The following is a 113,302-nucleotide window of genomic DNA, read 5'->3' on the forward strand; positions in this document are numbered from 1 at the left end:
CATTTTAACAAACGCTGTTCTTGCCATCTCCACCCTTGTGTTTGTTCATTTCTTTAATTGAGCCAAGTTCCTAGGTATTTGTATTTTGTGACTCGCTCAATTAGCATATTATTTATCGTAATATTAAATGCAGTAAAAGGCTTTTTGCTTATCACCATATATTTTGTTTTCTTAATTATTTATTTTAAGGCCGTACACGTTACTTACTTTATTACTCCAATCTAGTAATTTTTGCAAGTCAGATACATTATCTGTCATAACTACAGTGTCTTCAGCGTATTGAACCGTGTTAATTATTTTTCCATTGACGTTTATGCCAGCCATTTGTTTAGCAAGTGCTTCATTAAATATAGTAGTTTTGTGGTTTTGTTTAAGTTACTATTTTCTTGCTGCTGCTGCTTGTTAATTTGAACAAATGCTGTTGTTTGATCGGGGCCCAATCTAAATGCAAACAGTATGAGAAGCACTTTCTGGCAATACCCGGATTTTCATGAAATAGCTTTGGTCCGTCAGCAGCACACGAAACAAGCAATGTGGAGAATACACTACCTAAAAACCCATTTCCACAGGTCAAACTGCACTTCAAACCATCTTACTTTGGGTTTGAGTGGTCGGAGTCCCACCAGTAGAACTGAACATTATCAACCACATAGTTGTTGCTCAGCAAATGGGAGATATTTGTTCCCTGCCCCTGTCCATTCTCCCCTGCTCAAGAAAGTTTAATGGAAAAGGTGAATTATGTTCCTCGCATTCACCATTTGTATTTATAAGTGCGCTCCACTTCCAGAATGGTTACATTGATAGTAAGCTGCATGCTCCATAGTGCAAAGTAAAAATAAACAGCGGAGAAGTGCCTTATATCAAAAGCACACCACTGTGAAGTAGTGACACAGCGCTATTGCAAAATAGCACTACTGCAGAGTAACACACAGTTAAAATTAAGAGCGGAGAAGGGAACTGCAGGAGAAAGCACCACATGCCCCATATCCAAAGCACACTATTGTGGAGCAGTGAGAGAGTGAAACAGCGCTATTGTGAAACAGCCCAATTGCAAAATATTGCTACCGTGATATAGTGCAAAGTAAAAATAAGCAGAGGAGAAGGAAAGGAGCACGCCAGTGATAAAAGAGTAAAACAACATTATTGTGAAATAGCACTACTGTCAATTAGTGCTAACTGGTGGGAAAAGAACCCTAAGCTTATGTCCCAAAAGTGCACTGCTGCAACTGGTGGGAAAAAAGGAGTGGGGGGGGAGGGATGGCCCCACCCCTTGACCAGGTCATAGACACACCCCAAGCATGCAGGATTTAATCCAGGGGAATGGGGCACACTGCAGCAGGAGCTGCATTTAAGGAAAAAAGATGCAGTAAAATGACTTTCTGAAAATGTGGAGTTTTCAGGGGAAAGCTGAGGGGTTGCTGCAGAGTGGTGACAATGTCATGTGTCACAATCAACCCTGATGTGCTCTTTCTCTGCAGTAAATCAGCAATATTTGTAGATTGAGCCCATATATCAGGTGTACATGAGAGGTGGTGGAGAGAGACAACAGTACTAAGACATCCAAACTGGAGCCCCACATTTTCTGGGTGGGGGACGGGGGTCAAGCTAGAAATTAAGGAAAATAACCCCTAGACACTCCAAGCAGCCCTGGGTTCTGAGCCACGGATTACAAAGGAAGCCGCCCCCAGCCACTGCTTCCACCCATGGTTGCTTTGGAAGTATAGGCTGATCCCTTACCCTTCACCTCTGAAGCAAACATGATGGGGCGGGGGAGATAACTTGGCTCAGAAATAACACATCCTTTGGTGCATTGTCTCTTGAGCCTAGTTCCTGTCTCCCCACATCCTGCTTTGGGGAAGAAGAGAGGGCTTTGCCCTTCCTTTATCTCTGAAGTAGACACAGGGGAGAGGAAACAATTGGGCTCAGAGACAGCTTTCCCCATTCCCAGTTTCTTTTAACTTCCCTCCCACCTTTTCTTTCCCCTACAATTCCTTGTAGGCTCAAACTTGTGGAAGGGAATAGGAAAGGTTAGTATCTCTTGGCCAGCTCTTCCTGAGGTGATAAAACTGTGTTTGGACTGTGCCAATTCAGATTACAGGTGGGGACTCACATGATAGAATGTTCCACCAGACGAAATATTCCCTACACATAAGAAAACAGATATATCAGGAACAAGTATATAATAGAACTTTTCCTCTGATGTGTTAAGTTTACAGGCACAGTGATTTTCCCGTCCTCCCCTCTTTAACGCGAAGGAGCACTCAGTCACGTAAATCCCCACAAGCAGGATGATGTGATGGATGTAGGTGTATTACCTCTGGCAGAACAGGGTCCCTGTGTATACGCAGCATGCATGTTCCACACGTCTGTAAGCACACACAAGTCTCTAATTTCAGCCTCATTCACCACAGTGACAAGGTTGTTGCAAAAAACAACCCCAAACTTCTCCATGAGATTGGGACACGCAGTTGCGGCTGTGATCTATGCAAGCAGAAGCAGAAACCCATGTAGTTTTGACACTATCCCCACATATGTTCCTACTGCAAAACTGAACTCTAACCATGTGGAATTGGTTTTGCCCTGGCAATGTCCAAGCCAGGCCAGAGAGGCAGGTCTTCCAGTTCAAAGGTCACAAGTTCCAGGCAGACATGAATCATAGAATCATAGAATAGTAAGGTTGGAATGGGCCTACAAGGCCATTGCGTCCAACCCCCTGCTCAGTGCAGGAATCCAAGTAGCATCCCTGACAGATGGCTGTCCAGCCTCGTCTCAAATGCCTCCAGTGTGGGAGAGCCCACCACCTCCCTAGGTCACTGGTTCCATTGTCGTATTGCTCTCACAGTCAGGAAGTTTTTCCTTTTTAAAAAAAAATATTTTTATTTATTTTATATGAATGAAATAAACAGTACCAAAATTACCAACAACCTCATCAACACTTCAAATTCCCAGCAATACAATATTCTAATGAGGACACCACAATAACAAAAAGAGAAGAAAAAAGAAAGAGAAAAAAAATGAAGGGAAAAGGGAGGAGGAAATGAAGCGAACAAAAAAGAAAAAAATCTTTCCCCCTCGCTCCCCCCCTCCCTCTCCCTCCCCCCTAAAGAATTGAATTTAAGCTCCAACACCCCCCGGTCTCCAATGGCATTCTATTTTAAAGACTATATCTATAACCTTAACAATCTTACAATTTAATAAACAGCCTTACATTTCTATATCATATAATCAATCTTATATGAAAGAAAGAGGTCTAGAATTTATTCCCAAAAGCCTAGTATTATTAGTTTATATATATATATATATATATATATATATAATATTATATAATAAAACTTAATATAAACCTTCAACATTCAGTAATATATTTTATACTAGATTATCTATTTTAAAATAAAAGCAAGAAAAAACAAGAAAAAAAAGAAATGAAAGAAAATAAGCAAATATATATATAATCATTTATCTTCTGAGTTAGCCTGGATCATATAGGCTAAACAGAAACAATTAACAAAGCTTGTTTAAAAATTCCAGTTCATAGGGTTGTAACAAGATTCTCACGCATTTTTACACTCAGCCAAGCCTCCGCCATTTCATGATTTTGAAACTTCTTAATCTGACCTTCAGACACAATGCAAAGAGTAGCAGGATATTTTAAGTAGTATTGTAAGTTCATTTGTTTTGCCAAGTTCTTTGCTTTGATAAATTGCCTTCTTTTATCTGCCACCTCTTTGATGTAGTCAGGAAATAACATAACTTTATCTTGTCTCCAGGAAAGACTTCGAGCTTCTCTTGCCAAGCGCAGGATATAATTCTTTGTGGAGACTTTTACAAATTGAGCTATGATGGTGTGTGTAATTAGTCCCCTTAGCACTTGGCACACGAAATGCCTGCTCAATATCAAGTAAATAATCAGATGGAATAGGGAGTATCTCATGCAAACGTTTATCCACAAAAACAAGCAATTTTACATCATTAGGCAAATTTTTAATCCCCAAAATTCATACATTGCATCTCTTCGTAAAAGCCTCCAGTTGAGAAATTCTATCAGAGGTGTTTTTAAAATAAATTTCAGTTGGAGTTTCAGTTCTAGCCACACGGTCTTCAAGCTCATTAATTTTCGTCTCCATTTTTTGCCGTGACACATTAATTAAATCTACAGCTCCTTGCAGGGCAGTGATGGAATTTTGGATTAAATCCAGTCTCAACCTGCTTCGTAAATTGCGAAGATAAAATCTTTATCAGCGTAAATAATTCCCCTATATCTTCTGTCTTCGACATTTTGGACACAGAGGATGTGGGGGGAGTGGATGCCAGCTCCTTTCTTCTCCTCGGCGCAGACATATTTCTCTGACAGATCTTACAGGTCCTCCGATGTTCTCAAATATTGTTAACATTTCTTAAATCATCCCTCAAACACTGTTGATATTTCTTAAAGCATATTTTATATGGAACATGTCAGCCCTGTTTTCTCCTATAAAATTGGAGTCTCAGTACAGCTTTTTCCATTGGTAAAGCTGTGGGGAGATAATCCTGGAATCCGGCTGCCCCACTATTGCATGAGAGTTACCTTTCTCCAAGATGTTGTCCAGAACTGTTGCCTTGCCCCCCCCTCTTTCCATTCCAGGGGGGAGATGAAAAGGTTTTTCAACCTTTTAAAAAGCTGTTTGAGAAAGCTCCCACGGAGCCCCATGGGAAGCTACCAGAGCGACATTGGTCCCGACCGGAAGTCCAGGAAGTTCTTCCTGATGTTCAGCCAGAATCTGGCTTCCTGTAACTTAAGCCCATTATTCCGTGTCTTGCACTCTGGGATGATCAAGAAGAGATCCTGGCCTTCTTCTCTGTGACAACCTTTCAAGTACTTGAAGAGCGCTATCATATCTCCCCTCAGTCATCTCTTCTCAAGGCTAAACATGCCCAGTTCTTTCAGTCTCTCTTCATAGGGCTTCGTTTCCAGTCCCCTGATCATCTTCGTTGCCCTCCTCTGAACCCTCTCCAGTTTCTCTGCATCCTTCTTAAAGTGTGGTGCCCAGAACTGGACACAGTACTCCAGATGAGGCCTAACCAGTGCTGAGTGGAGGGGAACTAGTACTTCCTGGGATTTGGAAGCTATACTTCTATTAATGCAGCCCAAAAGAGCATTTGCCTTTTTTGCAGCCACATCACATTGTATTTTGCCTTTCCTGCCCCTCTCTTTATAGCACCCTCTCTGTTAATTTATTGACAAGACAATGTGTACTATAGATGTCTACTCAGGAGTGAGCCACATTGAATGCCATTAGACCTACTCCCAGGTAATAATATATATAGGATTGCAGCCTAAATCTTCTATATTTAACCCATTAATCAGTCAGTCAAATTTATATAAATTTGCATATTATCAAAACCTTCACATGGCTGCCTTTCTGGAGATACTGAAGGAAGGGTGAAAACTTACAGTTTATTAAAACAAAGCTGCCACTGAAGCTGTCTTTTTTTGGAGCCAAAATCATCTTAAAAAATAAACTACTCTTAAAATTCAAAGGTCTCATACTTAAAACTTGTCCCCAGTCTGTTGACTAAAGTACCTACAAAAGCTTGCAGAGCTACTTCATAGAAAATGGGGGGGGGGGGTCTTAAGAAATAATCACTAGTAGTAATACTAGTAAATATTACTAAATATAAATAGAAATAAATATATAAATAGAAATATATAAATAGAAATACTAAATAGAAATAATCACTAGTAAAAACCACTTTTTATTTCGGCTCTGCTCTATTGCTCTTGTGCCCTTGACAGCATCGAGCCACAAAAGAAATTGAGGTGAAGGTTTTCCTGACAAATGAGTGAAGGCATGAAGGCACCAGCTTTTTAATTTGTGTGTGTCAAGATGCTGTTAAAATTAGCTGTATTCACCTAGGTGGTCACAAATTACAAATGTCTGTTCTCATGAGAATTAGGAAGGTTCTTAATTGTCAAACCAAAACGTGTTCTGCAAACACTAGTCCTTGGAACATAGAGATGGGGAAAAGCCATTTAGCAGAAGGGAACCTGAAATGATCTTTTAAGCCTGTTTTGGTAAATTACCCAGAAGCCTCTGGGGAACTCAAATCAAACCTTCTACAGATCTTATGTCCTACAGCTACTTTCCCAGTAGCTTATTCTTAGCATTATGGGTTCAGTTCATCAGCACATGAACTGAACCCATAAAGCCATGAAAAAGTTTCATTTTAGAATGGAATTACATGTTACCTCAGCAAACAAAGGTTCCCAAATTCACAATTTTCAAGGTAACCAGCAACTATTCCAGCAGGCTGAGCTGAAAGGAGGAAAGGTTAAAAACTACCAGGACACCTCTTTCTCCCTCTGTGTGTATGTGTGTGTGTGTGTGACAGAATTGGCAGTAAGGGAAGGGTTAAGCACCTCCCCCCATCTCCTAATTCTCCCTTGCAAATACCGTCCCCACCCCACCCCTTGCAACAGCGGCCAACACAAGGTTGGGAACTGCATGGGAATCATAGCTGATGCCAGCACTGTTAACTAGTCATCTCCACATCCAGGTCAGGCTCCCTGTTCTATGCCTTTCCCAATCACACGGGAACCAGTGCCATCACATTTTAAGAACATTTTTGTTGTTGTTCAGTCGTTCAGTTGTGTCCGACTCTTCGTGACCCCATGGACCATAGCACGCCAGGCCTTCCTGTCCTGCGCTCTCTCCCGGAGCGTGCTCAAGTCCATATTTATTGCATCGGTGATGCTATCTAGCCATCTCATCCTCTGCCGTCCCCTTCTCCTTTTGCCTTCAGTCTTTCCCAGCATCAGGGTCTTTTCCAGGGAGTTTTCTCTTCGCATTAGGTGGCCAAAATATTTGAGCTTCAGCTTCAGGATCTGTCCTTCCAATGAGCACTCAGGGTTGATTTCCTTTAGGATTGACTGATTTGACCTCCTTGCAGTCCAGGGGACTCATATATCGTAGTATATTGGACACCTTCCGACCTGAGGGGCTCATCTTCCGGCGTCATCTCTTTTAGCCTTGTGATACGTTCCATGGGGTTTTCTTGGCAAGAATACTGGAGTGGGTTGCCATTTCCTTCTCCAGTGGACCACATTTTGTCAGAACTCTCTGCCATGACCTGTCCGTCTTGGGTGGCCCTGCACGGCATCGCTTATGGCTTCACTGAGTTACGCACGCCCCTTCGCCACAACAAGGCAGTGATCCATGAAGGGGAAGAACATTTTAATGGCTGCTAAAATTGCACATTCTCTCTTCTCAGATAGACTGCTCCTACCCAGAAGCTCTTGTGCAAAAAAAAAAGAAAACCCTGCTGGCTGCTGCTGTCCAGTCTCCAGTGTCCTCAGTTTACTCCTCCCACACCAGCAGCATTCAATGGCTGAATGTGCTGTACTGTGTTAGGCGGCATAAGAACCTGCAATAAATGCCATGCTGCCTGGTCCGCTACCCATACTAAGCCTCTGAGCAAGCTGCTGTCTGGCTTTTTCATCTTGAAAACACACTTAATTATGCCGTACTGAAAAGAAAACACCAATTTAAAAAAAGAAGTTGTCACTACATTTGATGCCAGTTCTGTGTTCCTATCAGGGGCAGGGGCAGGGACAGGGGCAGGGCTGTGTCCAGGTCAGGTGCCCCCCCTACTGCTTTAGGAATTATTTCCTTCCAGATACGTTGTATTTGTGTTCCTGAACTTTACAAACTTGTAATACAATAGAGCAAAACTGCCTACAGTCCTCCTCCTTCTCCAGAGATCAAACTTATTTTGCAGCGCTTTCATTCGGCGTGCAAATGTACTAACTAACGGTGAATGACGTGCAAAGGAGAAATGACAACTGTTGCTCAAAACCGCGAACGGCAGCACCACCAGACCCCTTGATAACAGGCATTCCTTTGATAAGGTGATTCCTGTTTTGCTACTGGGCTTAATACTACCATTGCTGACAAAGCAAAAGCGTACAGGTGCCCAAACGTCCTGTGTTGTAGAACTGACAAAATTACAGTCATGGCTTGGGAAAACATTCCGCTAACAACACAACATCTGTTTTCTTCCCTTTATTTGCTCTAAACATCTACTACGCCAGAGGAAGCACTCTGTTATCTGAAAGCCTGCCTCCAGTGTTTTAAACAGCTGCTGGTACAAATAAAGGAGTTACGTACATGCACTTTTTGTTTTATTTAAGAGACGAGGGACCAGTATCAAAGCTTCCAAGAGCCTCCTGTTATGATGGCTGCCCTTCACTCTTCCTCTATGGAGCTCAGAGGAGCACACCTAGAACTACCCGTCGTATGTCACAACAGCCCTGAGGGGTTGGTTAGGTTGAGAAAGGGTGACTTCATAGCAGGATGCTTTAGGAAATTGAGTTCCCCGCTTACCGGGGAGCCGCCATTGTGAGCGCGTGCAGGTCCTGTGGCGGGAAAGGAAGGGAGCGCCTGCCTGCAGCCCAATAGCGCTGAGCCAATCGAAAGGCTGATTGGCTCTGCTGGGGCGTGGCCGTGAGGGGACGAGCTAAATGGGGACGGCGGCAGGCAGCTCCTCGTGTGGTGGGTGGCGCCATTGCCGGCTTCCCCACCCACCCACACCTGGTAATAGTAGATCCTGCAGCAGACAGAAGTCAGTCGCCAGGAATGGGGCTGGGAAGGAATTTTACCTGCCTTCTAATTGGCAAGAGGTGGGGGCGGGGTTTTCGCCTTCCTCATTGCAGGAGTAGTCCGTGTGAAAATAAGTTGAACTATTTATTTGAGTGCTCTCTTGGTGGAATTGTATTGTTTATGTCCCAGCTTTGTGGGGCGTGATAGGCATTGGGCTGGATCAATTTGGAAGGGAGAGCGGGATTGGGTTCCCTACTTCCCTGTGGTGGGATCCCCTTAAGGCAGCAGTCCCCAACCTTTTTGGCACCAGGGACTGGTCTCGTAGAAGACAATTTTTCCACGAACTGGGGGGAGGGGGATGATTTCGCTGGCAGACTTCCGGCTGCTGGGATGCAAATGGCGTCCGCTATGCACCCACCCCCACAGGCACACAAGCAAAACCAGGCCCAGCAAAGGCACTTCCATGGGAGATTCGGGTTTCGGGGCCCTTCACCGCTTAGATGACAAAAGCCCAAGGAAACTGTGCCTCAACCACAAGGGGCCAACTTTCCAACCATTAAGACAGACAGGGTTTTGTACACCTATACAAGAAACGGGAGTCTTTCAAAACAACTCTGGGGCATTTAGGACTTAGGGCACCTCAAAATACCCCCCAAGTGGATTAATTCATACGATACATTGCAGAAACGTGGGCCACTGTGTGCAGAAACACACCCTAAGTTACACAGGAAAGGTAACATCTGCTGTGATTGAGAGCATCCCAGCCAAATCAGATGCCCCCAAAGCTCCTCCGCAAATACCCACAGTTTAGGTCATAAGGCAAGGGGCTGCCTCCCACTTAAAACAATTTTTAAAATTTAAAATTTCAGGGAGATGTCATGTAGGGAGGTGAGAGTGGGGCTGAGTTCCACACTGATTCAACAGAACTGTACCTGTACACACACACACACACACACACACACTCTTGTAGGGATGGTGGAGAATTCCGCCACGGATTTCAGTGAGTGCATTCGAATGCCAGTGCATTCGGCCGCCCGAAACCTGTGGTGGAACGGCCTCCCACCCCCCGCCACCCCGTGGAACCCCCCCAGGACGAAGCTTACCTGGGGAGGAGGTGGAGGTGGCGGCGGATCCAGCGGCGGCTGCGGCAGCAGGTCTCTTGGCCCGCTACTGCAGCCGCAATTGGCGGCCGTCATAGCGGCTGCCATTTGCATCCTGCCAGGCTGCCGTGATAGGCTACGTAAGTATTTACGTAGCCTATCACAGCAAAGAGCAGGGATGCAAACGGCGTAGCAGCCGCTACACCATTTACGCTGCTGCTCTTTCCGTGATAGGCTACGTAAATACTTATGTAGCCTATCACGGCAGCCTGGCAGGACGCAAATGGCGGCCGCTACGACGGCCGCCATTTGCGGCCACAGCAGTCCAGCCGCAGCTGGAACTCCGGCTGTGGACAGCCCTGGCTGGTGGCTCCGCGGAGCCACCGCGGAGCGGAACCAGCCAGGGAGGATTCCGGGGGGAGGGACGGAGCGCCTGCCCCCCATCACGGATCCCCCACCATGGAGCCAGATAAGGGATTTGTACATCCCTACACTCTTGCTGATTTTTCTCTAACACCATAGCTCCACCATGTGGCAAATAAGAAACCCATGGAAGCTAGAGGATGTGACATTCTTCAGGCTGGGCTCACGTTCCTGTTTCCTTTGCAGCCTTATAAAGAAGGAGGAAGGCAGGAGATGTACACCTCCCCTTTCTTCCTTGCCTATCTCCTCACCATCATGACTCACTCATGCAGCCCTGGGGGAGGTAAGTGGCCAATTCGACTGGTGGGGCAGAGGGCGGGCCAACTGAGGCGGAGCAGTCTTTCAACCCCCAACAGCCAGTGACCCATACCACAGAAAGGGAAAACTGAGACACATGAGCATGCAAAGGAGTGGGCGGGGGAAATCACACGGAAGCATTCCTACAGGCCCACATTCTCCTGCTCCAGCAGCAACTCCCATTCCACTGAGAATCAAGTGACTTTAAGATCATGAGGGTGTGGTGGGGGGGGGGGTCGAATTCACATGACCACACAAAATCATGACGCTGCCACTGCTGATGGTGATATCCTGCAGTGATACCCTCACAGCCACACAGCCGGGGCCAGATCAAGGCCATGATGGGCTGCAGGATTAGCCATCTGTGGCAACCCCCTACTCTGTCACAGAATCATAGGGTTGGAAGGGGCCGACAAGACCATTGAGTCCAACCCCCTGCTCAATGCAGGAAGCCTGATTCCCAGGCGGTCTCCATCCAAGTACCAACCACTACTTGGTTACCAACCAAGTGTACCAACCAGTACAACAACCCTGCTTAGCTTCCAAGATCAGGCGCATCCAGCCCTTTGCCCACCCCTAATACTTAACTCACACACAACATTTGTGCATACACACACAGTCAACATTGTGTTGACTTGGATTCCTGCATTGAGCAGGGGGTTGGACTCGATGGCCTTGTAGGCCCCTTCCAACCCTACTATTCTATGATTCTATTCTATGATTCTATAACAATGTACAATACGAATGCAACATTTTTCACTATATATTTTCGTGGAAATCGTCTTCCATGCTTTCCTGGATGCAAAAGACTAAAAACTCTTCCATGGTATGTATGTATGTATGTATGTATGTATGTATAAATAAATACACAAGCTTCCTCTTTTACAGCATAGAGCACACAGACACAGAAAACATAAACATAAACATTGAACTGCTTTCTCATATACACACCCTGAAGATAAAGACACAGACTTGACTCATTTAAACACAACAGCCAAACAGGACACACACATACACAGCTAATGCTGGCCCAGGACAGTTTTCTTCCCAGGGAGGACCAGCAGATGCTTCCCATTTCTCACTGCATGATCTGAGCCACTCACTACCTCTCAGCCTAACCTACCCCCCAAGATTGTTCCTGGAGGAAAGGCAAAACACAGATATAATAAAACAAAGTAAATAGCTACATACAAGAAAAACAACTGTCTTACAATATGTTAATAATAAGCCTCCCCATCACTTCCTGGCATATAGAAGGGGAAGAAATGGAAGCAGTGACAGATTTTACTTTCTTGGGCTCCAAGATCACCGCAGACGGTGACTGTAGCCATGAAATTAAAAGACGCTTGCTCCTTGGGAGGAAAGCTATGGCAAACCTAGACAGCCTAGTAAGAAGCAGAGACATCACCTTGCCGACAAAGGTCCGTCTAACCAAAGCTATGGTTTTCCCCGTAGTAATTTATGGCTGTGAGAGCTGGACTATAAGGAAGGCTGAGCGCCGAAGAATTGATGCTTTTGAACTGTGGTGCTGGAGAAAACTCTTACGAGTCCCCTGGACTGCAAGGAGGTCAAATCAGTCAATCCTAAAGGAAATCAACCCTGAGTGCTCATTGGAAGGACAGATAGTGAAGCTGAAGCTCAAATATTTTGGCCACCTAATGCGAAGAGAAAACTCTCTGGAAAAGACCCTGATGCTGGGAAAGACTGAAGGCAAAAGGAGAAGGGGACGGCAGAGGATGAGATGGCTAGATAGCATCACCGATGCAATGAATATGAACTTGAGCACACTCCGGGAGAGAGCGCAGGACAGGAAGGCCTGGCGTGCTATGGTCCATGGGGTCATGAAGAGTCGGACACGACTGAACAACAACAACAAGCATGTAAAGCGGCCATCTGTGTGCACTGCACTAGTGTGTGCGCTCATTTACGTGGATGTGCACTAGGAACAAGATGCATCCAGCTCCCCTCTTGGAGACTTGATCTTATACAGGCCCTGCGGAGGGAGCCTGAAGACTGACGCCAACTCTTGTAACTCATACGAAACATTCTCAACCTGAAAAACGTCCTCTGGCTTCTCGTATGCCCCCACCCATGTACCTTCATCTTCTACATGAACTCAAAGAAACTTTATTAACAGCACAAACAACACAGACGAACAAATTCATTCTGGCATAAGCCTTCATGGACTATAGCCCACTTCCGCAGATGCATTATTATAGGGATTTTCAGGCTGGTATACAGTACATATGGTGTGTGTGCGGGGGGGGGGGGGAATAGTGAGCTCACAAGGAAATCAAATGCTGGAAGTATTTAATGAAGGAAATTATCCTTTCCATTAAATACTGCAAGGCTGCATTTTCCTAAAAAATACAACAGCACTCCAACCTGCGGGCAGACTAGATAACAATTCTGGACTACACTGCAGGGATGTCATACACTACTCTCCCTCCCAGCAATATGGGTATAACAACTATGCATTACTTTGCAGTGCTGATGCAAGCCACAGTCAGACACAGCAGCAAGTTCTCAGAACATCCAAAATCCATCCCTTTTTGCATGTTGTTGCATGTTTTGCAACAAAAACAATAGAAGTAATAATCCACACAAAAGCACTCCTTTGGAGCCATATTTTTGTTCCAACCTACACTTCAGGGAAGGAAACTGAATCAAGTGCATTTAAAGTCATGAGTGCCAAGTGTGCGGTGAGGGTGGAGGGGGTGTGTGTGGGGGGAGAATCACACAACACAGACCACACAAAACACTTCTTTGGACCCACGTTCTCCTGCTCCAGCAGCAAGTCCCACTGCATAGAGAATCAAAAAACTTTAGGATCATGAGTGGGAGGGGGGAATCCACACAGCAACACAATATGGGGAAGAAGAGGAAGAGGAAGAGGAAGAGGAAGAAGAAGAAGAAGAAGAAGAAGATCTTTAGAGCCGCACAGAAAAGCAGCGTTGGAACAGACCAGCAAGTTCACAGAGCATCCAAAATTCCACCCCTTTGCATATCCGCCTGAATACTAGCCAGCACAGGATTTTTTACAAACATAAAATTTGGCAAACCACTGCCACAAAGAGAGAGAAAATGCTTTTTTAAAGGGTTGATCATAAATTAATCACAAATCCTTCTATAAAGAAAAAAATAATATGGTCCAGAGAGACAAACGCACAACCCATTTCTTTTAAAATGAATTAATGCAGACCAGAATGAGGCACAATACCCACTCTTCAAACCAGTAACAATACTCAGGCATCTAGGTACCTGGCATGACACGTAAGCTTGCAAAGTTACACCAGTCTAACACTTTTAACCAAATACAGAGATTTTTATTGGTAGAACACAGAACGAAAAAGGCATCCATAAATGCAAGCAATTAATAAACGAAAAGGAAATGATAATGCTAGCTTCTCTGCTCTGGCTGTTAAACTTATGAAAGTGATTAGGCCAAGAATCAGTACCCACATACTCACAACTGGATTGGAACCACGAAGGGCAGAATTTTCTCCAGGGTGGTGATTTTTTTATCCTCCCGCCCCCATCCCAGTGGGAAAGCCTCTTTTTCAAAAGGTCACCAGCACAGTCCTGGGCATGGTTACTTATTTGGAAATGAGACGCGCTGTGTTCAGTGGGACTTGCTCCCGGTTAAGTGTGTATAAGATTGCAGCTTCAGGCTTACACTGCTTCTTACGCAGAGTTCCACGATTCTTTCCTCAGTGGTCTTTTTAACCCAGAGCAGCCTGGGCAGGCCGCATCTGAGCATGAGGAGGGCGGGGAGGGAGAGCCTACTTACATCTGCAAATCTTCTGCCATGGAAAGTTACATTCAGCAACCTGTATCAATGATGTAAGCTGAAAAGTGCATAATTTATCTTAGTTTGCTTTGTTTGTCGCCAGGGAGCAGCAGATGGATGAAGATCAGGCGCTGCAGGGATGCTGTCCAGTTGCTGCCACCTCCACAGAGTCCAGAACGGCAGCAAAGACGCCCTCTCATCACTGCTTCTGCTGTGGCCGGTCACAAGAGGCATCTGCAGCAGTCTTGGCCTCACAAACGGGTTCCAGGCCTCCCCTCTTTCCAATTGGCCGTCCTCATTTTCGGCAGTGGTACCAGAAGATGCCACCCGTGAAGACCACGGCTAGCAAAGACACCACCACCACGGTTGTGATCCAGCTGCGAGACTTCTCTGCAAGAGATAACAGGGGATATGAGATGGTATTTGGCTAGAGAGGCACAAGAAAAAGTGTCTCAGGACCACCGGGGGCCACTATGACTGATGGAAACTGACTAGCAGGAATCAGGATCCACTCCAAGTCCATCTTAGAGCACCATTCTTCCCCCCACCCCCAACAGTGTCCACTCAGATGCCCCTGGGAGGCACATAAGGGAAGAGGGGATGTGATGGCCATCCTACAGCTGGATTCCGGCAAACAATTGAAATATGGAGGTCTGTGGAGCTATACTGACCCGGTTTGCATGACACCGCAGCCCATCTTCGGTTAAGTAACCCTTGAGGTACCATGGCACGTGCTAGGTGCCATTATGATTGAATACAGAACCCACAACCAGGGTTTGCTGTGTCGTGCAAAACTGGTGAGACAGGGCTATGCGAGGGTTGTTTAACCCCCAAATAACCTCCGCCAGGGGGATTTGCACAATACGACAGCCCATGACACCCCCTGGTCAGTCCTTCCGTATTCTTAATGGCGGCCGGCACACACTGCTGCTCCTCGGGGGTGACATTAACTCACATTGAGATGCTGTGTCAAGCAAACAAGCTGGCCATCTCTGAACATGAAGGTTCCATGTCGCTTTTATGGCTAATCACTGTTGACGGAGCTATTCTCCTGAGGCCCTGTCTGCCCTGCGTCAAAAGCATCCAAATGCCGAATTCCATGACTTTATTGCTTTTCACTTTGCCTCCGCCACACAAGGACCTACGGTACCTCGGGGTTCAGGTCCAGCAATACCACCCTAATGCTTCTGACGGGGCCTATGTCTGCTGCCTGGAGCAGCCTCCCCACAAGGGCTCCTGGCAAGGCCACCTCTCCCTGTGCCCTTTCAAAACGTGGAATGAATGGGCCAGAGATGCAGTCGCTGGCTTTAGTGCAGCCGTTCAATCTGCAGCATTTGCACAGGCAGGGAGGTCACCCACCTGGAATCAGCCTCTCGGAGAGAAGCCATTAGGGCACAACTACCTGACGTCTTCCAGGATGTACTTTCTTTTCTGGGAAATTCTTCTGAACTTGGGGCTTGGTGTGTCAGTGACCCTCACAAAGCATCTCCCCTTTCTTGCTCTAGAGAGCACTCTTGTGACAGCACTTTTTTTTTTTTACTGCAGCTCTCTCTCTCCATGAGGGAGCTGAGAGATGCAACCCCTTCCCCCACGAAATTTGATCAGTCTTCATCTCTTCTGACCTTCCTTGACATTCCTCAGATGATTCTTCTGAAGAATGGCCAACCCACCACCAAACGTGCGTTCAGATTCACTCCAGGCAAAACTTCAGTTGCAGGTCTCCTCAGTAAGCCCAAACTTGGACATGGGTGAAAGAAGAGGAGATGTAAATTTGGAAAACAAAGCCAGAGAGCCATATTCATCATACCTTCAAAGAGGATGTCAACCTCCGCTGAACCCTTGCCATAAACATTATATGCTAGACATCGATAAGTCCCGTTATGGGAGCTTTCAGCTGAAGGGACTGTCACAGTCTTATTGCTGTCCGAGAACGCCACACGAGCTTTGGAGGGGAGATCCCACAAAAACTCCGGAAAGGGCTTTCCTTTTGCGTCACATGTCACCACAATGTTCGCACCAGCTTTGAACGTCCTGGCATTTGTTGAGACGCTGACATTGTAAGGACTGGCTGCAATAAAAAATGAAGGCGGTGATGAGTTGCAGAAGCATTGGCTATACTTGCATTTAAAGGGAGTTCAGCAGCCCAGGAAAACGGCCCCACTATTGCCTCTCAGCTGTCATGCCGTGGAGACAGGCATAACACATTCTCAGGACTGGGGGCAGTTTGATCATTTTTTCAGTGGGGAAGCTGATGTCTAGAAAAACCCTGACATAGTAAAACCGAAATAGCTGTGGGAGACCCTCAAGACCAGTAGACAGCAGCCACTCCAGCTGTGGCAGCCAGAAGTCAGCATGCCACACTACAGTGTTGACCACACCCTCCCCACGTCCCCATTTTTGGACAGCCAAACAGGGGGAAAGAGCTCAGTCCACGCTCTCCTATTCTCACTTAACCTTGCAGAGTTCCAAGAACCATACGGAGAAGTTCCCCACTTAGCCAATGTCTCCATCTGCTCAGCACAGGAAAGGAAGGTAAGCAGGGCCTAGCTGTATGGCGGGACACATACATTGTTGGGTGTTTATTCTTTCCAGAGAATTAAAGGTGATATGGTAAAGGCCGATGGAGTGGGCTTATACCATAATACATTCGTTTCAGGTTCCACAAAACTCTTTGTTGTTCTTGCTCACGGTGTCCACTGTTACATATGCCTGTTATATTGATGTATGTGTTTGCATTGTTAGATGTGTCCCGGGTCAAATAGAGGGTTAGGGAGGGAGTGAAAGGTGGGAGGGCCCTGAGTGTGTGCGAGGATTCTGAGGTTATAAAAGAAGGAACTGAGAGCTAGAAGATTAGATAGGGCCTTAGGGACTGAAGAAGCTACATCTAGTGAGAGGGGCTTTGGGAATAGGATTTAGAAGGGGTAGAGTAGGTAGGTAGTTTAGGACCAAGCATAGATTGATTCATAATAACATATAACTCTTGGATTAAATAAATGTTTGTTTGTTTTTAACTACAAAATCCCATATGTTGGTTTGTCTTATTGCCCTACCGTTAGAAAACATATTTCCTTGTTATTTCTCCTGTATTGGGTAGAGGGAACCAATTAGGCATACATTAGTCTTTAAGGTTCCACAAATGAGTTCTTGCTCACTCATTCATGGGCACAATCATCGAACAGCTTTTTCAGTGTTCGAAGGCTTCAAAAAAACTGTATACCCATTTGAATAGATACAGCAATGGAACAACATTGTACCATAGGCAACAATGGCTGCATATTAGCATCAGCTCTCTTAAGAAACAATTGTCTGTCTCTGGCCCATGAGCCTCACTGGCAATAGTGAGCCTCACTGCCCTCCAGGCCAGAGCACATGGTCAGAGATACATGTGTCCCAGCTGCTCCCACCCTGACCCTTTGAGTACAGGCAATAGGCAAAGCTAATCTGCTACCCAGCCAATGGAGCTTACCCATAATCTTCAAGATTCGCTTAGAACTTTTTTTCAGCACTTCCAAGCCCACCTGGACATAGGCCACACAGAGGATCTCAGACCCATCATGCTTCTGAAAGTTAGTCACAAAGTTGTATTCCACGGACAGGTTGCCATGGTTACTGTTCAGGATGTTACCACCTCTGCTGAGGGAAATGTTGATGTTGTGTGGGATGGAGCCTCTCACTTTCAAGCTAGAGATGTTACATAGGATTCTTTCCGAGCGACCATCCACCATCTCAGATGGCAGGTAGATATTCGGAGCTGAGACTTCTATGATGGGGGGCAACAAAGTTATGGATAATCAGCATTTGGGAAAATAAGTGAGGCCTAGTTGATCAAAGGGTCCTGGGAGAGCTTAGGCTTCTGACCTTCTGGAGCTGGTAATGCCATCAAGAGGTAATGGATTATCATACTTTAATTAAAAAAGAAGAAGATTGTATTAATTTTCCAAAACTAAATTAAAGAAAGCAACAGTAAAAGAAAGAAAGAATAAATAAATAAATAAATAGGATTTAAATCTAATTTCTGACAGAGGGTTATACATTTAACATATAAGTACATTTTTCCTTTACCTTACAAACCAAGATATAGGTGGAATCCATAGGCTGCTTGGAGGTTTTCTTTATAATTCTTCACCATAACAGATTATATTTAGTTTCTTTTCTATAGTCTGTGGAATGGCTTTGACAAATACTGCTGTGTATGTCCCTGATTAGTATATGAAATAAAATCCTGCCAGATTTTATAAAAGTCAGCTGTTTTGACGTTGCCTTTGGCTACTATCAGTTGATAACGTCAATTTTTCTGCCATGGCTTTTTGCCACTGTTCCATGTACCAAGATGTCAATGTTAGAAGTTCTGCAGTTTCCCAACTTTTACCTATGACTCTTTGGGCTGCCATCAGCATGAACGCAATTATGTCCTTAGGCGTCACTGCTGCATTTTGTTCTTCCCATATTGTTATTAGGGCCAATGCTGATGTTGTATGTATAGGCTGATGTGTGATATTTGCCATTTCTGAGAATATGATGTTCCAAAACTGTGACACAGCAGGACATGCCCACCACTAATGAATATATAAATCTTGCTGATTACAATTTCTCCAACATTTTGTATTGTTTGTGTTGGCTATTCTTGCCAGGTGTGTGATATACCATCAGTGCAACAATTTCAAGGAATTCTCCCAGAGAGCTGTTGATACAGTTTTCGTGGATTGTATCGTCCATACTTTATCCCATAACTTTTGATCTTTTATTATCCCAGTATCATCTTCCCATATTATTTTCAGTCCATCTGACATATTCATATCTATTTTGATAAAATATTAATAACTTTTAGAAACAAATCCTTTTGAAGTAACCATATGTTCCAATAATATGAATTCAACTTTTGTCATATTTCTAGTTGTACTTTGTTTTATTAAAGGATTTATAATAAGGTGATGTATTTGATGAAGAAACATGCAATTTGTTTGCATTCCCTGAAGCTTTTCTTCTAATTTTGCTACAGTGAGAGGGGTTTTGTTTCCATAAAAAAAATCTCATTCTATAAATCCCCTTTTGTTTCCACTTTTCATATTACTCTTGTTTATCTATGTAGGCAAAATCTGGGTGAACTTACCCACAATCCTTAAGATTCTCTTTGAACTTTTTTTCAGCACTTCTGAGCCCACCTGGATGTAAGCCACACAGAGGATCTCAGCCCCATCATCCTGCTGAAAGTTAGTCACAAAGTTGTATTCCACGGACAGGTTGCCATGGTTACTGTTCAGGATATTACCACCTCTGCTGAGGGAGATGTTGATGTTATGTGGGATGGAGTCTCCCACTTTCAAGCTAGAGATGTTACATATGATTCTCTCTGAGCAACCATCCACCATCTCAGAAGCCAGGTAGATATCCGGAGTTGAGAATTCTGTGGTGGGGGCAACAAAATTATGGATAATCAGCATGTGGAAAGGTCAGTGGAGCCTAGTCGGTCAAAGGGTCCTGGGAGATCTTAGACTTCTCGGCCTTCTGGATCTAGTAATGCCATCACGAGCTAATGGAGTATGATACTTTCATACAGAATGAAGGCAATGCTAGAGATTGGCTGAACAGTCCGTTACGGCTGAATTCATGGCATGTGAATTCAAGCAGGGCTGGCCCAACATTGTTTGGTTTCTAAGGTGGGAAATGCAGTTGTCGCCCACAGCCTCACTAATTAGCATGGAGCACAAGCCCTTGGGACCGTCTCCCACACAGGTGCTCCTGCATAGCTGCTGTTCATTTCAATGAGGTGTCCTGGTGGATGGTACCCCCGGGTCAGATCTGTCTGTCTTGCCCACTCTGCCACCTGAGACAGCTGCCTCACCATTCCTCAAGGAGGGACGTAACATTCTTGCACTTAGGAATCTGAGCTTATTACTCTTAGCCATCTCAAGTGCTGGAGAAACAGCATCCAAAAGTATTTTTTAAAAAGAAAACACATCTTCACATCTAGAGAACCAGTGCAGGGCCTAAAGCCTCAACAACTTGTAACCCGAACTGAACACAACCCACCAACCATGAATGGCAGTTCTACAGGGACTCAGTGGATCTTTTGGTTCTGCTGCCTTCAAGGAAGCAAAATTAGACAATATGCAGAAGATCTGTGCACAGGCGCCCCTTTTTAAAAAAAAACCTGAAAAGCAGCATCAATGGTTGAGACTGAGAGTTGAACAACGGTGAGGAGACGGGCTGTTTAGCCCCATCCCTTTATGCCATTTTTTGCTAAAAATATATATATATGTATTCTCCCCACCTGCTTCCCCCACTTGTGGAGGAAAAGATATGGGGTTCATCCCTGTGGGGTGGAAAGCAGCTTATGGAAGGCATTTTTAAAAGTATTTATTGCTTTTTCAAGTATACAGAGATACAAAAGAAGTCAACCAAGTTTAATTTTTTTCTTCAATTTTTGCTTTCTGTTGCACAGCTAGACAAAAGGCCAGTTCACATGACTGATTAAACAATTAAATCGTGGACTGTTAAACCTATGGTGAGCCGTGGTGTATTTTGCATATTCAACTCCCAGCTGAGCATTGTCGTGTCATGCAAACCAGCCACCATGTGTTATGTGAGAGTTAAACAACCCTAGCATAACCTTAAAACAAACCATGGGTTATGGGAGGGTTGTTTAACAGATAACCCTCAGTGGCCAGATTTGCATGACATGACAATCCTCAGTTGCAGATTGAATATGCAAAATGGCAGCTGGCACTCACAGGAGCCTCACTGTGGAGAAAATCACTGTGACCAGGAAAAAAGGTTTTTGGTTTCATGTGCTTTGCAGTTGTTTTATGCCCATGAAGTCTAGCAGAACTCTCTTCAGGTCCAGATCAGGTTATAACAGCTTCATGGACAGCTTTAATGTCATCTATACATTCAACCCCAAAACTTTGGATTGTAGCGCACACCTACCAAATATGGTAGAACAACCTTAAATGCAAGAAGGGTGATACTGAGAGGAGCAGGAGGGGAAAGGATTCTGCAGTCTCTCCCCCCACACTCCTCCACTGAAAGGGGCAGCCTCTGCGTGGCTGCTTTTCAATTAGAACAACCTAAGGTGGCCATGTGTCCTACTATACTACAGACTTGTCCTCTCTTTGAAGAGCTGTCCACTCCAAGTTTGGTTGAAAGATAACCCTAAGAAGAGAGGGGGTGGTGGTGGCCTTTACGTTTCTGATTGACAGCACCTGGACAGCAAACTGAGCAGGCATACAGGTCCCCTGGTTTCAGTCTTCCCTGCTATGATAAGTGGTGAGTGTCAGGAGCACCCTAGCGGCCTCTTTCAGTCCACTCCAATAGCCAACACAGGACACAGACAAAAGGATTCTTTTCAAGGCTTTAATCCTTTTACAACTTAATGACTCTTTCAGATGCTAATCACCAGCGACTAAGCAGTGAACAGCAGAGTAGCCTATGCTCCGGGTAGGCAGTTGGTCCCTGTTTGAAGGAGAGTCACTTGAAGACCCTGAACTTAAGGGCTAGGGAGAGATCCTCCCTCTTTCCCTTGGGTCCACGGGACGTGGCCATTGCTTGTGCACCAATTGGGTGCTACGCCTCCTTTCCGCACCCTCCATCGCTCGTCGCTCCCTGCGTCTGCGCCAGGCGTCCAGCAAGCCCCCCTCCCACACTCTCTCACTGCCAGGGTCGCTATCTATCTCAGGAATGCCGGCAGGAGGAATCTCTGCCAGCTGCTGTGCCCGTGAGGGATGAGCTGGCTCCTCTCCCACGGATTGCTGATCCTCCTCAGAATCAGAACTGCTCTGGGGTTCTGTCGGCTCAGTTTCCACCTTGACATCGTGACCTCTTTTTGCTGGTACATGTCCTCTTCTTTGGCAATGTGCAAGTGGCCACCCTGACAACAAGACGGTGGGAATCTGTTCATGCTTCCCTCGCATGCTGTCTAGTTGGTCTTGGACAACAGAAATAGGGCAAACACTTGCCAAGCACTGGGCAAGCCACCATTAATAGCTACTAGACTGTGTTCAGCTGAGGGAGGTGGGGGTGGGGTGCCGGGGGGGGGGAGATTGTCACAAGTTGGGCAGGCTTGCCTGGTCTAATGGACAGGGCATACACACTCACGTCATGGTGCAGCCTCCTTCGAGGCCTCCTGCAATAGGATATCAAGTCTATGTAGGAATTAAACAACAGTGGGCAAAGATGGCTAGAGAGACTCTGTATAATTGTCTGGTGACAAGGGGTGCAGCAAACAATCCTGTAAACTGGATAGCGGATCTCACAAAGCTGAATAGCTTGTTCCCAATTACATGAAGAGGAAATGGAAAGGCATGGGTTGTGCATATTAGTCTGAAAAAAGCTGATTAGTTTCTGGCTTGATGCCTGGGTGTACGTATAGGCACAGGGAGTAAACAGAGGGAGCGGAGGCCTCAAAGCGGGCATAAGAGATTTCCGGCAGGAGCCCTTTCCTGTTATCAAGAGAGACATCTGGGAAACTGTATTGTCTGAGATGCTAACACTTTTTATTTGGAACAAGGCCTCATGATTGGTAGGCATCAGGGCCAGCCCAAGACATGCTGGTGCCTGAGTGAGAAAACATAAAACTACAAATCGGTTTCAGATAATCTAGATTCAATCTTAAAATTCCAAGTGTGGAAGGGTAATTATATTTATTCTGATCAAGAAGTTTAAATTGTAATAGAACACAATCTTATACAGAGGTAAAACATACATTTAGGGTGCAACCTTATGCATGTTTGGGCAGAAAAAAAGCCCTACAACTCCCAGCATGCCCCAGCCAGCATGGCTGGTTGTGAAATACTGGGAGTTGTTGGACCTTTTTCTTTCTGGTTCAAACCTTCCTTGGTTTGAAGTCTTTCAAATAAGATCACTTTTGAATTCTTATATAAGATCTAATAACCAAGTAACGGAAAAGACAGACTTAAGCTGCAATCCTGTGGTCACCGGACAGACATCTCAGGGGCCATAGGATGTTTTGGATCTAGCCCTCCAAGGGCAGAGAGAGATCATTTAGTCTGCAATCTCCGTTTCGAGACTGGGTCTAAACTGCTCACCTCATGGGTACAACATCTGGCCTTACTGTTGGACTTTTCTGTTCTTCCCCCATCCCTTGGTTTTTGTACCACCTAGCCTGATTAAGAGCTCTGGAGAACTCAAAAGCTTGCAAAATCTTGGGTGGCATTTTGGTTGGTCCCAATAAAGGTATAGCTCAACGATTTTATTTTAGGTTGTGTTATAACTTGTAACTGCCTTCTTCGCTTTCTTTTCTGTATTTATGTTAATGTCTATATGTTAACATAAATGATTGTAAGCCACCCTGCAAGTAACTTTAATAAATAAATAATACAATATATCAGAGAAAAGAAAATATAAATGACAGTCCCTGCTTTTATGTGTAAGGTCCAATTAAATACAATGCCAGGCAGGTAAGGAGAACTTCCCATGTAGTATTTGCATATCTTATCTAAATGAGGCTACAGTTAGCCGCTACAACCCTTTAAGGTTGGCCTGCCAGTGCAGTGTTCACCTGGACCACATACTTGTTGTTCTTGCTTGCCAAACATCACATTTAACCTGGACATTATTAGCACGGGACATGATGGCCCGCTTGGGAAATTCTCCTGCGCAATCCTATTTCAAATGAACAGGGGCTGAGCACGGTTCGTGTTAATGGGGTTTGTGTGGGAGAATATTCAGGCAAGCTGAAGGCTGCATCAGTAGTCCCGTGGCACAAAAAGAGAAGACTGGTAGCCTCCCACAGCAACAAGTAATTAATTTTTGTGAGAGCTTCAGCTATTGGGCAGTATAGAAATGAAATAAACGAATAAACAAACAAATAGCGCAGGCAGCCAATGGGAAACTTTATATAGCCAGTATTGTTGGCTGCATGGGCTCCCTGGTGTCACCTGACATCCACACCAGGAGGAGGATAGGGTGTTGAGCCAAGGTTCAAGCTGGAACTGCCTGTATTGAGTTTGAAACAGTGAGGAGTCAGGTCAAGTGTTGAACTTACACAGGAGTCCTATATGCTGTTTATTAAATGTACACAGGCCTGTTCAGGGCAATTTTCCTGTTTCTTAGAGCAGGCCAGCTTCTGTAGGCTTAGAATCATAGAATAGCAGGGTTGGAAGGGGCCTACAAGGCCATCGAGTCCAACCCCCTGCTCAGTGCAGGAATCCAAGTCAGAGCATCCCTGACAGGTGGCTGTCCAGCCTCGTCTCGAACACCTCCAGTGTGGGAGAGTCCACCACCACCCTAGGTCATTGGCTCCATTGTCATATTGCTCTAACAGTCAGAAAGTTTTCCCTGATGTCCAGCCGGAATCTGGCTTCCTGTCACTTCAGCCCATTATTCCCTGTCCTGCACTCTGGGATGATCAAGAAGAGATCCTGGCCTTCCTCTCTGTGACAACCTTTCAAGGACTTGAAGAGCACTATCATATCTCCCCTCAGTATTCTCTTCTCAAGGCTAAACATGCCCAGTTCTTTCAGTCTCCCTTCATATGGCTTTGTTTCCAGTCCCCTGATCATCTTTGTTGCCCTCCTCTGAACCCTCTCCAGTTTGTCTGCATCCTTCTTAAAGTGCGGTGCCCAGAACTGGACACAGTACTCCAGATGAGGCCTAACCAGTGCTGAGTAGAGGGGAACTAGTACTTCCCGGGATTTGGAAGCTATGCTTCTATTAGTGAAGCCCAAAAGAGCATTGGCCTTTTTTGCAGCCACATCACATTGTTGGCTCATATTCAGCTTGTGATCGACAACAATTCCAAGATCCTTCTTGCTTGTCGTGTTGTTGAGCCACGTATCCCCCATCTTGTCACTGTGCATTTGGTTTATTTTTCCTAGGTGCAGAACTTGGCATTTATCCCTATTCAATGTCATTCTGTTGTTTTCTGCCCAGCGCTCCAGTCTATCCAGATCACTTGGAATTTTGTTTCTGTCTTCCAAAGTATTAGCTATCCCGCCCAATTTTGTGTCATCTGCAAATTTGATCAGCATTTCCTGCACCTCCTCCTCCAAGTCATTAATAAAAATGTTGAACAGCACTGAGCCCAGGACTGAGCCTTGCGGTACCCCCCTCGTTACCTCTCCCCAGTTTGAGAAGGTCCCATTGATAAGCACTCTTTGAGTCCAATTCTGTAGCCAACTGTGGATCCACCGGATCATTGTTTCATCTAGCCCACTTTGAGCTAGTTTGCTCATCAGGAGATCATGGGGCACTTTGTCGAAAGCTTTGCTGAAGTCGAGGTATATGATGTCTACAGCATTCCCACGGTGCACAAGGGAGGTGACTTGATCAAAAAATGAGATCAGATTCGTCTGGCAGGACTTGTTCTTGACAAATCCAGATTGGCTTCGAGTAATCACGGCATTGTTTTCAAGGTGCTTCCAGATGGATTGCTTTATCATCTGCTCCAGAATTTTCCCAGGGATTGATGTCAGACTGACTGGTCTGTAGTTCCCAGGTTCCTCCTTTTTACCCTTTTTGAAGATAGGGACCACATTAGCCCTCCTCCAGTCATCTGGCACTTCCCCCGTCCTCCATGATTTCTCAAAGAGAATAGACAACGGTTCTGAGAGTTCTTCTGCCAGTTCCTTTATTACTCTAGGATGCAGTTCATCTGGCCCTGGAGATTTGAACTCATTCAAAGGAATTAGGTGTTCTTGACCATATTTCTATCGATCTCAAGCTGCAATCCTGCCCCTTCAGCCTGTACTTCGCCTTTGCCAGGGGGCTCATAGACCCTCTTTTGGGAGAAGACTGAGCCAAAGTAGGAATTGAGCACCTCTGCCTTTTCTTTGTCATCTGTTATCATTTTGCCATCCTTATTTAATAGCTGAACAACCATTTCTTTCCACTGCCTTTTACTATGCACGTAGCTGAAGAAAGCCTTTTTGTTGTTTTTAGCCTCCCTCGCTAACCTCAGCTCATTCTCAGCTTTAGCCTTCCTGACACCATCCCTGCAATTCTGTGCTACCTGCCTGTACTCTTCCTTTGTTACTTGGCCTTCTTTCCACTTCCTATATGTGTCCTTTTTTGTTTTCAGGTCATCCCTAAGCTTTTTGTGAAGCCACATTGGCTTCTTCTGTTGTCTTCCACCTTTTCTTCTTGTTGGAATTGTTTGTAATTGTGCCTTGAGAATTTCCTTTTTTAAAAGCTCCCACCCATCTTGGACTCCTTTTCTCATTAGCATCGCTTGCCATGGGACCTTACTGATCATTGTTCTGAGTTTATTAAAATCAGCTTTCCTAAAATCCAGGGTACGCGTTTGACTACACTCGGCCTTTGCTTCCCTTAGAACCAAGAACTCAAGTACAACATGGTCGCTTTCCCCCAGAGTTCCTGTAACTGCTTCTTTATCCACTAAGTCATCTCTGTTGGTTAGGATCAAGACAAGGATAGCCGATCCTCTAGTTCCTTCCTCTACTTTCTGTAGGAGGAAGTTATCTGCCACACAAGTCAGGAATTTCCTGGAGGGGCTATGTTTTGCAGAATTTGTCTCCCAACAAATATCGGGGAAATTGAAGTCCCCCATTACTACTACATCATGCTTCCTTAAAACATTGGCTATTTGCTTTTCAAAAGTTTCATCCTCGCCTTCTCCTTGGTTGGGTGGCCGGTAGTAGACTCCGACCACCAGGTTCCTTTTATTCTTTGCTCCATTTATTTTGATCCAGATGCTCTCGATGGGGCTACCAAGCCCATCCTCCTGTATTTCTGTGCAGAGATATGTATTTTTCACATACAGTGCAACCCCACCTCCCTTTCTGTTCCTCCTGTTCTTTTTGAACAAGTTATATCCTTCAATTGCTGTATTCCAGTCATGAGAGTCATCCCACCAAGTCTCAGTTATACCTATCAAGTCATAATTTCCCTCCTGTATTAAGAGTTGAAGTTCGTTCTGTTTGTTTCCCATACTCTGGGCATTAGTATATAGACATCGAAGACCATGTGCTTCATAGTCTGGCTTTCTTCCTACATGTGTCTGAAGACTATTATTGGGCGCTATCAGAGCTGTTCTCTTCATTGCAGTGCATGCGCCTATGTCCATTGTTACCCCCAACATTACATCTCCCTTCCCCGTAGGATTCAGTTTAAAGCCCTGCTGATGAAGTTCCTCATGCTGTGGCCAAACACATTCTTCCCATCCTTTGTGAGGTGCAACCCGTCCCTTGCCAACAGCCCATCTTCCAGGAAGTATAGCCCATCCCAGAATCTCCCAGAATGCTCTCTCGTCGGCACCACCTTCGTAGCCGGTCATTCACCCAGAGTATTTTTTGTTCCCTTTCTATCCCTCTTCTAACTACTGGAAGGATGGATGAGAAAACTATCTGGGCCCCAAAGTTCTTGAGTTTCCTTCCCAAAACTTCAAAGTCTGACGTGATCTCTTTGTAGCTCCGCTTGGCAGTATCATTTGTTCCCACATGGATGAGAAGAAAGGGATACCTGTCAGTGGGCTTTATGAGCACAGGCAACCTTTCAGTCACGTCTCTAATCCGTCCTCCCAGGAGACAACATACCTGGTGAGTCCACGGGTCTTCACGACATACTTGGGTCTCGATCCCACGCAGCAAGGAGTCTCCCACTACTACCACTCTTCTTGTTGTTATAGGCCTGGGTTTCATCGCCTCTGTTTGACTGACCTTCAGCCTCTTGCTCACTCTCATGTAGGTTCCCCTGTGATTCTTCCTCTGCAGGCTGTCCTCCAGTCTCATCCGCAAGTACCTGGAATCGGTTCCACAGCTCCACTGCTTCCACTGGTGCAGAGTGGCGTCTAGTTCTTCTTCTCCTAACTGTCACCCTCTTCCACGAAGTATCCTCTACTCCATTTTTCTTCACCTCAGCATTTCCCACTTTTGCCTCATCTTGCTGTTGCTCTTCAAGCTTCTGGTCTTCCCTTTGCTGCTGTAGTTCCCCCATTCTGTCCAAGAATGCTTCGTGTTCTCTTATTCCCTGGAGGGTTGACAGTCGCCGCTCCAGTCCACTTACTTTTTCTTCCAGCAGCGTGATCAACTTGCACTTGTTGCAGGTGTAGGCCATGTTGTTCTCAGGCAAGAAAACAAACCTTGCACAAACCTTGCAGGTCACCACCACTGGAGAGTCCTGTCTTTCCATTGCCTCTTTTCCCTTTTTGTGTCTAGCTTTGTGATTGTTCTAGACTAGCCTGTGCCTGCTCCTCTACTCAGTAGAGGTTAAAAGCAGAGTCCCACTGGTGTGGAAGTGTGTGTTACAAGACAAATAAATGAAAAAAGTTAGTTAAAAAATGGAAAAAAAATGAAAAAAATGAAAAAACGTTACGGGCCTCCCCCTTGACCTCCCCTGCCGAACTCCCCTGGCCAACTCCTGTTTGCTCCTGCTGTTTGCTCACTCTGGTCGCTTGCTCTCTGGGAGCTTGCTTGCTTCTCATAGAGAGAGACTGGTATCAAGCAAGCCGGCACCAGTCAACACGCTAACAATGGCTAGCTGTCTGACTCTGATAAAGCTGTAATCCTCAGGTCAACAGTTACGCTGCTGCCCAATTTCCTCTGTTTGCTTTGCGTTACTATCTGAGGAAATGCGGAGGATTTCTTCCCCCCTGTGGTGGAATGTTGGAACTTCTGAGTCATAGGGAACAGGAATGGATTACCTGCCTGCGATGCTTTGGGCACATCCTAAAATATCGCAAAAGGGTATACATGATGGAGCTGAGGCCTAACCAATTTGGCTTCACTCCAGGGGGGACATGCACACCAACTTGGGGAACTGTTGGTTCAAGGAATGATCTCGATATCCTGTTGATTGGGGCCCCGGATATGCCAGCTCCGTGGGCTGAAGAGATGGGTGAGTTTTCTTTGTGTTTTTATTCTGCATCCATTCTCTATCAATAAACTATCATCTTTTGCACAAGTGGTCTAGCTTCATCTTGGTAATCCAAAGAATCTACTCTGACTGGGACCGGGAAGGACCAGGCCTCCAGATCAACACACTGGTGGTTCAAGGAGCCAATGTCTGATCTCCAGGGCTCCCAGGGCAAGACCGATGAGGTGGCCTGACAATGAGTGGGAGAAGAAGCCACTGAGATGGCCTGCCTCAGAAAGTCACGAAAATGTCTTGGGCAGGCCCTGGGTTTTCCTCCCTCTTCAGCCTCACTGGTATTTTATGCAACAAACCTGTTTGCTGCGAATCCGATACATGTTTGAAGCACTAAACATGCTGAGACACATTTCCAGTGGCCATGATTTACCATTTTGTTATTAGGTAAATGAAGAAAAGGAAATATGGGGGGCCTGATTCCCCACCCTAGAAATTAAATATGGGTTGGTGAGGACTGTATAGCCTCCAGATACCTCCCAGCTCTGAAATTCAGTGAATACTTACGGTAAACATGGATTACTGCCTTGGTCAGGCGTTGTTCAGACTCTCCATAGCTGACCAAGCATAAAGGTTGAAATGTCCATTCAGTCACACTGGTGATGCTCAGAGAAGTCCACCCATTTCCCGTCTCGCTCAGTCCTTGAAGAGATGCCTCCCAATCCATTTTAGTGTAATTAGGACACGAAAAGGTGCAGTTCAGATTCACGGAGCCCCCAAACACCACAGCAGTCTCCTTGGGGTGGATGGTCACATCACAAGGGAGCACTGCAAGAAGAAAGGATAAAAACAGATGAGCAAGCAGCAGGATACGGAGAAGGTTTGGGGCCACCCCAGCTGGAGCACTGCTCAAACAATGTGCTGCGATATGATTTCATCACTTCTCAAAGGGCACATCTACACTACAAACATATATTCACTATATGCTAGTACAGCTGCCAAGGAGTTGTGGGAATGTAGTCTGGTAGTAGGGTGTTAAGAAATCTCTGTTGCCGCCTTTACCTCACCACATTACCTCCCATGGTGCCCTCCAGGAGAGAGAATTACTGTTAAATCAGGTTAGGTCAATGGTGTAGTTATGCTTATAGTAAAATAACAACAACAATAGGGTTAGGTTAGATCGTCATTTGTCATGGTGTATACGTAGGGCTGTGCTTGGGATTCAGCTGTAGCCCTGACCAAACTGGGCTGATTTGGACAGATTCAGAAAATGTCCGAATCAAAGTAGGGTGCCTCCAAAGCAGACCAAATCCAACTCTAAGCACGCTTGAAGATTTGGGATTTGGAGAGACACACACAGTGTCCCGTCCCCCCGCCAAATGGATACATTTCTCCCCTGTCTCCATATAACGAAAATGCCAGGGTGGGGAGACGGAGGAGGTAGAGGAGGGTGTTTAGTTTTGTGACTGGCAGCTCTAGTTTCTAATCACAGTGAATGGTTTTGCCATTCTCTCCAATCCCAGTGCTTTGCGGGAAGGATGCTGACGGAGGGATGTTGCTGTTTGCTAGTTCTCTCTCTCAGGAGCAGGAATGTTAAAAAAAGGTTTGGTAGAATCTGTGGGGCCTGGGAGGGTGTAGCATTGGTTGCTTGCTTGGAAAGAGCTGGATGTTCAAGTCCTTTTGCCTCTGATGGATCCACTATCCATTCCTGTCCTGTTGCACTTGCTGTGACTTTGGTGCCAACTGAGCAGAAAACAAAAAGGTCTTAAACTGTTTTTCATTTACTGCACCTCCCTAGCCCCTGCACCTATCCATCCAAAATTCTGCAGGTTTCTTGCCTAGGGATACTTCTATGACATATGCCATTTTCATACAAATAGCCAAAACCCATGGAAAGGAAGAGAATCACACACATCACCAGCACCCCAAATTTGAACACTTCCACAAAAATGGCTGCACCTATCCTTCTGAATTTGTTCAGGTTTTTTTTAAAAACACACACACTAGAGCCATCTCTATGCTGCATAGCATTTTTATAACAACTGCCCACAAAAACCAGGCGAATATGCACATCCTTTTTTGGAGATCCCCAAACTGTAAAGGCTGCTCTTGTGCACGCACGCACGCCCGCGCGCCCGCACGCACGCACACACTCACACTGAATCTATTCATTTGAAATGTGGCATGCTTGATCCCCTCAACAGGGGCAACTGCCTCTGCAAATTTAATCCAATTTTGCCAAGAAATAGAAAAGTTTATCACAGTACCTTTTCTAAAACAATCAAAAGTTAAAGGCACATAGCACAAAACTCCCTCCATGTGTTTCTTGGCACAGTTGGGCACATGTAATCCCCTCATATGTGACCACTATGTCTGCAAATTCCATCCACATCTAACAAACAGAAAGAGTTTTAGCCATTTATTGATTTTCAATTATAGTTAATGGAGGCATGAAGATTTGGATTTCCAAACTATGATTCGGATTCAGACTCAAGTCAAAGTGGGAAGCCTCCAAATTGGTTGAGGCCAAATTTGGCTGGTTTCTGAATCACTGAATGAGGATCCAAACCAATCCTTTTCTTGCTGCACACTCCTACTAATATATTATTATCTCCAACTCTGAGGGCGCATCTACACAGTAAGGGCTTCTTCACATGGAGCTTTTATCCTGCTATTGAGATTGCTCACTCACAGAAGTTTGTGGGCCCTTTAGATGACATTGTTAACCTCCAGGGCATCTCCTGCACTAAATGACCTTTTTGGGGCTAGATCTACACTTACTGCCTTTTTTCGCTTCCAATGAGGTTTCACCGCCTGCCTTTCACACTACGCAGTACCCGCCTCAAATTGGAACCGGAATTTCCCACGTCCGTGCTCCCGCTTTCAATACCCTAATATCCCGGTATTTTCCCTTAATGTGCTCTGAGTTTCCACCTTCGCTACCGTATCCAGTCGTAGTCCCCTCCCCCGCCTGTCCATATGCGGCAATGTTTGTATTTCCCTCCTGTCCAATCACAGCTCTCGACGACCCCATGTCTTCTTCCGGCTACCGATCGCATAGCTTCCTCAGCAGCCCCCGTTTCCTCAGCAACAAGCAAAGGGCTGGATGTGCACGCGCTTGTCTGATCTCGGAAGCTAAGCAGGGTCGGCCCCGGTCAGTAGTTGGATGCGTGACCACCTGGGAATCAGGCTTCCTGCATTGAGCAGGGGGTTGTTCTATCCCTTCAAATGAGACTAAGTATTACCCCCTCCTATCCCCTGCTCCTGTTTTTTTTGTTTTTGTTTTTAATTAAGGCGTTATCCTCACAGAAGCTTCACAACTTCGAATCTTTGAAGACCATGCCTGAATTGGAAAAAAAAAATTCCAGAGAAGCCTCGATTCTGCAAGGATAACGCCTTAATAAAAAAAAAAAACAGGAGTGGGGGATAGGAGAGGGTAAAACTTAGTCTCTTTTGAAGGGATAGAACAACCCCCTGCTCAATGCCAGAAGCCAGATTCCCAGGCGGTCACCCATCCAACTACTGACTGGGGCCGACCCCGCTTAGTATCTGAGATCAGACAAGCGCACGCAGGAAAACAGCAGGAAAACAGCACAGCACTCGAGTGTGAATCGAGCTCATGCATTCGATGAAGCACTGCAACAGGGAAAATGGGTGAGTGTGAAATAATCACATTTTAATGCGAGAGCATTTAACCCGACAGGACACCAAATTCATAGCGATGGCGGGTGCAATGTGGATCAGCCCTTGTGGATTGGAGATAATAAGGTATCAGATTGCCCTGCTTGTGTTCTGATAGAGTTCCCTCCATGAAAAAGGAGAAGTCACAAGAAGAGGATCTAGACCAATGAAACATATGGAAGACTCAGATAAGGGGGAGAAGGAGTGGGGAAAGAGTGGGGAGGAAGCATGTGTAAAGGAAGTCCGTTATGATCCTGCATTTAAAACGGAAGCAGAAAGCCCAGTTTTAAATACAGGATTTTAGGTTGGTGTAGAGATGCTCTAAGTTCCCATAAAGTAAAATATGAAAGTAATTTATTTATACCACATTCTTCTGCCCACAGGGCACTCAGAGTGGCTTTATAACATAAGAAATACAAAACAGAAAACAGATATTAAAATAGACATTAAAAACACTAGCAAAAATAGACAATCTAAAATATCGAACAAAACCCAGCAGCAGTAAAACTTTGAATATTAAAAGCCTCTCAAAACAGAAACATGTTAAGCTTGGAGCTAAAAAGGCCAGATGGGGGGCATGACAGATCTCCAAGGGAAAGTACTATGCAGATACCTCTATGACATATGCCATTTTCATACAAATTGCCAAAAGACATGGAGCGGAGTAAGGGGAAGAGAATCCCCACCCGACACACACACAAGCTGAACACTTCCACAAAAAAAGCTGCACTTATCCTTCTGACCTGGTGTGTGGTCCATATCTGGTGGCTGTCAGGTGTGTGTATGCCGTTTGCCAGGGCCAGCCCAAGACACTTCGCTGCCTGAGGTGAAAGACAAGTTGGCACCCTCTTCCTTATATAAAACCAACAAGGGTGGCAATTGAACCTTACTTGAACACTGGTGTTAGGACAGCATCCTCTACTTCTGTCTATTGCATAAGGACAACTGAACAACAATACCACTTTTTATGGGTTACGCATGAGCTGACAGCTCTCAGACATTATGTGAAGGGTTGTTGCTGAGTGGTGAGAGAGAGAGGATGGTGAGGGTGGTGCCCCCAGAAGTGTCTCTACATTAAGCAAAAAACCTGCATCCTTACCAGGGCTTTCTGCTTTCAGTTTGTTTGCAGGATTGGGATGGATGCCTTTACATGGCAGACACGTGGTTTGAACTGAGGGAGTGCCTTCCTCCCTCCCTTGCATGTGTGCAAAGGAGAGAGGGGGAGCCTTGTTTTTGTTGCTTAACTTGTGCTGTACTGTTTTCTTGCAGCCCCCAGGAAAGCTATGACTTATTTCTGAGTAGACACAAGATTGTGCTGTAAATTTGCAATCTTAGGCACACCTACTTGGGATCAAGCCCCATCGAACTTAGTGGGACTTACTTCTGAGTAGATATAAGATTGCGCTATAACTCTGCAACCCTCGACACACTTACTTGGGAGTAAGCTCCATTGAACTTCATGGGGTGCTTTGAATCCACAGAAGATGCTGATTCTGAGCTTGGTGGGGTGGGGATCAGATCTCTCTCCCCTCATGGCATGTAGGTATTTTACCCTCTTCTCCCTCCAATTGGCCTGTGATCAAGAAATGTGCTCAAGCATTTACATGGCAGACATGTGGTTTGAACTGAGAAAAGTCCTTCCTCGGCAAGTTCATAGCGCCATGCCGGCACTACACGCTGCCAATATGGTGCCATTAACTTTTATTACTAGCTTATCACTGATCTTTTTGAAAGTAGGATAGAGGTGGAAATGTGTGGGAGACAGCATCAACATCATGAAAAGGATCTGCAAACTTCCATGAGTGACCAATCACGAGCATGCAATAAATTGCTCATGTAGAGACATCCCAGGGCAAGACTATGGGGAGAGGTCCAAGGCCTCAGTAGGAAAAATGAGCAGGAGGGCCAGCTTACCACTTCTTGAAGAAAGTGAGGTAAATACACATTACCATCTAAAGAGGAGATCCATACCCCCACATATGCCCGATCAAGTCCAGAGTCTAAAATAACTGCACCACTGGATGGTGATACCTTACTGTATCTCCTTAGAGCAGGGGTTGGGTGCATGAGGCAACCTAATTTCAAAAGCTCTCTAAAAGGAATCAGGATTTCTGACAAGAGCAACTTATCCCTCCCTGGTAGCTTGCTGGGTAGAGAGAAGGAGGGGGAGACTGAGGCCACCTTCACACCTTGGTTTTTTAGTGCGATTGTTCTTCTTTAATCACTGGTTTTCGCAGGAGCTTTAAATGACACCGCTGCTCTCCTGCTGCTATCTCACAACTTCCCCTCCCTCTTCCCGTGTTATCTGAGAACAGGGAAACCCCGGCATTTTCTGTGCTTAGAATTGAAATCGCCATTTCTTCCCTGTGTATTTCCCCTTTAGCGCTTGGTCCCACTTTGTGTGGGCGTGTGCTAGGGGGTGTTGCTGGGCGGTGTTGAATAACATTGTCATGACAACAAATTGGGGGGGCAGGTAACTGATTGGGCTTCCAGGGACCGTTTCTGCCTCTCTCCCATTCTACTACAGGCGCTTGAACTGTAAAGTTGTTAACCATCCCAAATGCTTGTCCGAGATCCCCCTGAAGACAGCAATGCTTACTTCTGAGTAAACTCATAGGCTGTACTTGTTTTTTAAAGGGCACAGAGATATCTTCTGAAGGACCCGCAAATGCCTTCTCTTTCTCCACAGTCCTTAGGCTTTACTGCTACAATCCTCAAACTATTTAGAGGCCAGTGTCAGTTCTAACTGCAAGAGGAAGAAAATCCACATTAAAAGATGGAGTTTTGCTTGACTGACTTGTAGATCCTATTGTGAAGTGGAACTCAGGCTATGACTTCATAAATACTCCTGACCCTTTCCTTTCCTGGGAGTAAGTGCCCTTGAAATCTGTGTGGCTTGCTTCTGAGTAGGCATGCATAGGAGTGCATTGTAAGTCTACTTAGAGTAGCAGTCCTAAGGCCTCCCATCCCCTTCAATGCATTTACTTGGAACCTCCCCCTCCCATCGACTTCACTGACTGCTTCTTCTCCCTTTTGCTCACCAGATTGATGGGCTTTTTTCCTCCCAGGGTGGATGGGGGAGTCTCCCTTCTCAGCCATGCAGGAGAAGGGCTTGACAGTTAGGATTCCAGTGGGTATTAAAAGTGCCTTTCTCCTCCCCTGAATAAATTCATCATGCAGAGCTTGGAATGGTCATTTTTAATGGTTTCTTTTGGTGGTGGTGGGGTTGTTTTAGATAAGGCAGTAATGCTGAGGTGGTTTTCCGTAGTACCCTCTCCCTTGCCACAAAGTAGGAGGAAGGAGGGGGCAGGGGACCAGCTCCCAATGCCAACTATCCCAGTCACTAAAAGGGCTTCCGACTACCCTCCTGCTGGGGAGGAGTAGAGGGACGGGCGGAGCCATCAGTCATGTTACAGGAACCAGTGATCAGGGGAGGGGAGGGGGCATGGGGCCAGCAGCCCCCTCCTGTCCTGATTGTTCCGTGCAGCTCCGCCCAGCCATGAAAAGGTATGGAGGGATGCACTATGGGAGCTGCCTGTATACAGGGCCAGTCTAAATCCCAGAAAGGATCCGAAATCAAAAGAACTGGTTTGAAGTGGGATAAAATGCCAGGTGTGAAGAGAGGCTGAGAGAATGTGATCAGAATGGCAGAGAGAGAGAAAGAGAGAGAGAGAAGTGAAGGCCCTGTCCACTTTGGCTCTGGCCTCACCCACCACCAGCCTGTGCCCTGCCCTCAACCAGATTACCTACAAGGGAAAATGATCCTCCCCTGCCCCTGGCCATCATTTTATTCATGTCAAAGCACTGATCCCAAACTGTTTTCCCTGGTGTACACCACAGAAATGTGATCCTCCCATTTCCCATTCCTGCCCGGTAGGATCCTCTTGTAGGGGCATGGAAACTTACAGTATTTTGGGCTGCCATTCTATAGCCACTTAGCTGGGATTAAGTCCCACTGAAGTCAATGGGATTTACTTCTGAGTAGACACGTATAGGATTGCACTGTCAAAATATTTGAATATTTAGTGTTTAAGACTGCAACCCTATATCCACTTACCTGTGAGCAAGCCTCACTGGACTCAATAGGACTTACTTTTGAGTAAAAAATGGATAGGATTGCTGCGCAATGTTGTTTTAGCTTTTATACCTGAGGGTCATTTTAGTTGTGTTGGTGATTAAGCTTGTATATTAAGCTGGTGATTAAGCTTATATATTAATCATAAAATGATTAAGCTTAATCATCTATATTGTTGATTAGTGGGGGTGTATTTGTATTTTTGTGTTGATCCTGTAATTATGTTTTGTACAGCACCTAGAGAATTTTACTTATGAGATGTTTAATCAGTATAATAAAGAAATAAATCAACACCCGCAGCCCACTCTCCTAAGTAGGGATGTACGAAAGTCACCTACCTTTTCGAAGGGTGACATTCGCGGTGGGGGGGAGGAGCTCCGTCCCTCCCCCTGAAATTCTCCCCAGTCGGCTCCGCTCCGCAGCGACTCCACGGAGCCGCCGGCCGGGGCAGCCCACAGCCAGACATCTGGCCGCTGGGCGGCCTGCACAGGGATGCAAATGGCAGCCGCCGTAGCCGCCGCCATTTGCATCCCTGTATTTTGCCATGATAGGCTACGTAAATATTTGCGTAGCCTATCATGGCAAAAAAAAGGGAACGCAAATGGCGGCCGCCGTAGCCGCCACCATTTGCGTTCCCCCTTTTTTTTCCATGATAGGCTATGTAAATACGTAGCCTATCATGGCCTCCACAGGGACACAAATGGCATCCCTGTGTTAGCCGTGATAGGCTACTTAAGTATTTACGTAGCCTATCATGGCTATAATGAAGAAGCGAATGGTGGCCGCAGACGCGGCCGCCATTCTCAAAGCAGCGTGAACGGCAGCAGGTAAGTGCTCCGTTTCGCGCGCCTTTTGCGGGGGGGCGGCAGGGGGGGCATTGTTCTGCCATGGATTTCGGGGGGCCGAATGCACTGGCATTCGGCCTCACTGAGATCCGTGGCGGAATTCTCTGACATCCCTGCTCCGAAGCATAGCCAGTGTCAGCAGTGGGCATTTGTTGGGGCTTGAAAATAGCAGAGGGGCCCCTTATGGATTCCAGCCATCTTCCCTGTTAATGTGCACACATGGGGTATGACCAAATCATTCCATTTTTAAGGTTGCAATCCTATACATGTTTAGATTGAAAGGAGTCCTACAACTCCCAGCATTCTCCAGCCAAACGCTGGGAGTTGTGGGACTTTGTTCTGTCTAAACATATATAGGATTGCAACCTAAATAAGCATCCAGCTTAAAAAGGAACTAGATGTCATAAAAGAGGCAATCAAATGCCATTAAAAGTGGAAAGGAACAGAAGAGAGTTTGCCTGGTGCCTGGTGCTAGGCGAAAAAGCCTATGGAAGGATTGCTGCAATTTGGGCCCCATGACTGAGAAGGCTCTCTCTCCATCCCAGACTAGCCTTCAGTGGTGGGGGACTGGAAAAGGATGCACCCAGATATTTTTTTCCAATGGAGATCTTAGTTTCTGGGCATGTTTGTGTGATTTAAGTGCTGGCATAATGTGCTGACGGCAGTCAGTCCCAGCTAACAGCCTGGCCACCACATTTCGAACCAGCTGTAGTTTCCAGATGCTTCAAGGGCAGCCCTGTGTATGACACATTACAGTAATGTAGCCTGGGCATTTGTAGGACATGGATAATTGGGCCTAGTCATCTCTTTCCACGACGGGCCACAGTTGCCAAGGACAAATCCTATAAAGTTTCCACAAACTGAGTTTTGAAAGCCTCTTTCAAACCATGTTTTTAAAAGACCCACCTCAAAGTTTCACATTCTGGTGTACCAGCCAATGTCAAATCACTGTTTGTCAATTGAGATATCACAACAAACCACAGATGTGCTTTGTAGTCAGCTGGTATCATGGCTGAACTGAGCCACTGAGAAGCCCTGTTCGGATGTCAAATAACCCATGATGGGTCAATAAGCTACACATAATAGTTTCCCAAGCACATCTTTACACTTCTTGTATGCTTCCCTGTATGCAAGTGAAAGCATCATCAGTGAAGTTCACACAAACTCAGACTTGCCACATGGCATTCCATGCCCCAGTTTTTTATTCGGGGCTCTTAGATTAAGCCCACTTCCAGATCCTGCCTGCCATGCTGACCACAAATTAGACAGTTTGCAGCCCACCCGCCCGTCAGTGGATTACAAATCTTGAATATTTAGGACTCACCTACAGCCAACCAGAAGCTGAGGACAACCATGTTCAGTAGCAGGACAGTCGGCATCTTAGAGTGCGGCATAAATAGAGGATCACTTAGGAAGACTGAAGATTTTCCAGCTAGCTGTGTCAAGCAAGTGCAGTACAGAGCAGCTGCTAACTCTGTCTAAAAGTGGTTCAGGAAACATGCATTTCCTTTACTCCACCCTTCTTCTGACTCATCTATGTTCTTATTGCCTTAGCCTTCATCAACCTTACTCAGAATTCCCTCACCCTGCTCCCAAAAACAATTGTGGGACAGTAAAACACTTAAAGCTCTGAGGAGCATATAATAGAGCTGGCCAGTCCAAATACTGAGTTAGTTCCCATAAGCTTTAAAAATTGCACAAGAGAAGAGAGAATTCTACCAGGTGCAGTTTCTCTTGTTACTTCATTAAGTGTTAGGCAAAGCCATGCCTGGTGAAATTCTCCATTCTTTCTATGCAACTCTTAAAAGCACAGCAACTCTTAAAACCGACTCTTGTGTATATGCAGAATGCATTTCCCTCACCTCTGTACACATATTTCTAATTTAAGAGAATTACCACAGTTCACCATGGTGACAAGGTGATTGCAAAAAGAAAAGAACTCCAAACATTTCTGTGTGATTGAAACACTTAATTGCAGCCAAGACCTATGCAAGCAGAAGCCGACTTAGATAGTTCCCACACTGCCACCACATATGCTCCCATCGCAACGTAGAACTCCAATCAGATGGAAGTGGTTTTGCCATGGCAATGTCTGTGTCGGGCCAGAGAGGCAGGACTTCCCGTTCAAAGGTCACAAATGCTAGGTAGCCGTGATCCCTTGCCCCTCTCTTTGTAGCACAGGTGTAAAAAAACACTACAGAACTGTTATTTTTTTATGGGAGCAATCCTATGGCTGCTAGACAGCAGCTAGACAGCCATAGAATATCTGGTTTTCCGGGAACCAACCTCAGAGCCCGTGCTCCAAGGTTGGATCCCAGAGAACCAACCTCCCCCCACTTCCGCACCGCCTGCAACAGCCCTGTGCTCTGCGCTCACAAGAGGAGCGCGGAACTGACAAAATGGGGCGTTCCTGGAGGGCATTCTGGGGTGGGGAGGGCAGAAATGCCTATCTAGCCGAAAATGTAGGGCAGGAGAAGCACAGAGGGCACAATCCCCTCCATGCTTCTCCTGCCCTGCATTGAATAGGCGGTCGCCTCCGAGTTCAGAGGCGGCCACCTATCTGAATAGGATTGCACACTAAATCACCCACATTTTAACCAAATAATCAGTTAGTTACATTTATATAAACTTGCGTATTATCAAAATCTTCACATTGCTGCCTTTTTGGAGATACTGAAGGAAGTGTATAAACCTACAGTATATTAAACCAAAGCTGCCATTGAGCTGTCTTTTTTTTTTGGAGCCAAAATATTTTTTTAAAAATAAACTAGCTACTCTTAAAATTCACGTACTTAGAACTTGTCCCCAGGTCTTTTGATTAAAGTACCTACAAAAACTTGCAGACTTACTTCCTGGAAAACAGGAAAAAAAAATGCTTCTTAGAAATTAGAAAATAACCACTAGTTCTTTTCTAAGTTATTTTCTAACTAGGTTGCCAGTTTTTATTCTGGCTCTGCTCCCATGCCTTTAAAGGCATTCTGACACAAAACAAATTGAGGTGGTGAAGATTTTTTTGACAGTTAGTGATGACGTGAAGGGACCAGCTTCACCTTTTTAAATGTGTGCGCGCCAGGAGGCTGTTAAAACGAGCTGCATTCAGCTAGAAGGTCACAAATTTACAAATGTCTGTTCTCATGAGAACTAGGAAGGCTGCTGTTTTTCATATCAAAAGGTGACATTCTCAGGTTTCAGATTCTGGAAATCATTGTGTTCCTTGGCGCATAGAGATAGGGAAAAGCCATTTACTAGAAGGGCAAGTCAAGTGACAGTTTTAGCCTGTTGTTGTAAATGACCCAGAAGCTTTTGGGGAACTCAGATCAAACCTTCTTCCACAGATCTTGTCTTACAGCCATTTTCACACTTGGAAACATAACAAAAGTTGGACATGAATTAGCAAAACAAGGAAACCATCATTTTCCTCCAAACAAGGACTGAGGAAATCTCTCTGAACTAATGGTTAATACTTTGGCTCTGAAACTGTTTCTGTTCAAAGGAAAAGAATTCAGGGAAACATCAGAGATAACAGTCCGTTCTGGACCTTTGAACAGCAGCAATATGCTCCTGGCATTGAGGACGTTACATCACCAGCATTTGAACTGAACACATAAGCCATGAGAAAGCAGCATCTTAGCACGGAATTCTGCATTACCTCAGCAAACAAGGGGGAGTCTACATGGAAGCGGAATGAAAAGTGCTTATGGTATTATCCAGAATTCATTAAATTGCTTTTGGTCTGTCCCAGCAGGCACATGAAGCAAAAAATGCAGAGTAAACGCTATCTTAAAATCTGCTTTTTAATCTGCCTTCCTTTGCGGTTGGATGAGTGGAGTCCTGCTAGTAGAAGATAAGCTTGTTCCCTCTCCTCTCTATGCTCCACTGCTCAGGGACGTTTAATGGAAGGCAGGAGTAATATCGGATAGTTTCCCCTACACCTCTCCCCCTTGCAGCCACCGACTGTGAACCAGCGATATTGAAGCCTGGGGACCGACCAATATTCAGGCAGACAGGAGGTGCCTAGGTCCTGCACGGAGGAAAAGAGCTGGGATTGCCTCTCTCTGCTAGCGTTCTGGAGCTGGCAGCAGCGGCAGTCGGGTTCCCCAACCCGAACTAAGCCCCCCCCCCCATAAACACACAGGAGAGATACCTTGACAGAATATGGTTGATTGCACTGGCAGAGAAATTAACCAGCTGTTTTCATGTGGCTAGAGGAGAAACAAAGGACAATAACTCTGTAGCAACTTGGTACCCATTCTCAATGGTTTTCCTAGAACTGAATGTTGAAGATGGACCTCCAACTAGTCAGTTGGATTTTTGGCATAGTAGATTCTAATCTGGCATAGAAACAGACCAATTAATAATAGATACAATATTTTAATTGTATTATTTACAGGTGTATTGACAATGTATGTGTGTGACTGTATTTGACATATTGTTATAATTATTTATTAGTTTTGGGGTTTGGGAGGGAGGGATTGATGTACTCGTTATTGTTGGAAAAAGCAAATAAAACATTCAAAAACACACATGCATACAGGACAATCACACACACAAGGGACTATTCTGAAGAGGGGACATGAATGAATCAGTGGCTGCTATCTCTGAATGGAAAAAAGCAAATTGCTGCGTCACTCTGAAGGGGCGACCCAGCATGATTCCGTGATTGGGGAGGTTTGTTCCCAGCCCTGTCCATGCTCCCTTGCTGTACTGGCTGCCCTCTCTCCTTCCCTTCTGGGTATTCCTTAGCTGTAGGTGCATTGCGCCACCGTAAAGTTGTAGGTGTATCGCAGTAACACAACTGTGAAATACTGTGGCTGCAGGCTCCTGCTACTGGCCGCCCTTTCTCCTTCAGCTCTGTGTATTCTTTATTGTGCACTGCCTATAAATGAGCTACTCCACTATTGCGAATGAAACAGCACTACTGCTATTATGTAAGGGAAAAGGAGGCTACTTATTGTGGAAGCAGCCCTACTGTGAATGGGGAAAAAGAGGGAATGGGGGAGGGGCAGCCCCACCCCTTGACCACATCACTTGCTGGTCACAGAGACGCACCCAGGATTTAATGTTGGGGGACGGGGCACACTGCAGAATTGTGCAAGAGTCACATTTAAGGGGAAAAGTTGCACTAAAAGGACTTTCAGAAAATGCTCATTTTGGGGACGGATGCTACAGGATGGTGGCGGATTGGCGACAGTGTCATCTGTTGCAAACAACCCCAAAGCAGATAGGTCTACCGCCACATTAAATCTGCTGTGTAGATTGGCCCCAGAGGTTCCCAAATGTGCAATTGCCAAGGTAACTTGAATGGCAGACTGGGGGTGGGGGAAAGCAACACTTTTGTTGAGAATTGGTGGGCAGAAGGAGGACCCACATAACACTTCCCACACCCTCCACGTCTTCCTTGAAGATGCTGCATCCTCAGGCCACTTTTAGCGGGAACGAATCTCAGGTCAGAGAAAACGGTTAAAAACTAGCAGGACAACTATGTGTGTGTGCGATAGAACTGGCAGTCAGGGAATGGTCAAACACCCCTCTCCCATCTCCTAATTCTCCCTTGCAAATTCCCCGCTCCAGAGCCCTTGCAGTATAGGGCCAACACACAGTTTGAAACGCCCTGGGAAGCGTAGCTGATGCCAGCACTGATAACGACTCATTTCCACATCCAGGTCAGGCTCCCTGTTCTATGCCTTTCCCAACCACATGCCACCGCATTTTAAGAACATTTTAAGGGCTGCTGAAATGGCACATTCTCTCTTCTCAGATAGACTTTTCCTACTCAGACGCTCTTGTGCAAAACAAAAAACAAAGCTGTCCAGTGTTCTCAGTTTTCTCTTCCCACACCAGCAGCATTGGCTGAATGTGCTGTACTGTGTTAGGCGGTAAGCACCGGGCCAATAAGAACCTGCGATAAATGCCATGCCAGCTGGTCTGCTACCCTTACTATGCCTCTGAGCAAGCCGCTGTCTGGCTTTTTCATCTTGAAAACATGCTTAATTATGCCAAATATTAACAAAGCTGTTTTTTTAGCTTGTTAGTACATTATAAGAACTTTGGTAGGCGTTTGGTGCTCCGATCAGGGTTGTGCGCAGGACAGGCGCTGCTGCATCTCTTGCCCTGACCTACTTACGCTACCAGCTGCTGCTTTCAGAATTATTTCCCTCCAGATATGTTGTATTCATGGTCCTGAACTTTACAAACTGGTAATACAATAGAGCAAAGGTGCCTACAGCTGTCCTCCTTCTCCAGAGATCAAACTTATTTTGCAGCCCTTCCATTCAGCGTGCGAATGTACTAGCAGCAAAAGAACACCTGGTGTTCAAAACCACCAATGATAGCAGCAAAGCCTTGGTACTCCTTTCATGAGGTGGTTCCTGTTTTGTGCTTGGTACTTTCATTGCTGATGAAGCCAAAGTGTACAAATGCCCTAACTTCCTCCATCATTGAACTGACTAAATAAGTGCAGTCATGGCCATGGAAAACCTCCCATCAACAATGCAATGTCTGTTTTCCTCCCTTTATTTATGCTAAACGTCTAACCCAGAGGAAGCACTCTGTTATTTGAAAGCCAGCTTCCAGCATTTTAAACAATTGCCGGTACAAATAAAGGAGTTCCATACATTTCATGCATTTCTTGTTTGTGTTAAGAGATGAGGGACCAGTATGAAAACATCTAAGAGCCTCCTGTTATGATTGCTATCCTTAACCCTTCCTCCATGGAGCTTAGATGAACGTACCTGGGTCTATCCGTTTCATGTCACAACAGCCCTGCAAAGTAGGGTCAGTTGAGAGAGGGTGACTCAGCAAAGAGATTCATATGCGGTCTCCCAGGTTCAACTTCAGTGCTTCCTAGTCTCCCCCCAAACTGGTGCCAACCATGCAGCCTGGGAGTGACACACGCACCGTCCCCTTTACACAGCATTTTTGGCAGGGCATGAAAAGGACTTGCATGAATTCATGGCCGAAAGAGGGAAGTGTGACTGGAGTTGCCACACCTTCCTGGCGACAAGAGGCTAAGCAAAGGGCATTGGTTTGCAGCAGCAGCCAGGAAGACACTGCAGAAAACCAGCTGCATGGTATTATTGCAGACTTGGGGAAGCTCAGTCTATGTGAGGGCTTGGACCATAAACTTTGAGCAAATTCCACTACAACATCTTTTTCTTTTTGGGAAAAACACATTATGTGCTGGAATACAACATTCACAGGGATGTTGCAGGGAAGACTATCTGATATTTTCAGAGGCAAACAGGCCCTAGCCTACTTTACAAACAAATTATCTGAACAAAAATTAAAGTCGTCTTGTATTTGTTGCTGCTTATGTGTTTGATATATATCTGAGACTCAGTCCAGACAAGGTGGAGGTACTGTTAGTGGGTGGTTCAAGTGCCTGGCTACGGGATGTTCCACCCATTCTGGAGGGGTTTGCACTCCCCATAACGGATCAGGTTCATAGTTCGGGGATGCTCTTGGATCCAGCAGTATCACCAGGGGCACAGATGGACTTGGTGGCACAGAACACCTTTTATCAGCTTAGGCTGATATACCAGCTACATCCTCATCTTGACAGAAATAGCCTAGTTACAGTTATCCACGCTCTGGTAATCTTGTTTGGATTACTGAAATGCGTTATACATGGAGCTGCCTTTGAAAACAGTCTAGAAACTTCAGCTGGTCCAATAAAGGGCAGCAAGATCGTTAATGGAGACTGGACAACGTGATCATATTATGCCGGTACTTTTCCATCTGCACTCACTGCCAGTCCATTTCTGGGCCCGATTCAAAGCGCTGGTATTAACATTCAAAGACCTAAATGGCTTGGGGCTTGGTTACCTAAAGGAATGTCTCCTCCCATATAGACCTGCCCAGACTATAAGATCACCTTCAGAGGTCCTTCTCTGGGAGCCCCCCCCAAAGGAAGTGAGGCAGGTTGCTACTAAGACAAACTTCTCTTTTGTGGCACCCCAACTGCAGAAAGGGCCCCCCAGAGAGGCTCACCAGGCCTCACATTGTGGTCTTGCATTTGGCATCCGGTGAAGACTTTATTCTCCCAGGCATGTTAAGTCTTTCAGTTTGTTTTACACCTGTTACTGTATTTTAAATCTTTGCACTGCTGCTAGGTTTTATTTTGGTTTTTATTTTTATTTTGGTTTTACTGTTGTTTTAAACTTTTATATTATATTTTATTGTGCTGTTTTAGTTTTAATTCCTGTGAACAGCCCAGAGAGCTTCAACTATCGGAAAGTATCAAAATGTAATAAATATTGTATTCAAGTTAAGCACCTCAAATGCAAGGATATTTGGGGTGGGGGCATGGATGAAGGGGACAGGGGTTCCACTCCTATTATCTATGGTGAAAAGTAATATTACTTATCATCCATACAGTACTTTCAGATATTCAAAGCACTTTACTTGCAATTCTTACTGGAAAGTAATTATCATTCCCATATTACAGAAGAGCTTATAGAGAATGGCTTGCCTAAGATCACCTAATGAGTTCATGGCAGAGTCAAGATTCAAACTTGAATCTTGGGATGCGTAGCTCAGTCTCTTAGCCACTAGGCTCCACCACATCTTATTTCCGTCCTATTCCAGCTTGCTCTGCCAGTTGGCGTGAGCCTTTAGAATTCTCAAGAGCTCACGAGGGATGGGGCTTTATATTAATTTGCATCCCACCATTCCTCCAAGACAAGGGTTTTCAGGCTTTTTCTTTCAAGACTCTTTTCTGCTTTGATTTGCATGCCACAAAATCCCTGAGTATGCTGTCAATTTGATTCTGCAGCATGTGCTATGGTGCGTAGTCAGGTCACGCAGAGCGGTGGCCAGGCAAGCTGGGCCTCTAGTGTGCCCTAGAACACTTCCACCACAGGCCAAGTTTCTTTCAAAGAAGTTTGTCTAACACTATTGATCTTCTGACTGGCAAAAACTCCAATCAGCTCCCAGGGAATTCCAAAAAATTAGGCAATCACTTATGGATTTTTGGAAACAAAACACATGATATTGGTATATTTACCATTGTTTTTTAATAGTCCACTTTGGTTTTGCATTACACAAACTTGTAATTCATTAGAATGCCATTTTCTATTAAATACTAGCCAATGAACCCAGCTTCACACAGGCTGGACGAGCCCTTAGTTTGACACAGCAAAACCTTCAAGCAAAGCTACGCAGCTGTCCATCTGAGTGAAGCCAGCGTCACTGTCACCCCTAGGCACAGCCCCTGCCATGGTGTACCTGCCTGTCCACTCCATTTCTCTGAGGGGGGGCTGCCCCAAAGCAGGGGGGCAGCTGTATAATTCTTTCCCTCAGACTAACAGAGACTGCGATACGAAGGAGAGCAAATGAGAGGGAGGGGCACAGAGGCTAGAAACCAGAACACTACATTATGAAGCAATGGCCTTTCACACCAAAGTGCATAAGTGCTACTAAACTGCTGTGGGAATCTAAATTCTTTCCATGACATTGCATCATGGCCAGCATCCCCAAGCACCTCTCCTCAAAGTAGGGTCTTCCATTGCAGGGAAACTTCCATTTTCCCAGAACTGATAACTGCAAAATCCTATTGCTGGGGAAATGGTTTTGGAAACAAGATGCTGGACTAGGAAGAGCCCTGGTCTGATGCAGCAAGGCGTCAGACCCTTGCATTCTTCTGAAAAATACTACACAAGCACTGAATATTACTTCCCCCCACCCCTTTTCCTTGCCTGTGCAAATGGCCCAGCAATACCAGGACTGACTTTGGGCCAGTCACAGACTCTCAGCCCAACCCACCTCACAGGGTTGTTGTTGTGAGGATAAAATGGAGGAGGATTATATACGCCACCTTGGGTTCCTTAAGGAGGAAGAAAGGCGGGATATAAATGAAATGAATGAATGAAAGAAATACCCCACTGTTTCAGACTTTGTTTCAATGTAAAATAATTTTTGGAAGTGGAACTACGCCTAAAGACAGGCTGTAACACTGGCAGACAAGTTAACTTTAATTTCATATTGGATAAACATGACACTTCTTCGGGCGCATGGAATGGGAGGCAACGTGTCGCTTGCAGCTGCCAATACACACAGCTGTTCAGTCCATCTCTGCCACAAAGGCTAGGGGAAGTCGCTGTAGGGCAACCGGAAGGGGTACAGCGAGCTGTATCGCGAGTCATGCCACAGCAGCTTCTTTTCCAGGAAGGAGATGGTATCCAGCGTGAGTACGAGGGTCTCATACTTCAGCATGCTGTGCACATTAAGACCTGTGGAGGGAACGACAGAGACGTGGGCAGGCTGTGTCGACAGTGCAGTGTGAACCCACAGATGAGGGGCAGCATCTTTCTCAGCTTCTTTCCATGGCGAGAAGATCTGGCGGGACGCTAAACAGAGAGGCCGCTCTCCAAGGGTAGTGAAGAAGGCAGAAAGGGTGGGGTGGTCCAGCCTGAGGAACAGAGGAAGCTGCCTTGTAGCGAGCCAGACCCTGGGTCTATCTAGCCCAGCACTGTGGACACTGACTGGCAGCAGCTCTCCAGGGTTTCAGGCATGATTGTTTCCGAGCCCTACCTGGAGATGCTGGGGATCAAACCTGACCTTCTCCATGCAAAGCAGGGGCTCTGCCACTGAGCTACAGCCCCTCTCCTGCTCTTTCTGTAACACTAAGAATGCTAGATGGGCGAAGTAGTGGTGTCAGAAACTGGAAGCTCCTGTGCCAAATCTGGTCTCCTATACACAGTTGGCTGGGCTCCAAATTACCAAACTACACAAGAAAAAGAGACCAAGAAGGCAGGCACAACCCCGGTGGGTGCTGGCTCCGTGGGTGGCACACACTCTGCGATGCGGTGCAGGTGCAGAGGGACCTGTCTACCGCCCAAAGGAGAGGTCAACAGTCTATGGGGGAAGGGGTTTGGGAGTGGAGAGATTTCTTTGGACCCTTTATAGGGGCTGGCCTTGCTAGGCAATCATCTGGGCTCTACGGTCAGACCTGGATATGTTAACCACATAAAGGATGACATTAATCACCGAAGCAGCCAGCAAGATTTGTAGGAAATATCTTCAGACTGTAGCTGTTAACTGTGACAGCGAGACGAAAGATACCCTTTGCACCTGCAGAGGCCCCTTATAGTGTAATTGTAACATCTGTCTGTTTTATTATGTATGTTTCTATTATGTTAAATTTAATCCAGGTTAAGATAGGGTTAATAGTGTTAGGGCGGAGTGAAAGGTGGGCAGGGCCTGAGTGTGTGCGAGGATTCCGAGGTTATAAAAGAAGGAACTGACAGCTAGAAGTTTAGATAGGGCCTTAGAGACTAAAGAAGCTACACTCATATGAAAAAGAAAGTACGCCCTCCTTGAGTTCTACGGTTTTCGTATCAGGACATAATAAAAATCATCTGGGCCTTAACAGGTCTTAAAATTAGGTAAATACAACCTCAGATGAACAACAACACATGACGTATTACACCGTGTCATTATTTATTTTACAGAAATAAAGCCAAAGCGGAGAAGCCATGTGTGAAAAACTAAGTACACCTTATGATTCAATAGGTATGAAGAGGCCAAGTAGCAGCCAGGCGCTGCTAATCAAATGCCCTTGAGTAATTGATCATCAGCAAGTGTGACCACCTCTATAAAAGCCGAAGTATCAGGAGTTTGCCGGTCTCAAGCATTCAGGTGTGTGTTAACACAATGCCAAAGAGTAAAGACATCAGCAATGATCTTAGAGAAGCAATTGTTGCTGCCCATCAATCCGGGAAGGGTTGTAAGGCCATTTCCAAACAATTTAAAGTCCATCACTCTACAGTGAGGAAGATTATTCACAAGTGGAAAACATTCAAGACAGTTGCCAATCTTCCCTGGAGTGGTTGTTGCTGTTCAGTCATTAAGTCGTGTCCGACTCTTCGTGACCCCATGGACCATAGCACGCCAGGCCTTCCTATCCTCCGCTCTCTCCTGGAGTGTGCTCAAATTCATATTCATTGCAACGGTGATGCTATCTAGCCATCTCATCCTCTGCCATCCCCTTCTCATTTTACCTTCAATCTTTCCCAGCATCAGGGTCTTTTCCAGGGAGTTTTCTCTTCGCATTAGGTGGCCAAAATATTTGAGCTTCAGCTTCAGTATCTGTCCTTCCAATGAGCAGTCAGGGTTGATTTCCTTTAGGATTGACTGATTTGACCTCCTTGCAGTCCAGGGGACTCGTAAGAGCCTTCTCCAGCACCACAGTTTGAAGGCATCAATTCTTCGGTGCTCGGCCTTCCTTATAGTCCAGCTCTCACAGCCATATGTTGCTACTGGGAAAACCATAGCTTTGATTATACGAACCTTTGTCAGCAAGGTGATGTCTCTGCTTCTTACTATGCTGTCTAGGTTTGCCATAGCTTTCCTCCCAAGGAGCAAGTGTCTTTTAATTTCATGGCTACAGTCACCGTCTGCAGTGATCTTGGAGCCCAAGAAAGTAAAATCTGGCACTGCTTCCATTTCTTCCCCTTCTATATGCCAGGAAGTGATGGGGCCAGATGTCATGATCTTCGTTTTTTTAATGTTGAGTTTCAAACCAGCTTTTGCACTCTGCACTTTCACCCTCAACAAGAGGCTCTTTAGCTCCTCTTCACTTTCTGCCATTAGGGTGGTAACGTCTGCGTATCTGAGGTTGTTGATAATTCTCCCAGCAATCTTAATTCCAACCTGTGATTCATCCAGCCCGGCGTTTCTCATGATGTACTCTGCATGTAAGTTAAATAAGCAGGGCGACAATATACAGCCTTGTCGTACTCCTTTCCCAACTTGGAACCAATCGGTTGTTCCATGTCCGGTTCTCACTGTTGCTTCTTGACCCTCGTACAGGTTTCTCAGGAGACAGGTAAGGTGGTCTCGTACTCCCATCTCTTTAAGAAATTGCCAGAGTTTGTTGTGATCCACACAATCAAAGGCTTTAGCATAGTCAATGAAGCAGAAATAGATGTTTTTCTGGAATTCTCTTGCTTTCTCCATGATCCAGCGAATGTTGGCAATTTGATCTCTAGTTCCTCTGCCTCTTTGGAACCCAGCTTGTACTTCCGGTAGTTCTCGGTTCACATGCTGCTGAAGCCTAGCTTGCAGAATTTTGAGCATAATCTTGCTGGCATGTGAAATGAGTGCAATTGTACGGTAGTTTGAACGCTCTTTGGCACTGCCCTTCTTTGGAATTGGAATGTAAACTGACCTTTTGGACGTCCTCGCAAATTCACCCCAAGGGCAGACTGTGCAATGCTCAGAGAAATTGCAAAACATCCAAGAGTTACATCTCAGACTCTACAGGCCTCAGTTAGCATGTTAAATGTTAACGTTCATGACAGTACAATTAGAAAAAGACTGAACAAGTATGGTTTGTTTGGAAGGGTTGCCAGGAGAAAGCCTCTTCTCTCTAAAAAGAACATGGCAGCACGGCTTAGGTTTGCAAAGTTGCATCTGAACAAAAGACTTCTGGAACAATGTCCTTTGGACAGACGAGACCAAAGTGGAGATGTTTGGCCATAATGCACAGCGCCACGTTTGGCGAAAACCAAATATAGCATATCAGCACAAACATCTCATACCAACTGTCAAGCACGGTGGTGGAGGGGTGATGATTTGGGCTTGTTTTGCAGCCACAGGACCTGGGTACCTTGCAGTCATTGAGTCGACCATGACCTCCTCTGTATACCAAAGTATTCTAGAGTCAAATGTGAGGCCATCTGTCCGACAGCTAACGCTTGGCCGCAATTGGGTCATGCAACAGGACAATGATCCCAAGCACACCAGCAAATCTACAACAGAAGGGCTGCAAAAGAAAAGAATCAAGGTGTTGCAATGGCCCAGTCAAAGTCCAGACCTCGACCCGACTGAAATGCTGTGGCAGCACCTTGAGAGCTGTGCGTAAACAAATGCCCACAAACCTCAATTGACTGAAGCAATGTTGTAAAGAAGAGTGGGCCAAAATTCCTCCACAACGATGTGAGAGACTGATAAAGTCATACAGAAAACGATTACTTCAAGTTATTCCTGCTAATGGTGGTTCTACAAGCTATTGAATCATAAGGTGTACTTAGTTTTTCACACATGGCTTCTCCACTTTGGCTTTATTTCTGTAAAATAAATGACACGGTGTAATATATCATGTGTTGTTGTTCATCTGAGGTTGTATTTACCTAATTTTAAGACCTGCTAAGGCCCAGATGATTTTTATTATGTCCTGATACGTAAAACCATAGAACTCAAAGAGGGTGTACTTTCTTTTTCACATGACTGTACATCTAATGAGTGGAGCTTTGGGAATAGGATTCAGAAGGGGTAGAGTAGGTATGTAGTTTAGGACCAAGCATAGATTGATTAGTAATAACATATAACCCTTCTTGTGTTAAATATTTATTTGTTTTTAAAATTCCAAATTCCCATGTGTTGTTGGATTTTACACTACCTTTATTATTTCCTGGTTACTTCTCCTGTAGTGAGTTGAGAAAACCAATTGAGCACATTGAGTTTCTCTGGAACCCAGAGAGGGTAAAAGGGCTGAAGCTTGTGGGACAGCAGGTACAGCTGTCCCAAAGTGAAAGCAGGCATTCCTGAGGGGTTTGGTTCTCAGTTTCAGAGGTGGAGGCTGGGGAAAAGGTGGAACCCAGACAGGAACGGCACAGTAATATTTCAGAATATTAGATACAAAGCAAGATGGCTGGTATCTGATCTGCACAATTTGTTTCTTGCTAAGACTACTATGGCAGGAGTAGGCCACCTTTGGGGGCCTGTGGACACATTTGGCAACTGGAGAAGCTGTCCTGGGCACCACCACAAAATGGCTTCCACAGGACGAGTGGCAAAGAACAAGTAACATGCCTCAAAGACTGAGTACAAGGCAGAGGTGGGGTCTGAACCCCAACACACCAAGCAGCACCTTTGAGCCCACAGTTTTCGGCATCAACAGAAACCTATTTCCAGTGATCCCAGCTGCCGGAAAGAACATGTGTTAAGTTACTTAGAGATGTGGGAGGGGAAGGGCACCTTGGTGGGTGCCAAGAAAGGCATGAAAGGCGCTGGAGGCGTGTTGGTATCCACGGGTGCCAGGTTGCTACCCCTGCTAGACAGTGATCGCCAGGAGTCATAAGTAGCTCATATCTGCAGACAAAGTAATGCCAAGGGGTGGACGAGGACAAGAATGTTTCCCTCTTCGCTGTTGAGATGGAAATGGCTGTGCTGCTTGGACAGCTTGGGGCAGGGAGACCCTGAGCCTGCAGGGAGTCAGCCTACAGAAGCTCCTTCCCACCTGCCTCCCTCACCCCCACTCACCCATGGCTGGCAGGACAGTGATGGTTTTAAGGCCATTTGCTGCAGACTTGATGTTCTCAGGTATCTCATTGCTGGAAGCCAGAGAGGGAAACATTAGGAATCTTCTACCCGGTTAAGCCCTGGGAGCAAAATGCTAGCGATTACCCCCCATTTTGGCTGGATAGCATGCAGTGCTGGTGGAGTCCCCATCTGCTCCAGCTCCTCCCTGTCCCTGGGGGTGTTGGCAGCAGAGGGGCAGCGCTTAGAGCCCATGCCACATTTCATTAGTAAAGGGGCTCAAGCTTATTTAAGAAGAATTGTCCTTGATTCAGAAGCCTCACTGAGGGTATGAGGGTTCTGGAGGGTTGGCCATGTTACTCCGTGGTAGCAAAACATCAAAGGGTCTTGTGGCACCTTAATCGTGGCTTAAGTTTCTGTAGACAAGAGCCCACTTTTGTCACATACACAAGCTTATCCCACAATAGATGTGTATATCTTTAGTAATGCAAGACTCCCTGCCGTTTCAGTACGAAGTTATGACTGCATGAACTGTACGGAGAGGAGACTGCTCTGCACCCACCCCCACAGGCACGCAAGCAAAACCAGGCCCAGCAAAGCACTTCCACGGGAGATTTGGGTTTCAGGGCCCTTGACCGCTTAGATGTCAGAGCCAAGGAAACTGCGTCCCAGCCACAACGGGCCAATTTTCCAACCAGTAAGACAGGCAGGGATTTGTACACCTATACAAGAAACGAGAGTCTTTCAAGACAACTCTGGGGCATTTAGGACTAAGGGTGCCTCAAAATACCCCCCGACGTGGATTAAATCATAAGATGCACAGTGGAAATGTGGGCCACTGTGTGCAGACACACACCCTAAGTTACACAGGAAAGGTAACGTCTGCTGTGATTGAGAGCATCCCAGCCAAATCAGATGCCCCCAAAGCTCTTCCGCAAATACCCACAGTTTAGGTCATAAGGCAAGGGGCTGAAGCCAGTGCCATTTTTCTCATACACATGAACCAACAGCCATCTGGCACATGGGTTGGAAGGTTTGTACCGTATGACCCAGGCTGGTTGTTTTCTAACTTCCCACTCTGAATGAACCTTCCCTATCTCAACTTGTCTTCCATGGACATGGCGGGCACTGCAAGCTCGCCAAGACATATTCTTGGGCACAGAGTGAGATCACAGGGGGCAGGCCTGGTGGCTCTTACTGCTGCCTTGGATGAACCAAGCATGTATCCCATGACACCTCCAACACTCATCCAGCATTCTCCTGTGACTGCTCAACACAAGCAAAGAGGAGCAGCGCTGGGTAAGCTTTCATTTAAGGGAGGCTGCTGCCCGTTACTGATCTTCTCATTCAAGACCCCCTAATAAGCTGCTGCTGAATTCAGGGTTCCCTGAAAAACAGTCTGAAAACTGCTGACATGGGCAAAAATTGCCACAAACTCATAGGTTATTACAGAACCCGCTTCCATGGCTCAATGTACCAGCAACCCCTGGTGAAACCAAAATCTTGTCCAGCTGTCTCCAAAACTCAGCTTGCCCAAAACTCATGTCTCAGAAGCTCCGACCTCCCACGATAGCATGGGTGGGGAACCTCAGGCCTGGGGGCCGGAACCAGCCCTCCCGGGGTACCAATTGGGGTACCAATTGGGGTACCAATTGGGGTACCAATTGGGGTACCAATTGGGGTACCAATTGGGGTACCAATTGGGGTACCAATTGGGGTACCAATTGGGGTACCAATTGGGGTACCAATTGGGGTACCAATTGGGGTACCAATTGGGGTACCAATTGGGGTACCAATTGGGGTACCAATTGGGGTACCAATTGGGGTACCAATTGGGGTACCAATTGGGGTACCAATTGGGGTACCAATTGGGGTACCAATTGGGCTCCCTGGGGATCCCCCTTGGCCCATGCCCCTTCACCTGGCCCCACCCCCTTCCCCCAGCCACCTATCATTTGCTGGCTTCCTGGCTTGTGTACAGTTTTTCCCCCATTCTGAAAAGTTGAAATGCCCCTCCTAAGGCTTAGTTGCTGGCAGTGAGAGCTTTAAGCTACAATATGCTGAAGGGTTTGTATTTTGGCCCCGCCCCTTTTGCCTCTGGCCCTGCCCTCCACTGGAATGCAGTCCCTGAGAGCTGCTTTGAAATGGAATTTGGCCCTCAGGTGAACGAGGTTCCCCACCCCTGCACTATAGGGTGGAGCCACTGAACGCCTCCATCCTCAGTCACATCCCCAAACAGATCCTGAAGCAAACTCACACATCCACAATCAGCACTGACGCTCCCCAGTGCCTATATCGGGCCAGGTCCATCAGATACTGGGGGTCTGAGGTTGGGATCTCTAGAGAGTCTATGACATGTAGATTATCCTGCAGGAGAAGGAACAAAACAGAGATTCAACACGATTATCTACTCTACAGAAGCCTGTTCACTCAGCTACTTCTCCATTGATGAACCAAGTAGGTGGCCTTGCTGCCACATGCCTCATTTCCTCAAATTTCTTGGGTGTGCCAGCATAGCTCAGTGGGAAGAACATGCTTTGCACAGAGGAAATCCCAGGTTCACTGTCTGGTTAAAATGATCGCAGGGCTTGTAAGGAACCACTGCCTGATGTCCTCAAGAGGTAACGCTCATCACAGAGACAATGTCCCGCTGGCACCCAACAACCAACCCATGGCTATCAAACTGTGGGTTGTTTGGGAGCGCACAGAAACAAGCCAGCTGGCTCCCAGCCACTCTCCCACTTTGGCTGCGCTAAACAACCCAGCGACACCCCCGGGTTGTTCTCCATGATGTACAAAACCAGAACTCTTGGTTGTTTCGGAAGAAACAACTCCAAATTTTAACCCCGCTGTACCTCCACGGCTCTACTGCTGTACTGGTGAAGCCAATGGCAAAGCCAGGGGCGTTTGAAGTGTAAAAAAAAAATTAAACATAAAGCAAAACAAAAGAGGGGGAGAGGTAGTAAGTCGCCCTGCCAGAACTGTAAACTACAACCCCCAGTTCACCACCTGTGATTTGAACTGGGGCAGCCAGTTTGGCCAATCCAAAGTAGTGGCACAGTTTGACTAGTACGAGGAAGGCATGCATCAAACCAGCCTTCTCCAGTCTGATGCCCTTTAGAGGGGTTGGACTCCAGCTCCAGTCATGGGCAGCCAGCATGGCCATAGGTTGGGGAAATCTGCACATAAACTGGAATCAGCCCAAGTCATAGATGTTTCTACAGTGATATAGGGCACAATCCTATGCATGTTTAGACAGAAAAAAGGATTTTCTTGCGCCTTTAATCACCGAAGCAAGTCCGCATATCAGCAAAGCATCAAAAGGGAACTTTTCAGGGAGGGGGCAGAAACAAAGCCATGCAGTCAAGGGGGACAGGAGAATCAATGAGACCAACAATGGTGGCAGAGCCCACTCTACAGTAAACATTCTGTTTTCCTACAACCTCCACCCTGAATGTCAAACAACTGGCCTTTTATGATGTCCAACACCCCCTTTCACCCCACGTTTTGCCCTGCCTCCCTTTGCCACCCCGCTTCTACCCCTGTGGTTTGACCACTCTCTGGCCCCTGCCTATTTAACCAAACCTACATGTATTTTCCCCAAACACACACACATGCGTTACATTGTGAAACCACCAGCTCCACATACAAATCTCACCATCTGCACTTTTTTGCTTACTTCCCAGAAACATGACCTCGATACCTGCTTTATTTGGAATCTTAACATTTTAAATGGCAAAGAGTGATGGAGTCATAGCAGAAGTTGGCCAGGCCATGCCTCCAACTCATGAGGCAGGGATGCAGTCATGAATGGAACAAGAGCTTTGCAGGCACCGCCTGCATGCTCTCCTAGAAGTACCCTAAGCAGTAACTTACGGTTATGAACCCTCTAAAAAAAGAAGTAAAAGCCAAGATTCTCCAATACAAGATTCTGTAGGCCAGCCTTCCCCACTCCGGCAGCCTCCAGAAGTGTGAGACTGCAACTCCCATCGTCCCCAACCCAGCACCCTTCAGATGTGTTGGATGGCAATTCCCATGAGCAGTATGGAGAACTATGAGGACAAGCTGATAGAACTAGTTATGTTTAGCCTGAAGAGAAGACTGAGGGGGTGCGTAGCAGGCACGACAGTGCTCTACAAATACCCGAGGGGCTGACATGCAGGAGAGGGCAAAGACTTGTTCTTCGCTGGCTCCCAGAGGGCAGGACTACTGGATCTCATGGGCTTAAGCTTCAGGAGAGGAGATTTCAGCTGAACATAAGGAGAAATGTCTTAACAGTAAGAGCAGTTTGACCAGTGGAGGCCGGTAGCTCCAATGTCGGGGTGTGTTTGTGAATCCACTCTGGGTTTCAGTCAGAACTAGTCAGAACTCTAAAGGAGGTATCCAAGGTGCTTCGCAAAGCACTTTGAATAGCTCCTTTAGAGTTCTGACTGAAACCCGGAGTAGATTCACTGCCCCAATGACATTAGAGCCACCAGCCTCCTCAGCATTTGACAATGGGACCAATTAGCAGGGGGTGGGAGGGCTCTCCCTTCCTAGAGGTCTTTAAGCAAAAGCTGGACAGCCATCTGCTGGGGATGTTCTACCTCTCGGTTTCTTGCTCTGAGCAGGGGGTTGGCCTTCGAGGCCCCTATCCAACTCTAGGATTCTCTGAAACCATTCACATTCTCTCAGCCGCAGCAACCCAATTTGACAGGACTGTTGTAAGATTTACTGTGATCACATGCGCGGAGTGCTTTGAACACTGAAGGCACTACATAAATGCCAAGTGACATTACTGCTGCTAGATGTTAAATGGAGCCTCCATATGCAGAGAATGGCTCCCCCGCCTTGCCAAATCAGCCACACGTCAACTCTGCAAGGACTGGAAGCTCACCCAGAGCCTGGGTAGAGCTGTCTGCATTCGCACAGAGATGTGGCTGTTGTACCTGTGCCAGTTTGGTTGTCAGTGCCACCTTGAGGCCCAGGACACGCACTTTCATGGGGAGCATATAGTAGTAGCTGGTGGGGCCACGGGGGCCATGGGCCACACCACCTAGGAGGAAGGGAGAGAGAAGTCAAAGGGGCATCAGCTGGAACAAACATTTATTTATTTGTTATATTTATATTCTGCCTTTCCTCCAAGGAGTCTTAATGTGGCGTACATGAGCCTCCTGCTCTCCATTTCCTCCTAAAAACAATCCTGGCTGAGAGCCAGTGACTGGCCCAAAGTCACTCAGTGAGCTTCATGGCCAAGTGGAGACTAGAACCCTGTTCTCTCAAGTCCCGGTACAACACTCTAACCACTACGCCACACTGTTATCTTGGCTGCATACTGGCAGCACGCCCACAATCAGTGATCAGGTCTGTGGACAGAAAACTTGCTGCACCCCGAGCCACAAAGGGGCCACTAGTATCCTCAAGGCTCACAGAGTAAACGTACCTCACGCTACTCTAAGAAGCAGGAAGAACCGAGAGAGAAAAGCACTCACCACCACGCCACAAAGGTGACCGGATGCTGCCATGTCGGGCCCGTCCACTGCCCTTCTGTGCCCAGGGCTTCTTGCCACCGCCATGCACCTCTGCGCGTGACTTTGTCTTGGCATAACTCTGAAACGTTAAGCTAGGTCAGAGCAGCACGTGCCAAGCCCAAGTTCACCAGAGTATTCAATGAGCTTCATCGACTTTACCTCAGTAATCCTTATGAACACCTTATAAAATCACTTATTATTATCCCTGTACTCCGAGGGTGGGGCCGAAGTTGAGTGGCTTCCCTAATGGAATTCATGGCTGAGGTAAAATTCGGACAACCAGAGACTTCTCAGCACACACAAACTGACTCTGGATACTGCCTTCTCTGCTCTTCAGAGACCATGTCCTCTCCTTATATCAATGCCTAACTTCCCCACACAGTTTCTGGCCCAACATACCCTGCAAGATTCCACTAGACAGTTCTTTCCTCACACCACCTACCTCCTCTCAACCTCCTGTCTAAATCTATGAAGATAATGGAATTTCACCAGCCAGGATTAAGCAAGCATGTCCAAATTCCATTGATTTGCAATCCGTACCCAAAGTGCCATGCGCTCTACAACACCATTTTCAAATTCTGCACCAAGGACAAGGTCATGGGAACTGGGATCAGCATGTGCATTTTGTGTGTGCATAATCTTCTTCTGAAATTCCCTTTTCTAAGGAACTAGTGCAAAGTCTTTACTGTGTTTTTAAGCAAGTGGGGAGTAGATGTATATGGCTAAAGAAACAGGGTTCAAGATATTGTGGTGTGTGAGGAAGAGTATGGGAGCCAAAAGAGCTGCATCCAAACCCCTTTTCATGTTGCAGCCTGCATTATTTCAAAACATCTCAACAGCCAGCAGCAGTGTATTTGCAGTTATGTTCTGGTAAGGACTGAAATTGTATTCATATTTTAGCCCCCATGATTGCAAAGATAACCACAACTACGTTAGTCTGAAATTTCAGAAGGCATTTCCAACACACTTGTGAGCATACCTTTGCAGCCATAAGGGCTAGAAACTTGCTCTTTAAAAAAAATGCAGCTGAGACTCTCGGGAAGCTGGATTCCATACCCAATACCATATTGCCAATATAGACTTATAGAAGAGCAAGAAGCCTTTTGGCACCAGCTACGTTTCTGACGCCAATGTTCTAAGCTTTCAAGCCTGGCCTCAGCACCCTTGGGCCCTGGGCTACGAGTCTCCATGTTGAATTTCCTACAACAACCTGGAGTGCGCAATGTTGTCTCATTCCAGGGCAGAGTGGGAAATTTAAATGGTGCCCCCCTCCCTCCTGTGGGCCTTTTCTGAAGGACCCCATAAATTTGGGGGTAGTCCTGCATCTAATCCCCACAAGCCACACAGTATGTGCTAATGTTCTAATAGTGCACAAAGCAGAGTGGGGAAGATGGGGCTGTAGAGAAGAGACTACAGGATAAGCAGCACACATGGTGCAGGAAGGGAAGCTGACTGTGTATGCATGCTGCAATTCCACAGCATCATTTAATAAGTAGAATGTGATATTTGGTGCAGAATATAGCTTCCTGAGAATCTTGCCCTTTTTTTAAAAAAGCAGCAGATTTCTATTCCTTATGGGACACTAATTCAGCCTTCCCCAACCTGATGACCTCCAGATGTGTTGAACTAAAACTCCAAGCACCTTTCAGTCAGCATGGCTGGCTGGGAATTAATTAATCTTAGCAACTCAAAAAACTGTGCATATGCCGACAAACACTCTTCTACTTCAACTATGGATGTCAGAGAATTCCGCCACGGACTGAAATGGGATAGAATTCCCTTCAGTCTGTGCCACGGAATACTCTGCGGAACAGCACCACGAGGTCCTGTGGAGCCAGCAGTCATGAGGCTTTTTTTTTTGTCATCCACACAGAGTCGCGAAATTTTTGTAAATAAAAACACAAGGTAGTATATTCCGATAATAAATACGTGTTGTTTTTTTTTAATGAATTGTGCTCACCACCTTGTTTGTGGGTGTTGTTTTTCAATTGAAAGCCTCCATCTCCCGTTTACTTTCAGCCAAAACACTTCCTCCTTCTCGGGGCTTCCCAAAACAAGGCTGGCCTAGGTGTGCCTGAGCAATGCACTCTTTGTTTAAAGCAACGCTGTTTGAAGGAAGGAACCTTTTAAAATGACTGTGCCGGTCTGGAGCCCTGCACAAGTGTTATTCCCCCTGCTAGGCTTTCTATTTCCACATCCAGCCATGTTGGTGACGTTGTGAGGCTAAAACAGAGAGAACCAACTCTGTGCATGTCTACTCAGAATTAAGTCTTAGTGAGTTCAATGCGACTTACCCGTACACATGTCAGCACCCCACTTGCCCCCAGCTCAGCTTTGTATTTCCACATCCAGCTCATTAGCAAACCTCCTGTTAGTTATCTCACTGGGTGACTTTGGGCTGGACTCTAACCACTACATCATACTTCTGTTATGAAACTCTTGAAGAAAAAGAGACAGTATAATGGAAAGTTCTTTCTGCTTCTGAAGCAGTCACACTTCACTTGTACAAATGCAGCATGAAGGGAAAGATCAGCAACCTTCTCTTTGTTTGAATAAAAAGCACACTCTGCACATGGCTCAGGAAATGGACAAAATGAGGAATAAACATACCAGGGAATATGAAGAACTATATTCTTCGTGTGTGTGTGTGTGTGTGTGTGTGTAATCTCCCTCAGGGGAGCTGTTCCCTGGAAAAAAAACCCATTCACCCAAGGGTCTTCTGAGATAACAGGAGGTTCAGTAATGAACTGGATGTAGAAATACAAAGCTGAGCGGAGAGGAGAACCAACTCTGTGCATGTCTACTCAGAAGTAAGTCTTACTGAGTTCAATGCAACTTACTCCTACACATGTCAGCACCCCACTTGCCCCCACCTCAGCTTTGTATTTCCACATCCAGCTCATTATCAGACCTCCTGTTAGTTATCTCAGAAGACCCTTGGGTGAGTGGGGGGGGGGGTTTCCCAGGGAACAGCTGGATGGAGGGAGATTCCATACACACACAATAGAAGAATATAGTTCTTCATATTCCCTGGTATGTTTATTCCTCATTTTGTCCATTCCTTGAACATGTGCAGTGTGCTTTTTATTCAAACAAAGAGAAGGTTGCTGATCTTTCCCTTCATGCTATACTTGTACAAGTGTGAATGCTTCAGAAAGAACTTTCCATTATATGGTCTCTTTTTCTTCAAGAGTTTCATATAACAGAAGTATGATGTAGTGGTTAGAGTCCAACCCAAAGTCACCCAGTGAGATAACTAACAGGAGGTTTGCTAATGAGCTGGATGTGGAAATACAAAGCTGAGCTGGGGGCAAGCGGGGTGCTGACATGTGTACGGGTAAGTCGCATTGAACTCAGTAAGACTTACTTCTGAGTAGACATGCACAGAGTTGGTTCTCCTCTCCATTTTAGCCTCACAATGTCACCAACAAGGCTGGATGTGGAAATAGAAAGCCTAGCAGGGGGAATAATACCTCGTGCAGGGCTCCAGACCAGCACAGTCATTTTAAAAGGTTTTTTCTTTCTTTCAAACAGCGTTGCTTTAAACAAAGAGTGCATTGCTCAGGCACACCTAGGGCAGCCTTGTTTTGGGAAGCCCCGAGAAGAAGGAAGTGTTTTGGTTTAAAGTAATCACTGCACGTCTCAGGGCAGGGGAAAAAATATGTAAATAACTAAGAAAAATAGCCTTTCTTACGGAAGTTATGCAGAATTACAGCTGTCGGTACGGTTTTATCTTCATAATTTGTGGAGCGGAAAAAAAGAGAGTATTCTGGGGGCTTGCGAACGATGGTACGGAGCACTGGCCGCAAACTGCGGAAGTCAAGTGGCACGGAAGGTACACAATTCGTACATCCCTAATTTCAACAAAGTTCAGCTCTCTGCCACTTAGGTCATTGAGGCACCCTCAGTTTTGCAATCACTACTTCTTAGTTCCATTGCACACTGAGACATACATAGATTTCAGTGACATATATGCATGCCAGGAATAATCACCTGGAAAACATTCATTACAACTTTGAAACTGAAAAGCTTGCCTAATATTGTACTTGCAGCTGAAAACTATTAATTGTTCAAACCCAGGTGAGGAAGTGGCTGTTCTGAATCAGTGCCTGGGCACGGTAATGGACTGGATGAGGGCCAATAAACTGAAAATCCAGACAAGACAGAGGTGCTGTTAGCGGGTGATTCGTCTGCCCGGCTAGGTGATATTCAACCAGTTCTGGAGGGGTTACACTCCCCCTAAAGGATCACGTTCATAGTTTGGGGGTGCTCTTGGATCCAGAACTGTCACTTCAGGCACAGGTGAACTTTTTATCAGCTTAGGCTGGTATACCAACTACACCCTTATCTGGACAGAGATAGCCTAGCTACAGTTATCCATGCTCTGATAACTTCTCGTCTGGATTACTGCAATGCATTATACGTGGGGCTGCCTTTGAAAATGGTCCGGAAACTTCAGCTGGTCCAAAATAGGGCAGCAAGATTGTTAACAGGGACTGGCCAGTGAGCTCACATTATGTCAGTACTTTTTCAGCTGCACTGGCTACCAGTCCATTTCCGGGCCCAATTCAAAGAGCTGGTGTTAACATTCAAAGCCCTTAACGGCTTGGGGCCAGGTTACCTGAAAGATCGCCTCCTCCCATATGTGCCTGCCCGGACCTTAAGATCATCCTCAGCGGCCCTTCTCCGTGAGCCCCGGCAAAAGGAAGTGAGGCGGGTGGCTACTAGGAGGCCTTTTTCTGCTGTGGCATCCCGGCTGTGGAAAGAGCTCCCTAGTGAGGTTCGTCTGGCACCTACACTGTATTCCTTTCGGCGCCAGGTGAAAACCTTTTTATTTTCCCAGGCATTTTAGCTTTCTAGACCTTTAGCTTTGCTGTTTTAAATCTGTATTTTAAATTCCTGTACTGCTGCTAGGTTTTATTGTGGTTGTATTGTTATATTGTTGTTTTAATGTTGCATATTTTATATTTTTTTATTGTGTGCCATTTGATTTTAATTTTTGTGAACTGCCCAGACAGCTTCGGCTATTGGGCGGAATAGAAATGAAATGGAATGGAATGAATGAATGAATGAATAAAAATAGGCAGCCCAGACACCAGCCTGGTGCCTCTAAAACCCTGTCATACATTCCTACCCACATACCAACACTTACAATTCTCTTATAATTCCTCTGCCAGATGGCCACCATGTGTAGGATATCAACGCTGAGGGAAAAACACACAACAGTTAGCAAGAGACCTGGGAAATGGACGACACCACAGCAACCATTGAGAGTGAGAGAAATGGGGTCAAAATGGTTTGGAATTTAAATGCAAGATTGTTATACCGGTGGCTGAAACCTCCTTTTTATCAGAGGTAGAGGGAGGGGACGATATCACATTGCAGCCTGGTCTGGGGTAGTCAGGAGGGTATCAGATTTCAGTCTGCACCTAAAACTTGGGTTAATTTCTTTTTGCACGACTACAAACGTGGCTAGCAAGAACTAACTGAAAAGCCCAGACTCCTGCAAAACACAGCCAAATTCGAGGCATGGTTCAGGCATCTTACCCCTATGATACATGTGGGCAGGTCTAGCTTGGTCCCTGGGACTGCCAGGTGTTCGCCAGGAGGACTCTTGTCACTTTAAGAACTCCAGACTCATGTGTGTCATGCCTTACCCCATTTTAGCCCATAAACAAGGGAAGCTCGGAGGATGGCAACAAGAGGCCCCCCCCCCCCCCCCCGCAATTATGGAACACTCTCTCCGGTGAGGCCTGCCTAGCATCAACATTGTCATCTTTTTAGTGCTAGGTTAAGACTTTACTCCCAGGCATGGACAGCATATGGTAAGGTTTTTAATGGTCTTCGGATTTACTGTTAAATTGGGATTTATTGTTGATTGTTTGAAATTATTATATTTTTGTAGCTTGGTTTTATTTTATGTTACTATATCGTATTCTAAGGATTTAATCTTTGTAAACCCCACAGAAAGCGTTGGCTATTGGGCAGTATAGAAATGCAATAAATGAAAATGAAATGAATATCCCATCCCTTCTCTATCACCATTTGCTTCCCCTTCCTCTCCACTCCTTAATTCATTAAATGCTTCATGTAAGATCACTATGCACTTAAAAAAAAAACAACACTGCTTGCTCATTGCCACCCATGTCTGCAATTATGAGGGCTAGAAACATGAACAGAATTTCAGTCCTTACCGAGGCATTACTGCGAAGACATCAGGATGCAAGTCTGTCAAGCCCACATGTCGGGCATCGTAACGCTTCAAGGACTCCACCCAGGCCTGGACAGGTGTGAGGTGTTTGGGGATGGCAATGCTGCATTTCCGTAGAATGGGGTCACTGGAGACTACATCGGGATGCGTTTCTAAAAGGAAGCAAAAGAAAAAGATACAGAATAATTACATTGGTGATGTAACTGTGGTTGGGTTTCCCTTGAAATTATGTTTAAAACTTTCGCCCATATACATTTTTACAAGGCCATATACACAAACATTTGAGTAATCTGTGGCACACTGACACCATGAAAGAAAGAAACCATCTCTTATCCAATTTATAAATGCTTCCTTTCTTGGAGGAAATGCTTCCTCACTACAAGTGGCTTATTTACAAGCCTGTATTGGGATTTTTTTTTTTTATAAAACCCCGATCTATTAAAAGGTCTATCTAGTAATCTATTAATGTAAGTCCAATAAAAGATTTCAAAGCAAGGCTGGACAAATATTTATAATAACTAGCTCCTAGCATCAGATTTGTTAGACATAACTGTAAGGAAACATTTATTTCCAATGTCTGGATACCTGCATTACATTTGTAGACAGTCAGTCCCCTGGAATTTTGTCAGCCATATTTTCAGCATTTGAGAGTGTGTTAAGTTCCTAAAGCAGGTTATCCCAACCCTACCACCTGGAGGATTTTACACTTCTTCCTCTGAAGAAGCCTCCCAACCTGGTACCCTCTAGATGTTTTGGACTTTCACTCCGAGGATTCCTGAACATTGGCCATGCTGTCTGGAGCTGGTGGGAGTTGAAGTCCAAAACATCTGGAGGGGACCAGGTTGGGGAAGGCTGCTCTGAGCTGAGGACTACTGTGGTAGAGAAAGACGGGTTGGCTCTCATTTTTAAATGCCCTCAGTTTTTGTCATGGTATGGAGCAGTAATGTGGGGTTTCTTTGGAAAATCTTGAATCAGAAAAAAAATACACTGCCCTAGATTGACTGAGATCTGATTTGGTATGTGTTACTTGTATTTAGTAAAGTAAAACGAAACTGTAAAAGTATACCATGTTAATTTTGTGCTGTATCAGAGGTTTTTCTGGTAGTTTCCATAAAATAAATACTTTTATAGGAAAACATTATAGTCTAACAAATTCTAAGCTTTACTTGGAAATTATGTTTATTGAAATACTTGCAAATATTTCCAGGCATGAGAAATAGCATAAATGATCAGAGTGGTAGTAGTGGGTTTGACACTGGAAGAATGGCAAGGAGTTTCGTGAGCTCCCACAGTCACGTCCTATACACTGTGCTAAGGGCATAATGGACAGCTTTTAGTTAATTAATAGGCCTCTCTCACGAGACAGTTGGTACCAAGCAAGTACAGCTTCATATGTAAGCAATCTCGCAACTGCTCGGGCTCTGCCAAGTTACCTCACCCCTCCAAGATAAGGATGTTTTGCTCTGTCTCACCAAGAAGCTGAGAAAGTCCCCCCCACCCCCTTGTTGGTTAGCTGGGGCCCTGTTCTTAGAGGGAAAGGTGATTTATCTCCTAGCCTGTGATTTTTCAGGCACCTACTAAACATGGAAAATAGCTATATAAGCTACTACCAAGAGCAGACCAGTTTGGTCTCGCTCCAGGGGGAAAATGTGCACTGCCAGCCAGGAGGAATTTGTTGGTTCGTGGGCAACGTCCTGCGGGAACCTGAGCACACAGTCAGCTGTGATGGAGGCCTGCTTCGATCGGCTGAAGAGACATGTGAGCTATCTTTGCATTTCTTTCTGCATCCATTTATCACCTGTGTATAATCAATGAACTGTTAATTTGTTGCATAAGGACATTAAGAAGAGCCGTGCTGGATCAGACCAAGGGTCCATCTAGTCCAGCATTCTGTTCACACAGTGGCCAACCAGCTGTTGACCAGGAACCCACAAGCAGGGCATGAGCGCAACAACACCCTCCCACCCATGTTCCCCAGCAACTGGTGCCTCTGATTACTGGACACAGCACAGAGGCAGCAGGACTAGTAGCCACTTATAGCCTTCTCCTCCAGGAATTTGTCTAACCCCCTTTTGAAGCCATCCAAATTGGTGGCTATCACTACATCTTGTGGTAGTGAATTCCACTGTATAACTATGCGCTGTATGAAGACGTACTTCCTTTCATCTGACCTGAATCTCCCGCCAATCAGCTTCATGGGATGACCCAGTTAGGTTCTAACATTATGAAAGAGGGAGAAAAATATCTTCCTATCACATCTCCCCTTTTTCCAAGTGAAACAATCCCAGCTGTTGTAACCTTCCCTCATAGGAGAGTTGCTCCAGCACCTTGATCATTTTAGTTGCCCTCTTCCACACTTTTTCCAGCTCTACATCTGTGACTCTGTTTCATCTTGGCAATCCTCTAATCTGGTCTGACTGGGACCTGAGTAGATCAGGACCCCAGAAATGTAACAGCGGTGTTGTGGTTAGAGTGTCAGGCTACGGCTGGGGTGACCAAGCTTCAAATCCCAACTCAGCCATGAAGCTCACTGGATGATGCTGAGCCAGTCACTCCCTCAGCAAAACTTACCCCACAGGGTTGTTGTGAGGATATAAACTTGGGGAGGTGAGACCATGTATGCCACCTTGAGCTCCTTGGAGGGAAGGTGGGCTATAAATGCAATAAATAAACACAAAAATGCTCTACACTTATGGAAAGGACTTACCTCTTAGAGAAGCTGCATCCACCGCACTAGCTGAAACGCCAGAATTGCCTAGAAAACCTGTCTGGTTTGACAACGTAGACAAAAGCTGGGGGTGAAAATTAAAACAGAGATGGAGTGAGACTGACGATCTCCTACGAGCTGCCTCTACAAATGGTCTATTTAATAGACAGCTCCCATAAACAAATCTGCTTGCTCTCCATTGCTGCTTATGCGCACACAGAAAACCAACTTGCTGCCACCTCCCTCACGTTTCAAGTCCCAGCTCAACCCCCAATTTTCCTATGAAGTATTTTGGTTTAAGCCCATAGTTTTCACTATGGACCCTCATAGTCCATATGAAATACAGCACAGGACTATGATCTTGTGTATATATAAGATTAAGCTAGAACCACATGTAAATGTATTTTCCCATATTCACCCCATTACCCTTACTTTTGTTTCCGCCACACTCCCACCACACCCACTGGGACTGTTCATGTGACCCAACAGCCCATCACAGGTTATTTAACCCACGGTGAGGCAGGGACACATGTAGCTGCCATTTTGAATATGCAAACCCCAAGGTTGTCATGTTGTGTGAACCTGGCGAGCGTGGGTTATGCGAGGTTTAAATAACCCTCTCATAACCCATGGTCTGTTTTAGGGTTAAATAACCCACAACAAGCCTTAGCATGTCATCCGAACCTGTTCAATGTCTCTCCTCGCTATTGAAATGTAGGCAGTAAGCTCCTTGGGAAGGGACCTGCTTTTTGTTTTACACCCCCCTTTCCTGTTTACGTTGCTTTGTAAATTTAACTGATGATGCTATGTATAAAAATAACGAGTTCCAACATGCTTATGCTTAGGTATACACTTTTGCTCGCTACAGATGGTGTGAGAAAGTTAAGATCTTGCCTTAAATGCCTTTCAGTGGCATACCGCAGGAAGGTATCACCTTCCTGACTGTTGTGAAAAGTGCGTCGTTCTCTGCACCCCCACCCCCATGTTTTCAGACCTTTGAGAATGCTTTAGATCAGACTTTCCTAAGCTGGTGCCCTCTAGATATGTTGGGACTACAACTCCCATCATCACAAGCAAGGGCTTGGGGCTGACGTATTCTAACACAACTGGAGGCCACAAGTTTGGGGAAGGCTTCTTTAGATGCAGAGCTCTGACAGTCATCTGTCAGGGATCCTTTAGGTAACTCAGGGCTGGAGTGGACTGACAAGATAAGGTAGTGAAGACTACTAGTTTAGAAAAAGAACTGAACAAACTCATGGAAAACAGGTCTATAAGGAGGTAGTAGCTACACCAGCTAAATAAAGCCTCCATGTCCAGAGACAAGTACCCTGAAGTACCAGGTGCTGGGAACAAACAGGTTGCTGCACTACACAGACCATTATTCTGATCTAACAAGGCAGTTTCTTCTGTTCTTATTAACAAATCAAAGCAAACAGGTACCTCTGTGACCAGAGATCTGTCCTGGTAACAAGAGGAGATGTACTATCCAAGAGAGCCAATTGAGGGTAGATTCTTCTGATCTCATGGCTATCACCTAGTCCGTACATAATTGGGAAGAGGGGAACCATAATTCAGAATCTATCTGTTAACTATGGTGTTCCGAGAGCTTGGTTTTAATATTTTTATAAATGTTTACATAAATGTTTCTGTATTTATTATGATATATTTTAATCTTTGCTTTGTAAACCACTTAGAATTTTTTTTAAAAAATACGCTAAGCAGTATATAAATTTACTAAATTAAATACTATGACTAAATATTATCATATTCTGATGCTAAACATAAATATTATGACTAATTATAGTAACAGTAGTATTTTGATGTTAAACATATTTTGTTAGCTTTATTACCGTTCTCCCTGCTGACAATCACTTATTGTGAATAAATAAAAATTCATTGCTGGTCTTGATGAAGCCAAGGCTGGAGTTAAAATCACTGGAAGAAACATTAACAATCTCAGACATGCAGATGATACCACTTTGATGGCTGAAAGTGAGGAAGAGCTGAGGAACCTCATGACGAAGGTGAAAGAAGAAAGTGCAAAAGCTGGGTTGCAGTTAAACCTCAAAAAAACCAAGATTATGGCAACCAGCTTGATAACTGGCAAATAGAGGGAGAAAACGTGGAGGCAGTGACAGACTTTGTCTTTCTAGGCACAAAGATTACTGCAGACGCTGACTGCAGCCAGGAAATCAGAAGACATTTACTTCTTGGGAGGACAGCAATGACAAATCTTGATAAAATAGTTAAGAGCAGAGGCATCACACTGACAACAAAGGTCCGCATACTTAAAGCAATGGTCTTTCCCGTAGTAACCTATGGCTGCGAGAGCTGGACCATAAGGAAGGCTGAGCGAAGGAAGATAGATGCTTTTGAACTGTGGTGCTGGAGGAAAATTCTGAGAGTGCCTTGGACTGCAAGAAAATCAAACCAGTCCATCCGCCAGGAAATAAAGCCAGACTGCTCACTTGAGGGAAGGATATTAAAGGCAAAACTGAAGTACTTTGGCCACATAAGGAAAAGACAGGACACCCTGGAGAAGGTGCTGATGCTAGGGAAAGTGGAAGGCAAAAGGGAGAGGGGCCAACCAAGGGCAAGATGGATGGATGATATTCTGGAGGTGACGGACTCGACCTTGGGGGAGCTGGGGGTGGCGAAGGCCGACAGGAAGTTCTGGCGTGGGCTGGTCCATGAAGTCACAAAGAGTCGGAAGCGACTGAACGAATAAACAACAACAAATTCATTCAGTTGCCTCATGCCAGACAAAAGCAAGTACTTCTTCACGCAATGCATACCGAATTTACGGAATCAGCTTGCTGCCATACCAGCAAGTATGATACCAGCTAGCAGGGGTCAATGCTAGCGTCAGTGCCTTTGGAAGATTTAACAGGGCAAATTCGGGGGGAGAGCTTATCAGCGGGGGGGGGGGGCTGTTGCCTTCTCGCCCGGCTTCTCAGTTCCCCAAGAGGCTTCTGGCTGGCCACGGTGGGGGAAAGGAGGGTGCTGGACCAGAAAGCCTCTGGGTTCGGTGCAGCCGGATTCTTGCCATGAGGCACTAGATTAGCCTTGCCCAACCGAGCGCCCTCCAGCGGTGCCGGACTACAACTCCCATAATCCCCAGCCATTATGGAGCTGTAGTCCGACACATTTGGAGGGCGCCCGGTCGGGCAAGACTGCAGTAGACCTCCCCCTGCCCCGTCATCGCCCTCACCCGCGAAGCAGCTCCCCAAGTCCACAGCGGAATCCCAAGCCGGACCATGGCGCCACCAGCCCCCGTCCCTTGCTGGGCTACAAATACCGGACATGCGCGCTAAAGGATAACGCCACTTCCGGCCACGGCTGATGACATCAGGCGCCAAAGGGGCTTTCTTCTCGTGAGCGCCGAATTTTGTTAGAAACAGTGAAGAGGGCATAGGCAGCCGCATTTTTTATTGCCGCTTCCGATCTCACATCGGCCTGGCTTCCCGCTCTAGTTCCCAATACAAAGCGTGTAGAGGGCTTCCAACAGAGAGGAGTCAAGGGATAGAGCGGCCCCCCCAACAGAATCATAGAGATAAGAAAATAGAATCTCGCCTGTGCAAAACGACATCTAATGGCGGTGTTCGACTTTTCACCGGAAGTTTAAGCTGCGTACCGCATTTTCTCTCTCTACGATTCCAGAGGAGCGAGAGGCGCTTCGAAGAGGCCGGGGGCGCGGCCTAAATCCGAGGGGGCGGGGCCTAGGCTCACACCGAGGCAGCGCTAGAGGAGGAGCGGAAAGTGACGAAGAAATGGCGGGAGGACTTAAAGGCGCGCGGAAAGAAACCCCGCCCATTACCGGGTTATTTGCATTTGAACTGCTTGGACCCAGTGTGGCGTCAGTGTCTAAATCAGCCTTCCCCAACCTGGCGCCCTCCAGATGTGCTGGACTACAACTCTTATCTTCAGCCAGCATGTTTGCCAGCAGTTTGGGCGTGATGCGCGTTGTCGTCCAACGCATCTGGAGGTTGGGGAAGGTTGGGCTAAAGTGGCTGACTCTGACTGGGGAGACCTGAGTTCAAATCCTCATTCAGCATGAAGTTCACTGGGTTTCCTTGGGCTCATCCTCAGCCTAACCTACCTCCCCGGGTTGTTGTGAAGATGGGAGGGGGAGAGAAGAACCATGCATGATGCCCTGAGCTCAACAGAAGGGCAGAATGTTTAAAACGTAATAAAAACCAAGTCATACAGTTCACTCATAGGAACCTACCCAGGCCCTAAGATTGGCAGTTACCAGGGTCATATATCTGTAGAACTGCCTCCCTTGAGAAGTTTGCTTGGCCCCAAATACATGTCCCTTCTGCCAAGCTTTTTTTGTTTTGGTATACTGCTGGATTCCTAAATATAATTTGATGCTGGTTTTATTGTGTTACTTACTCCACTGTTGTGTTCATTGCTTTTAACATTGTTATTGTAAGCCACCTTGTGAGGGCTTTTCATAACACAGAATAAAATTATAGATGCTGATTCAGGAAAGTCCAGGCTCACCAGCGTTAGCAGTTAAGCTCCCTTGCTGCCCACCAATACTGCTCTGTGTGTCCTGCCCACTTATTCTCTATTATTGGGAAAGCCAAGGTTGGGATCGCATCTTTGCCAAGATTACTTCTAGTTAGCCCTCAGGTAAAAAAATACTGGCCCTCAGAGGGTTCCATTCCTAGTGCCGTTGGGCCTGTTTGCACATCACGGCAACCCATTCTGAGTTAATTAGGGTTCTAGGGTTATTGGTGGGTTGTAAAGCCCATTGCACCTGGGTTTGCATGGCACGACAAGCCACAGTGCCCACCTGCCATGGCTTGCATATTCAAAATGGCAGCAGGCACGCACCACAACCCGCCATAGCTTAAAGAAGCCACGGTGGGCTGCGGTGATCATGTGAACTGGGTAATTGTCTCTTCATTGGGTGGAAGCAAGCCCAGCATAGTGTCTGTGGCTCATGCATAGACTGAATGGACATGAATGACACATCTTTCCATTGTAAAAAGGGGGCGGTGGCGCCATAAAAACTTCTGGAAGCACCCCAGGGCTCCAAAGGCTGTGTCACTGAGACTCAGGGCCGGGAGCCTGGGAGACAATGGCAGATTGGACTTGAAGTCTAGTGGCATCTGATGATGGCAGGGGATAGCTCCTAGCAAGGCAAGGGGCAGAGCTTAGCTAAGCCTGATGGCTCAGGCCAAGGTAGACTCAGGTCAAGTGGATTGGAGTGAACAGTGAGCATGCTCATCAAGCCAGTTTGCTCCCTTGCATCTTGCCACTGATGCTGAGGTCTAACAGCCTGGGAGACCTGAAAATCCAGAAATGTCAGGTCAGACCCTGAGTCTTGGCAACCTTATGAGTGAGGGGGAGACAGATGGGAAGATAGGAGGTTGTAATGGAGGGGCCGAAACAAGAAACAAGTTACATTTTCTTTAACTGTAAAATACTTGACAATGTAAATAAAGTGCAACACAGTCTGCCTGTAACCATGGAGGTAAACTGTCCACCTCCAGCTTTTCAGCCTGTTTCACCACTTTTAAAGGACTGACTCATGGCTTTCAACATTGGGAGAAAGAAATCCTGGAATGCGTGATCACCCCCAGTTGCTTGGCAGTCTCAGCTGGAAGTCATGTTCTTCTACCTTCCAGGAAAACGGTTTCATTAAAAGAAAATGACTCACAGGGATTACAGAAATTCAACCCATAAGTGAGGACAAAAATGAGCCTCACAGCCTGAATTCTGTCTGAACATGGATAGGTGAAAAGTAATGAAACATGCAGATGCAGGCCATTCTGCATGAGCCTCGTTGAAACAAATGGGAGCTACACAAAAGCACCACTGTGAAGACTTGCAGGAGAACTTCCCAGGAGAATGCTCCCGTCACTTCATGATCTTTTCAGTTATGCTTACAGTTATGAAGAAACACTTGCTTTGCTCGAAGCCTGGAGCTAAAGAGTTCCAAAGGAGTAGGCATGGAAGGGCTTACATTCATGAGCATCTGTTTCAGCATGCGCAGAGACAGCAGGAAAAGCCTCTCTGGCAATGATTCCCAAGTGGCATCTCAGTTTCAAGTATATGCCTATGCTAAACTGGTCATGTGCATGCACAACCAGATGCAGGATTTGGCTTTTTGCACGGCCTAGTATATCTCAGGCACAGACTAGACATTACAACTGCAGCTCGCATCTCCCAAGCAACATTTAGGGAAAGAAGATATGTAATGTGATGTCACTGGACTTAGCATTTCCTCACCCCCTGGAAGTGGTGGGTGCAACAGGGATGGGGAAAAGCTCTGTGCAACAATAACATCGTGTCATACTGTCAGGGCTGAGCAAAAGGCAGCAACCAGAGGAGAGCATGGAGCTGGGCATTGGACCAGGGAGTCAGAGCCAGGATGACCTTGCTGATCCAGCAAAGTCCCACCCCTAATAGAAACCTTTTTATAGCCCTTCTTGTCTGAGAGGGCCCAAGGGCCACTCTGCATGGGCAGGGCCTGTCCAGAGCTTGAGGGTACACTATAGCCCTAAGAGGCACACTAAACTGCAGCTCTGGTAACTCACCGCACAAGTCAGGTGCAACTGGAGCTGAGGGTTCCCAGGTGGTTCCTGACACATACATTATGAAGAAGGAGGTGAGGATCAGCGGCCAGGCACCTCCGTAATATCTGTCTTGCAAAGAGAGCTCCATTCCTGTATGAACAGAGGCCTTCTGAGGCCTGGACTACACCTGCAGCAAAATGGGGGAAGGAGGGTGGACGAAACCATTCTGGACTGCAGGTGGGAGTACCTTAAAAAAACAACACATGCCCCCTTGTACAAACCCCCTGTAAACTAAAAACAAGTAGCAGCACTTCAGAGAGAAAGAGAGGTTGTAGCCCAGCTGCATTTCTCCTATGCAGACCTGGAGGGAATTTTTACACAGGTGAGCATTCAAATATGTGATCACTTCACTTGCAGGCTGAAGTGATACCGTCCATTCCACCACCTCGGCTCTCTATGCTGCCTTATGTTGTTGTATGTGCGGACCTTACACCAGCAGTGGGAAGCCTGTGGTCCTCCAGAGGTCGGTGGACCACTGGAATCCAATAACATCTGGAAAGCCACAGGTTCCCCACCCCTGGCTTACAGTGAGAGAGGTAAGGAAATCTGTGGGAGAAGCCGGGTCTTTACAGTGGCTGCCCTAAGATTGTGGAACAAAGGAAGTCCAGGTCTGACTCTCTCTCCTTGCTTGTAGAAAGAAATGAAAAGCAAGCACATCTTTGGGGTCAGTCTTTGGAACTCGTAGCCCCACAATTGGTAGTGCTTATTTATCTGTCTACATTTTTACTTTTTTAGCCATGGATGTTTTATTCTGCTTCTTTTTAAAACTCTTATTGCAAGCCGACTGTACCATTTGGAAAGGTGCAGATATAGATATATTTTAAATAAAAATAAATGGACTTTATCAAATATAAGTCCCCTTCATGGATCACTGCCTTGTTGTGGCGAAGGGGCTTGCGTAACTCAGTGAAGCCATAAGCTATGCCGTGCAGGGCCACCCAAGACGGACAGGTCATGGCAGAGAGTTCTGACAAAATGTGGTCTACTGCAGAAGGAAATGGCAACCCACTCCAGTATTCTTGCCAAGAAAACCCCATGGAACGTATCACAAGGCTAAAAGAGATGACGCCGGAAGATGAGCCCCTCAGGTCGGAAGGTGTCCAATATACTACTGGGGAAGAGCAGAGGGTATTTCCAAGTAGCGCCAGAAAGAGTGAAGCGGCTGGGCCAAAGCCGAAAGGACACTCAGCTGTGGATGTTTCTGGTGGTGAAAAGAAAGTCCGATGCTGTAAAGAACAATATTGTTTAGGAACCTGGAATGTAAGATCAATGAATCAAGGTAAGCTGGAGGTGGTCGAACATGAGATGGCAAGATTGAACATCGACATCTTGGGAATCAGCGAACTAAAATGGACAGGCATGGGCGAATTTAATTCAGGTGACCATCATATCTACTACTGTGGGCAAGAATCCTTAGAAGAAATGGAGTAGCACTCATAGTCAACAAAAGGGTGGGAAAAGCAGTACTGGGGTACAATCTTAAAAACAATAGAATGATCTCAGTACAAATCCAAGGCAAACCATTCAACATCACAGTAATTCAAGTCTATGCCCCAACCACTGATGCCGAAGAAGCTGAGGTTGATCGGTTCTATGAAGACCTACAACTCCTTCTAGAACTAACACCAAAAAAAGATTGGAATGCTAAAGTAGGAAGTCAAGAAATCACCGGGATAATAGGCAGGCATGGCCTTGGTGTACAAAATGAAGCAGGACAAAAGCTAATAGAGTTTTGCCAAGAGAACACGCTGATCATAGCAAACACTCTTTTCCAACAGCACAAGAGGCGACTCTACACATGGACATCACCAGATGGTCAATATCGAAATCAGATTATGTCCTTTGCAGCCAAAGATGGAGAAGCTCTATACAGTCAGTCAAAACAAGACCTGGAGCTGACTGTGGCTCAGATCATGAGCTTCTTGTTGCAAAATTTCATCTTAAATTGAAGAATGTAGGGAAAACCACTAAACCATTCAGGTATGACCTAAATCATATCCCTTATGAATATACAGTGTAGGTGAGGAATAGATTTCAGGGATTAGACCTGTTAGACAGAGTGCCTGAGGAACTATGGACGGAGGTCTGTAACATTGTTCAGGAGGAAGCAACTCAATCCATCCCAAAGAAAAAGAAATGCAAGAAAGCCAAGTGGCTGTCTGATGAGGCTTTACAAGTAGCTGACAAAAGAAGGGAAGCAAAAAGCAAGGGAGAAAGGGGAAGATATATCTAACTGAATGCAGAGTTCCAGAGAATAGAAAGGAGAGACAAGAAGGCCTTCTTAAATGAACAATGCAAAGAAATCGAGGAAAACAACAGAATGGGAAAGACTAGAGATCTCTTCAAGAAAATTGGAGATCTCAAGGGAACGTTTTGTGCAAAGACGGGCATGATAAAGGACAAAGAAGGCAGGGACCTAACAGAAGCAGATTGAGATTAAGATGAGGTGGAAAGAATACACAGAAGAACTATAGAGGAAAGATCTGAATGTCCCTGATAGTCATGATAGTGCCGTCACTGAATTTGAGCCTGACATCCTAGAGAGTGAAGTCAAGTGGGCCTTAGGAAGCATTAGTAACAATAAAGCTAGCGGAGATGACAGTATTCCAGCTGAGCTATTTAAAATCCTAAAAGATGATGCTGTTAAAGTGCTGCATTCAATATGCCAACAAATTTGGAACACTCAACCGTGGCCGCAAGACTGGAAAAGGTCAGTTTACATTCCAATTCCAAAGAAGGGCAACGCCAAAAAGTCTTCAAACTACCGCACAATTGCGCTCATTTCACATGCCAGCAAGGTGATGCTCAAAATCCTACAAGCTAGGCTTCAGCAGTATGCGAAACGAGAACTACCAGAAGTACAAGCTGGGTTTCGAAGAGGCAGAGGAACTAGAGATCAAATCGCCAACATTCGCTGGATCATGGAGAAAGCAAGAGAATTCCAGAAAAATGTCTATTTCTGCTTCATTGACTACGCTAAAGCCTTTGATTGTGTGGATCACAACAAACTGTGGCAAATTCTTAAAGTGATGGGAGTACCAGACCACCTTACCTGTCTCCTGAGAAACCTGTACGAGGGTCAAGAAGCAACAGTAAGAACCAGACATGGAACAACCGATTGGTTCAAAATTGGGAAAGGAGTACGACAAGGCTGCATATTGTCGCCCTGCTTATTTAACTTATATGCAGAGTACATCATGAGAAACGCCGGGTTGGATGAATCACAGGTCGGAATTAAGATTGCTGGGAGAATTATCAACAACCTCCATTATGCAGATGATACCACCCTAATGGCAGAAAGCGAAGAGGATCTAAAAAGCCTCTTGTTGAGGGTGAAAGAGGAGAGTGCAAAAGCTGGTTTGAAATTCAACATTAAAAAAACTAAGATCATGCCATCTGGCCCCATCACTTCCTGGCATATAGAAGGGGAAGAAATGGAAGCAGTGCCAGATTTTACTTTCTTGGGCTCCAAGATCACCACAGACGGTGACTGTAGCCATGAAATTAAAAGACGCTTGCTCCTTGGGAGGAAAGCTATGGCAAACCTAGACAGTATAGTAAGAAGCAGAGACATCACCTTGCCGACAAAGGTCCGTCTAATCAAAGCTATGGTTTTCCCAGTAGTAATGTATGCCTGTGAGAGCTGGACTATAAGGAAGGCTGAGCGCCGAAGAACTGATGCTTTCGAACTGTGGTGCTGGAGAAGACTCTTACGAGTCCCCTGGACTGCAAGGAGGTCAAATCAGTCAATCCTAAAGGAAATCAACCCTGAGTGCTCATTGGAAGGACAGATAGTGAAGCTGAAGCTCAAATATTTTGGCCACCTAATGCGAAGAGAAAACTCTCTGGAAAAGACCCTGATGCTGGGAAAGACTGAAGGCAAAAGGAGAAGGGGACGGCAGAGGATGAGATGGCTAGATAGCATCACCGATGCAATGAATATGAACTTGAGCACACTCCGGGAGAGAGCGCAGGACAGGAAGGCCTGGCGTGCTATGGTCCATGGGGTCACGAAGAGTCGGACACGACTGAACGACTGAACAACAACAATCAAATATAAGTACGTTTCACAGAATCTAAGGCTGCAATCCCATGCCAATGTACATAAGAGTAAGACCTACTGAACTCCATGGATTTATTTCCAGATAAAATGCCTTGGACTGGGCTGCACAGTTGTTGAAAGAATTGTGATTCGTTTGAATCTAACATACAGTCTAGCATATTTGGATCAAGATAGTCCACAAGCACTTTTGTTTTGTAGCAGTTTGGCGGCTGTCTTGAGTCTCAGCTGATTTTCCTCTTTCCCATAATGCTGAATAATGCACCGGCATCTCCCAGCTCTTTTCACAGAGCATAGTTTTTAGAAGAAAGCTGAAAGTGTTTTGAGAGAGGCTTTGCTTTCCATGGTGCACACTTTTTGTCCCACCTCTGATCCAAACAGGTTTTGAAGATTTTTGAAACAATACATAAACCTGTCAGACTTGTTCACCAGAGGTGAAAGTAGGACAAACTAACAAAGCACCACACAAGCAGGGAGGCCTCTTTCAAACAGCCTTCAAGTTACATGTCTACTCAGAAGTAAACCCCTTTTGAGTATAATGAGACTCAGGTATGGTATGTATGTATGTATGTATGTATGTATGTATAGGATTGCAACCTGCAAGCCTATACACACTTACCTGGGAGTAAGTCTCACTAAACTCAAGGGGGCTTACTTTTGAGAAGATATTTTAGTTATTTGAATAATTTCTATCCTGCCTTTTCAGTTACCAAACTAGTGCTCAATGCAACTAATAAAATTCAAAACACATTAATACATCAAGGGAGCACTCCTACTAGGATAGGAGGTGAGTTCAGAGGCGGCCACCTATTCAATGCAGGGCAGGAGAAGTGCGGAGGGGATTGTCCCCTCCAAGCTTCAGCCACCCTGCATTTGCAGCCAGATGGCCAATTTCAGCTGTCTAGCTGCGGGAAGTCGGAGTTGGGGAAGCAGCTGCCAGACGACATGTTGGATGTGTCGTACTGGCATTTCCGCCTTCCCTTCCCCAGAACACCCCATTTTCACCGCTCTGTGCTCCTCTTCAGAGCGCAGAGCACGGGGCCATTCCACACTGCCTACAAGGCAGTGCGGGAGGGGTTGAAGGTCACTTCTCAGAGAACCGACCTATCCTATGGCTGTCTAGCCGCTGGCTAGCGGCCATAGGATTGCTCCCCAAGACTGCAATCTGTTACACAGTTACTTGGGAGTAAGCCCTATTGAACTCAGTGGGGCTTAGTTCTGAGTTTTGTTGTTGTTTATTCGGTCAGTCGCTTCCGACTCTTCGTGACTTCATGGACCAGCCCACGCCAGAGCTTCCTGTTGGCCGTCGCCACCCCCAGCTCCCCCAAGGTCGAGTCCGTCACCTCCAGTAGACATTCATAAAATTGCACTATAAAACAGTTAGAAGTCAAACGAACAGAAACAACATAGCTTAAAATATCAAAATTAATGGAAAGCGTGTCTGAAGAAAATTGTCTTCACCTGTCAGCAGAAGCTGAAGAAAGTGGGGGCCAAACAAACCTTCTGCAGAGAGAGATGCACAACTGGGGTGCAGCCACAGAAAAGGCTTTTTCATGTGTCCCAACTAACTCAGTATCTACCCTTGTTGGGCTGGAGAAAAGGACTTCTCCATCAGATCATAGGGTGAGGGTAGGATGACATGGGAAGGTGCAGTCCTTTAGGTTCCCTAGACCCAAGTCATTTAGGACACGTATTGGCTTGCACTGTTAAGGTCTTAGTGACCTTTATTATAGGAACCAGCAGAGGGCAGTCCAGATACGTTTTTATGCCCAAGCCAAAAAAGTTTCCTAGAAGGCACTTTTCCTCTTCCAAGTAGTTGGCAAGAATAAACTAGAAAAGGAAACAAATAGCACACATTCATGAATTTCATCTCTTGCTTAATGTTTTTCTTGTGTAAATGAAGTTATCCAGTGTTATTCTCCCACTTGGATAAATGCGTGTTCCAGTCAGAACAAATAATTAAAAATTATTGATCTCCTAAATGCCCTAGAACGGTCACAGAACCAGCCAGAAGGGAGGTAACCCTGAACTTAATCCTAAGTGATGCCACCCAGGACCTAGTGTGAGATATGAGTGTTGTTGAACTGACTGGAAACAGCGAGCACAATACTATCAAACTTAATTTATATGTAAGTGGAGAATTTCCAAGGAAGTCCAACACATTTGACTTCAAAAGAGGAAGCATCTCTAAAATGACAGAACGGCTAAAAAGGAAGCTGAAAGGGAGAGTCAAGAGGGTCACATCTCATGCTTGGGGGTTACTCAAATCCACAATAACAGTATCTCAGCTAGAAAGTATACTGCAGGTCAGGAAAGATAGCACATAGTTCAAGAGGTCACCTGCACAGTTAACAAACAGCGTCAAGGAAGCTATTAGAAAAAAAAAGGCTTCCTTCAGAAACTGGAAGTCTTGCCCAAACAAGAAGAATAAAAAGGAACACAAACTTGTACAAAAGAAATACAAAGCAACAATCAGGGATGCAAAAAAGGATTTTGAGGAGTGTATTGCCAACTACATTTAGGGTGCAATCCTATGCATGTTTAGTCAGAAAGAAGTCCTTCAATTCCCAGCATACCCCAGGCAGCCATGCTGGCTGGGGCGTGCTGGGAATTGTAAGACTTTTTTCTGTCTGAACATGCATAGGATTGCACCCTTAGACCAACAATTAAAAATTCTTCAAATAATCAGATGCAGGAAACAGGTGAGGGGGGCAGTTGGACCTTGAATGGCAACAGAGTTAAAGGAGGATAAGGAGACTGCAGAGATGTTGAATAAAATCTTTTTGTCTGTCTATACTGCAGAAGGTGTAAGAAGATGAACATATGTTTTCAGGAACAGAGTATGAGAAACTGAGACAAATAGTGGTGACAAAAGTGGACATTCTTGACCTTGATGACAAATCGAAAGCTAACAAATCACTGGGCCCAGATGGTATCCATCCAAGAGTTCTTAAAGAACTCAAATATGAAATTGCTGATTTTCTGACAAAAACATGTAACACGTCCATAATATCGGTCTCTGTACCAGAGGACTGGAAAGTGGCTGATGTAATGCCAATTTTAAAAAGTGATTAGTGGGGATCTGGGAAATTACAGGGCAGTTAGTTTAAAGTCTGTTCTAGGTAAATTGGTGGAAAACATTATTAAAGATAAAAATGATCAAGAATATAGAACACAGGTGCAAAATGTTTTTGGCCTTGAGGGCCAAATCTGTTTTTGTGGGGGTGCCTGGGGGCCACACATGCATGTGTGTGCACACACACTGGGGGTGGGGTGTTACACACACACACACACAAGGTCAGGGGCAGCCTGGATTGCTGCTTTAGCACCACTACTTTAGTGCCCTAGAGCCCCTCCCCCTGGCTATAAGGGAAGAAATACGAAGTGCAAATGCAAGGGCATCTGGAAGGCTGCCAGAAGTGGTTTGGCAGGCCGCACTTTTTGCACTCCTGATATAGAAGGACAAGTCCTGCTGAAAAAGAATCAACATGGCTTCTGCTAATGTAAGACCTGTCTCACTAACCTTTCAGAGTTATTTGTGAGTGTCAATAAGCATGTGGACAGGAGTGATCCAGTAGATACTGTTTATTTGGACTTCCAGAAGGCTTTTGACAAAGTCCCTCACCAAAGGCTCCTGAGCAAACTTAGCAGTCATGGAATAAGAGGATCAGTAACTGGTTAAAGAACAGAAAGTAGGAATAAATGGTCCATTTTCGCAATGGAGGATCATAAATAGTGGGGTGCCAAGTATATTTATTTGGACATGTGCTTTTTAACTTTTTCATACATGATCTGGGGTTAAGGGTGACCATTGAGATGGCAAGTTTGCTGATGACACAAGATTATTTAGAATAGTTAAAACAAAAAAGGATCGGGACGAGTTCCAACAGGATTTCTCCAAATTAGGAGAATGGGTATTAAAATGGCTAAAGTGGTTCAGTGTAAGCAAGTGTAAAGTGATGCACATCTGGGCAAAAAACCCTAATTTCATGTATACACTGATAGGATCTGAGCTGGTGACGACCAAAAAAGAGATCTTGGGGTTCTGGTGGATGGCTGATGAAAATGTTGACCCAGTGCGCAGCTGCTATGAAAAAGGCAAATTCTACATTGGGCATAATTACAAAAAGAAGTGAAAATAAAACTGACAACATCATAATGCCTTTATACAAATCTATGGTGTGACCACACTTGGAATACTATATACAGTTCTAGTCACCATACCTCAGAAAAGATATTGTAGAGCTGGAAAAGATGTATTAAAGGGCAACCAAATGTATCAAGGGGCTGGATAAACTCCCCTACGAAGAAAGATTACAGTGTTTGGGGCTGTTTTGTTTAGAAAAAAGGCAAGTAAGGGGAGACATGATAGAGGTGTAAGGCATTATGTAGGATGTGGAGAAAGTGGATAAGGGGAAATTTTCTTCCCCCTTTTATAATACTGGAACTCGGGGTCACCCAATGAACCAGAATGGTGGGAGATAAAAGGAAGCACTTCTTCACATAGTGCATAGTTAAATGCTATCTTAGAATCATAGAATAGCAGGGTTGGAAGGGGCCTACAAGGCCATCGAGTCCAACCCCCTGCTCAATGCAGGAATCCAAGTCAGAGCATCCCTGACCGATGGCTGTCCAGCCTCCTTTTGAATGCCTCCAGTGTGGGACAGCCCACCACCTCCCTAGGGAATTGGTTCCATTGTCGTATTGCTCTAACAGTCAGAAAGTTTTTCCTGATGTTCAGCCGGAATCTGGCTTCCTGTCACTTGAGCCCATTATTCCGTGTCCTGCACTCTGGGATGATCAAGAAGAGATCCTGGCCTTCTTCTCTGTGACAACCTTTCAAGTACTTGAAGAGTGCTATCATATCTCCCCTCAGTCTTCTCTTCTCAAGGCTAAACATGCCCAGTTCTTTCAGTCTCTCTTCATAGGGCTTTGTTTCCAGTCCCCTGATCATCTTTGTTGCCCTCCTCTGAACCCTCTCCAGTTTGTCTGCATCCTTCTTCAAGTGTGGTGCCCAGAACTGGACACAGTACTCCAGATGAGGCCTAACCAGTGCTGAGTAGAGGGGAACTAGTACTTCCCGGGATTTGGAAGCTATGCTTCTATTAGTGCAGCCCAAAAGAGCATTGGCCTTTTTTGCAGCCACATCACATTGTTGGCTCATATTCAGCTTGTGATCGACAACAATTCCAAGATCCTTCTTGCTTGTCGTGTTGTTGAGCCACGTATCCCCCATCTTGTAACTGTGCATTTGGTTTCTTTTTCCTAGGTGCAGAACTTGGCATTTATCCCTATTCAATGTCATTCTGTTGTTTTCTGCCCAGCGCTCCAGTCTGTCCAGATCACTTTGAATTTTGTTTCTGTCTTCCAAAGGGTTGTGCTATCCCACCCAAAGCTATCCCACCCAATTTTGTGTCATCTGCAAATTTGATCAGCATTCCCTGCACCTCCTCCTCCAAGTCATTAATACAAATGTTGAAGAGCACTGGGCCCAGGACTGAGCCCTGCGGTACCCCACTCATTACCTCTCCCCAGTTGGAGAAGGTCCCATTGATAAGCACTCTTTGAGTCCGATTCTGTAGCCAACTGTGGATCCACCGGATCTTCTACCACATGGTGTAGTGATGGCCTCCAGCTTGGTCGGCTTTAAAAAGGGACTAGACAAATTCATAGAGGACAAGGTTATCAAGGGCTACTGGTTATGATGGTTATATATTACCTCCAGGATCAGGGGCAGTATGCCTACGTACATCAATCACTGGCGAACACAAGCGGAAGGGTGCTGTTACAGGCATACTCCACTTATCGGCTTCCCATGGTTGGCCACCATACAAAACAGAATGCTGGACTAGACCGGCCTTTGGTCTGATCCAGCATGGTGATCCGATGTTCTTAATAACCCTGTAAAGGAGGCTGAAAGACAGTGACAGGCCCAAGGCGATCTAAGTGAACAGATGTACAACTGAACAGGCATCACAAGGCTACAGACACAACCATACAGAGGGTAATACTAGTCCTAAAGCAACACCAGCAACATTCTAAGATCCTCTGAGGTAAAATTAGCGGCTACTAGAAATAGTGGCGGGTCCCCTTTGAAGGATAAATACAGTTCCATAGATAACAATAATTAATGCGGCACACGCAAAACAGTGGCTTGCCAAGAAGACCAGCTTGTCATCCCCCCTCCCTCATGCATCTCAACTGAAAAGAAGCAGCTTGAGTTGGTTAGATTACAAACATGTGACTCCATGACTGACACAAGGACCAAGTTCATGAGGAGTTTTTCTGTTTTCCAGCTGACTAGAAGCCAGACCTCAGTGACACAACAGCTTCTGACCTAATAATTCCAAACAAAGTCCATGTGATTTCCTCTTCTTCAGTCATTTGGCTATTTTACTCTAATTATCGACTTGTGGAAGGAAAAAAATAATTATGCAAGGAAGACAGAAGAAAAAGCCCATGTATTATGATTGAACTGCAATATTTACAGTGCAGTCCAATACGCGACCATGCAAAAGAATGTCCCGTTGAGTGGTATAGCATGAGTGAGGAACCTCTGGCCCTCCAGACGTTGTTGGATTCCAACTCCCATCAGCCAATAGTCAGTGATGATAGGAGTTGTCGTCCAAAAATATCTGGAGGGCCACAGGCTCCCCACCCCGGGAGTATAGGATTACATCCTTAACTGATTAAATAGTTAAGTCACATTTGGCTGCAATCCTATATACACTTACTTGGGAGTAGTTCTCACTGAACTCAGTGGGGCTTCCTTCTGAGTAACCATGGATAGCAGGGGTGGGAACTAGAATGGAGGGGGGCAAATGACTCCCCAGCTGGCCATCCACGGGCCAGACAATGTCAGGGGACATGGGCACACCTCACGCCACACCTCCCATCGTTCAGCCTCCGGGCAAAGCACCAGCTGGAGCTCTTCCACCCAGCTCTTCCATTGAGGACCCAGCTTCAGTGTATGCGAGCTTCCACTGGCCAGGAAAAGCCCACAAGTACTGAAGGGGGGGAGTGCTCCTCCACTCTGGGCCTCAGCCAGGCCAGCCTCGCCTGCCCCACACCTTCCCCCTTTCCTCTCCCTGCTAGCCAGGGGCTGGGGCATGGGGAGGGAGCTCAAGTGAAGCCGATAGTGTGGGAACACCCCCCCAAGTCTCCGTGGGTCAGACGGGGAACTTCCTTAGGCCGAATTAGGCCCACGGGCTAGAGGTTCCCCATCCTGGATGTATAGCATTGCACCGTTAATATAATTTGACTGATAAAAAGCTGCTCTGATTAATCAGGCAGCAGATTTCTTTAAAAATATATTGGGTTGAATCCAGAGTTATTCATATTTAGAGGACCCATTTAAACCAATGGGACTTAAGTTAGTCAAGACTAACTTGCCCGATTGATTTCAGTGGGCCTACCCTAAGCATGACTAAGTCTGGATTATTTTCAATACAAGCTCGGAACCACTGCAGATGGTAAGCACCATCCTAAAAGAGGCATTTCTCTCACACCTTAGGCGTTTCTAAGACAATGCTTGATACAGCAGGAGGAGGATAATCTCAGTTCAAAGACATCATGTTCTTTTGACTTCCACTGCAACTCATTCAGTTAATCAACTAAGTCAGGGGCGGCCCTAGGCTGGCTGCCAGCGACTGGTGCCCTAGGTGAATCAGCGGCTCACCAAACCCAAACCACAAGGGCAGATCTAGGCTGAGGTTTTTGGTAAACTGGGAAACATTTTGCCCCTATTTTCCAACCCCGCCCCTCACATCTTTGGAAGCAGAAATATTATAATTTATAATAAAACGCGCCCCATATGGTTTGTTTTTTTTGCTAAGCACTGCTCAGCACAGAAGGTCTGTGAGCAGGCAAGCACAGCCCTGGAAGAAGGGTCCCTGGAAGAAGAGTCTCAACAAGGCCCTGCCAACCCCTAGGCCCAGCTAACCGAAGGCAAAGGGAGGGCTGCTTGGGGAGCGGGGGGGGCCTTTCACTCTTTGCCTGCAACTGGGAGCAGCAGCGGAGCAGGAGGATATCCCGCATCACCTGAGGGAGGACTGGGTCCCTAAGGTGGGCGGGCGGGCGGCCTGACTTCGCCCCACCATCCCCAGTCGGTCCCTCACTCACCTCCACAGCCTTAGTCATATTCCCTCTGTACACACATGGGAATTGAAATAATGACATCTTCGTTGGGTTTTTTTTGTATTTTTTAAATTTGTTTTCCTCCCCTTCAAATTTGGTGCCCCACTTAACTTGGTGCCCTAGGCAACCGCCTAGTTTGCCTATGTGGACGAGCCACCCTTGGACTAAGTGCAATCCTAAGCATATCTACTCGGAAGCAAATTCTACCAAGTTCCATGCGACGGACTCCCTAGAAAGTGTGCCTGGGGTTGCAGCCTTCAAGTCCTTTTCAGACACTCATGTGGAGTCAACTGATTGCACATGGGGGTGTGGCATCGCTGTGGCAAGTAGGCCCCACCCTAAGAGTGTGTATAACATCTGTGGAGAGCCACTGCAAGTACAGCTGTATGCAAGGAGGACTCTCTCCATGTAGTTGGGAACCCAGGGTTCCCATACGCCAGGGCTGGGGAACTTGTAGCCTTCCAGATGTTGGACTACAGCTCCCATCAGCCCCAGCAAGCATAGCCAATGATCATAGATGATCATTCAAGGGCCCCAAATTCCCCTCCCTGCTGAAGGGCTGTGGGAGTGCCACCTTCCCCCTACCGCTGCAGGGGTTGATTTTACTTTACCCAACGTGAATGTCTGAGAGGGGCTTAAAGTAAAGTTTATTTATTTTATCAGGTGACAGCCCGAATTATTATCATTGAGCAGCCTGTTGACTTGGTATCATGATCATATGTTATGCCAGTGCTGTGCCAGTTCTGTTTCCAAGCCCAATTAAGATTGCGGCTTTTGACTGTTAAAGCCCTTATTTGTAGCTATTATCATGTTTATATCCCACCTTCCTTCCATCATGGAACTCAAGGTGGCCATATGGGATTCCCAGGCAGCCTCCCCTCCAAACACTGGCCAGGCACAGTCTTGCTTGGCTTCAGCAAAGTGGCTACCTCATGTGCTTTCAGACCATGTCCTGGGACCTAAGCCATTCACAGCTTGAAGGACCACCTATCTCCATTTTATCTACCCACACATTACGATTGTTAACAGAGGGCCTCCTGTGGGCACCCACACTATATGAGGTGAGAGGGGTGGCTACCAAAGAGAGGGCCTTCTTGGTAGTGGCACTTAGGTTGTGGAACGCTCTCCCCAGAGGTTTACTTTGCGCCTCCCTTATTTATTTTTTTGCAACAAGGCAAAGAGTGTTTGATTTTCCTGAACTTTTTTCAATACGGTTTTGATCCTGTTGCCTGTTTTATGCTGTTTTTATGATTTTTGTGGTTTTCAGCTTAGAATTGAAGGTGGTACAAACATGCTTACAATAAAGAAAGGAGTAACATGTCATGGGTGTGTGCTCCTGTGAACAGAGAAGGTCTTAACAGTGTTAAAACTGACAATTGATTCAACGTTTTAAAGCTGAATAATCGAGTGATTAATCTGCTGGCTTTAAATAAATTTACACCCCAGCATTTGCCCTCACAGTGGACTTCCTCAAAAGATGTCTTCAAGGGCATCTGAAATGCTGATTCCCTTGAAGACATGCTTTGAAGCATTCACAATGTTGCTGAGCAGAAAATTCAGATATTTTCCACCCATCTATAGGAGGAGGAAGAGGCATCTCCCTCCATCTGAGCTCCCCTTTTTTCCTTGGAATCTCCAGCCCACTGGAAAAGACGGGTATGGGAAAAAGTTGGCCCTGGTGTCTCCTGCAGTTATTTCTGCCTGTGAAAAATGCTGAGAAGCTGACAGAGATGAGAGCACAAACTGCTAATTTTAGTCCTGTTTGTTTTGGAGGGGGCTGTCCTATTTCTCTCTGCAGGCCAGACATCTGCAGCAGTAGGATACTTACCTCTAGGGATCGGGGAGAAATTCATTCAGTTCACATTTTAATGTGAGCTTACATAATTTCGCACTTTTGCACGTACGTGAACGAAAATTCAGTTATCCTTTGAAAGTCGCACTTCTCTGAATTTTGTGATGGAGTTGTATGCATTTTTGGATCAGACATTAGAGAAAAGTGTGCAGAAAAATGCACATATTCATAAAAGTAATGTTCAAGAATGCATTATACTGGGGAAAATTGATGGCAGAAAATGTATATATTAGCCAAAATTGCACACAAAAATGTGTCTATTAGGAAAGATGTGCACAAAAATGCATACGAATTTTTGTGTGGACATTAAAAAAAAAATCTCAAACTGATGTGGAAAGGGGATGAACCAAACTCATGACTGGAAAAATGAAAAACTGAGAGAAACAGAAATGGACAGCTTCACCCACCCCTACTTATCCCTTCTGGCTCCACTGTGCTACTCTAATGAACATCATTGAGTTTAGCTGGTTCAAAACATCCAGTAATTAATTGCTTGGAGATTGCACACGCTGACATGAGAGCCCTGGGGAAAAATCCCAATCTGGCCCTTTGGTGTTTCCCAGATGGGCGTGCCCTCTTCCAGTGGCCCCGCCCCTTTCATTGTTTGGTAGTTTCTCGGCTTTTATACATCATTTTCCCATTCTAAAAGGCTGAAATGCCTCCCCTAAGGCTTTGTTTCTGGCAATAAGTGCTTTAAAATAAAATATGCTGGTATTTTGGCCCTACCCTGCCTTTGGTTCCCTGCACCACTGGAATGCGGCCCCTGAGAGCTTCTCCAAAACTGAATTTGGCCCCTGGGCTGAAAGTGGTCCCCCACCCCTACTTTAGACGGTCTGAGAGCCAGGTGTTGGCATGGAAAACAGATTCCAAGGTTCAGGCCTTGCTCAAATTAAGCCCTGGAAGTAGTGATTAATACATTATGCATAGCAAATTATGGATTTATATGTTGCAAAGCACAACTTGGGAATGGAGCAAATTATCTGAACAAGTTAAAGTTCACTCAGGTTCTCCAGAAGTTTTTAATTAAGTTACACCACAATCACCAGTACTGCAATCAAACCTCTTAATCTGACACTCCATGCTGCCTCAATCCCTGCTGTAAATTCCTGTAAATAGTACTTCTGTTTTGGTTAGACATCTAATTTTCTGAATGGTTCAGCTGTTTCCCAGACTGTTCACATTTATGAGGTAGCACCGGATTGGTCAAGGGAAACAACTGTGTGTTTTTGATTCACAATATTTGAAGGGTAGCCTTGTTTGATTTCTAGGCTGGAGCTCCCCATGCTTAATCAGGCTTAATTGAAGGAACGTTCCTTAATTGAAGGAACGGCTCACCCAGGTTCACGTGGAATGCAATTTTTTTTTTAATGTATAAAGCATATTAGTCATGTCTGTATAAAATTCAAGAAGCAACACAAAATTAGGAATTAACATGTCTGTTGGAGACAACACATTAAAAACCAGAAGCAATAAAATACCCATTTAAAATGTCAGAGACCTGGTATACTTCTTGCATTCCATTGGCTTTTGACATCACTGTTTACATTTTCCCCCCTCTGAACCCACACATCTGCCAAAGGACAATAATGCCTTATGCAATGTGGGCTCTAGTCCACAAAAGCTTCTGCTACACTAACAGCACAGTTCTATGCATGTTTACTTGGAAGGAATCTCCACTGTGTCCGGAGGGGCTTACTCTCTGGTAGAGGGATGAGAGTAAGATTTAAAGTAATGTCTGTTTTGGCCTGAAGGCGACCACTTCAGGTGGCAAATGCTGGAGAGCAGGGAGTGGTGGCAAGGAGGATGGGGCTGTGCATGCCTCACAGCTTGCCCAGCATCCCATAAGATAGCCTGCTGCCCTCGGGTGCAGTAGAGGATGCTGTCCTGTTGCCAGTTTTGAAGTAAGAGCCTTTCTACTCAAGGCTTTTATCACGCGCTCATGACTGCTGGATTATGGTAGTTTGTGGATCCGTCATACAATGTCATCATCCTTCAAGGCCTCTCCCATGCTTTGCAACCATTATTGCGGGTTTTTTCCCTAACAAGGAACGTTTGCTATTATTTCGAAATGGTGGAATGAGAGCCTCATGTAATTGAGCAATTCTGCCATACCCACAGCACGATCTAGTAGTTGTATAAAAAAAAATATGGAAATGTAGAGAAAGAACACCCTCAGAAAAAAAGCATATGTAAAGGAGCCGATCTTCATCCCACAAAGAATCGAGAAGCAGAAGCCTCGGTAAAGGTGCAGGATAGAAGCCTCATGTAGAAATGCCCTAAGACTCCATTTCCAATCCAGTCAGCTTCTGTACAAAGAATGGGTGTGTGTGTGTGTGTGTGTGTGTGTGTGTGTGTGTGTATGCTATGACCTTTGCCTCAGGCAGCATAATGTCCCAGGCCAGCCCTGAGCAGAAGGGTTTCTGGATCAGAAAATGTAACTTCCTGCCAGCCTTGAGCCCAGGTAACTCTCACACTGCACAAAGAAAGCATGGTAAGGGTGAAGACAAAAGCCCCCATAGGAGGAGCCGGAGTGGGGATGAGGGCACTAGCTCCCCCCAGCTTGGAGGCTGACGGTCTGCAGTGAGAAGCCTGTTCTAAATGGTCTGGGCAGCTTCCGTGGGTAGAGCAGGCTCCATGCTGCAGATAAGCGACCACCAACTTGTAGAGAGGGATGGAGGAGGTAGGTTGGGGTGGGGAACCTAGTATGCTTGTCTGTGCTTCCCCTCATGCAGTTCTAATCGTGTGCGGGAAATTAAATCCTGAATAGGTCTAGGTAGGCACTCCAAAGTATGGGAAAAGTCGTTTCAACTTTGAACACACATTTGCTGCATTCCAAGGCATTTGTTTCCAGGGCTGCGAATGTGTATTGATGAAACCACTCAAATGCATGTTTGAGTGCATGCAGATGTACATAAATTCAGCAGTGAGCTCGCTCACTACGCAAGAGCACTCACTGCAGTTGTGACACACAACTCTCCTGTGTATTGAGTTGAAAGGTGGGGACAACTTTTTTTTCTGGCTTGAATGGAAGCTGGATTTCCACATCACTGATTGACCAACCCTTCTGTCAATCAAAAGTTAACTCATCCTCCCCTTTCTCAGAGCAGGGCTGTGCACAGCCCAGGTTGGATGGCTCTGCTGTTAGTCACGAAGCCTCTTTTCTGCTTGCTTGTAGGAGCACTTTTCAAAATGCTATTAACAGAGGAGGAGAAAAAGCATTTTTAAAAACACTAGGAAACTACTGGGGAAAAAAGTGCCATGGAGACAACTCCTAGACCAGACAACCTACCTAAAGTATGGGAGGGGTAGCTTTCAGTCTGGAGCAGGGGTGGGCAACTTGTGGTCCTCCAGATGTTTTAGCCTACAACTTCCATTAGCCCTAGCCAGCAAAGCCAATGGTGAGGGAAGATGGGAATTGTAGACCAAAACATCTGGAGGGCAAAAAGTTGCCCATCCCTGGCCCAAAGGCTGTACATGTGCTAGTACAGGAGTAAAAGTGGGAAAGCAGAGCTCAGCCTGCAGCAAAACAGCAAAACAGCAAGAACAAGAACAAACAACACTCCTCTTTCCAAGTATGTCACTCTGTATGCAGCCTCTGTCTTCAGCCTAAATAATATGGAGGAAGCAGTTCAAACCTGCATTTACTGTATTCCAAGTAATTTATTTTCAGGGCATCAAATATATGTTCAAAGCACATATTTGCCCACCATACTTTAGAATGTCTCTTACATCTGTCTCTTCATCTTGATCTTTCTTGCAAGCCTGGTTTTGACCCAAGACATTTTGCCATCCAAAGCAACTGCACTGTATAATCTAAGTCACACACACACACACACACACACACCGCCCCCAGCAACATCCATGGCACTGCAAGATTTGTTGGGGACACACCTCTTGAGTTGTGCATTGCTTGATTGTTGCCCCTAAAAACATTCTAGCATCAAGCATCCACTCTGGTTGCTTGTGTACATGGGCTAGCCCTTGGTTCATGCCCTAATTGCCAGGGTAAGGAGGAGCCGCCCCATAGCCTAGGGGTGTTGAACCTCTTCCAGCTCAAGAGCTAAATTCCATTTCAGAGACACTCTCGGGGGCCACGTTCCAGTGGGGGGAAGGGCCAAAGGCAAAAGGGGTGTAGCAAAAAATACCAGCCTATTTTAGCTTAAAGCTCTTTCTGTCAGTAACTCAGCCTTAGGAGAGGCATCTCAACCTTTTAGAATGGGAGTTAACTGGCATAGAAGCTGGGAAACCCCCGAACAATCAGTGGGGAGGGGGAAAGAGCTGGGAGCGTGGCCATCTGGCAAACCCTGGAGGGCCAGCATTGGCTCCCAGGCCTTAGGTTCTGCACACCTGCCATAGCCAGATGCGTCAACCTCACATAGCCCCCAGTTTGCTACTGGGAACTGAACAAAGTTAGTCCAAAACACAGACCGGAAATGCAAGTTCCGCCACAGCTTCTGTGAGTCCAAGAGGTTATGACAATAAAGGGGAATTGTGCGTCTCTGCTGCTTTCATTGGCTCTGTGCGGGAGTCTGCGACCTCCCTGCCTGGGCTGCAGTGCCGATAAATATCTTCAACTTCCCATTCTTTCCGAAGCCAGTTTTGTTTACAGTCACTTCCAGGCCCTTTGAATATGTGCCTGATTTTTTTTCTAGATTGTGCTTTTGCTTCTAGCATTGATATCTCAGGGCTAAGGCTCCCAAGCACCCTTCTAAATAATGTCTGAGCCTGATTTAAAAGTACATAATGTATGCAACATTATGAGGTGAATATGATCGTATATAACGCATTTCAAGTGTTTAAAGCACTTCACACTGATTATCTCAGTAAGCCCTTACAACAGCTCTGCAAGGTGGGCCAGTATTATTTTCCTCCAGGGTCGGCCCAAATCATTTTCTTGCCTGAGGTGAAGGACAAGATCCCCACCTCCACAATTCTATGTGCAGAAGCACATACTGCAAGAGAACAAAAATGGACCCCTGTCAAATGGACCATCAAGGGAAGAGAAAAACCTAGTGGAGATTCAGCATCAGGAGGAAGAAGCAAAGCCAATGGACAAACAGGAATCCCCCCTTCACCATACATCACAAGGAGGTTCACCCACCACAGAAGCTGGATTTGTAAAATCATAAAGAACCATCTCTCTGGGTTGGAAGAATCTTAATAACACTGGGTGGGATTTTCTTTTAGGGACAAGATGTGAGAGAAGTTTCTGGTTTGGGGGTAAAGGAAAATGCCAGGAATGGTAGGAATTAAAGCACAGCAGAATAGAGCTGGGGGATATTGCATGGTACAGGCAGTTAATAAACAGTTCTCCACCTTGCCAAGTTGTGGAATTTATTGGTTAAAGACAACCAGAGTTTGGATAGCAGCAGAAGGTCAGGCATTTGCCAGGGCAAAGACTAGCAAAGCGCCCAGCCTGCTCCCCCAACAGTGCCACCGTTTTCACTTTGCACAGAATCCCCATGTACATATGGCCCTACCATGAGGCGGAGTAAGGTGGTGGCATCAGGCAGCTGATTCTGGGTCCCACGAAAGGGCAGCATATTGTTACTGAATGTATTATTCTTGTATTTTTAGAGCCAGGGAAGAGGAAGGGATGCTTGTGTGATTTTCTGTCTCAGGTGCCAAAATAACTTGGGTACTAGGCACCTTGGCTTTAAGGGGAGGGGCATTTTCTGTGTCCCCTCAGGCAGCAAACTGTCCTAGGCCAGGCCAGCCCTGGAAGAAGGTCAGCAGCATCAAAAGAATTCTGTTTGCATACACTGATTCTTCTATACCTTCAAGCATTTCACAGATTAAAAAAAGGAGACTCCTTGTATATGTTTCACACCAGCCTAAGAACACATATCAGCTGGACACACACCCTCCACTATTACACATTATTAAAGGGTCATCTCAGCCTGACTTAGGGTGCTTCTAGACAGAAACCTTATTGCGGCTGCAAACTATTGCTTTCTGGTTTTTACAAATTTTATGCGGAATTACAATGGACCTTCCACACTGCAGAAGGCATCTCATTGCTTTTAGGGTTGTTTTTTTTTTACAATTTACTATTCACGTGTGCTGGCAGAGCAGGACAAAACACAGCAGCAGCTGCCTTTTTTGCGGCTTGTTGTTTGCGGGTTCTTTAGATGGTGTCATGACCGTCCCGTTTCGCTTCTGTGTCTAACAAGCACCCTCGGCAAGGTTTTTCAAGCAGAAAAAATGAGACTTTTAATTGTGAAAGCAACCCCCCACGCACACTTTTTTCACTTGTGTATTTGCACTATTCTGCTAAACCACATTGCCACCTCGAGGTTATGCAGGGAAGAGCAGGAAAGGAAACGCTCTTCGTGTAGTGCTCGGATCTCAATTCTGCAACAAAACTGAAAGGAGATACAGCAGATGAACAGCCTCGGGTAGAAAAGCTCTCTGTCACCTTTTCCTTTCTCTATTTCCTTTATCTCATTTTATTTCCTCTTACTGGGCAAGCACGTACCTGCATGCACACCTGTATTTTAAATATATATTATAACAGAAGTGTGCATTTCTTATAGTCCCATTCTTTGCTCTCCCTCTTGATGTCATGCTGCCGCGCCTTCCTCCCCAGCATCACTACTTCTGCACAATTAGTGGGTCGCCAGGAGAAAGAGGAGGAAGCTAAAGTGCACCTTTGTTTTAAAAAAATAAAATTTTGACTGGAAGTGTGCACTTCTCATAGTCCAGCAGTTTGGTCTCCTCCAACATGGCATGATAGTGACAACCTTTTACCAAAATTAAAGTTGCAAGGCTTGTCCTGCTACTGTTTACCACATAACCCAGTACTGATCCTGTTAAAAAAATATTCTGGAAAAACTATCACTACCGCCCCCTTGCCCTTTTTCCAACCTCACAGGAAGGAGATTATAACCCACACTTTACACAAGTGCCTACCAGCCCCTGATTCCAATAACTACTGCAGTTTTAAATCCTTGTGTGATGTTGTAGTTATCACAGGTCGTACATAATGAGAATCCTGCACAGCTTCAGCCTTGTTGTGAACCGCCCAGAGAGCTTCGGCAATCGGGTGGTATAGAGATGATAATGATAATGATGAATGTTAACGTTTTTCAGTGTTGAACTTTCCTGCATCGGTGCACTCTCCAAGGTGTCCAAGGAGGGAAATGGAACTCTCCATCCACAATTGCACTTTGCCTTAAGATTTCTGGGAGATTAAAAAAAAATGGCAAGGGAAGTATTTCAAAACGATGTAATTTCTAAAGGCTTCCAGTCTGATATTGCTGTGTTGCGCAAGTGTTCCTGGGGAAAAAACAACAAGAGTGTACAGAACGTACTGAGCTTGTGCAATAGGCATCCCCGTTACACTCATTCTGCAGCTGTGGATATGGTTGGCGTTCTCGGCATATATCCAGCAGATCTAAGGTAGCCCCAGGAAAGCCATTTCCCCTTCCATACACCAATGTCATCATCCTCTAGGGGTCTTGCAATGTTGGATATCGAAAATGGAATGGCACAGGCACGGAGCAAGTGGGACTCAGGAGGTGTGGTGTCAGAGCACACCTCCTGCAGCCAGTCGTCATATCCAGCAAAACATGTGAAGTGGCGCTAAAATAATCCTTCGGAAAGAGGGGCTTCAGACCAACAATGCTCCATAGCCCATTGTGGAGATATGTGTTACATTAAACCAGGAGTGAGCAACTTTTGGCTCTCCAGATGTTTTGGCCTACAACTCCCCTCACCCCTCACCCTTGGCTGTGCTGGCTAGGGCTGATGGGAGTTGTAGACCAAAACATCTGGAGGGCCACAAGTTGCTGACCCCAGCATTAAACAAAGAAAAGGGAGTGTTTGGGCATTATATATATGGATGTAATCATTCCTTTACCAGTGTTCTTAATAGTGAAAACTGGACTCTTCGGTTCCATTCTGTTAATTGCGTTTGTTTGTAAAATAAACAAAAATGTATTTTAAAAAATTGTGGCTGCCTCTGTAGACAAGAAGGCAACAATAGTTTCTCCAGTGCAAGCCTCTTCATTCCCTTCCAGTCCTGTTGTCTGCCCTTCTCCCTCACCTGCTGTAATGAGCAAGGCTCTAGGAAAGACTGACCATGAGGAAAGCAAAGTCAAATAAATCATCACGATGATGTGTCATTTGTACACGTTCAGATCATGTTATATAGCAATGTAGGTGCTTCAATAGTAGTAGTAGTGATGATGATGATGATTAGTATTAGTTATTAATATTATTATTAATATTATTATTATTAGTTATTAGTATTAGTATTATTAGTATTAGTATTAGTATTAGTATTAGTATTAGTTCAGATCATGTTATATAGCAATGTAGGTGCTTCAATAGTAGTAGTAGTGATGATGATGATGATTAGTATTAGTTATTAGTATTAGTATTATTATTATTAGTTATTAGTATTATTAGTATTAGTATTAGTATTAGTTCAGATCATGTTATATAGCAATGTAGGTGCTTCAATAGTAGTAGTAGTGATGATGATGATGATTAGTATTAGTTATTAGTATTAGTATTAGTATTATTAGTTATTAGTATTATTAGTATTAGTATTAGTATTAGTTCAGATCATGTTATATAGCAATGTAGGTGCTTCAATAGTAGTAGTAGTGATGATGATGATGATTAGTATTAGTTATTAGTATTAGTATTAATATTATTATTAGTTATTAGTATTATTAGTATTAGTATTAGTTCAGATCATGTTATATAGCAATGTAGGTGCTTCAATAGTAGTAGTAGTGATGATGATGATGATGATTAGTATTAGTTATTAGTATTATTATTAATATTATTATTATTAGTTATTAGTATTATTAGTATTAGTATTAGTTCAGATCATGTTATATAGCAATGTAGGTGCTTCAGTAGTAGTAGTAGTGATGATGATCATGATTAGTATTAGTTATTAGTATTATTATTAGTATTATTATTAGTTATTAGTATTATTAGTATTAGTATTAGTATTAGTTCAGATCATGTTATATAGCAATGTAGGTGCTTCAGTAGTAGTAGTAGTGATGATGATGATGATGCGTATAGATTAGTTTCATGGTGCAATGAATTAATGCTGATTAGTAGTTTTGGTATTCTACCATATTTAATAGTTTTATTCAAGGGCCTGTCTCCTGAGCTTGCTGACAAATGAACTAAGGTCTTGCAAGGTCTGTCTACAGAAGCTTACATCCGATCTACCCAGCAGAAAGCTTACCATAATTAACATGCAATGAAACTGAAGCCATGCAATGAACTGCAGTCTGAAGTAGCATCTTAAGGGTGCAATCCTATGCATGTTTAGACAGAGAAAAGGCCTACGACTCCCAGCATGCCCCAGCCAGCATGCTGGAGTTGTAGGCATTTTCTCTGTCTAAACGTGCATAGGATTGCACCCTAAGTTGTGTTTCCTAAATTGGCTTGCAGAGGAGTTCCGGTATCTTGAAAGTGCTTTGCTTTGATCGAGCAAGTTCAGCTTTCAGTCAGTTTGCCTTAAGTGTCAATAATAAGGGAATATTGTATTTCAGAGTGGGGTATGGCCTACTCAGAATGAGAGAACTGGTAGGGTTGTACCTTTTCACATTCAGACGGCAGTAAAAATGTGGAGCTTTTCTTAATATTTCTATGTATATTTGTGTGTAAAGTGATTATTCTCATCTATTCCCTCCTCTCTTACCCTCATTGTTTATGATCTATACAGCTCCATTAATGTACACAGCGCTTTGCAGAAGGATTTATATCCTGAAAGGTGGGATATAAATAACTGAGACTGATGGATAGATAGATAGATAGATAGATAGACAGACAGACAGACAGACAGACGTCAGGGCCAGTGTCAAGGGTAGGCATGGTTGGTCACCTGCCAAGGGCACACACCCCAGCAGGGGCCCATTGACAAGAGCCCCCTGGAGTTGCTCCCACTCTTCACCATGGAAACCTGCTTGTTCAGCTGCCTCTTGCTCTGGCCCAGACAATGGTGGTGGTGAGAAGGAGAAGCAGTAGATGCTCTTGCCTGCTCGCTCCCTGGCTCTGCGTGGCAAGCACATGTAGCAAGGATGAGAAAGAGGAGCAAAAAGAGGACCAGTAGCAGCTGGTGACAATGGTGGTGAGAAGGTAGACTCACCAAGGGAGGGGGGCCCATTGAGGGTGTCTTGCCCAAGGGCCCTCAGAAATCTGGAGGCAGCTCTGATGTTGTACACAAAAGCCACGTCCCTGCTCTAAGGGAGCTTTCAGTCTGCAGTCAATAAGCACGTGTGCCATTTCTGCATTAGGACAGATTGAGTGAATTCCTACTTCAGGTGCTTCAGATGCTTATCCCTTTTCCGGAGAACAACACTCATTGTGATCTATTCTGGGTTTGTTAACCTGGGGCTAAGCCAGTTCCACTCCATTTAACACAGCAGCCTCCCCATAAATGCAGTCCGGCGCTCTCTGCCGGCTTGAGATCATTGTCTCGGAGTGCAGAAGGTGGCCAAGAAGGGGGGCGGGATAGGGCCTTTGCAAAACAGCTGGGACCACTTCATGTCTGAGTTTGTTGACTTCACTGCTCGGCAAACACAAGATAAATCCCCCATGTGCAAATGTGCCTGAACTATGCCAGAGACAAATGGATTCCATGTGAGCTGAGTAATGCAACCAGGGGGCAGGGGGCGGGGAGAGAGAGAGAGGCCTGGGCTAGAAGTGCTGGCAGAGCAAGTGCTAAGGAATCTGTCTTTCCCACCTCCCCCCAGAAACTGCTGGACAAAGGTATCAAATGAAATCCCCTGGCAAAGCTGGTGCTGGCTGATGAAGAACGTCTGGAAAGCCCCGATGTCCTCGAGGCATTGTTCTCTACGGCTCCCTGCCTTTAGGCTTACTCAAGGAAGATGTCCCCATTTTACTGGAGCCTCCCACACATGGGGCCCACTGCTGAATGCCGGAGGTTTTCTGGCCTCCAGAAGCAGGAGCAGGAGTCAGATGAAAAATTATCTTGGCAAGCAGCGAACCCATCCAGCGCCTCACCCTGTTCCTGACACATCTCGTGTTGAGACTGTAATTTCAGGCCACTGATCAGTTCCTTGAGCCCACCGTTTCTGCTTTCCGCCATTCCCATCTGCCCTTGGGCTGCCAGCAGGCCAAATCGCAGAAATGTCTGCACTGAGAATTGACCAATCAATTGCTATCATTTATGGTGTTGGTTTTAACCTTTAAAGCCTTAAATGGTTTGGGTCTAAATTATTTGCGGGACTGCCTTTTCCTGTACCAGCCTGCCCGCACTCTGAAGTAATCAGCCCAGGCCCTTCTTACCTGCCCACAGCCAAAGGCGGTTAGGCTGATACATACAAGGGAGAGGACTGTGGCTCAGTGATAGAGCCCCTGCTTTGCATGGAGAAGGTCCCAGGTTCGATCCCCAACATCTCCACATTGGGCTAGGAAAGAATCCTGTCTGAAACCCGGGAGAGCTGCTGCCAGTCTGCGTCGACAATACATGGCTAAATGGACCAAGGGTCTGACTCGGTATAAGGCAGCTTCCTATGTTTGTTCCTATGAGAGGGCCTTTTCAGTGGTGGACCCATGCCTCTGGTATCAGCTTCCATCAGGGGGTTTTCAGGCACCCTCTTTGCAGGTCTTCAGGAAGGCTCTAAAGACCTACTAGTTTTCGCTGGCCTTTGCATAATCTGTGGGTGGCAGGTTTTATTGATGTTATCTGTCTTCATAGAGCTTTTCTACATAAGGCTTTTAACCCGCACCTTTAATGAGGCTTCTGCTTCCAGATTCCATGCGGGATTAAGATCAGCTCCTTTACATGTTTTTTTTTTTTTTGTCTTTTCCCCAGGACAGGGTGGTCTTTCTCTGCCTTTCTATATGTTTCATTACACAGCCACTAGATGGTGCTACTGTATAGCAGAATTGTGCAATTACACGAGAGTCTCATTACACCATTTCTAAATATCACACTTTCCATGAGCCAGGGAAATGGTTGCAAAGAGTGGGAGAGGCCTTGGAGGGTGACGATGTCATGTAAAGGACCCACAAACTATCATGAGTAAGCAATCATGAGCGCACAATAAAACCTCATGTAGAAAGGCTCATAGTGTTTTTATAGTGTTTTATTGAATATTTATTGCTTTTCTATTTGTTTTTGCATATTTTCATATTGTTTGTCTCTTGTACACCACCTTGAGAGGGTTCTATATCTCTGAATACGTGGTTATGTGGTGCTGAGGGGAAACAACAGGGAAAGGCTATGAATTTCATGCCTTACTTATGAATGCTCAGAAGCATTTAGCTTCCTGTGGTTGGAAAGAGACTGCCAGACTAAACAGACCTTGATCTGAGCCTGTAAGACTATTATATTTTTCGAAAGAAGATAAAGACACATGAAAGCCATGGGTCTGGATCCAGCCCCATAGCCAGCTTAAAGGTTCGGGGGGGGGAAGTAAGAAGGCAGTTCATGTGATTTGCAGGCCTTCTAAAGACAAAACTGTAAACTGTTTTTTAATTATATATTTGTAAAAAAAAATAGGGGGTACAGAGAAAATTTAGGGGGGAGAGGCCCCCCTAGCCCCTCCCCCGGCTATGGGCCCATCTGAATCTCTCTTCCACAAACCACCAATAGTCGCTATCTAGTCACATCTAAGTTTGGCTCTGGATGTGTACTTCATAGGACAATCCGCATTTTTGGGGGTATATATAATGATCCTACTGCACATACAAACAAACCTGCAAAGTGTACATTTCCAGCAATGCCACCAGTTTCCACCCTCCAACCTGCTGGATCGGCAAGCACGTACCTTTCCTCCTTTGGCCCCTCACCTTTTTATCAAACCTCATGATGCCTCTGCTGAGTTGGGAGCTTCAGCTGGCACAGCTCAAGAAAGAATGACGGCACGCGCTCCCTGTCAGTCATTGCATTTTGCCAAACGCTTCCCAGCTGCTGTAGGAACAGGACATCCTTCCCTCTTTCCAGCAGCATGGATGTCGGGCAACGTGGAGCCAGCTGTTTGTCTCTTTGTGGAGCCAGCCAGCTGCTCTCGCTAGTTGGGTGACATCAACTAGGTTTTAGTTGAAGTGGTTGTGGAACTCATTGGCCAGAAATGGTGGCTGTGGGAATTGCATGCTGGTCCCAGGGCAATCCACATTTTTCCTCCCCGGAGTCAGTACATTCACTGGGGCTGGCGCAGCAGCACAAACAGCCAAAGGGGTCACTTGGGAAGGCAGCATGCTTAGGGGTCCCAGTGATGCGACACATGATGTTAGTGCAGTGATCCTGCTGTAACACTGCAAAGGGTCCTTGCTCACCACAAAGCGTAGCTGCCTGCAGGGCACCAGACTGGGGAAGGCTGCTAGAGACCATCAGTGGTGCAGCTGAGCTTTCCGGGGAATGAGGGCAAGGATTACTTGCCACCCAAGCCTTCTTATTTCTGGACTTATGTTAGCGAGGAGGCCACCCTAAAGGAAACCAGAGCTGCCTGCAAAAGATGGAATGGCAGTGAGGAGCAGGGGAAGCAACGGGCAGGCCGCCACGAGGAGCTATCGTGAGAGCATCACACCATGGCACTTGGGCCACACAGTGGCACCAAACAGGACTCAGCTATTATAGAGAACTTGGGCTTCTCTACACAAGGGTAAAATCCTGCCCCCTTACCGGGGCTTCTGCTTCCGGATTCTTCGTGGGATTAAGATCAGCTCCTTTACATGGGCTGAAACAGGCTGTTTTGGGGGGATTTTCTTTCTGAGCAAGTTCTATATGTTTCATTATACAGCCACTAGATGGCAGTGCGGTATAGCGGAATTGCACATTTTCACAAGGCTTCTATGGTGGGATAGAGAGAAAATACTAGACTTTCCTCATCATGAAAAATACCCATGATAATGGTTACGGAGAGCAGGAGAGGCCCTGGAGGATGATGATGTCAAGGGACCTGCAAACCTCCGTGAGTAACCAATCTCAATCACAGGATAAAAGCCCCATGTGGAGAAGCCCCTAGTGTCAGCATATTATACTGAAAGGAATATAGACTTCTGAAATTGCCATATATTGAAGTTTATCTTTATAATTTTGTTAAAACCTTATGTGTTTTGTTTCAGTGTCAAACTCTCCTCCCAGTTCACTACACAATCAGACCATGGTTTGTATTTGCCACACCTCCAAAATGGCTCTGAGGAGGGTGAGACACATAAAGATTGAGGGGCGGGAGGAAGAGGCTAAGTCGTTTGAAATGTCCATCATAGAATCATAGAATAGTAGGGTTGGAAGGGGCCCACAAGGCCATCGAGTCCAACCCCCTGCTCAATGCGGGAATCCAAGTCAGAGCATCCCTGACAGATGGCTGTCCAGCCGTCTTGAATGCCTCCAGTGTGGGAGAGCCCACCACCTCCCCAGGTAGTTGGTTCCATTGTCGTATTGCTCAAACAGTCAGGACGTTTCTCCTGATGTTCAGCCGGAATCTGGCTTCCTGTAACTTGAGCCCATTATTCCGTGTCCTGCACTCTGGGATGATCGAGAAGAGATCCTGGCCTTCCTCTCTGTGACAACCTTTCATGTACTTGGAAGAGCGCTATCATATCTCCCCTCAGTCTTCTCTTCTCAAGGCTAAACATGCCCAGTTCTTTCAGTCTCTCCTCATAGGGCTTTGTTCCAGTCCCCTGATCATCTTTGTTGCCCTCCTCTGAACCCTCTCCAGTTTGTCTGCATCCTTCTTAAAGTGTGGTGCCCAGAACTGGACACAGTACTCCAGATGAGGCCTAACCAGTGCTGAGTGGAGGGGAACTAGTACTTCCTGGGATTTGGAAGCGATGCTTCTATTAATGCAGTAGACCCATCAGAAGCAGCCTGATGAATAGAGAGGGAGGAGGTTGTTCCAGCCATGGAGGCAGGGAAGTCTCAGGTTCCATGTCTGTTGCATGTGCGTTTTGAGGAGCTGGCGGGGTCCGGGGAGTGTGTGTGTGGAAACTGCATGTGCTGCCTCCACAGGGCTTGGCCAGAAGCTTGGCCTTCATCTGTCAGTGCCTTTCCGGAGCCCTGCCCCCTCCCCCTTGCTCGTAAGCAGGGAGCCTCAGCTTGCAGTCTCCTCTCCCTGTACCCCCTGTGCGGAGTGGGTGGAAATGGCAGTACAGAGGTAGCTGTTTCCAATTAAGCCTCTTCCCTCCAGCCCAGAGACAGAAATCGGGGAAACCTGATCGCTTGTTCTTCCTAGCCAGCCAAGTCAAAAGAAGAAAAGAGCTGCTTCCCCTCTCAGGCTTGAGAAAGCTGAGCTAACCCCTGGCTGCCCGCACAGGGTCAAATATAATCATGCTCGCCATGTGTAATCTTCTGTCTTTGCCAGCGGGGGGGGGGGGGGTGTCTTTCTTTTTCCCTGGTGTCCTGACAGTGACAATCTAAGCCAGCAGCACCAAGCCATGGTCATACTACTTGGATTTTATGAACTCGGGCCTTGTCTCTCCTGTGAATGATTTCACACACACACAAGGCTCCAAGCGGCTTCTGCTTCAGTTAGGTTTAAAACACGAAGGCCAAACCATACATTGGCCAGAATACTCGTCCGCATTACAAATGCTTTCTGGTTCTCCATTAGAGAGGATGTCAGGAATCAACAGAAAGAGACCAAGGGAGTCTCCAAAGGTTATTTAAGCCTCATGTATGAAAATGCCTCACATGTTTACCAGTGGTTGGCAACCATTTTGATGTGGATCCCAGCTGCAAGGTTGTACTATGATACATGCCCAGCCACTGTTACCAATTGTGCTGCAGGAGTACATCTCCATGGGTGGTTTTGCATTTCAAATGCAGGCGATCAATACATTTGCATGCCTGCCCCCTCCCCACACACACAAATAAGAGATTGAGTGGACCATTACATTGAGAAAATGGCAGAGGTCTCAAAGAAGAGCCCCATGCAACCCATGGTCCTTTTGCTAGGATTGCTCTTCCTTAAACTTCCAGATGTACACAGACAGTTGGATCCAGCTTCCACCGGTGGGAGCATTCCCTGACTGGAGTTCTGCCTGTGGAATGAGCGGAGGCAATCTCTCCCATTGTTTCCCCCAACTTTGCTGGAGCAGATCTGGGGGGCACAGGGGACTGCAGGGGGAGGGTGGAATCGACAAAGATTGGCTAATTCTCCATCCCTACCAGTCTGGATCAGAAGACTCCCTCAGAGAGAAGGAGCCCTTCCATCTGTAGGAGGTGTATACTGGATCTAACGCCTGCCATCGGTGAAAGGGTGCCTCCAAACACAGCCTCTGCATAATACACCTGCATGTCTGCAAAGTCTCAGGACATCGGCTTACTTTCCCCTGGGGAATCACAGCGGCCTGCACAGCTGAGATAGATTGCTCTTGCTCCTGTGCCCTGTAGCCAAGCACACATAGAGTTCTGAATTTTTTTCCGTTTGCTTCCCATCGGCGCTTGTGTTGAAGGTTGATTTATGTTTCTTGGAATTGCCCAGGACATGGATTCCTGGGAGAGAACATTTCTCCAGCCAAAAGAGGAGGATGGAGGAAGACCAGGAGACCTTCCCCTGATATGCCTGCCCCATAGGCGAAGTGATACGGGTGTCTCGCAACTGGGGGCTGCTGACAGATGTAAAAAAATTTGGATGATTTCCTTTGCCTTCCTAGAAAGAGCCTTGAGAAGATGGGCAGGGGAAATCAGCTTCAATTTAAAATGATGTATTTTAAATGCCAGGTTATGTTAACTACACTATTGCTGTAGAGGGAAAACAAACTCTTAAATTTAAACAATGGTTAAAAGAAAGCAATAGTTACATGACAGGGCTTTATTGTGCAGGAGAAGTGGACAGTCTTGCCCCTTTGCTTTTATTTGTTTTAAAGCCAGATATGTGACTTCACATGCATATGTGTTTCTCCTTTACTGTGCACCCTCCCGCCCCCATTAAAACCTTTGAAAACATGTAGAAAACTGCTCTAGGAACAGAGAGGGTGGATGTGCGATGTCACAAGCCCTTAGCCAATGAGCCCCTGCAAAAGCTACGTCACTGTTATCTATTCAATGAAGGTTTGATCATAGTAGTTTTCAATGTTCAAAGTACTTTACATACATCAGCCTTCCCTGACCTCCTGACAGCCTCCAGATGTTTTGGACATTAACTCCCATCAGCCCCAGCTAGCATGGCCAATGATCAGGAATGCTGGGGTCTGTAGTCCAAAACATCTGAAAGACACCAGGCTGGGGAAGGCTAACATACATTATCTTGCTATAATCTTGACAACAACCCTGTAAGGTAGGTATCCTTGAATGGCAAATGAGCGGGGCGGGGGGATTCTAAAAGAGTTGTGGCCAAAGGCCACCTAGTGGGTTAATGGCAGAGGGAAGATTTGAACCGGGAACTTCCTAATTCATAGCTAATTCACTTGTGCTGTACCAACGCAGCAGGTGTCCTTCCCAGGGGTCAAACTACACATTATGGGGGATTGGATTTCCTGACATTTTTATTCTTTATTTTAAGCCATGGGGGGAGGGGGGACTGAATTGGATTGGGGTGACAGCACTGGGAAAGAGTTAAAAAAAAAAATTCCTTGCACATTTCCCTGATCAAACTCTCCCTCCCCAGTTACTATTGGAGGAAAAAAAAAGAATATAAGACAGGTTTAATACAAATAAAAAGGTAAAGGTGTCCCCAACCAGTCTTGTCCGACTCTAGGGTGTGGTGCTCATCTCCATTTCTAAGCCGAAGAGCCAGCGCTGTCTGAAGATGCTTCCGTGGTCATGTGGCCGGCATGACTGAACACCGAGGTACACGGAACGCTGTTACCTTTCCCGCCGAAGCGGTACCTATTTATCTACTTGCAATTTCTTGCTTTCGAACTGCTAGTTTGGCAGAAGCTGGGACTGAAGACGGGAGCTCACTCCGTCACGCAGCACTCGGGTCTCGAACTGCTGTCCTGCTGACCTTCCGGTCTGCAATTCAGCATCTTAACCACTAAGCCACCACAGCCCCTATACCTGTATTTATCTCCTCGTGGGGCTAACAGCAGCTTTGGGATGGAATGGGGCGCTTCAAAATAGGAGAATGGCACGGAGGGAGGGTTAAATCCCCCCTCTCCTCACAATGCCACTGCCCTGATCCAGTGTGAGTTCCCCTGCACACTGCTTTCAAATGTTTTGTTAACTGGAAGATCCAGTCATGGATCTCGTGTATTATGTATCATTTGGCTCTCAGGCAGGCCATATCCAGTTGAGGAAAAGCTTTGCTTCCTGATTCCACTGGCTTCATAAGCTGATCCTGTGTGACACTTCTCTCCAGCCCATGTGCTTTTACATGTGAGGCTTAAATCCTTTAGGCCCTTCTTTTGCTCCTCTTATCTTCACACCTCATCCTGTGGAACAGAAAGGGGAAGAGAGGCATTTGCAATGCAAATGAGCATTCTTGCGCCATTCGCATTACAAACCTGGTTGAGGTAAGAGCTACTTTAACAGCCGCCCTCCCCTTAAAGGAGCGCAGAAATTAGAAGAAAGTGGGTAAATTTCTGGTTAACATCCTCCAGTCTGGCAGGATGCTGATTTGCATTGTGCAACACGTAAATGTTTCTGGTCATCCCTTCTGTCCATTGCTCTCATGTAAATATATCAAGTGCATCTTGTGTCTGCTGACTTTGGCTGGGATCCAGTGAGTGCAAATTTTCTGTTGCCACTTGCAAAAGACCAGCCAAATTCAATGGGTAAAGCTATTCCCAGCATGGACAGGACCATGTTGTACCTGCCTGCCATAGAGCTGTTAAAGATGAGGTGCCTGTCAGGAAAAAAAGAGTCTGCAAGCCTAACCAACATGGTTGAAAACAGGGGGATTCAAATCCACTGTTTTAAGAGCAAAGCACTCAAAGCCCTGGGCTTGGATGGATGAATCTGTCAATTTTGGTTTCTCCCACATTTGAATGTTTCTAATCTCACGTTTGTTTTGTCCCAAATATGGAGAACTTTGTGAATTTTGGTAAATGCTTATGAGAACTGAACTGAAATAAAGTTCTCCCCCCATCTTATGCCTCTCCTTGCTTCCTCCCTGCCTGCAGGCATTCTGTGCCAAATTGGGGGGGGGTGGCTTTGTAACTGAGCTTATCCTTCTTCAGGACCTCAGCTCCTGGGAGGTCAGGCCCAAAACCCTGTAACTCCCTGATCTCTCTTCTGACTCACCATTGCACTTCAGATAACTGTGGCCCTGCTCCATCCCACTCTTTATAATCCAAAGCCCATAATATCAGGCTTTCTCAATTGGATAATTAGCAGCATGTCAGAGGCTGCAGCAGGATAAGCTCTTCATGCAGCTGCTGCTGCTTCTGGGAACGGCTGTCGGTGCCAGGTGCCCCTTGCCAACGGACTGAGAGGAAGGAGGTTCCATTAGTGCACAATTAATAACTTCCTTTTGTTTCAGGAGCAACATCTGGGTTGGCACAGCCAGCAATGTGGTTTTCTGGCTGTGGTCAGCAGCAAAACCCAAGCCCAGCTTTATAGCCCTATGACTCCAAAGGAGGGAAAAAAGAAGTGGATGTTGAAGGTGATACTTAGAAACTGGAGGCTGACAGGTTCAGAGATCCACTGGCCGGCTGAAACTTCGTGATGGAGCGCATGCTTTTTTCACAGAGCAGTGCCAGCCCAAGATATTTTGCTGCCTTGAAGCAAAGGACAAGATGGCGCCCCCTCCCATTCCATGTGCAAAAGCTGTCTGGACTGGCCGATGAATCTCTCTTCAACACTGATGATGGGGCAATGTCCTCCACTGAACCTGAAGGAAGCAGCCTAACATAGGGGAAGCAGAGCAGGCTGCAAGGCACGCAGTTATCTCCTTCAACACCCTGCTGCTGCCTCCCAGCCTCTGTTGCCTGAGGCAATTGCCTCATCCTCCTTAATGGTAGGGCTGGCCCTGCCTGAGAGATCACCAGGTCTTACAAGGAGAGATTGAAGGAAATGGGTATGTTTAGCCTGGAGAAGAGGTGATATGATAAGCCATCTTCAATATTTGAAGGGCCCTCACGTAGAAGATGGAGCATCTCTCTTTTCTGTTGCTCCAGAGGGTAAGGCCTGAACCAACAAGTCCAAATTACAAGAGAGAGGATTTTGAGTAAACATTAGGAAAAACTTCCTGAAGGTACAAACCGTGGAACAGGTGGGCTTTTCTTTTGGATCCTCTTCTCCAGAAATGGATCCAGAATTGTCACTTGAGGCACAGGTGAACTCAGTGGCACGGAGCACTTTTTATCAGCTTAGGCTGGTATACCAACTACGCCCTTATCTGGACAGAGATAGCCTAGCTACAGTTATCCATGCTCTGATAACTTCTCGTCTGGATTACTGCAATGCGTTATACGTGGGGCTGCCTTTGAAAACGGTCCGGAAACTTCAGCTGGTCCAAAATAGGGCAGCAAGATTGTTAACAGGGACTGGCCTGCAAGCTCATATTACGCCAGTACTTTTCCAGCTGCACTGGCTGCCAGACCATTTCCGGGCCCGATTCAAAGTGCTGGTGTTAACATTCAAAGCCCTTAACGGCTTGGGGCCAGGTTACCTGAAGGATCGCCTCCTCCCATATGTGCCTGCCCGGACCTTAAGATCATCATCAGTGGCCCTTCTCCGTGAGCCCCTGCCAAAGGAAGTGAGGCGGGTGGCTACTAGGAGGAGGGCTTTTTCTGCTGTGGCACCCCGGCTCTGGAATGAGCTCCCTAGTGAGGTTCACCTGGCACCTACATTGTATTCCTTTCGGCGCCAGGTGAAGACCTTTTTATTTTCCCAGACTACGCTAAAGCCTTTGATTGTGTGGATCACAACAAACTGTGGCAAATTCTTAAAGTGATGGGAGTACCAGACCACCTTACCTGTCTCCTGAGAAACCTGTACGAGGGTCAAGAAGCAACAGTAAGAACCAGACATGGAACAACCGATTGGTTCAAAATTGGGAAAGGAGTACGACAAGGCTGCATATTATCACCCTGCTTATTTAACTTATATGCAGAGTACATCATGAGAAATGCTGGGTTGGATGAATCAGAGGTCGGAATTAAGATTGCTGGGAGAATTATCAACAACCTCCGATATGCAGACGATACCACCCTAATGGCAGAAAGCGAAGAGGATCTAAAGAGCCTCTTGTTGAGGGTGAAAGAGGAGAGTGCAAAAGCTGGTTTGAAACTCAACATTAAAAAAACTAAGATCATGGCATCTGGCCCCATCACTTCCTGGCATATAGAAGGGGAAGAAATGGAAGCAGTGACAGATTTTACTTTCTTGGGCTCCAAGATCACCGCAGATGGTGACTGTAGCCATGAAATTAAAAGACGCTTGCTCCTTGGGAGGAAAGCTATGGCCAACCTAGACAGCATAGTAAGAAGCAGAGACATCACCTTGCCGACAAAGGTCCGTCTAATCAAAGCTATGGTTTTCCCAGTAGTAATGTATGGCTGTGAGAGCTGGACTATAAGGAAGGCTGAGCGCCGAAGAATTGATGCTTTCGAACTGTGGTGCTGGAGAAGACTCTTACGAGTCCCCTGGACTGCAAGGAGGTCAAATCAGTCCATCCTAAAGGAAACCAACCCTGAGTGCTCATTGGAAGGACAGATACTGAAGCTGAAGCTCCAATATTTTGGCCACCTAATGCGAAGAGAAAACTCCCTGGAAAAGACCCTGATGCTGGGAAAGACTGAAGGCAAAAGGAGAAGGGGACGGCAGAGGATGAGATGGCTAGATAGCATCACGGATGCAATGAATATGAACTTGAGCACGCTCCGGGAGAGAGCGCAGGACAGGAAGGCCTGGCGTGCTATGGTCCATGGGGTCACGAAGAGTCGGACACGACTGAACGACTGAACAACAACAACAATTGTTATATTGTGGTTTTAATGTTCTATATATTTTAAATTGTTTTATTGTGTGTTGTTTGGTTTTAATTTTTGTGAACCGCCCAGACAGCTTCGGCTATTGGGCGGTATAGAAATGAAATAAATAAATAAATATCGTTAGAGATTTTAAGCAGAAGTTGGATAGCCACCTATCAGGAGTCCTGTAGTAGTGGATTTCCCACATGGGCAGGGGGCTAACTAGCCTTCCTCAACCTGGTGCTCTCCAGATTTCTGGACTTCAGTTCCCATCAGCCTCAGCCAACATAGCCAGTGGTCAGGAAATTGTAATCCAAAACATCTGGAGGGGGCAAGGCTGGGGAAGGCTGGACAAGAGGATTGTTGAGGCCCGTTCCAACTCTATGATTCTAACTGCTAGTGTGCCAGGAGGAGAAATGCATGAATTAAAGAATGAAAGGCTCTTATAAGAACAAAGTAGCCACAAGTTGAGGAAGGTAACCTGTCCTATGTCTGCTCTCACTTTGACTCCTTCCCTTCGGCCTCTTCCGGAGGGGAGATGGGGTAATTGTGTCTCATCCCTCCCTGTGTATGATGTGATTGGAGCCTTCCATCGCTCCCCAAATAAAGAGACATGGCAGAGCTATTTTCCCTGAGGGGAGGCCTGGCCACCTGTTCTGCAGGAGTCCCTAATCTGGGCTGACCTCCTTGCAGAAAATATAAAACAAAGGGAAACGGGCATATCCCTAAAAGCTCTACATGGCACATGCAGAGCTTTTCTACACAAGGCTGTTAATCAGCTGCTGATCCTTGTATCTATTTTCAGTTTCGTCACAAAACTGGGATTGGAGCACTACATGAGGAGCATTTCCTTTCTTGCTTTTCCCTACATAACCTCTAGGTGGCCCTGTGGTATAGCAGTAGTGCAAATACACAAGTGAAAAAGCATTTTCTTTCACTTTTACAATTAAGTATTACATTATACCTGCTAAAGAAACCTTGCCAAAGGTGCTGGTTAGACACTAGCAAAACTGGGAGGTCACGACATTGTCTAAAAACCCTGTAAACAACCATGAGCAGGAAATGAAGAACTCATGATAAATGCCTCGTGTAGAAAAATCCCAAGTCCTCATCCAAAGTATAATGACAAACCAGAAGATAATATTGCACAAAATGTTTGTACTAGAGGCTGTCAAACCACACTAATACACTATGGATAAATGCATTACATAAAGCACAAACAACACTTTTGCCTGCAGAACAGCGAGCATGCAGTGAATCATAAGGACGTACTCAATAAATCCCTCCAGAAGTTGCTTAAAGTTGCATATGTTCAGTTGTGGCTCCAAGTTCAGTACTTTTAGATTGTGGATGATGAGAGTTGTAGTCCAACACATCTGGAGGGCCGAGAGTTTTGGTCTGGTTGCTTTTGCCACTGCTGAAAAATTTGACAGGGAGGCCAGTTCAGTTACTTTTCAAAGGACACTTCTTAACCATAAGTTTTAAACACCATACGTATGGTATAGCCATGTTAAATATCTTAAAACAAAGGAATCCAAACAGTTTAAGGGCATAGTCCTATGCATGTTTAGACAGAAAAAAGTCCTACAACTCCCAGCATGCCCCAGCCAGTATGTCTCCCTGGAGGATGCTGGGAGTTATAGGCCTTTTTTCTGTCTACCCATGCAAGGGCTTGCACCCTAAAGTAACTGTCTTAGCTTTCTTTAACTTAATGTGAAATTCTGTTTGCAAATGCATATAAACAAATTCCCAACAGGGTCCACCTCCCCCATTTTGGGAGGGGTGATGCTGAGCAGAGCGTGTGTGGCAGGGTGTGTGTCCTTAACCGTTCCCCGCCCTCCCTGGCAACCTGCTTTTCTCCCTATGGGCTTCCAAACACCATGCTGTGATTTGGAGCAGAGAAGCAGTGGGCAGAGAAATCTTACGTTAAACACCCCCTCCTCCACCTCCCCTCTGTTTCAAATTGCCTCTACCCCAAAGCACCTTTTCCCTAACAACAAAAACAGCTGTCGGGATTTTTAAAAATATATATTTGTCTGTAAGGTTTACTTAGGCTCTAAGGCCACTTGCAGTGCAATCCTACCTCTGTGCACTCAGAAATAAGTCCCACTGCAGTCCGGGGGCCTACTCCCAGGTAAATGGCCTTAGTGTAGCCTTAATCTCATACGAAAGGTAAGATGAGAAGCAAGGACTTCCTGATTTACAGCTCACTCTTTTAGTCATTATGCCATATTCCTCGTCCATCAGAGAGTGGTTTATTTATCTAGAAAGTACATTCTGGAGGGCTAAGAAAGGTGCAGAACATGAGTTCCTGAAGAGAAAATGAGACAGAAGCAAGCTATCTCGGCCTGCTAGCCCAGTATGCACAAGACAGGAAGGAAGATGCATCTCCTGTGAACCTGCTCTGATACATGCCAGCTAGCACCTCCTGCAGCCACAGCAGGTCTGGGCATGGTATTATGCATGCATCTGGGGAGAAGTGACAATACCTGGTGCAAAACACAAGAGGATGTGATATGCACGCATGTGGTTTTGCTGAGCAGTAAATAGAGGTGCCATATTTAGACATGGGGGGGTTTCCTGTGTTGTTTTCTGAGTGGCATGGAAATGAGCATTTCTCAAAGTGAAATCTTATCTTTGCAAGGCTGTGGCGAGAGTGAGAAAAGCTGCGTCTGCCAGAATGTTCTCACCTGTGCAGCTCGTTGAAGAACCGCAGGTGCCCTATCAGGCTGTGAGGCTGGCGGCCTGACATGGTGCAGGGCCCAGCCAAGACACTTTGGCACTTGAGGAGGAAAATCCAGAGGGCACCTTCCCTACCACTCTTGTTAACCCAGCACAAGCTCAGTCCAAACGAATGGGAGGTAGAGTACCTGATGTTTACACAGCTCCTGTCCGTTGTCAGAGGGGCTTTTGCCAGAGAACAGTCCTGATGGATTGTAGCTCACGGACCAAATTTGCCTGTCTCCCGCTTCGCCCCTCTTCAAAAGGCAACCAGAAGCTATCCCCTTAGACTGCTGCCTCCACTTGTCTCATGGGAGAACCACCTCTGCGTCGTCTCAGGCATCCATGAAAGGCATCCATGAAGGGCAGTATGAGCCACAAGGCTACAACAGACAGCAGTTGAGTCGTGAACTGAACTCGTCCAGGGCAGCATTGAGGATTTTTAGAGGAGGCAGACCTCGCGTGGAAAGAGGATCGACCCACCACCAGTTAATTGTGCTTTTCCTGTCACCATTTTTTGTGGTCATGGACGAAAGTGCTGTCTGAATATCCAGGGTCAGCAACTAACCTTTCAGAGGAGTTGCTGCATTTGGAACTGAGCCAAAGCAGAGAAGTCAGCAAAATTGGCTCTGCCTACTGACTCATTCCCACACCAGACCAGAAATGCGCAAAGGGCTCTTTAACTCCCTGCTGCTTCCCAGTGCAAACAGCAGCTGAGGCCTTCATGATTTTTACTTCCTTCCCTCCAAATGACAAACACTTCAAATCACAAATGCTGACTGTCAGGGTGGCCAGATGCAGAAGAGGACAGGGGGCTCCTGGACCTTTAACAGTTCATTAAAAGAGGGAACTTCAGCAAGAGTAGCTTATCATGCAAGAATTTCT

At 45.8% G+C, this 113,302-nt stretch overlaps 2 protein-coding genes across 7 annotated transcripts; both read right to left on the reverse strand.

Moving 5' to 3' along the window:
• Window positions 1–13,371: 13,371 nt before the first annotated feature.
• On the reverse strand, window positions 13,372–41,504 carry LOC146353183 (fasciclin-2-like). 5 transcript variants are annotated; one of them, XM_084835898.1, is made up of 7 exons: window positions 38,893–39,316; window positions 34,083–34,221; window positions 29,535–29,795; window positions 19,297–19,590; window positions 17,653–17,946; window positions 15,994–16,254; window positions 13,372–14,576 (listed from the first exon to the last, which is right to left on the reverse strand). In XM_084835898.1, the coding sequence occupies exons 2-7, from the start codon at window positions 34,180–34,182 to the stop codon at window positions 14,482–14,484; spliced, it is 1,305 nt and encodes a 434-aa protein (XP_084692024.1). In that variant the 5' UTR covers window positions 34,183–34,221; window positions 38,893–39,316; the 3' UTR covers window positions 13,372–14,481. The 5 variants fall into 5 exon arrangements, with proteins under 5 accessions (XP_084692024.1, XP_084692025.1, XP_084692026.1 ...); XM_084835899.1 differs by lacking the exon at window positions 38,893–39,316 and adding an exon at window positions 35,248–35,980; XM_084835900.1 differs by lacking the exon at window positions 34,083–34,221 and having other exon boundaries at window positions 38,893–39,315.
• A 5,061-nt stretch (window positions 41,505–46,565) lies between these two features.
• MRPL4 (mitochondrial ribosomal protein L4) lies at window positions 46,566–70,576 on the reverse strand. 2 transcript variants are annotated; one of them, XM_084835904.1, is made up of 9 exons: window positions 70,469–70,576; window positions 67,258–67,342; window positions 64,534–64,702; window positions 63,492–63,543; window positions 58,301–58,418; window positions 57,758–57,864; window positions 55,087–55,196; window positions 52,833–52,903; window positions 46,566–47,797 (listed from the first exon to the last, which is right to left on the reverse strand). In XM_084835904.1, exons 1-9 carry the CDS (start codon window positions 70,514–70,516, stop codon window positions 47,652–47,654), a joined length of 906 nt encoding a protein of 301 aa, XP_084692030.1. In that variant the 5' UTR covers window positions 70,517–70,576; the 3' UTR covers window positions 46,566–47,651. The 2 variants fall into 2 exon arrangements, with proteins under 2 accessions (XP_084692030.1, XP_084692031.1); XM_084835905.1 differs by having other exon boundaries at window positions 46,566–47,976.
• Window positions 70,577–113,302: the final 42,726 nt, after the last annotated feature.

This window comes from Heloderma suspectum, chromosome 2 (genome assembly GCF_057233095.1).
Source record: "Heloderma suspectum isolate Gila_16-S chromosome 2, 16-S_ref, whole genome shotgun sequence".
In the NCBI taxonomy this organism is placed as follows: Eukaryota; Metazoa; Chordata; class Lepidosauria; order Squamata; family Helodermatidae; genus Heloderma; species Heloderma suspectum.

Coding starts and splice junctions, on each gene's coding strand:
- LOC146353183 (XM_084835898.1), bottom strand. CDS start 34,182: ATGAGGGGAGAGAGATCTGATCCCCACCCCACCAAGCTCAGAATCAGC. Junction 29,796..34,082: donor TCAATGGAGCTTACTCCCAA/GTAAGTGTGTCG, acceptor TTCTTCTTGCAG/TGCTCCCTTGTGATGTGACC. Junction 19,591..29,534: donor GGCAGTAATCCATGTTTACC/GTAAGTATTCAC, acceptor CCCCCACCACAG/AATTCTCAACTCCGGATATC.
- MRPL4 (XM_084835904.1), bottom strand. CDS start 70,516: ATGGTCCGGCTTGGGATTCCGCTGTGGACTTGGGGAGCTGCTTCGCGG. Junction 67,343..70,468: donor CTTGGGGAGCTGCTTCGCGG/GTGAGGGCGATG, acceptor TTTCACCCCCAG/CTTTTGTCTACGTTGTCAAA. Junction 64,703..67,257: donor GGATGCAGCTTCTCTAAGAG/GTAAGTCCTTTC, acceptor GCTTCCTTTTAG/AAACGCATCCCGATGTAGTC.